Source organism: Girardinichthys multiradiatus, chromosome 8 (genome assembly GCF_021462225.1).
Source record: "Girardinichthys multiradiatus isolate DD_20200921_A chromosome 8, DD_fGirMul_XY1, whole genome shotgun sequence".
Lineage (NCBI taxonomy): Eukaryota > Metazoa > Chordata > Actinopteri > Cyprinodontiformes > Goodeidae > Girardinichthys > Girardinichthys multiradiatus.
The window spans coordinates 40322042-40466220 of NC_061801.1; the positions used below are offsets into that span (position 1 = coordinate 40322042).

The 144179-nt window shown below is 41.4% G+C and overlaps 1 protein-coding gene and 2 long non-coding RNA genes across 5 annotated transcripts; all 3 read right to left on the reverse strand.

The window, feature by feature from the left end:
* Nucleotides 1-39997: 39997 nt before the first annotated feature.
* LOC124872060 lies at nt 39998-66126 on the reverse strand. The gene is made up of 4 exons (XR_007039194.1): nt 66013-66126; nt 56198-56330; nt 40811-40971; nt 39998-40447 (listed from the first exon to the last, which is right to left on the reverse strand). It is a non-coding gene; the product is annotated as an uncharacterized LOC124872060 (long non-coding RNA).
* A 2462-nt stretch (nt 66127-68588) lies between these two features.
* On the reverse strand, nt 68589-113356 carry atp8b1 (ATPase phospholipid transporting 8B1). Of its 2 annotated transcripts, XM_047373377.1 has the most exons (31): nt 113097-113356; nt 103155-103273; nt 99848-100030; nt 99625-99722; nt 97330-97443; nt 97148-97246; nt 96949-97010; nt 96787-96859; nt 95743-95813; nt 95065-95147; nt 93075-93233; nt 92697-92785; nt 92269-92459; nt 91826-91910; nt 86755-86878; nt 84130-84173; nt 82487-82643; nt 82087-82275; nt 80514-80626; nt 80265-80429; nt 80063-80174; nt 79898-79973; nt 79129-79264; nt 76454-76576; nt 76057-76213; nt 75735-75958; nt 74885-74968; nt 73083-73328; nt 71330-71468; nt 70947-71077; nt 68589-69885 (listed from the first exon to the last, which is right to left on the reverse strand). In XM_047373377.1, the coding sequence occupies exons 3-31, from the start codon at nt 100008-100010 to the stop codon at nt 69673-69675; spliced, it is 3720 nt and encodes a 1239-aa protein (XP_047229333.1). In that variant the 5' UTR covers nt 100011-100030; nt 103155-103273; nt 113097-113356; the 3' UTR covers nt 68589-69672. The 2 variants fall into 2 exon arrangements, with proteins under 2 accessions (XP_047229333.1, XP_047229332.1); XM_047373376.1 differs by lacking the exon at nt 103155-103273.
* Nucleotides 113357-131453: 18097 nt separating this feature from the next.
* Nucleotides 131454-135433, reverse strand: LOC124872894. 2 transcript variants are annotated; one of them, XR_007039383.1, is made up of 4 exons: nt 135383-135433; nt 135174-135224; nt 134862-135101; nt 131454-132454 (listed from the first exon to the last, which is right to left on the reverse strand). It is a non-coding gene; the product is annotated as an uncharacterized LOC124872894 (long non-coding RNA). The 2 variants fall into 2 exon arrangements; XR_007039382.1 differs by lacking the exon at nt 134862-135101.
* Between the last annotated feature and the right edge of the window lie 8746 nt (nt 135434-144179).

Consider the following 144179-nt stretch of genomic DNA (forward strand, 5'->3'; position numbering starts at 1 on the left):
AGTATTAGTAGTAGTTTATAAGTAGTATTCTAGTTTGAGCCTTCAAAACATGATGGGAGAGCAATGTTTGGCCTATTTGACAAATGCTGACAATTCTTCAGAGGTGATGCTCCTTATAAACAACCCAAGTTGTTTAAATGATGAGCTTCTGCAGGTCTGATGTCACCACAACAATGAAAATGCATTTAAAACAATAAAGAAGAACAGAAGAAGGTTCTATTGTATTGGTTGTGGAGGTACCAGGTTTATTTGAAACCATTTCTAACCAACTGCAGATTCCCAGTTTATAGATTTAACCAATTGTCTGTAAGTACAAGTAGTTAATCTCAGGTATCAACACTCTGCTGTGGTCTAGAAGAAGACCAATTTTGTTCCCCACAGACCTAAAGGAAACTGGATAGAATGTTCAGAAACAAGACAGGAACCACCGTAACTCAACCCTGCCATGAACTGATAACAGCTTTAGCAGCAATGTCCATGTCTGTGTGGATGATGGTTCTCACTGTGGTTCTCTGGAGTCCCAAAGCCTTGGAACTGGTTTCCAGATGTCAGTGACTTTGTTTCTTATTTGCTCTTCAGATTGGATCATGATGTGTTGCTTTTGAGATCTTTTAGCCTACTTCATGATGTCAGACAGGTTTTGTTTAAGTGATTTCTTGATTCTACTGTTGGGACCCCAGCTTTGGGGACAACATGAATGGCCAGTATGAGCTTTTCTGGAACTTTCAAAATAAATCACATTAACCTACTTCCAGCACAGCCAGGAAAAGGGGTAAAAGCGGACTTCTGTGACATCACAGTCCAAATAAAAACACCGCTGTTGCTACATCCTATCTCTTCTACGTGGGTCCCCCAAGGGAACTGGAAGGAGACACAGCGCGCTAATGTCTCTTTGCAAGCAAACAGACATAACTCTTCAAACTGGATCCAAGAGTGTCATACGATCACGCGATCAATGGACTAAGTTAAGTAGGAATTAATTGCTGTTTGTGTATCCGGTATTCATTCATGAACGGTAATTAAGGTACAAGCGTTGCTTGACTTTCTCTCTGAGGTCTACAGAAGCAAACTGTGTTCTAGCGAGTTCCCAGCAGAGACCCTGTCTCTACGACGCCGTGTGGAGCTGTTTTCCTGGTCTGAAGGAAGGACAACGGTACCGCATCACCGTGGTTACAGCAGTAACGTGCAGTTTGGCCGGCCGACAGAACGAGCCGCCGCCCCCCCTAGCTACGAGGTTAGCTGCAGCTAACCCTTTGTTCACTGTGAATGTTTTCTTCAAACTTCGTCGCCCGGAAAACTTTTCCTCAGCACGGTTCACCTGAGAGGTTAGGTTTGGGCAGAGAGAAGTAATTTAGAATGAAATAATCTAAATATTTTTCGTTTTATGACGTTTGGTTTTGTTTGTGTTGAAAACTCAGATATCTTAATTCAATTCAATTCAATTCAGTTTTATTTATAAAGCGCCAATTCACAACACATGCCGTCTCAAGGCTCTTCACAAAAGTCAGGTTCATTCATTCCAATTAATCTTAACCATTGAACAGTTCAGTCAGATTCAGTTATTTAGTACTAGCAGGCTATCTGCTCAGCTCACATGCTCAGTTTGTGTTTCTGTGTTTGTGTTTTTTTAAAAGTTAAGACAAACTTTATTTAAAGGGTGATTTTAAACACAGAAGATCGGCCATAATGCGCCATCCACGATTATGCATTTTAACCCTTTTATTGATGGTATTTTAAAGGTATGTGTTTGATTCTGATGATAAGCTATAAGCTTATTTTGTTAACTTCAACCGCTCAAAATAATATTTCGTTAAATATTATTTTAATAAATGAAGGCAGCTAATGAGACACCGTTGAGAATTAGTCATCCAGAAGGTTGGTTTTATTCAGCAGATCATTATTTAAAACATATATTTTATCTGATCTTGCATTGTGAATGGTTGTCTAAACGTTTGCTGATTATTTCCTAAGTTGGTTCCAAGACTAATTTAACTTCATTTCCAGATTCTTCAAGATAATCCTTGGTTCTCAAACATAAACATTGCATGATAATGTTGCATCACTCTTTTGGTCATAATTTTCAATCATCTTTAATCAACTTGTTTATATTGTACATAGTCCATTAGTCTTCATTATTCTTTAATTCTGCTTGGTAGTTTAGTTGGATTGTTTTAGCAAAGTAAAGAGTTTGTTGATTGAAATATGTTTGACTTTGAGTTGACTTATTTTTGTTAATAAATCTTTGTATTTTAAGAAAATTGTGTGAATTTATTCCATATATGTGCAGAGTTTATGCTGTTCAATAATGTCAGAGCTCGTCTCACACCTTTCTAATTTGTCCTAATACCATCACCTTACTGGGCTGGTATTCACAGGACAACCCTTAACAGACCCAAATATTATTTGATAAAATATTACAGTATTAATATTAAATATTAAATAATATTCTCAGATTCATAAGTACAACACTACATTCAGACAGTAATCAGAACTAAATGGGGCTGATGAATAAGAACCTGATAAATCTGGGTAATCACTGTTAATTCGTGACTTAACAAGGAGGATGATTACTTTTTCCCCAGGTTTGTTCGGAGCTTGTTTTGCTTTAATACATGAAATCATTTAAATCTGCTTGTTATTTTTGGGTTATATTTGTCTGATAACATTTGTCTGAAGATTTGTTTAAGTTTCTGCATTTGGCAAAAGCTTTTATCCAAAGTGAGAAGATGACAATGCAGTTAATAATCCAAGGAAACAATAAGCTGCTTAGGAGGAAGTCCACTGGTCCGGTTCTGTCAGAGGTGATCGTGTAGAAATAGAGAACTGGCACAGAGGGAAGAGTAGTAGAGGGGGTAGGAGATGTTCCATGAAGCACCTTGTAGGCTAAGATCAGGGACTTCATTTGATAAAGGTAGCCGGTGGAGCTCACTGAACAGAGTGGGTGAAGTGTGCTCTTATAGGCTGATTGAAGCCCAAAACCCGCCGCCGTGTTCTGGACCATCTGAAAAGGTTTCACATGGGGATAATTAATTTTTCACAGCACTGCATATATTTGAGACTGTATCTATACATTTGACCCTCCAGTGATTCCAGACTTGTTCAGTCTGCAGAGGGTGAGCCTGACATTCCCACGGAGGCAGCCAATCCTCAGAGCATTACAGAAAACATGAACATGAGAGCTGAAGGGGGTAAAAATTTCGATTAGAAAGGAAAAACTAAAAGAAATAATAAGAGTTAATGAGAGGCAGCTGAAGGCAGCGAGAGGAGGATGAGTTAATGAAGAAGATCAGATTTCACAGACGACAGAGGTGCTTCAGAGAGAAATGCTGACAGGTCTCTTTCAAGTGCTGGAGTGACACACATTCAGGTCCCAGAGGAGTGCAGGTGTAGACAGCTCCACCATCTGTGTATCACAGCTTCAAATATCATTACTGACACACACACACACACATTTTAATATAGGAGTGTGTGAGATCTATGTACACATTCACACTCTGCTGCTCTCTGTCCCCCCTCCTCATCGGTCGTCCTTTAATGCTCAAGTTAAATCGAGCTAAAACTGTCACCTGTTCGGCACCAATTATGAACCAGTTCAAACCTTCTCCAACGATTCATTAGTTTCACCAAACTTTAGTAACTCTACAGGACCTGGACGATTGCCATTAAACTTCTAGCAGCTCACATGAACACTAAAACTTCATCACGAGGACTGTGATGATTATATGGATCAAATGTCTCACCACCGTTTTAGTCCCGGTCCAGTTGTTTTCAGTCACAGAATCTACTCAGAGTTAATTGTTTAGACTGTTTAAAGACACCGCCTAGTGTTGTATTCATTTTCAATGATTACTGTTCAGTCAGTCAGTCATTTTCTACCGCTTCTTCCATAGTGGGTCGTGGGGGAGCTGGTGCCTATCTCCAGCAGTCTATGGGCGGGAGGCAGGGTACACCCTGGACAAGTCGCCAGTCCATCACAGGGCAACACACAAACAACCATGTATACACTCATTCATACACCTAAGGACAATTTAGAGTTACCAAATAACCTAACAAGCATGTCTTTGGACTGTGGGAGGAAGCCAGAGTACCTGGTGAGAACCCGCGCATGCACAGGGAGAACAAGCAAACTCCATGCAGAAAGACCCCAGGCCGGGAATCGAACCCAGGACTTTCTTGCTGCAAGGCAACTGTGCCACCGTCCAGCCCTGATTACTGTTCAACAATATTAAAACCACAGGTGGATCATGAAGTAAGGATTTCACCGCTAAAGACATCATTAAATCATATCAATGTACACTGATATATTGATACATCTCATAATCTATCAGAAATTATTCTAAAGGATGAATTCTTTCATTTAACCTGAAGGTTTTCATCACAGTTTAAAAAAAGCATTGAGATTACTGTCCAGATTGAGATTACACTTCAGTCAAGATATTAAGACAAATCTACTTGGAGCCAAAAGGTTATTTTTATTTTGAATCACACAAAGGTGCACTGACTAATGATCTAATTGAGTACAAAGAGACACAAACAAGTGAGATAAAAACAAAGATAAACACTCTGCTAACTGTTTGCTTCAAGGTAAAAGGGGAAGTTTAAGGCTAAGGGAGCTGAACATCCAGAATACTGAATAAACTGACTAAAAATATATCTTTTAAGTTTTGACGTCATTCAGAAGATTAAAAAAAGTTGTTAGAAGCCTTGAACTCTGGATTCAAATACATTACATTAATTTGAGAGGATAGAAATAAACAATGGATGAATTAAAAGTTTCTGAACCAACTTTGATCTGTTAGTTTCCAGTACCAGAACCATCACCAAAGAACATTAAAAAAGGAGGCCTTACTGTGGGCCAGATGCAGTGGTTTATTTTCTTGGAATCACTTGCATTTCTGCTCCAGGGTTTTCTTTACCTCCATCTCTCCCTCGGCAGAAGATACAGTCGGTTTTTCTGCTCCAACAGCGGTTCTGTCTTTCCAGAGGTTCTAGGTCAGTTGGCTGGACGTGTTGGTGGGTTTTAAGTTTTAATCCTCTTAAAAGTGTTTACCTAATAATACTGAGGACAGGTTTAAAGTGTGGAGGAAAAACTGAAATATTGCACAGCTTTACACAAAAGTAGGCAAATCATGCATTGTGCAAAATGTAGACTAAAATCCTTTATCAGAACCGAACCTCCGGAGGGTGAACAGGCCCATCTCAACCTATCTCAACAATGAAAATGTTATTATTTTTTACCTACATTCATCAGACTCAGAGAGATTAGAAACAAAGTCACTGAAATCTATCAGACTGGAAAGAGTTAGCAAGCTATTTCTAAGGCTCTGGGACTCCAAAGAAGGACAGTTATCCAGAGATGGAGACAACATGGGACAGTGATGAACCTTCCCAGGACTGGTTGACCTACATAAATTACTCCAAGAGCTCATCAACGACTCATTCAGGACATCACAGAAGAACCCAGAACAACATCTAAAGCTCTGCAGACCTCACTTCCTCAGTTAAAGTCAGAGGTCATGATTAAACAATAAGAGAAAGACCTAGTTAAGATGGCCTCCATGGGAGAGTTACGAGAACCTGAAGAAGAATGTCCACCAATGAGTTTCTGAACTTAAGCTCAGGAGCTTTTAGTTTATACAGCAGGACAATGATCCAAAGCACTCCAGAAATTCTGGCTCTAAAGACTTAAATAAACACTGCTTCCGCCTCTCTGCCTTCTCAGACGCTTTTCTCCTAAGCTCCTTGCTTGCTTGCATTCATTTACTCCTAACTTTTTATCTCTTATCCAAAATGACAGAAATATTGGACTAAAACAACTTCTTACCAGCGACTCCCAAGGATTATTATTATTTTCACTTTATTTTAATTTTTTCTAAGGATTTTGATGCTTTTATAATCGAACTCAAAAGCAGGACAAGTTGACGCCAGCTAATCAGCACGAAATTCCTCCCTTCACCACAGAGGACTTCGACAAACTTTTACAGAAATTGTCCGTTTTGGAGATGAAAATCCATCGACTAGAAGTGAACGTGGAGGTGAATATGAGGTACAACGATGATTCAACTCTGCCTGTGATCCCAAACAGTGACAGCCAGCTCAACAACTCAGCCGGCAATCAGAACACTGAGAATAAACCTACCGGCAGACCCCCCTGGCATGTTTTAGGGGCATGCCCAAAAAATCAAGGTGGAAAAAAACTAACTGGAAGATCTGGAGGATCTCAGCAATTAAATAAATTACAATGGCCAGAATTACAGAGAAATGTCCCCGTTTCCCCTGGGAAAAGGAGACTTCGACAGCGAGCTGCTGTCACAACAACTGATAGGAGTGAGACAGCTGGAAATAATGGAGTTCCCGTCCAAAACAGATTTGCTTCACTACAGAATGAAAACCAGGAAAATGATCCATCTTCTGAGAACAATAAAAGGTTTGAGAACAACCTTCATTCTAAACAGTTTTCTCCTAAGCTGCCAGAGAAAAAAGTACCCCACTGGGCAACACAGCTGTGGATGGGTTTAAAAACTTCTGCAACAAGAAAAACACAGAAGTTCTGATTGGTACCAGTAACGTGGTGTCCGATATCTCAGAGAATGTTCTTGCAATCACAGAAAAGCGCCCGTCTCTAGAAAACCTTATTGGATGACGTGGCTAAGAAAAAAATCAGAAGGACTGAGGGAGGATTTCACTCATCTTCTGAATATTGTTGGAGGTCTCAATATCAAGGTGTTTCTCAGCGGACCCTTTGCACCGATTTTCTGTGGAGATGAGATTTTTTCGAGACTTCTGATGATTAATAAGTGGTTGTAAAAAAACATCTGCTCCTACATCTGTGAACTTCATCGACAACTTTAATATTTTTTGGGAAACAAGACAACTCTTCAAGCAAGATGGTTTCTGTTTGAACAAGCCAGGAGCCAGACGTCTCACATCTAATCTCTTCTATTCAGTAAATAATCCACCAGTATGGAGGTAAATTTGTCTCACTATTATTCAATCAAAAAAAAAAAAAAAAACAATCTCAATCAAAAAATATTAAGTTGTGATCAAAACTTTCAGAGTTATAATGATTTTTTTTTAATGGAATATTTTATTTTGGGGGAAAAAAATTGTTTGATTAAACTTTTTTTGATTAAAATGACTCATTTTTTCTCACAAAGAGTAAAAAGTTATTTGCAAAACATAAACTTTTATTTGCGCATGTCAAAAATCTTTGGTTACGAGTCTCGCTCTTTTGGTTTTGACGCTCTGTGATTTTGGTTGAACTCAAAGAATTTTGAGTTCTGGGAACATGAACATCCTGGGCGGGGCCTAAAGACGAACGATGTAAGACGTTTCCCTATTGGTTAGCGCTGACTAAAGCAGCAGACTCTGATCCCCCGCATCTCTGAACTTCTGCTCCAACTGCAGGGCTTGCAGCGTCGCTTCAGTGAGGAGACATCAACTGTACAGAAGAAAACTGCGGTTAAGTGAGCCGACAGTCAGAAATACGCGGTGACGTCAGCCGACACCAGCTCTCTCTTAAAGATTAGCGTCACGCATACAAGGTGCATTACGGTAATGGAGCAGAAAGGACGCCGATCCTGGCAACGGTTGAGAAAATAAGAGGAAAACAGAAAAGTAACCTACAGAACATTTATATTAATGACATTTTTACAACTTTCACATTCATGTTTTATGTAAAAGAATAAAAATTTAATATTTTACTGTACAGTTTTGGAGAAATATCTTGTCAAAGTACCTCAAAATGCTTAACCAGTATATGCATTTGTCTAACTTTGAGGAATTTATTACTCCAAAACCATGAGAGGTGACAACACAATCTCTTCAGATTATATTAGAGTGTTAGCTATATTATAATCCAAATTGGTATTTAATTAGAGGTGGGGGGGATCAGAGTCTGCGGCTTTAGTCAGCGCTAACCAATAGGGAAACGTCTTACATCGTTCGTCTTTAAGCCCCGCCCAGGACGTTCATGTTTCCAGAACTCAAAATTCTTTGAGTTCAACCAAAATCAGAGAGCGTCAAAACCAAGAGTCGTAACCAAAGATTTTTGACATGCGTAAATAAAAGTTTATGTTTTGCAAATAACTTTTTTCTCTTTGTGAGAAAAAATGAGTCATTTTAATCAAAAAACGGTTTTTCAAACAATTTTTTCTCCCCAAAATAAAATATTCCATAAAAAAAAATTCGTTACAACTCTGAAAGTTTTGATCACAACTTAATATTTTTTGATTGAGATTAGTTTTTTGGTTGACTGAATAATAGTGAGACAAATTTACCTCCATACGCCAGCAGCTTCGACCTTCAGCAGAGAACATGGAGTATCAACAACAATGATAACGATGCCTCCAACAGCTCCAGCAGAAACAATCAGCCAGTTGGCTGAGAAAGAGAGGTCATCACAAAAGGTCTCCCCGTTGAAATCCACAGGAGAGGTGGACCCCCCTCCACCCAAAACCCAGACCGACAACCCCAGTAAACCCCCCTCACCCCAGAACCCGACCCAGACCGCACAGAACTCTCCCATATCCCCACTGAGCCCGCTTTTTGCTTTACTGGATTCTGATAACATGAAAGGAGCTCTTAAAATCGGGACCCAAATGGTTATGACCTCTTCTCCATTCAACACCCCCCGTGGCCAAGGCCCTGCGACTGGACCATCATCTTCCAAATGCTGCAGACCTCCACCACCTCCTAATCTATCTCCTCCTAATCAGAACCTTCAAATCACTTCTCTGTGATACAGTCTGGGCTCCAGTGGTAACTCTATCAGAAATGAGCATGTCCAGGAAAAACTTGGGCCCCTAATAGGAGATAGTTGTAAAATCTCTGTTCTTATACGTGACAGAAAGAACAAAGCTAAAAGGATAAGAGACAGTAATAAACAATCAACAAAATCCATAAACTGTCAGGTACAACCAGACACAGAGTTAATATCAGCAACTAAGTCATATAAACTGGCTTTATTGAACATTAGATCTCTGTCAGGAAAATCATTTTTAATCAATGACTTCATTACTGACCACGATCTTGATGTTATGTTTTTAACAGAAACATGGTTACATGAATTTAATGAAGCTCCCATTCTGATAGAGGCGACGCCTCCAAACTACAATTTTCTTTGTGAGAGCAGACAGCAAAGAAAAGGTGGAGGGGGGCCACTTTGTTTAAAGATTTATTAGAGTGTAAAAAAGTATTTCTGGGCAAATTTGACTCTTTTGAATATTTGGCTCTCCGGGTAAAGAGCCCGGTCCGAACCATGTTCTTGAATATTTACAGGCCTCCTAAGTCCAAAACAAACTTTATCAGTGATTTTAATGAGCTTTTATCTGTGATCTGTGTTGATTATGACTGTTTAATTATTGTGGGAGACTTCAACATTCACATGGACAATCCTGAAGACAGAAGTACAATAGATCTATGTGACACTCTTAGAAATGTTGGTTTGACTCAACATGTTAAACAGCAAACACACAAACAGGGACATATTTTGGACTTGATCATCACTAAGGGTCTAAACATTTCCAAGGTGTCTATAACTGATGTTGATCTATCTGACCACTTTTCTATTATTTTTGAAAGCATCATCTGCAATGACTCAGTTTGTCAAAGAGACATGATAAGAAAACGCATCTTTAAGGACGGTGCTGCTGAAACCTTTAACCAGATTTACTCTTCTACCTCCACTTTGCCCTGTAACACTGTAGATGAGCTGGTAGATAACTTTCATTCTAAAATCTCAGACATCATTGATTCAATTGCTCCAATTAAAGTGAAAGTCGTTTCTGGGAAGAAAATGTTTCCGTGGAGAAGTGCTCCACCAGTCAGAAGTGAAAAAAAGGAGTGTCAAAAAGCTGAACGCATGTGGAGAAAGACTGGACTCCAGGTTCACTATATTATCTATAAATAGAGACTATACAGATATAACCTACAACTGAAAAATGCAAGGAAATCTTTATTTTCTGAGATCATCAGCAAAAACAGTCTGCTGCCCCCCCGGGTCGCGGGGGCAGCAGACTCAGCAGAGACGCCCAGACGTCCCTCTCCCCAGACACCTCCTCCAGCTCCTCAAGGCGTTCCCAGGCCAGCCGAGAGACATAGTCCCTCCAGCGTGTCCTGGGCCGTCCCCTGGGCCTCCTCCCGGTGGGACGTGCCTGGAACACCTCCCGAGGAAGGCGTCCAGGAGGCATCCGGTATAGATGGCCGAGCCACCTCAACTGGCTCCTCTCGATGTGGAGGAGCAGCGGCTCTACTCCGAGCCCCTCCCGGATGGCCGAGCTCCTCGCCCTATCTCTAAGGGAGTGCCCGGCCACCCTACGGAGAAAGCTCATTTCCGCCGCTTGTATCTGGGATCTCGTTCTTTCGGTCATGACCCAAAGTTCATGGCCATAGGTGAGGGTAGGAACGTAGACCGACCGGTAAATCGAGAGCTTTGCTTTTCGGCTCAGCTCTCTCTTCACCACAACGGACCGGCACAGCGCCCCCATTACTGTGGCAGCCGCACCGATCCATCTGTCAATCTCCCGCTCCATTCTTCCCTCACTCGTGAACAAGACCCCGAGATACTTAAACTCCTCCACTTGAGGCAGGAACTCCCCTCCAACCTGAAGAGGACAAGCCACCCTTTTCCGGTCGAGTACCATGGCCTCGGACTTGGAGGAGCTGATCTTCATCCCAGCCGCTACACACTCGGCTGCGAACCGCACCGGTGCATGCTGTAGATCTTGGCTAGAGGGGGCCAGCAGCACCAGGTCATCTGCAAAAAGAAGAGACGAAATCCTCTGGTCCCCAAACCAGACCCCCTCCGGCCCTTGACTGCGCCCCCCACAGGGCATCACGAGGGACACAGTCGAATGCTTTATCCAGGTCCACAAAACACATGTGGACCGGTTGGGCAAACTCCCATGAACCCTCGAGTACCCTGTAGAGGGTATAGAGCTGGTCCAGTGTTCCACGGCTGGGACAAAAAACACACTGCTCCTCCTGTAGCCGGGGTTCGACTATCGGTCGGACTCTCCTCTCCAATACCCTGGCGTAGGCCTTACCAGGGAGGCTGAGGAGTGTGATCCTCCTGTAGTTGGAACACACCCTCCGGTCACCCTTCTTATGTAGGGGGACCACCACCCCAGTGTGCCAATCCAAAGGCAATGTCCCCGTCTAAATTCTTCACTGAAAAAACCCAAAGGATTAGAGGGGCAGTCAGCACATCCACATCAACTCCAGTACCAAAGTTGTCTCCAACTAGAACTCATTTTGACAAAATTTCCCAATTTCACCAAAGAAACTACATAAACTTAGAAGAAACAGCAACTAAGCTCTTCTTCCTGCTGTCTCGATGTTTTACCCACAGCTTTCCTTAAGAAAGCTTCGCCTGTAATAACATCTGATTTAACTCAAATAATAAACACGTCCCTTTTGTCAGGTGTTTTCCGCCAGGCCCTGAAAACAGCAATTATCAAACCTCTATTGAAAAAGAGCAACTTGGACAAGCTGCTACTACAGAACTACAGGCCTATATCAAACCTCCCCTTCATCAGTAAGATTATTGAAAAAGTTGTGTTTCAGCAGTTAAACAACTTCCTAACAATGACCAACCGCTTCGATGTCTTCCAGTCAGGCTTCCTGCTCACCACAGTACAGAGACTGCTCTTGTCAAGGTGTTCAATGACATCCGTATAAATGCAGACTGTGGAAGAACCACAGTGCTGGTATTATTGGACCTTAGTGCAGCATTCGACACTGTTGATCACTCCATTTTATTAGAGCGCCTGGAAAACTGGGTCGGCCTTTCTGGTACAGCACTCAACTGGTTTAAATCCAACTTGAAGGACAAGGACTTTTTTGTGTCAGTAGGTAACTTTACATCAGAGAGCACAAAAATCACATGTGGCGTTCTCCAAGGGTCCATCTTAGGGCCCCTCCTATTCAATATCTACATGCTCCCCCTAACTCAGATTTTAATAAACAACGTAAGTTATCATAACTATGCAGACGACACACAGCTATACGTTACGATGTCACCAGGTGACCATGAACCCATTCAAGCGCTGGGTAAATGCTTAGAAGAAATCAATGCACGGATGGGCCTACATTTTCTTCAGCTGAATCAAAACAAAACTGAAGTAATAATCTTTGGACCAAAAAAAAAGCATTTTAAAGTTAGCACACAGCTTCAGTTAATACAGCTAGAAACCACCAGTCAGGCTCGAAATCTGGGTGTAGTGATGGACTCAGACCTGAACCTTCAGAGGAATATAAAGACAGGAACAAGGTCGGCCTTCCATCACCTAAAGAACATCTCCAGGATTAAAGGACTAATGTCTCAGCAGGACCTTGAAAAACTAATTCATGCGTTCATCTTTAGTAGAATTGATTACTGCAACGGTGTCTTCACAGGTCTGCCTAAAAAGTGGATCAGACAGCTGCAGTTGATCCAGAACGCTGCTGCCCACGTCCTCACTAGAACTAAGAAAGTGGAGCACAACGGCCCGGTTCTAAAGTCCCTACACTGGCTCCCTGTAGCTCAGAGAAATAGACTTTAAAATACTTCTGTTAGTCTATAAATCACTGAATGGCTTAGCACCAAAATACATTACAGACTTGTTGTCAGTGGATCAACCACCCAGACCTCTTAGGTCTTCTGGCTCAAATCTACTCTGCAGAACCAGAACCAGAACCAAACATGGAGAAGCAGCTTTTAGTTCTTATGTTCCACTAATCTGGAATAAACTCCCAGAAAACTGTAAAAGCTCAGAAACCCTAAGTTGCTTTAAATCAAGATTAAAAACCTATTTGTATAGAGTGGCCTTTGACTGTGCCATTTAAACATTATTAGTTATGTTTTCAGTCTAATTTTCCTTTCATTTTCTTATCCATCATTCTATTCTCTTTATTTTTTTTTATTTTTTTTAAATTACCTCTGTTGTTTGATTTTCTGTATCATTGTAATGTTTTTCGGTATGTACAGCGGCTTGAGTGCCTTGTTGCTGAAAAGCGCTATATAAATAAAAATAAATAAATAATAAAATAATAACAAAAATAAAACTAATGAAAAAAAGTCAAGCAAAAAACAAACAGATCAAATTTCTTTTAGAATGGTCTGGTCAGAATCAGAATCAGAATCAGCTTTATTGCGATGTTCATACATACAAACAAGGAATTTGCCGCCAGTACACTTTGCTCTTTTGTTCTGTTTTTGCATTACAGAATAAACCCAGTCAAAGTCTGGGTTTAAATCTGTTTGAGGTGCTGTGGTCTGAGCTTAAACAGGCCGTTCATGCTTGAAAACTCTCCAACGTGGCTGAATTAAAACAGTTCAGCAATGCAGAGTGGGTCCAAACTCCTCCACAGTGATGTTAAAGACCATCAGTACCAGTTATCAGAAACACTCGATGGCAGCCAAGGTTGGAACAAGCAGTTATTAGTTTTAGGGGGTAATTACTTTCACAGCACTTTAGTTTCAGCAGTTTAATTAATCCCGTGTGTGCTTTATATGTGGTGCATATTTAGATAATAATTCAGGACAAGGGGAGTCTTTTAATGACTCAGAGTGTAAAGTAGTCAGAATCAGACTCACCTGTCTGCAGGCGAGTCATCTTAAGGTCATCTTACTCTAAAATGCTAATTCTGCAAGTGTCCTGCACGTCACTTAATGCTGAATATTTGACGCTGCCTCCGTGTGCATGTTTCCTGCCCCATGAATTAGAATGAGATGAATAGTTAAATATGAAAATATGACAGGCTGGTCGTTTGACGCTCGCTCACTTTGACAAGAGACATCTGCTGTGGCCTGTGGAGAGACGGAGCTCAGAGTGTGCATGTTCGTGTGGAAAACTTCTCATTTACATTAATTTTTGGGCATTTACCCTGACAGTCATGCATTTGTGCTGCTGCTGCTGCTGCATCGGCATGTTTGTGTGCCAGCTTCTGTCAGATGAGGGGATGAAAGGATGAAGAAAGTCTCGGGAGAACAAACGGAAAGCAGATGACGGCGAGGGAGGGATGGAGCGGACACGCCGGGGCTGGTGAACAGAGCTGCGGTGGCGCATCGGTCTGATTAAAACACACGTTCTTCTAACTAATACTTTAATGAAATATTAACACAGTTAACTGTAATTAAATTAAAAGGAGAGCCGCCAGTGAGATTAGCGGCCATGCCAGAGCAACCTTAGGAGGATAACCTCCCTCTCAAATTAATACCAGAGCATCAGCTTAACTGCTGTGCTGTTACACAAAATAATCAGCCTCATAATGAGCGTGGACACAGATTTTCTCAGCCACCATCGTGGTAATGTACATTAAATGAAACAAAGGCGGGAAGATGACACTGGTAACGGCTTTGAATCCCAGCCTTTAGAGAGAGTTCATTGGATCAAAATATGTCTGATTATGTTCAGCCTGCAGCTGCAGGCAGAAGTTTCCAACAGGTCTTCAGAGCCTGGAAAGTCAGAATTTATAGTGAACTTACTCTGATCCACAAAGGAGCCTTAATTATACATATGGGGTCTGACATAAAAAGTGGTTTCTCTGTCTGATCCGTGCCTCCTGCGCAGCTCCTCTGGGAGGGTCCAGGCCAGAACCGAGGTCGGACATAGCATGTGGCCTATGAGCAGAGGAGACTGATACCTGACCTTAGATAAGAGGACAAAGACTGATGGAAGGATGGAAACAAATGACAAGATAAGTCAATGAAAACGGATGGATGGATGGATGGAAGGCGTGGTAAGGCGTATTCGTCACTTCGTGTTTTCACTGTTGCACTCGGTGAATTGTTTGGTGTGTGAAGCTCTCTCGTTTGATCTGATTTCTCTCTACTGTGATACCTCTTACTTGTTCTAATACATAAGCACGTTAAAACACATACTTTCTGTTGCCACATTTAACGTTTGGGGACTCTCTGTGTCTTGCACGGTTTTTCTAGTAGTGGTAAGGGGTTGTTAGCTTAGCGTTAACTTTAGCTCCACCATGGCTACCCGTTCTGCTGTTTCTCTCTCTGAGTCTCCTCCTCTCTCCTGCTCTCTGTGTCAGATGTTCAGTTACTCCTCTGCCTCCTTTAGTGATAATGGTACGTGTAATAAATGTAGCATTTTTGTAGCTTTGGAGGCGAGGGTGTCGGAATTGGAGGCCCGGCTCCGCGCTGTTGAAAAACCAGCAGATAGCCGAGGCCCCTTAGCCAGCGCGGAGCCACCGAGGGTAGCTCCCCGTAGCAGTCCTCCAGCAGAGCCCGCGCAGCCGGGGCCTCAGGCCGGCTGGGTGACGGTATGTAGAAAGCATAGTCCTAGATCCCAGCCCACAGGTCACCACCAACCCGTCTGCGTTTCTAACAGATTTTCCCCGCTCAGTGACACACCCGCTGAGAAGCCGACTCTGGTAATTGGCAGCTCCATAGTCAGAAACGTGGCACTAGAGACACCAGCGACCATAGTCAAATGTCTGCCAGGGGCCAGAACGGGCGACATCAAATCCTACCAGAAACTGCTGGCTATTGATAAGCGTAAATACAGTAAGATTGTTATTCACGCTGGCGGTAATGACACCCGGTTACGTCAATCGGAGGTCACCAAAGTTAGTGTTGCTTCGGTGTGTAAGTTTGCCAAAACAATGTAGGACTCCGTAATTTTCTCTGGTCCCCTCCCCGATTTAACCAGTGACGACATGTTTAGCCGCATGCTGTCATTCAACCGCTGACTGTCTAGGTGGTGTCCAGAAAACAATGTGGGTTACATTGATAACTGCCGAACATTTTGGGGAAAACCTGGTCTGATCCGGAGAGACGGCATCCATCCCACTTTGGATGGAGCTGCTTTTCTTTCTAGGAATCTGACCGAATTTATTAGTTCTCCAAAACTCTGACAACCCAGGGTTCAGACCAGGAAGCAGGGTCGTAGTTTAACACTCCTCTCTGCAGCTTCTGTACTGCTACCCACCCATTACCCTATTAAGACAGTGTCTCGCCCACGGCCAAAATTGAATAGATTAAAAAATAACCTCAAACGAGGAAATCGGGAAAATCTAATAAAAATAAACACAATTCAGACTAAAAATAAAAATAAAATCATTAAATGTGGCTTACTGAACATAAGATCTCTCTCTTCAAAGACATTGCTAGTTAGTGACCTGATTTGTGACAATCAGATTGATTTATTTTGCCTCACAGAAACCTGGCTGCAGCAAGAGGATTATGTTACTATAAATGAATCAACTCCTACTAATTATTTAAATTTTCACATTTCTCGAAATACTGGGCAAGGAGGAGGAGTAGTAACTATCTTTCAGTCGGATTTATTGATTAGCCCCAGACCAATCAATAGCTACAACTCTTTTGAATATTTAATCCTTAGTTTTCCTCATCCAAATTGCAATGCACTAAAACCACTTCTGTTTGTTGTTTTGTACCGTCCACCAGATCCTTACTCTCAATTTTTAGATCAGTTTTGAGACCTTTTATCTGATTTAGTGTTAAATACAGATAAAGTTATTATAGTGGGGGATTTTAACATTCATGTTGACACTGAAAGTGATAGCCTAAATATAGTGTTTAATGCTATCTTAGATTCAATTGGCTTTGCTCAAAACATTAACAAACCTACCCACCTTTGTCTTCATTCTCTGAACCTCGTGCTGACATATGGCAATTGAGTGTAAAGACATAACAATATTTTCTCAAAACCCTGCATTAGACAATGCAGCCCCCTTGAAAAAGAAGGTAATTATTCATAGGAGGCTAGCTCCTTGGTTTAATTCAGAGCTGCGTACTTTAAAGCACAATGTTAGAAAATTGGAGAGAAAATGGCGCTCTACACACCTAGAGGATTCCTACTTAATCTGGAAAAATAGCCTACTGTTGTATAAAAAGACACTTCGCCAAGCCAGAACAGCTTATTTCTCATCATTAATAGAAGAGAACAAGAATAATCCTAGGTTTCTCTTTAGTACAGTTTCTAAACTTACACAGAGTCATAGCTCTGTTGAGCCAGGATGAAGGTAGGTCATCTGCCGTGAAGACCCCTGAGGGATGCAGCCAAAACAAGAAGATATGAAGTTTTGCAGATTATTTGACAAGAAAACAGAGTCAGTTTCGGCTTAAACTGGATTGGTCATGAGCTGGGTGATGTAGTTTGGGTTTGTGAGGACCTGGGCATTTTATGGCCCGAGGGTCACATACTGCCCATTAGGTGCCCACGACCAGCCTGCATAGAAATTGGAAAATAAACTTGCAGTAGTTTAATTCTGCGTGAAAACAGGTTTTATTTTTTAAAAATGAGATTTTTAATTTAAAGGTGGTTTCTTGCTTGCTACATAAGAACCCTTCTCCAGCCCCCCAGCATGCTGTTAAGCAGGCTCTTCATCAATAAACGGAGAGCATTAGGAGGAACTCTGAGATGTAGAGATTTTAATAAAACACGGACATAAATATTTATCTGCTGAAGTTAAAATGGCTCAGATTTGTTCTCAGGAATAACATATTTTACTGATCAGACCTTTGGCCACTGCTTCTTTCACAGAAAGATACTTTCTGAACAGATTTAATTGTGCATAACATCTGTGTTGAAGCAAACAGCTTCAACACAGCATAACATAACAGCATAAACAAATAGCTTAACATTTAGCCTTATTTTGTTTTTTGGTGGGGAATTTAAATTATTATTTTTCCTTCTAGTCTTTTTTATGCCTTTTAAATTAAGTAGAGAAATCTTTGTCCAGGGCGTAGTGGTGGTGCAGGGGTGAAGCACTGACCCATGAAGACTACTGTCCTCGATGTGGCTGTCACGGGTTCGAGTCCCGGCCCGTTGACCTTTGCTGCATGTCTTCTAGAGGGTGACACGGGAGTGGATTTTCTCTTGTGTCCCATCCCGCTCCCACAGAAAAATGTCTTGTCCCGTCCCACTCCTGGTAAATTGACTCCCACTCCTGTGCCTCTCCGAGTTTTGTTTTCTTCATTTAGTCTTTTGATAATGCCTTTGTTTGAAGGACCAGTTAGGTCCCTGTTTTTAGTTGTAGTAAAGGCCAGTTAAAGTAAAAAGAATAATAATGAAGAAATAATAAAATATCAAACAAGGAAACAGACCCTGTCCTTCGCCTCTTCAACCGTTACACCACCTTCACTACGTCCATGAATCTGCTCTGAGGTCTTCCTCTTATCCTCCTGCACACCATCTCCATCTCCAACATCCTCTTGCCATTATGTCCACCTCACTGAACCTTAGCTGCTCTGATCTGCTCATTTCTCATTTCATTTTTTGGTAACTGAATGAAAATCTCAGCCTCCTGTCTTTTATCATATAAACCATATATCATAGCAGGTCTAATGTCTTATAGACCTTTTCCTTTAGTCTTGGAGATATCCTGTCACACATCACTCCTGAAACTCCTCTCCATCCACTCTTCCCTATTCACCACTGTTCACCATCCACTGTTTTCTCTGGTTCACCTCATCCAGTAATAGGATAAAATAATTCAAACGTCATTAAATGACTAAGCCAAACAACCACCAGGGTTATCTTCTTTCAGCATCAATCTGAAGGACTTTGAAAGGAGGCCGTCACAGCCAGAAGAAATCCTTTCAGTGAACTTGCTGAAGCTTTCCCTCATATTTTCCCCTCTCTCAAGCCATCCACCTTGTTGGCTCGGATAAATCCAGACGTAAATCTTTCCCCTCGCTTTTCTTTCATTGGTGAGAAAAGCCTGTTCCGCCCAGCGAGCGGATCTTGATGGATGATGATTGGACGGCCAGATCAGGTTTCGTCGTGTATTTCCATGCATCATCCAACGCTCCCTCTCTGCCCCTGACGATTTGCACCTGCGTCGCCTCGTTTCCCCCGAAAATACCTCTGATTAATGTCCGGATCTGGAGAGGGGAGCAGAGCGCGGATATTCTGTGGTATTAATTAAACCAACGCTAACTTCCTCATCCCTGTCACACATGAGAGAGGTGGAAGCAAGGAGAGTGTGGGAAAACGATCCAAATCACAGAGTAGCAGGAAAAAAATCTAATAAAAAGGAGAATATATACAGAATGTGGCAGTTTGCTGCTCTGGAGCATACAGGTGAGTGTCAGGACAATGCCAAGATGGAAAACCATCAGCAATGACCATAGAGAAAGTACTGCTGCCCATCAGTCTGGGAAGGGTTATAAGGTCATCTACAAACCATCTTCAGTCCATCATTCTCCAGACAGAAAATTATTCCCAGAGGAAAACATCTCAGACAGCTGACAATCTTCCCAGGAGTGGATGTCCCACACTGTTCATTCAACAGAAATCGGAAAAAACTGGGTGAGCAAAATTAGACTCAACTAGAAGGAAATAAATGGGGAAATATGGAGACATTTTACATGTCCTAACCTGTCCTTCATTAATCATCTGTTTAGAAACAGGAAAACACCTGATTTAATTGAAAACATGAGTATACTGGAGCAGTCTGCACGGAGACGGTAATAATTAAAACTATTCTGGCTGGACGACGAGCAGCCCTCTATTAAATTAGCTGGTGTCATTTTCAAACAACAAGGGTCAACATTTCCTTCCCCTCGATTCCTTCTCATATCTTTGTGGCATGGTCCTGGCTAATGAAATCTGGATTTATTATGTGCTGCAGCTATTACATTCTGTTCTTTATCTGTGTTTTTTACTTGTTATTGGTTTGTCAGTCTTGACGTTTTGTTTCTCTTCCTACTAAAGCTTTAAAAGAATTGGGTGGCCTAATGCTAGCTTGCTCGTTTGTAAGTCGGCTCATATCTTATGTGGTTCCAGTTAAGCACGCGCAGATAAAACTTAGTTTGTTGTTCTGTTTTATCAACTGGCTACTTTGCTCTGAACGTCATGTTTGTGCTCCACGCTGCTTTCGCCTCAGTTTTTCCACACAGTGACGTTCTGATCGAAGGAGACCTGCAGCGGAGTGCAGACACATTCATTTATTCATGCTCTTTTATTGAGAATGTCATTATCGGATGTGGCAAACACTTATAGCATTGTATAAAAATATGGAAGTACAACCTGTGCCCACTACAGCTTATCTGCCTTGTGTATGAATGGCGTATAAATACGCTGATTTGTTGGAGAACTTCTGCACCATGACCACCACAGTTCTGATACCACATAGACCAGATATGTGCTACTAAGCAGATGCTCAAATAATACAGCAATAAACCAGCAATGTTACTTAATCTCATGCAAAACTGTGCAGATGTTCTGTCTACAATGATGATTAACACATGTCAGCATGCCATATACTTGAAAATGAAGTGAAATCTACTTTCTTACTCATAAAACATTTAAATTCATTCCCACAGAGTCAGTTGATCCTGAAGTATGAAAAACAGAAATTGATGGAAAGTAGCTAACCAGTTCCTGATGCAGCTGAACAAACCTTCATCCCATTTTACACACTATGTTCAAACTGGGAGCACGCAAAAAGCAACACACATACATACAAATGTGACAAACCTTCTTCTCCAAGTTTGTTGTGGAAAGTGTGATCTCTTCTGCCATCATCTGCTGGGGTAGCAGCATCAGAACCAGGGACTTAAAAAAGCTCAACAAGCTGATAAAGAAGGTTGGTTCTGTTCTGGGGACTCCTCTTTTATCAAGGTCCACTTCAAAAAAATGATTCAGTCAATTAATGTGTTACTGCAAGAATCCTAAAGTCTAAAAAAGCCACCCACAATGCATGGTTAATAAATATTTAATCACAACACATTCATGTTCAGATAAGACTTTATTTGGGTCCAGATCTGGACCGTGATCCACCCTTTTGGAAACTTAAGTTCTAGAGCAAAATCCTTCAGAGAGATGAGACCAAAGTAGAGATGTTCGGCACAAATGCTCCACACCATGTTTGGAGAAATACAAATACAGCATTTAGAACAAACACCTGATAGAAACTGTCAAGCACGGTGGTGGAGGAATGATGATTTGGGACCTGATCATTTTTCAGTCATTGAGTTGACCATAAATACTTCTGTAAACCGAAGTATTCTAACATAAGTCCATCTGTCAGAGAGCTGAAGGTTATCTCCAAACTGGGTCATCATGAGGAACATAATCCCAGACACATCAGATCATCTACAACAGAACCATTTAAAAAAGGTAAAGGATAGAGTTACAATGGCCCAGTCAAAGTCCAGACCTGACTGAAATTCTGTGGTGGGACCTTCAGACACCTGTGCAGAAACCTCAATGAACTGAAGCAATGTTAGAAGAACAGTGGACCATAGTTCCTCCACAACGATGTGAAGGACTGATAACACAATGAAGAAAATAATTTAAGTTAAAGGTGGTTCAACATGCTGCTCACTGGGTGTACTTAGTTTTTCACTACATTCTGTTGAAAACATTCCGGTTTTAGATCCACAGAAATAAAGCAGTCTGAGCAAAGTATCCTTTCAGTCGTTAAGGACATCAGACCCTTCTCGGTGTCGATCGGAAATAACAATTACACCAAAAATTTGATAACATGCCTTATTAAAAAACAGAAAATATAAAGAAGCAGGGAAATATTTTTTTTAAAAAGCTCCAACTGCATTTAGCAGCGATGCCGTTTACACCTCGCAGCCAAACTCCACAGCAAATAAATTCACATTTCAGCTGCATTATTTAGAAATGCTAATAAATGCAATTACAGCCGGCTGGTTTATCAGCTGTTGTTACCAGTGTTTTGGCGTTGCCGCGGTGAAGAGGAGCCACATTTCAAAGCGTTTGCCGTTGGCCGCTCCCTAACACAGATAACGAGTTTCACCCCCTTGCAGATGTAATTACAAAACTGTTTTCTGGAAACTGCCTCAGTTTCCTCAACCCACACAGAAAGGTATGGAAATGCACTTTTCTTAGCAACAGATTTAATAACAGCCCAGTTTCCACAGATAGAGATCAACTGATGGATTTGCAGTATTATAGCTGGGATTAATAAGAATTTACTGTGTATGAGTTGGATGATTCCCACTGAAATATACCATAAGTGTGAGTGTCATCAGGTTATCAGACTAAGTTCTCACTTATAAGGTCAATTTAGAGTCAACACTTAATTTAACATTCTTGTTTTCGGAGGTTGGGAGGAAGTACCAGAGTAACAGGCAACAATTCATTACTATTTTCATACTGCTATTCAACTTAACACTATTTCTAAATATATATGGTTGATTAAGATTCACCAGTTCTCCTAACATGGTTTTGTTTTTGAACGGTGGAAGGACAGAGACTCCGATTCAAGTCATAAAATACTTTAGACTCTGCTCTAAAGACTTGACTTGGACTTTCCCCTCAAAGACTTCACACTTGACTTAGAAAAAATTACTTGCAAACATCTCTGGTATTGAAGTATCCAGAAAAAACCGCATTAAATGCAACAGAGACTTCAAAGAAGTTGTGTTCAACGAATGAAAACTTAAAACCCTTAAACCGTTTATTCCCAGACATGCAGATGACTTGAGAACCTTTTTAAGTCAAAATGGGAAGAAAAACTGATTAAATGTTTTAATCAGTGAGGAATGGACTATAACCAGCATGTACAACTTTCGCTGCCTTTGCGTTCTTAAAATCTGAGATTTAAATCAGAGACTACACCAAGATGCTTACATTTCCACCATATTAAGTCGTTTTCATTGTTTGATAGCCCCCTGCTGTCTGGCAAGAGAATAACAACCAAACAGTTTTTGTTTGTATATAGATGTAAACAAGAATGTTAAAGCCATTGCAACAATGATACCATAGCTGCAAACAGTATGTGAACGTATAATATGGTGTGACGGCAGAGACTGAAAACAACTGACCCCAGTATGGAGCCTTGTGGAACTCCTGCTGTGCAGTCATGATACAATGATTGTGAATTTCAGATTATTGCTACCTGGTTTAACATCAAAAAAGTTCATGAAAAGGCTGATAAGCCAAAAAAAAAAAGAAAAATGACACTAGAGAACATTTAAAGAATAAACCAATAAAATGTCAACAAATCATAATGAAGTTAGCAACTAATGAAATGTAATTGAATGACAGACATATGTGAAATGTGGAAATAATGAAAGTAAACAGAAATATTAGTTATGTTTAACATAAAGGAATAAAAAGTGCAATGTTGTTGTAGTAAAAGATAAGTATTAAAAAAAGCAAATATAGGCAAATGAGTGAATTAATTCAAATGATTTTGATTTTGTCTCAATATTGCCTATTCAGTATTTTATCTAAGAGTATATTAATATTGATTTTGATTTCTGTTTAAGAAATCTTCTCACCAAATAAATTAATTTAATCAAGAGACAATTTTAGCTTTATAATGATATTCTAACAGGAAGTCTTTATGTTTTTTAAAGACTTTAGTTTTTGTATTTTTTGTGACAGTAAGGTTTATTTTCTAAATGTCTTTTTGCTTTTTTTAGCCAATATTTTAAAGTTACAAAACTAAATTAAGAAGAAGTTGTTTTGAATATTGCCCTGTGATGGACTGGTGACCTGTCCAGGGTGTACCCAGCCTCCCGCCCATAGACTGATGGAGATAAGCACCAGCTCCCCCGCGACCCACTATGGAAGAAGTGGTAGAAAATGACTGACTGACAGTTTTGGATATTTAAAAAATTTTTCCAAGCCTTTCTTTCTCGCACCTTGTTCAGATTTGCGTTCAGTTTTTTTTAAAAAGACCTCAACTTCCCTCATTCAACATCTGCAGAAATGCACATGCATTTATTCATAGAAAGTAGCATGAAAATAATGTCAAAAATCTTAAAGAACTTTCTATTGTCTCCCATCTCTGGCGCTCAGCCCACACATCTCAGCATGTTTAAGATGCTTCAACACACCTGATTCAAACTGATGGGTATTATCAGACTTCTGTAGAGTTGATGGTGAGCTCTTCATGGAATTCATTTCTTTGCAGTCTAGCAGGACAGCGAGCTCCAAGGACGTTGGCAGGTAACACTGCTGGAGCTTCTTCCATTATTGGAGCTCAAACTCACCAGTTTTGAAACTAAAAATCTACTGACGTGCTCCAACAGCATTGTCGACGTGTAAAGTAAAATTCATATGTTCATCATCCTCCATCTGTGCACACGTCAATCTGTCACACAAACAGAAAACGCACAACAAACATGCACTTAAATCACCCTTCACTCATTCACAAGCATCTGCACTCACACCTGCATGCATGTACATGTGCTGCAGCCTCACAGACATGCATCACACACACACATCTAAAAGCGCAGATGCAAAGACATGTTTGAGCCTGACACACACACACGCACGCACACACACACACTCCTGCAGTGAAGGTGGTATCATGCAGATGTGTGTGTTGAATGCACAGGATGCTGCGCCACACATGAGTAGTCGTCATGGCATTCGGATGACAGATGTAGTGCCGTGGTCTAGGCTCGGTTCCAGACGCGCGCGCACACACACACACACACACACACACACACACACACACACACACAGCTAGAGCCACTCTTCATTTATCAATAATTGGTTTTTAATTCCATTTGGCAGCGAGCAGCGTGACTGGCAGAACAACGACAATAATTAGTCTATCAGAGATACAACCAGGAGAACGAGAGGAAAGTTTCCGAGCCCACCTGACCGCTGCTTTGGCTGCTTTTATTAGCCTTCTTTAGTTAGATGCTATTGTGTTAAAGAAAAAAGGAGGAAATGAGACACTTGATTTTAAAGGTATTGATATAACTACATCTTTCATGTCAGAAACTAGAGATACATATGTTTAAATATTAAAACTAAACTTGTATTTGGATTAAACTGCATTTATTCAGGTGTAAATGTAACAACAGTAAATACTATACCGTGTTAATTTATATAGCATTTAAAAAACAAGACATGGTTGACCAAAGAGATGCACGTAAAACACAAGACAGAGATAAAAAAAACAGTTTGAATCCTAAAAACAGTAGCATGGCACCATAAAACCAGACTAATCAACACAATCAATGTCAGACGCACATTGTGTTAAAAGCCAAACGGTAAAAGTGTGTTTTAAACTGAGGGAGCTCGTCTCACGTGCAGAGGCAGCTTGGTCCAGAACTTTGGGACCACAACAGAAAACTCTCAGTTTTCTGAGATTTAGAAGAAACCACCAGCAGCATCTGGTCAGCGGACCTGAGGGGATGAGATGGGGCACAGGGGTGCAGCAGGTTGGACAAATATGCTGGCACAAAGCCATTAAGAGACTAAAACATAAGAACTTTAAAACTTATCCTGAAATAAATAGGCAGCCAGTGGAAGGAGGCTAACCCCAGAGTGATGTTCTATCGTTTCTTTGTATCCAATAAAAATCCGGCTGCCGCTAATTCCTGTTAAAAGAGAGTTGGTATAATCCAACAGGGAGGCTAGAGAAGCTTTGACTACAAATTCCAAGTCCTGCCCAGAAAGGAGACGTTTAACCTTAGAGACGTCTTGGATGAAAAAAAGGATTTTATCACAGCGTTAACGTGGTTATCAAACCTAAGGGCAGCATCAATTCCTCTCAGTTGGTGACAACAAACTTTAAATAAGGGGTCAGGGTGGAGAGATCCGCACAAGGGGATCTGGTGGAACATTTGAGACTGACTAAAATCTCTTTGGTTTATGTTCATTAAAATTCTAAGACTTAAGAGCCATCTACAATTTGATGTCACTTAGACAAGAATTGAGCGTCTCAGTGATTGAATAGAGTGAGCATCAGACTGTTTGAGTGGAAAAAGATTTGTCTGTCATCAGCATATTAATAGAAAAACAGTTCCCAATGGTAAAAGGTACAGTACAGGGAAAAAAGAAGTGGCCCAAGAATAGCGCCTTGTGGAACCCCACATGGCAAGACAGCACAAGCTCAGGTAGATTTGCCATTCCTCACACAGACTTCTCTCAGAGAGGCAGGACTTCATCTATGGGCTGAAACTTGGGCCATCAGAAACAGAATTTGGTCACAGCAATAGTGAAAGACATTCATGAATCAGTGAATCTGTGTGTGATTAATCTGTGGCTTCAAGGACCCGGATGTGAGACACAAAACCTGAATTTCAAAACTGAAAGTAAAAGTAAAACTGAATTTTTAATACGACATACATTTTTAAAGCAAATGAGTTCAGTTTCAAACAATTAAATTCAGTTACAATTATTGAAATTAATTTTCAAACCATTGCATTTAATTTCAAATTATGCAAATACAGATTAAGTCTGGGCAGTTCTCATTCAGTTTCTGATCTCACAAGTTTCTGCTTTTATATACTTAACTCTGATCTCTGGTACAACTCAGACTGTGGGCAACATCAGCAGCGTCCGACTTGTATTTGCCCGAACGTCCTTTAAAATACAACATTAGCATCAGGCTAGTTCAACACAGGCATTTTACATCCTACAGGCCACACACCTGACCCTTTAACCGTCCTCAAAATCAAAGACGCATAAAGAGTTAATTCATTCAAATTCAAATATTCTGCCTTTGGTTTGAAAACTAATAGAAGGGAATATCGGGACGTTAGCAGGGGATTGGCCAGACTGATGAAAAATAAATTTATGCTGTGAACTGTAATTAATGCTACTAATAAAGCGACACAACAGTTCAACCCAAAAATATTTAGGTTTTTTTATTCAATCAAAGAGTTTGTTTCCTAAAGGTGAAATGAGACAGGCTTCTCGCAAAAGATAAAAAACTTTTAAGGAGCATCAGTTTAGAATCATTTATCTGTTTTTATTTACATAAGAAGTGAGGTGTCAGATAACTTATCTTCTCAATGATCTGTGGGAAAAAAATTTACGTGTCACAGTAATCAAATGCTTCATGTTTCTTCTGGGGTTCTGGTGATTTAACTTTGGTAGTGAGATCCAAGGCTTTGAGGTAGGAACTCTAATCTTTAGCTCCCTTTGTTATGATTCTGGTACGTCTGCTCTACCCTGTCTCCCTGGCTGCAATCAGCAGATTAGATGCACCTGGTGGCTGCTGCAGTGTAGTGCAATCTGTGGGATGCCAAGCACCTGTGTCTCCCCTGATATATACTGACTCTGACAAGCAGACAGTGCCAGATCTTTGAAAGCCATCGTGTGAGTAGATATCCAGCGTTCCTTCCTGTCTGATCATTGTTCTTGACCTTGACTTTCCTTTTGGATTTATGCCTCTGCCTGCTCCCTGTCGGACTATTTGGATTTTGGTTGTCGACCTTGTTTCCTGCATCTGGTTTATGCCTCTGCCTGCCCCTTGCCCGACGCCTCTTGTTCCGATCGTTGACCCTGTTTCTGTCCTTGGATTATTGAGCCAGCCTAGCCCTCGGATTATTCAGCCTGGAGTCACTTCTTACCTGAGCTGTGGAGATCACCGCCTGCCGCCCAATGAGGTTTCCCCTCTGGGTTTCAAGTTCCACTCAAGACAAAAGCAGGTTAGTGGCTTTTCTGATCCCTGCAAAATCTGGAGAGACTACAAGTTACTAATCCCTCTTTCTGCCTCAGTGATTCCTGGAAGCTGTGAGGAGTGTTACCTGTGTGACGTTTTCCTGTGGCTGAATAAAACTTTTAAACTTTCAGTACTGTGTCTGGCTGAATCTTGGGTCCGCCTTTTTCTGATTCATAGCAGAAAAATCCGGCCAAAAATTGACCCATCACCAGCACAACAGTGGCGTACCCATGTTGATGAGACCCTTTCCTGGTTGGGTTCTGGCATGGAGGAAATAATTTCCACATTACGTTCTGGCAATCTTGTCTCCGAGCCGCCACCGTCACAAAGAAACCACGCCCAAGTGACACGGACAACAGCAGAGGTAAGGAAGCCACGCCTCTCTCCGCCTGAGATGTTCAGGGGAGACTCAGACCAGTGTCGAGCTTTCCTAACTCGGTGTGAAATTCATTTTGAGCTTCAGCCGTCATCCTTTCCCACTGAACGTTCCAAGGTGGCGTTTGTTATATCTCTGCTGGCAGGAAAGGCAAAACAGTGGGGAACTGCTGAATGGCATAACAGGTCTGCATCTTGCGATCTTTATGAAACTTTTTCCAAGGAACTCATTCGAGTTTTTGACCCGGTCATTCCAAGTCGTGAGGCCGCAAGAAGATTACTGTCCCTCAAACAGGGTGATCAGCCTGTCTCGACCTATATAACTGACTTTCATTTGTTGGCTGCAGATAGCCGTTGGAATAAGGCAGCACAAATGGATGCATTCATGAAAGGATTAAACGAAGACATCAAGGATGAGCTGGCGACCCGTGACTATCCTTCTTCCCTGAAACAACTCGAGGATCTGGCTGCTCGCATTGATATTCGGCTGGCAGAGAGAAGGAAGGAGAAGCGACATGAGAAGGGTCGCTCATCATTAACTCAGTCTTCTGCACACCGGTATGAGAGAAGGAGTCGGTCACCTCTCACTGAGGAAAATGATAATTGTGAGCCCATGCAATTGGGCAGAACCAAGATTACCCCTGAGGAGAAAGATCGTCAGAGAAGATTCAAGCTCTGTTTTTATTGTGGAGAGAAGGGACATTTAGCACTCAGGTGTCCACTAAAAGGACAGGCTCAGGAGAGGAAGGGAGGTCTCTACTGAGCCGAAGTCAACTATCTGCCTCCTCCTTCTTGTTTCCTGCTCGTTTTCAAACCTCTTCTTTGTCTCTCCAGGGAGGCCGTGTTTATTGATTCAGGAGCAGACACTGAATTCATGGACGAAACATTCGCAAATAAGAACGGCATAAAACTTATTCCGTCAGCTGACACAAGAAACGTGCTAGCTTTGGATGGTCACAGCATGAACAATTCACATCTCAGGATGGAGGAGATTACCTTAACAGTTGGAGGTAATCATCAAGAAAAAGTAACTTTCATGATCATTAATTCACTTCCTGTAGTCCTAGGGGCATCCTGGTTGCAGAAACACAACCCTCACATCGACTGGAAGAAAAAAGAAGTTTTGGGTTGATCTGAGTCATGTTCCGCTGACTGTCTTTTGTCTGCTGCTACAGAGGTCAGTGTGGAGAATGAGGTTGAGGAGACCTATCCGGATTTATCCAAGGTACCGCAAGAGTAACATGATTTAAAGGAGGTTTTTAATAAAATCAAGGCCACAGTTCTGCCACCCCATAGACCTTATGACTGTGCTATTGATTTGCTTCCTGGCACATCACCCCGTAAAGGCAGAACCTATTCATTGTCTGGTCCAGAGCACAGGGCCATGAAGAGTTATGTTGATGAGGCATTAAAGGCAGGGCACATTCAACCCTCTTCCTCTCTTGCAGGTGCTGGTTTCTTTTTTGTTGGGAAGAAGGATGGTTCATTGAGACCATGCATTGATTATAGAGGCCTTAATGAGATAACAGTTAAAAATAGATATCCCTTACCACTCATGAACACAGCTTTTGATCAGATCCAGGGAGCCAAGATATTTTCTAAGCTGGATCTAAGGAATGCATATCATCTGGTCCGAATCAGAGGAGATGAGTGGAAAACGGCTTTCAACACACCTACGGGCCATTATGAATACAAGGTCATGCCATTTGGACTTACTAACGCTCCTGCAGTTTTTCAGTCATTGGTCAATGATGTTCTAAGAGACATGGTGGGTCAATTCAAATTTGTTTATCTTGATGACATATTGATTTATTCTCAAGATCTGGAAACCCACAGAAAACATGTCAGAGCTGTTCTCCTGCATCTTCTCCAAAACCAGTTGTTTGTCAAGGCAGAGAAATGTGAGTTCCACATAACTACCACTTCCTTTTTGGGCTTCATCATTTCCCCAGATCAAGTGCTTGTCGACCCCTCCAAGGTTAAGGCCGTATTGGAATGGCCTGTTCCAACTGATCGCAAGCAGCTTCAAAGATTTCTGGGATTCGCAAACTTCTATAGAAGGTTTATTAGAAATTACAGCCTGGTTGCTACTCCCCTAAACGCTCTTACCTCTTCCAAGGTGAAATTTGTGTGGAATAAGGATGCAGAGAAGGCCTTCAATAGGTTAAAGGAACTCTTCACGTCAGCTCCAGTGTTACGGTCTCATGACCCAGAGAGACAGTTTATCGTTGAGGTGGATGCCTCAAGCACTGGGGTCGGAGTTGTATTAAGCCAAAGAGGTGAGGATGATCGTGTTCACCCATGTGCCTTCTTTTCAAGGACTCTGTCACAGGCTGAGCGGAATTACGACGTGGGAGACAGAGAGTTGCTGGCCGTCAAGTTGGCGTTGACAGAGTGGAGACATTGGCTGGAGGGGACTAAGGAGCCGTTTATGGTGTGGACTGACCATAAGAACTTGGGAGTACCTGAAATCAGCAAAACGGCTGAACCCCAGACAGGCTAGGTGGGCTCTGTTACGTGTCACAGTAATCAAATGCTTCATGTTTCCTCTGGAGTTCTGGTGATTTAACTTTGGTAGTGAGATCCAAGGCTTTGAGGTAGGAACTCTAATCTTTAGCTCCCTTTGTTATGATTCTGGTACGTCTGCTCTACCCTGTCTCCCTGGCTGCAATCAGCAGATTAGATGCACCTGGTGGCTACTGCAGTGTAGTGCAATCTGTGGAATGCCAAGCACCTGTGTCTTCCCTGATATATACTGACTCTGACAAGCAGACGGTGCCAGATCTTTGAAAGCCATTCGTGTGTGTAGATATCCAGCGTTCCTTCCTGTCTGATCATTGTTCTTGACCTTGACTTTCCTTTTGGATTTATGCCTCTGCCTGCTCCCTGTCGGACTATTTGGATTTTGGTTGTCGACCTTGTTTCCTGCATCTGGTTTATGCCTCTGCCTGCCCTTTGCCTGACGCATCTTGTTCCGATCGTTGACCCTGTTTCTGTCCTTGGATTATTGAGCCAGCCTAGCCCTCGGATTATTCAGCCTGGAGTCACTTCTTACCTGTGCTGTGGAGATCACCGCCTGCCGCCCAATGAGGTTTCCCCTCTGGGTTTCAAGTTCCACTCAAGACAAAAGCAGGTTAGTGGCTTTTCTGCAAAAATCTGGAGAGACAACAAGTCACTAATCCCTTTCTGCCTCAGTGATTCCTGGAAGCTGTGAGGAGTGTTACCTGTGTGACGTTTTCCGGTGGCTGAATAAACCTTTTAAACTTTCAGTACTGTGTCTGGCTGAATCTTGGGTCCGCCTTTTTCTGATTCATAGCACCCTTCACAGATTCTCTATCAAATTACAGTCAGGACTCTGGCTGGGCAGCTCCAAAACATTAATAATACTTCTAGTCAGAAGAATCATGTTGGTCAAATTAAAAGATGTATGAATAATTTCGGCCCAAGGATTCAACTTTAAGTCTGGTGAACTTTGACCTTTTTATGTGCATAACAGCAGATTGTGGGTTTTTGCTTCTGCAGCCACAGAAGCTAAATATGCAATGTATTGCCAAAAGTATTCACTCTCCTGCACCCTCCTATTCTTAACCTATAGGGTTCACAATAAGATGTTCGTCGACCCTTTGCAGCTGTTACAGCTTCAACTCTTCTGGGAAGGCTGTCCAGAACGTTTAGGAAGCTGTTTACGGGAATTCTGACCATTCTTCCTCATATTTTTGAGGTCAGAGGCTGATATTGAACAAAAAAGCCTGGTTCTCAGTCTTTGCTCTAATTCATCTCAAAGGTTTTCTATTGGGTTGAGGTCAGGCCAGTCAAGCTCTTCCACACCAAACTTGCTCATCCATGTCTTCATGGACCTTGCTGTGTGCTCTGGTGCACAGTGATGTTGGAAGAGGAAGGGGCCATCTCCAAATGGTTCCCACATTGGGAGCATGAAATTGTCATTTAATTATTCTTAAAAAAGATGGATCCTCAAACAGAGATTAACATTTAAAATAAACTAAAGATTGAAAACGCGTCCGTTTCTGTGTTATGTTAAACTCCGGCCACCTCACCCGGTCGGACAAGTTTCCTCCAGAGGGGAGTGTGTGTGCAATGGGGAGTCCTTTTCAAAGCCATGGGGCCAGATGTTCATGGAGAACACCTCCCTCTCTCCACCCTCTTTTCAGTCATCCATCTTTCCTCCATTCTCTCCGTTTTCATCCTCCATTCAATTCACATCCACAATCTTTAACGCATAAGCAGGTATGAAAAATGTGACCTGATGATGCGCGCGCACACACACACACACACACACACAGCCATGGAAACAACATGAAAGATCCGGCACAAACTTTTCTGGAACTTTCAAAATAAATTGCATTTAACCTACTTCCAACATTTGGAAAAAGGAGGGGTGCAGCAGCGGACTTCCCATGATGCCACTGGCTGTATAAAAGCACCCCCTTTCCAAGGAATCTTTCTCTTCCACCCGGAGTCCGTGCGAGGCAGGCCGGAGAGACAGCGCGCTAATGTCTCTTTGCTGGCAAACAGACATAAACTCTTCAAACTGGATCCAAGAGTGTCATACGATCACCGATCATATGCACAAGTTAAGTACGACTGAATCACTGTTTGTGTACCCGGTATTCATTCATAAAAAGGGGAAATTAAGGTATAAGCATTGCTTGACTTTCTGAGGCCTACAGAAGCAAACTGTGTTCCAGAGAATTCCCTGTAGAGACGATGTCTCTACGAAGCCTAGTGGAGCGGTTTTCCCAGTCTGAAAGAAGGACAACAGTAGCCGCATCACCGTGGTAACGTGCAGTTTAGTCGGCCCGACAGAGTGGCCCCCCAGTCACTGCTCCGGAGGTTAGCTGGAAGCTAACCCTTTGTTCACAGAGCTTTCTTTAAACGTCGTTGTCGCCCAGTCAACTCCTCCTCAACACGTTTCAGACGAGGTTAGGTTTGGGCAGAGAGATTTAGGATAAAATAATCTGAACATTTTCATTTTATGAAGTTTGGTTTTGTTTGTGTTGAACTCAGCTATCTTGGTGCTAGCAGGCTATCTGCAGCACACGTGTTCAGTTCTGTGTTCTGTGTTTGTGTATTTTTAAAGTTAAGACAAACTTCATTTAAAGGGGTGATTTTATCACAGAAGATTGATCATAAAGCGCCGTCCGCGCTTATGCATTTTAACCCTTTTATTGACAGTATTTTAAAGGTGTGTGTTTGATTCTGGTGCTAAGCTATCAGCTTCCTTGTTAGCTTTAACTGCTAACAGCTTAGAACACGTACTTGCTGCCAAATAATATTTACCCAGAAAGGTTTAGTTTTTAAGCTAGTAAATAATAGTCCCTAAACATTATTTTACTAAATCTGATAACTAAGTGAACCCCATTAATTTTATTTGATCTTGCATTATGAATGGTTGTCTAAACGTTTGCTGATTATTTCCTAAGTTGGTTCCAAGACTAACTTAACTTCATTTCCAGATTCTTCAAGATAATCCTTGGTTCTTAAACATAAACATTGCATGGTAATGTTGCATCACTCTTGGTCATGATTTTCAATCATCTTTAATCAACTTGTTTATATTGTACATAGCCCATTAGTCTTCGTTATTCTTTAATTCTGCTTGGTAGTTTAGTTGGATTATTTTAGCAAAGTAAAGAGTTTGTTGATTGAAATATGTTTGACTTTGAGTTGACTTATTTTTGTTAATAAATTCTTGTATTTTAAGAAATTGTGTGAATTTATTCCATATATGTGCAGAGTTTACGTTGTTCAATAATGTCAGAGCTCGTCTCACACCTTTCTATTTTGTCCTAATACCATCGCCTTACTGGGCTGGTATTCACAGGACAATCCTTAACAGACTGAAATATTATTTGATAAAATATTAAAATATTAATATTAAATAATATTTTCAGATTCATAGTCACAACAAAAGTAACACACACCTAAAATCATGGAGAGAAGAAAGTACACCCTCCTGGACGTAATGAGGAGGATCTGGTCTTTAGCAGGTTTATAAAGATCAAGTGAACAAGAACAACAGATTCCACACCGTTAGTATTTAGAAAACAAAGATAAAACCAAAAAATAAAAAAAGCTGATCATCATCAGAGTGAGAACCTCGTTAAAAGCAGCAGGTCAGTTTGTTGTTCTGGAGCAGACAGGTGTGTCTTCACACAATTCCAGACTGAAAAGACATTAGCAATCCTTGATACCCATCAGTCTGGAAATGGTGAAAAGGTAATCTTCAAATTGTCTGAGTCCAGCATTTTACAGAAAGAAAGATTATTCCAAGAGAAAACATCTCAGACAGCTGCCTGTCAGGATCTGGAGGTGTGATCTACCTGCTGCTAACTTTTCCACCAGGTGCAGCTGCCTGGAGGAGCTGGAGAGGGACAGGTGTAGCTCATTGAGCATTCTGCTGGGCAGTATAAAGAGGATGGGTTGCCCTTGCGGTACACCTTCCTGGCCATTCTGATTATTTGTTGTTACCTGAGAGAAAAGACTTGTTTTTGTGGGTACCCTTGTACTAATTTCTCCTTTTCCTGCAACCTTCAGGTGCTGATTCCCGACCGGACTTGATCTAACCAGAACCACTGAAACTCTGTGGGAACACACCCCTGAATCCTGGATCGTACCAGCTGGCAAACCCTCCGGAGAGACCATCCCGCTAAGCGAACCCTGTCCACCATCCCAGCGCTTTCGCTCGGCACCGCCATTCCAGCTGCTGTGGACGTAGCCAGGCTGTGTCCACACACACTCCAGGCTCTGCGCCCCTCCCTGGCAGACCGCCCCACTCTCACCTGTAAGCCGCACATCATTGTCTGGCGCCATTCTAGGGTCCAGTTTCTAACCAGATTTGTTCCCCGCAGCCAGTGGGTTTCCAGCCCCAATCTCCTGTTTCTCCTCCTCCTGGGCTAGTAAAATAATAAACCTAATCACAAGATCTGTACATTGTCTTTGGGTGTCTCTGCACGTGGGTCAGGTCGGCAGTAAACATTATCACAATGCCAGTCTTCCCTGGAGTGGACGTCCCAGCAAATTCAGCCTAAGGTCAGAGCATTAAGCTCAGAGAAATGACAAAAAACTCAATCTCAGATTCTATAGGCCTACAGTTAGCAGGTAAAGGTCATGACAGGACAGTTAGAAAAACACGGAACCAGTATGACTGTGTGGAAGGGTTGAAGGAGAAAGTCTCTTATCTCTAAAACAAGATGCCAGCAGGACTGCAGAGCTGCATCTGAATATAGGACAAGACTTCTGGAACAAAGCAATTTAGAGATGTTTGACCATAACGGAGAGCATCAGACAGCATATCAGCTACATCTCATACCAGCTGCCAAGCACAGTGGTGGAGCAATGATGGTTTGGGCTTCTTTTGCTGCCATCAAGTCCACCATGAACTCCTGTGTACCGAAGTATTCTAGAGTTAAAGATGAGTCCATCTGTCCTGACAGCTGAAGCCTGGTCCAAACTGGGTCAGACCAATGAAATGGCTGTGGTGGGACCTTCAGAAAGCTGAGCAGAAACTAATGTCTGCAAACCTCAGTGAGCTGAAGATGAAGTCAGAGATCATCCTAAGTTACTGCTGCTGGAGGAGGTTCTACAAAGTTGCTGGATCATAGGGTGGACTTTCTTTGTATGTCGGATGCAACATAGGTTTGAACATACAGAAACAACATGAGGATGCTGAATGATGAAGATCATGCTCCACCCATGTGAACGAATAAACCCGTTTCCTGAATGAGGTCACTGTGGAAAAAACACCATTTCATGTAGAAATATTTCCCACAGTAATCGGAATGATTCAGTCCACAACAGCTGCTTTAACGTATGCATTCATCGCGTGTGTGTGTGTCAGACTGCTGCTCATCTTTTCTCACCAGCTGACTGAGCAGGAAATGGAAAATCCCAAAAATCTTCAGGTTTACGTTTGCTCCAACATCTCAGTGTGATGTCATTGATCACAGTATCCCGACACACAGTAACAACGATGTAGGAGAAGCTCTGAATGACAGCAAAATGCAACCTGAACTGCTATTTCTGATGAATATTTCTGCCATATTCCATTTGTAAGCCTTAAAATCGGTTCTTCAGGAATCCAATCATCTTGTTTCAAGGTTCTGGATCAGCGTTGAGTCATTTCATTAGTTCATCTGTTGATCATTTCAGCAGTAGTCTGGTCTCTGCTAACTCCTGAGAAGAAGAACTGGCAGCAGACCATTTCTCCACCAGCTTTCTGCAGACCTTCCCGTCTTAACATTTGGTGCAGGATAGAAAATGTGTCTGAAGCTGCCAGGAAGGAAGCAAACAGATGAACAAGAACAGAACATTCAGTGAAGGAATCTGAGCTGTTAAACAGCCTCAAAACGTCTTCTGTATTATTTATTGGTGACCAAATCTATTTATTCAGAGGTTCGTTACTTCCAAGGTCTTCAAAGTAGGTTGATCCACAAGTTTGTTTTCTTGTTTTTTAATGTAACCATTTTCAGTGCTTTCTAGAGCTATAGCACTGCCTAGTGGTGACTGACCAACATAGCAGCTTTAGAGAAATTACAGCAATAAATTATGGACTTCGAGGATGCTGGGTTTTATTTATTTAACAAATGACCATTCTGGCTTCAAAATATAGAAAATATATCTAAAACATTCATGAAATTATTGTAGATAACGTTTGGTTTGAATCAAGAAGAAAAATGATGGAATTGCTCAGATATGGAACCATTTGATGTTCAGTGGATTGACTCATTAGCCCCTTTTCCATTGCAGGGACTTTCAGTCATTGCATGGGATTTGGAAAGGCCTTCGGGTGTTTCGACACATTCCCATATAAACGGTCCTGGTCTGGTGGTAGGACTTTCACATTTCCCCAGGATTGTTGAGAGGCAAGGTTATGTGCTGAGCTTTTGAGAATTTTGCTGATCTTGTTTTGCGAACAAGTGGCCGGATACGGGCCTAAAACAAGCTGCTGCAGTCGATTGACTGCTCAGTAGTAAACTGGAAATGCTGTAATTCAATGAAATAAACAAAGTCGTTTGATTCGTTTTAGAAAAGGGATCTGAACATCATTGTGAATCCCAAACACAAATAGTCTTCCACGTTTTTCTTATTAAAATAAAGGTAAAAAATTTCACACATTTTTGGGTTTATTGTATTCTGTTTTCTTGGTGTAGAATTTGTCTAGTTAATTCTCAGCAACAACAACAGGATATGGAACCCCATTTCTTCTAAAACACTTCCTGTTGGTAACCATGTTTACTGAATTAGTGCGGCCAAGTCTGCCACCCTGGATCTGTGCTTCTGGCAAAGCAAGATATGGTTAATAAAAGACGAATACTTTATGTCGGCCTGAAACTTTCCATATCTGGAAGATTTTCACTTTTCCATCAAAAAAAAAAAAATCCCAATAAAGGAAACAGAAGTTTGTGTTTGTAACATGATCAACTGTGGAAATGTTCAAGGGGTGTAAATACTCTGGCAGGTGCTCTACTGAATATTTATAAGAGCAAACCTATGGGTCCCTCTTGTTCCTGCAGGTGTTAAAACCTGGTGTGGAGAGTTGAGAAGCAGCTGCTGTCCTGCATGGAGCTGCATGCTGCAGCAGATCCAGAGCAGCTGCTGACTGGCGGCTCCACTGATGAGCGACAGCTTTCAAACCAGAACGCTGGAGAAGAAGAAACTGATGTTTGGAGGGGCTTCAGCGACACTCGTCTGTTTTCTTTACCTTCCTGCAGCCTCCTTCATGTCTCATTTTTCTAGTGGTTCCTTCGTGTCATTTTTCTCCAGCATATAAATCCGTGTTTCGCTCTGATTTCAGTTTTAAACCAAGCTATTTATTTTTTTGTTTTTCCCTTTTTGGTTCTCTCTCGTTTTTTTAATACTGACAGCTGCAGATCATTAGTGTAGCAGGTAGAAACCCACAATTATCGACACCCACACACACACACTGATGACAGAAATGCACCTGGTCTCCTACAAACGGTGCATGTTAAAGCATGTGCATGTTTGTATAAAATGACACAGTAGAGCTGAGAATGGCAAAGATAAATGTGGCTTTTTTCCAAACATGGTTATTTATAACACACACACACACAAAACCACAAAGCAAGGGAGATTAATGTTACGACCTGCCACCAGAGACATCTGCACACTGTCTGCGGGATATGCGTGCATGTGCACACGCACGCACGCACACATACACACACACACACACAGTATATGCTGACATCTACACTTCCTATTGTGGGGTTTATGCTAAATATGCAGATTTTAATTGCATTATCTGGTGTAATTGGCTGGCGTGCCCCCCCAACCATCCAGGAGCTGAGCGGACAGATCTGTACTGCAGGGGGCGCTCTGTTAATTACAATCAGTCCTGATATTCAGTTACAATAACTAAAGAGACAAAAGTTAGAGGAGTTGGTCTTTATATTCCCTCCATCGAGCTGCACAAGTCAAAATAAATTTTACTAAAAGGGCACGGTAGTGGCAGCCATGGTAAAGATGTGTAAAACGCCTCACGTCTGCCAATATATACATTTTATTTTAATTGTTCCACAGCATCACAGATCCTCCATCGTACTTAATAGTTGGCTTGATATTTATCCTTTGTTCCACAGCAGACCCACCTGGAGTCCCTTCTGACCACAGATTACAGATCCTTAGATGGTGTCTGACGGTTGGATGGTGGTTAGATGGTGTCTGACGGTTGGATGGTGGTTAGATGGTGTCTGACGGTTGGATGGTGGTTAGATGGTGTCTGACGGTTGGATGGTGGTTAGATGGTGTCTGACGGTTAGATGGTGGTTAGATGTGTCTGACGGTTGGATGGTGGTTAGATGGTGTCTGACGGTTAGATGGAGTCTGATGGTTAGATGGAGTCTGATGGTTAGATGGTGTCTGACGGTTGGATGGTGGTTAGATGGTGTCTGACGGTTAGATGGAGTCTGATGGTTAGATGGTGTCTGACGGTTAGATGGTGTCTGACGGTTGGATGGTGGTTAGATGGTGTCTGACGGTTAGATGGAGTCTGATGGTTAGATGGTGTCTGACGGTTAGATGGTGTCTGACGGTTGGATGGTGGTTAGATGGTGTCTGACGGTTAGATGGAGTCTGATGGTTAGATGGTGTCTGACGGTTGGATGGTGGTTAGATGGTGTCTGATGGTTAGATGGTGTCTGATGGTTAGATGGAGTCTGATGGTTAGATGGTGTCTGACGTTTAGATGGTGTCTGACGGTTAGATGGTGTCTGACGGTTAGATGGTGTCTGATGGTTAGATGGTGTCTGATGGTTAGATGGTGTCTGACGGTTGGATGGTGTCTGACGTTTAGATGGTGTCTGACGGTTAGATGGTGTCTGACGGTTAGATGGTGTCTGACGGTTAGATGGTGTCTGACGGTTAGATGGTGTCAGATGGTTAGATGGTGTCTGACGTTTAGATGGTGTCTGACGGTTAGATGGTGTCTGATGGTTAGATGGTGTCTGACGTTTAGATGGTGTCTGACGGTTAGATGGTGTCTGATGGTTAGATGGTGTCTGACGGTTAGATGGAGTCTGACGGTTAGATGGTGTCAGATGGTTAGATGGTGTCTGACGGTTAGATGGTGTCTGACGTTTAGATGGTGTCTGACGGTTAGATGGTGTCTGACGGTTAGATGGTGTCTGACGGTTAGATGGTGTCTGACGGTTAGATGGTGTCTGACGGTTAGATGGTGTCTGACGGTTAGATGGTGTCTGACGGTTAGATGGTGTCAGATGGTTAGATGGTGTCTGACGTTTAGATGGTGTCTGACGGTTAGATGGTGTCTGATGGTTAGATGGTGTCTGACGGTTAGATGGAGTCTGACGGTTAGATGGTGTCAGATGGTTAGATGGTGTCTGACGGTTAGATGGTGTCTGACGGTTAGATGGTGTCTGACGTTTAGATGGTGTCTGACGGTTAGATGGTGTCTGACGTTTAGATGGTGTCTGACGGTTAGATGGTGTCTGACGGTTAGATGGTGTCTGACGTTTAGATGGTGTCTGACGGTTAGATGGTGTCTGACGGTTAGATGGTGTCTGACGGTTAGATGGTGTCTGACGGTTAGATGGTGTCTGACGTTTAGATGGTGTCTGACGGTTAGATGGTGTCTGACGGTTAGATGGTGTCTGACGGTTAGATGGTGTCTGACGGTTAGATGGTGTCTGACGGTTAGATGGTGTCTGACGTTTAGATGGTGTCTGACGGTTAGATGGTGTCTGACGGTTAGATGGTGTCTGACGTTTAGATGGTGTCTGACGGTTAGATGGTGTCTGACGGTTAGATGGTGTCTGACGGTTAGATGGTGTCTGACGGTTAGATGGTGTCAGATGGTTAGATGGTGTCTGACGTTTAGATGGTGTCTGACGGTTAGATGGTGTCTGATGGTTAGATGGTGTCTGACGGTTAGATGGAGTCTGACGGTTAGATGGTGTCAGATGGTTAGATGGTGTCTGACGGTTAGATGGTGTCTGACGGTTAGATGGTGTCAGATGGTTAGATGGTGTCTGACGGTTAGATGGTGTCTGACGGTTAGATGGTGTCTGACGGTTGAATGGTGGTTAGATGTGTCTGACAGTTGGATGGTGGTTAGATGGTGTCTTATGGTTACTGTGGAGGTTTGATGCAGTGATCTTTGCTGATGGTTTCTGCTTCCTCGAGCACCAACTCGGTTCGGTCTGCTTTGCCTTCAGAATCTCTTGGTGAATAAAAATGTAACGGAGAGCAGTGAATTTCCCTGAATGTGAAATTTCCTCTGATTCCTTCTTGTTGAATCTTCTCTAAAAATAACAGGACTAGTTTTTATCCAAATATAGATTATTTAGTAAAAATTAAATACAAATAAAAACATCAACATAAAGAATATCTACAATCTGTGGGAAACAAAATACTAAATTCAACACAAATTAGTAAAGAAAAAATGAAAGAAATAAGGAAATTGACGATTCTCACAACTAATAATAAATAAGACAAGGTTATTTTATCCAAACAAATTTGCTCAAATGTTTGTGCACAAAGCAACTAAAACTTACATTTAAATTTTGGCCGAATGTTCACTAACCTCCAGTGACTGAGTTTTAGCTGCTCATAGATCACTGCATGTTTAAACTTCAGGTGGTTGCACAGATTTGTTGTGTTGCAGGGCGCAGCCAACATCACAGGTTTGGTCGTTTGGTCCAACTTGGACCAACTGCACTGGTGGAAGGAGGTTTTCAAGGGAACCTTTTAACGTGGTCAAAATTAATTAAATTAATAGTTAAAACTTTAACTGTCTGGAATTTCAAATTTCCTTCCAATAAATCGAATACTGGAAGATTTAATGTTCAAAGAACTGAAAAACCTGTCAGAGAAGAGGACTTCATTAAAGGTGCAACATTTAGATTATTAATTTCCACAATTTATTTTAGTATAAAATGATTAAAAAACTCAGGAAGCAGAAATGAAACAAAAATATGCTTAGTTTGTTGTATTTAATTATGAGGTTAATTTAGCTGTTTGCTGCTTCCTGGTAGCAGAAAAATGGCCTAAATAAATTAGACTCAATGACACCAATTAATCACACACAGAGTTTTCCTTTGCTTTAAATAGTGAGAATGTTCTCAACTCCCCAAGGATGAAAAGGTCAGCATGATCCTTGAAACCTCCAAACACACTTCAGCAGTACTGAAGAGGTTCAATATCTGAGCTGAGATCAGAATTTCTCACCAGTTCGATGTTTAAAAACTTATTAGTGTGTTTGATAACCAAACAATGGCATGACAGGATCCTGGAGTCAACCCCATCACTAACAAGGTTCTGCTGAGTGGATGCAGGACATGCAGTGCAATGACTTGATGTTGTAGAGCATCTTAGGACCATAAATGAAGAACTAGGTGTTTGATTGTAGGATCAGCTTAACAGGCTTTCTGGTTTCTGTATCACCAAGAAAGATCTCCGTCTGCATTCCTGGAACAAAGTTCACCTCCCTGAGTATACATACCTTGTAGACTTAACAGATGTTCAAAAGTAATCTTTTCCAAGTCCAAGACTAGCAACAGAAATAAATATTTTCCCATCTAGGTCACCTCTAACTGCATTGCTGTAGGTTGAGAACCTAAACCTAGGCCTAGTCTGTATATTGTCCACTCCTTCATTAGATGTTGCACTAAATCTGGTATGGAGGGTTTCCTTTTTCAGACTATTAGCTGGAGAAGGTTTTATAATATTGAGAAATGATTTTCAAAATCCACATTAAAACCTTTGTTGTCATTTCTAAATAGTAAAGATGTTCAGATTTGGGGTCTAAGTCACAACATAATGAACCAAAGAATGCATCAGAAGGAAATAAAAGAGTGTTAAACATCTGAATGAACGGAACAGGAAGTGCTTTTATTTCATTTTTTTAGTAGGAAGTGTCCTTGTAATATAGCAGCTAGCTTAACTGCAAGAGAAGGTCAAAGGTCAATTACGTTTATTTGGCTTTGAAATGATCCAAAGTCATTCAGTACAGCGTTCAGTTGGAGAGACATTCATGTGGTCGTTATTATCAAGCTACAGATAACATGAACAGGTTATTATGAGCTGTTAACATCCCATAATAATCCACCAACATGGCTAATAATCAAGCTCATCCTTTCACAGTAAAACATGCAGCAGCTGCAGTCTGAAGCTCACATAACTGCTTCCTTTCACTCTTCATTACAGGGGATAAAAACTGCTACTAAGACTTGAGTCTCAGACAACGAGTCCAAGTCAAGCCTCAAGTCTTTAGTAACCAGTCAAAGTTGAGCCTTTTATTTTTGTGGCGACTTGAGTCGAAGTCTCTTTTTCTTTCGTTTTATTTTAAAGATTATTTTTGCAGCAATTGTAGCCTTTACTTTTGTTGTTTCAAAGTAGGCAGACAGGTATGGAGAGCCGTTTCATTCAAAATTAAAATAAATAAATACTGCTATTGATAAATTATTAATAAATATTCCCATGAAATAAAACAAAATAATTATGTTTAAAGAAATTTTCATCTTCGTTCGTTCGTCGTCTTCCGCTTTATCCGGGACCGGGTCGCGGGGGCAGCAGACGTCCCTCTCTCCAGACACCTCCTCCAGCTCCTCCAGGGGGAGCCCAAGGCGTTCCCAGGCCAGCCAAGAGACATAGTCCCTCCAGCGTGTCCTGGGCCGTCCCCTGGGCCTCCTCCCGGTGGGACGTGCCTGGAACACCTCCCGAGGAAGGTGTCCAGGAGGCATCCGGTATAGATGCCCGAGCCACCTCAACTGGCTCCTCTCAATGTGGAGGAGCAGCGGCTCTACTCCGAGCTCCTCCCGCCCACGTGGGGAACGACAGTAAAAAAAATTTCATCTTATTTTATTTAATTCACTTCAAAATGTATTTAATTTACTTAAAGATCTATTTATTTCATAATGCAGTTTTATTTTGTGAAACTTTTATTTTGTAAAGCTACTTCTGGCAGGCAGCGCCATGCTTCTAGCGGCCTCAACCACAAATTGAGCTCCTCCACAGATAAAACTCCGCCCCCTCATTTGGATATAAGAACATAAAAAGAGCTTAAAATGAAAAACGGGGTTAAAAAGTAAAAGTCACTGAAATACATAAAGTAGCTTTACAAAATAAAAGTGTCACAAAATAAAACTGCATTATGAATTAAATAAATAAATAAATCTTTAAGTAAATTAAATCAATCCTGAAATGAATTAAATAAAATAAGATGAAAATTTATTTTAACATAATTATTTTGTTTTATTTCATAGGGATATTTATTTAATTATTATTATTAAATATTAAATTTGTGGAATATTTATAAATAATTTATCAACAGCAGTATTTATTTATTTATTTAAGTTTGAATGAAATGGCTCTCCATAGACAGGACATGGACACAAGACATGGAGGACAAGCATACGGAGTCTTGTTTGCGGTTTGCTATGAAGTCATGTAGCCATTTAACAAGGTGCTCTGGTCAGAGGAAACCAAATTGAACTGTATGCACAACATGTAAAATGCTATGTGTGTGTCAAAATACTAACACTGCGCATCACCCGGAACACACTATCCAAATAGTGAAACATGGTGGTGGCAGCAACATGCTGTGGGGAAGCAGCTTAGAGTTGATGAGAAGATGGATGGAGGTTCACCTTCCAGCAGGACAACCACCCTGAACATACAGCCAGAGATAGACTGGATGGTTTAGATTACAGCATACTCATGTGTTAGAATGGTCTAGTCAAAGTCCACACCAAAATCCAACTGGGAATCTGTGATAAGACTTGAAAACTGATGTTCACAGATGTTCTCCATCTGACTGAGCTTAAGTGATTTTGCAAAGCAAAATTGGCAAAAATGTCACACTGTAGACGTTCAAAGCCCAGAAGACGTGCAGAGAAAGGTGGTTCTACAGGGTTCTGACTCAGTTGAGCTGAAGGTAGAACACACCAATGTTTCATATTTTTATTTAAAAATGAAAACAGCTGAAATCAATGTATAATTTTCCTTTTACTTCACATTTTATCACCACTTTGTGTTGGTCACATTCAAACCCTGTAGTTTTTTCCCATTGTAGTTTGTGGTTGTAACGTGCCAGCATGTAAAAACACTTAAGGTGTTTTAATACCTGCAAATCAGCCCAGCTTTGTTGGGAAATCAGTTGAACAAAATAATTGTATTGCTGACCATAGGACAAGACTGGATTCAGCTTGATAAGCCTGATCTGCAATAAACATCCTAACTTCCTGAAGATACAGTACAGGATGCACAACCCTCTACAGTGAGCAGAAATCAGCATTAAGTGGACCTTTAGTGAGAACCTGCAGCTAAACTAGGTCAGATCTTCTGGTGTAAATGATTATTGGATGGTAAGCTGCCATGGCAACAACCCTTCCACCCCACAAAGAAGGGTGTGTGGTGGTGGACAACAGTACTCCTGTTTTTTACAAGCAGAAGCATCTGATCACCAGCTAACGGCCGTTTCACAAGGAAACCAGCGCGTTAAGTTAAGGTGTTTCAGCTCCGCCGCCGCCACCTGCACCACAGGCTCCATCCCCAGCGGTCCACCTTAACAGCCCAGCACCTGGCATTCAAACGAGCTTTGTTTAATGACAGGATTTGGCAGGCAGCCATTTTGTTTTTTTTTTGCACATTTACATAAACACCAAATGGTGCCTGTTCTGTTTCCTGTGTGAGTTTGCAAAGTGCCCTGGTTTATCTCCCCCACCCCCTGTCCTGTATTCTTCCTGATGCCTGCAGATAAAAATCGAGGGCAGTTTGAGATGCATCAAAGCGTGGACGCCATTTCCTTGAACAACAACTACAACACAGAAAAACTCAACACAAATTCATCCCTTCATACCTTAATGCTGTTGATGACTGAATGATGCAACGACCCAGCCAGTCAGACTGGGGTTCTGAAGTGGCCCAGTATTTTAAAAGTACTCCCTGCTTGCAGTCACCCCGAGCTAAACATGTGTGCCAGGCAGAAAATAAATGAATCCGCCCCCCACAGTGGACTGTGACACAGGCCTCATACATCAGCTAGACAGGGATGCCCCATGAACTTAAATGTACTGTATTAATAATAGCACTGTATGTACACAGATATATAAAGAGACAATAATGGCACATTAGATGTAAAAATATTAAAGAGGAACATTAAACGTGAACTATTTATTCCCTGGATAACAAATAGTCTTTATTTAATGTTTAGTTTGAAGCTTAAAGGCTTTTCTAGGACTCTAGTTACATGTTAGACATCCAGGTAGTGGTGGTAATTAAAAACCAGGACATAAAAAGGGACATTTTCTGTTTGCTCTTACAACTGAAGATGGCGTTTAGATGAACGCTGAAGCGCTTTGTTCCCTTTAATAGTTTTTATGTCCAGTGTGTTTAGTAATTAAACCTCTTCATGAAGCTTTTCTAGAACACATTTATTCATTTAATTATTTCTCTGTTCGGGAAACCTTTCCCCAACCTTTCTTCCTGTTAAAAACGAAGCCTCAATATTAACCACAATTGTTTGGTGTCATCTGACGCCCGTTTAGAAGTAGATTATCTAAATATGATTTACAAGAATTAAAAACAGAATAATTCAAATGTTTACACCAGAACACGTAACACAAACTTGCAAACATATTTAAACATCTTGAACTTTTCCACATTTAGCCACAAACTTTAATGCATTTAATTTAGATTTGATGCTGGAATCCCAGACAGAAACCAATCCTGAAACATGGACCATGTACCGGGCCAAACAGGGTAAATGTTAAATAGTTGTTCTTCTTAATGACAGATTAAAACTGGTATTTTCGTCAGAGGAGGATTATTGACCTTAGAGGTCCATGGGTATGGGTTTTCTGTCACCGATACAATGTTTAAATGTTGTCTTACCTAAACGGCTCTCTTATTGTAACATCAGGGAAATACTTTTATCTTCTCTGAATCAGCCGGAAATCTCTGAGTTTACGTTTTCAGAGTCAAAGGTCCTTCTCGAAGAAACCTCTCCATAAACTCAGTAAAATTAGACTTAATTTCCTCTCAAATGATGTTGCAAGCGTAAGCTGAAAGACACATTTGACATATTTTACAACTTTTTCCTCCAGTTTGATTCAGGATGCTGCATCTCACTGTGAGGACCCGGTCTGCAGAGAAAGCTGCAGTTTGGATCATTTTGTTTTAAGATGTGCGTGATGTTTAATTGTTCCTTTTGGTCATCAATGTGATTTTTTTTCATCTTTAGAGGCTATTTAGGACCATCCAGCTTCCCATCAACTCAGACCAGCTTCTCTGTCCCTGCTGAAGAAAAGCAGCCCCTCACCATGCTGCCACCACCGTGTTTTAGTCCGTTGTCAGGGTGACGTGTAATGTTAATGTTTCTCCAAAGAGCACCTTCTTCCACATGTTTGCTGTCTCCTATATGAATGAATCAAACAGCAAACAGGAATTCTAACACCTGAGCTGTGGACCTGCACTGCTCATCCAGAGTTACCACGAGCATCTTGGCTGCTGCTCTGAATAACACTCTCCATGCTCAGCCTGTCAGTTCAGATCAGGGACATTTTGCCCTTTTTCCTAGTAAATATGATGTGACTTCAAGTTTAATAAACTTAACTATATTACTATAGAAAATATGTTTGTTTTTTTGTTGAATTAAAGACGATTTTAATTCTATTTTTCATGTTTGTACAAAAAGAAAAAGAAGGTTCCATATTTGTGGAAAATGAAGGCAGACCACATACCCTCAGTAGTCCAATAGCCAAAAAATGATTCCCATCAGTGTCTTTACGTTGAAGATCTATGCAGATATTGGGAGAAAACTGCTAAAACTAGCTTTTTATTGCTTTTATAGTTAAAAACTGTCATTTAGTCAAAGCAGAAGGTCCAGAGAGCCACACAAAAGCCAAAGGTTGGAGACTCCTGGTTTAGGTGGACGTCCATGTCTTGGTAGGTCTGCAGGTGGTCCATCCTCTCTCCCTGTTCAGATGACGGATTGAACAGATCTCTGGGAGACGTTTATATATTGTTTTCAAACCTAACCCTGCTTTAAACTTCTCCAGAACTTTCCCCCTGACCGGTCTGCTGTGTTCCTTGGTCATCGTGATGCTGGTTGTTCTCTGATGTTCTTTAAAAGAACCTCTGAGGCCAGAAACAGAACAACTGCAGTGAAACTGAGGTTAAATCACACGGAGTTGGACTTTGGTTACTGATGAGGGAACTTCTGAAGGCAGAGGATTTTATTTAAAGGGATCAAAGTAACTTTTTTAAAAATGTAGAGAATCACATAATTGTCCATTCACATATTTACTTTGTGTTGTTCCATCCCAAAAAACCCAAATAAAATTCAAGTGTGTGGTTGTAACGTGACAAAATGCTGAAATGTTAAAGGAGTGTGCATAGTTTAACAATTTACATTGAAGGAATAAAACATTTAATTTGGTTAAACAATGTTCAAACAAAAACAGGCCAAACAGGGTCGGATCTAGGAGGGTGTGGGCCCCGGGCAACAGCCAAATTAGGAACCTTACAAACCAGAACACAACCAAAACAAAGCCTGACAAAACGTTTCAGGGTGAATGTTTATGTAGTGGACCTCAGTCTGGAGGCCCTGATCGACACGGAGCACAGTTTGACACGTAACCTGGGCTGCTCAGCACAACCATGTGAAGGATGTTTGGACAAGTCGAAGTGAGGCCTTCAAATCTAGAACATGCTGTACCAACTGTAAAGCATGGTGGTGGTAGCATCATGATGTGGGGCAGTTTCTCTGCCACTGGAAGTGGTTCATTGTGTATACTGAATAAAATGAGAAACATTCTTCCGCATGGATGAAAGTTGGGTTTTCCAACAAGACCGAGATCCAAACCACTCATCCAAACTGGATAAGATGAAACGTCTGGACTGATCCCAGTTGATCATTTGTGGACGATGGCTGAAACCAGAGTCTGTACCAGGATTTAAATAAGCTTTACCACTTCTGTGTTCTACCATGAAGGTCAAATATCCAACAGTTTTGGTGAAGGCTACAAAACATGTGGTGTATGCCTCACTTTCACTGAGTTGAGATAAATGTTCAATTAAATCATGAAAAATGTAAACGTTCCAATAATCCCAATAATGATTGAATAGACTCTTCAGACCCCGTTTTCCCTCCTTCCTCTTCCCAGTTGTTTTATTTTGAAATCTTTCTGGAAGGTCCTGGTGTTCTGTGATTTTTCCCTCAGTTTTATGCATATAAGGTTGTCTGGGTTGCTGTTTTGTTTTATAAGCCTTCTGGCTTGTTGGGGTGTTATACTGCTGCTATAATTCTCCTCCTGGGTTCGGGTTGGTGCCTCTTGGTCTGGTTTAAAGAACAAGGTCATTTATGTTTGTCTTTTCTCACTTTAACGAGTAGATCAGCAGCCAGGTTTGTTGTAAACTAGTTTTGATTGAGAAATGAACTTTTTTAAGACAAACTAAACTTCCTTTCTCCCTGAGATCCTTCATGGCTCAGTTTCCGCTCTGATGAAGACTCTTCAGGCTGTAATTAAGCAGCTCTTCCTCGCTCTGCACTCAGACTGGTGGCTCATTGCACACATGGACTCCTCTGCAACGCTTAATTGGCTAAACATTGTTTACCTCACTCGTTTTACATTATTATTATTATTGCTATAATTAGCCTGGTCCCAGAAATGTGATCTTAATCTTTCTCTTGCTGATTTTAATCTCTTAAACATTAACTGCTTCAGTCACTTTTTACATTTAAATTGTTAAATTATTTTTTTATTTTCATTAAATTACACATTATTATTTATTATTTAAAATCTCAGTATTTTATTTAGAATAAATCTTTTTTAATAAGGGTGTTTTATCATTTTATTAATTTTAGCTTTTTAGTTTTAAACTAAATCTAGTTTCAAATAATAATAATCAGCCTTATTGTGTTTTATTTGTTCTGAGTTCATTTTTGTCCCCCACCCCTCCTCATCTGGCTGTGCTTCACACCCAGCAGGCCTTCACCCTGTGGTCCTAATTGTCAGGACTCTGGCGGACCTTTTATGAAGCTGCCATATGGTGCCAGGCTGCAGGGCGTGGTGGACCTCAGGTATTTTCAGTGTGCCACATATATTTAGATTTATCCCTGAAAACAAAATGAAAAGGAAACGCCTGAAGATTGTGGCTGAATTTTCATTTTCCTTCAGTTTTAACTCAAGGAGCAGTAAAACGCTCTTCTGTGAAACAGGAAGCTTCTTTAAATCTGATGCATTATCAGGAGTCACCACTTCCTTGTATCTTCATTTTGAGCTCCACAGTCTGTCAATTTTAGCTCTGGGCTTTGAATAGGCCATTCCAAAACACTGTATAATGCAGCAACCACCATGTATCACTCAGTGAGAGAGAAGTACAACCAATCACAGCTCTTGGAAGACAGCCTCACATGTAGCAACGGGGTCAACCACACCTAGCAACAGGGTCAACTACTCCTCCTCGCTAAGTTAGGAATCTCTGTCGTCTCGTCGCTCAGAGTCGTTCTCAGCAGAGAACTGAATAACTCTGAAGCTAGGAATCCTTGGCAGGACTTTTCAGGCTAAGATAGGAACTCTCTGAGAGACTCTGAGGCTGCTGATTTCAGGGTGTTTGTGGTTCAGTCTCACCGGGAAGCTCGTATCCAGCTGCTGACTGCTGAACAAATGGCATCTGATCCACACACACACACACACCATTATCGTACAACCACTTAGTGTATGTAGAAACACACATGGCAGTGTACCAGATGTAGCGTGGGCCTGAGACATGCTCACCCTGATACCACTCAGGTGGTGAGAATAAAGACAAGCAGTTTTACTGAAGCCGGTTTAATCGGGTGTTTAACAATTAGTCGTACGATGATCAAATAAAACATGATTATGTGTTTTTCTAACACAAAACTGTGAATTAAAGTCAGACAGCACTCTGTCGTTGCCTTTTGACTGGTTTTTTAGTTGACTGTTCAGACAAACTTGACTAATAACCATTATTTCTGTTTACACTGAGACAACAGCTGCCACACAAGTTTCAAGTTGAAAAGACCAATTTTAAGTACTACTGGCATATACAACTGTAAATCATCTGTAAAAAATGAAACAAAAATAAAAAACTCAACAGAACAAAGAGCCAGATCTAAAGTTGCCAAACACAAGGAAAACAGTAGTGGTGCCAGTACAGAGCACTGTGGAACCCCGTAGCTAATTAGCAGGATTATCTCTTAGAATCCTGATTCAGGATGTGTGTGGTGTCAATAATCTTCTTTTTCTCCCCAAGCACAGATTGATCTTACAAGTGTTATAGGTAATGCATGACATGTTATTATCATGCATTACGTACACACACACACACACACACACACACACACACACACACACACACACAGGTGTGTGTCTGTGTAATAATCGGTTTTGCCATTTTTCAATCATGTTTGACCTCGTAACTCGTAACTTGTTCATTTTCGTGACAGAAATCAAGAAATACTTAAACTTTTGAACGAAGGAAACTGAGAAGAAGGAAGTCAGGAGAAATGTCTAAGAAGCTTGGAGACACAACTAACCAGCCCCCTAACCAGGGATTTAAAAGCACTGTGTGTCACAATCCTGGTGTGGTTGTCTTTTTACACTCACTTTGTGCAGCTGTTGTCCCCAATGGGCGAAGCTGCACCAGCTCACTTCAAAAAAATTTGAATTGAGCATCAAGACGTGCAGTGTGAACGTAGCCTAAGAGGAAAGGATAGATCACAACTGTAATACTCTGCAGGAAAAGCCACCTCCGTTCCAAAGAAACCCATCACTGATCCAAACCTCTACAATCCAGCCACACCCGCCCATCCTCCCTTCCTTCTCCCCGAAAGATGGAGATGCTGCTGGAAATCCTAAGCAGTCAGTCACCTCAGACCTCGACTCTGCCTCCTGCGCTCTCAGCCTACCTGGAAATCTTTTCCTGAAGCTCATATGTCCTCTTATTCATTTGGCTCAGACACATGGAAATAAAATGATGCTGCTACAGCCTAATACCGATAAAAGAAAGCATTTCTGCACCTGTTAAACATTAGCTATTAGACCACATCCACAGTTAACTCTGTGGTCTGGCTGTTGACTTCCTGCACCACAGTAGCTGTGGCATAAACTGTATTGTGTCCTCTTTCTTTATTATTAATTTGCTCCTACACGTAATTTAAAGATTGTGATTGTTTCATAAGAGAATCATCTTGAGGTTTAAAAAGTAGGAGTTGTTTGGATTGTAAAAATCTGCTTTAGGATCTGACCCAGCTCTGCATCACTAAAAACTGAAAAAAGAACTAATTTAAGTTTGTTTTAGTTTTTTAGTTTTTTTATAGACAAAGTCATCTGCTGCCACTAAGACACTGACTGCAAATAAGTACTACATTCATAGCGTTTGCTTATTTAGTCAGGACATATTTCATACCTGCCTCAAAAAGTTTTCTGCCAACCTTGTCAGTATCATATATTTTTCTGAGGTTTTATTTTTATTTGTGAATGTTCATGTGTGTGTTTGTGTGGCAGTGGTGGTGGGTGGGGGTCAGGGGATTCGAGTGGCAGGTGCAAGGATCGTGGCTATGCCCGTAGGGCGACCGCAGGGCTCTAACGCTCGCTGCGGCGATTAATCATCTGGCAAAATGCTTCTGACATGGCAAAGAGGGGACGACCGGATCTCCATGTTTCTGCATCCTTCAGTGAACACGTGTGTGTGTGTGTGTGTGTGTGTGTGTGTGTGTGTGTGTGTGTGTGTGTGTGTTGGTAGGAAAGTAGAAGAGGATGTACATAAGCGTTATCTGGATAGTGGTGATGAGGCATTGGATACTTCTGTTTTTTAAAGATGTGTAAAAAGCTTTAAAGTAAATATTTCTTCACTGGTGCAACACTTATTGGTACAACTTGAAATTCCAATAAAACCAACATAACTGAAGCAAAGGGAAGAGAACACGCCATTCAAGCGAGGCAGAAGAGGGCTGATCTTCATTAGTCAGGAATTGACAAGAAACTAACTCCTGACCTAAACTTCCCACATCTACAGTCATAGCAATAATTACTTTAATCAAACTGGAGATGTGACATAAAAGGCTGGTTGAGGACATGAGTTCATCTCCCCCTGCCAACAGTCTGGAGGAGGCTGAGGGAGGTAAGATCACAGTAAAAGATCTGCAGTCAAGAGTGGCATCTTGGGGTCAACAAGTCTCCATAAAACAGATATCTACCTGTGAAATGGTTGCTTGGGAGTGATGGCAGGAAAAAGCCTTTTCTCTTCTACCATCACACATGTAAACATTAAGAGTTTGCTTAACTGTATTTAAACTATAACCAGAACCTTGTGTTTCATTCAGATCAGACCAAGATTGAGTTTCTCAACAAGACAAACTGCACTGTGGGTCTGGTGTGAAAGATGTCCTTGTGGGAAAGTCCACTGTTAAGCACAGCAGAGAACCTGTGTTGCTGTGGGCCTGTTTCAAATCAATCCAACCCTACAGACAGATTCAAAGTCAATTACATGAATTCCATTTTGATTCTAGTTATTAAACAATGCAGTCAAGTTCAGTTTAAAAGGTTCTCCATCTAAGGAGATGGAGATGTCTGTCGCCAAAATCACTAAGATTTGTTCCAGCTGCACGTTTCCGTAGACTTTAGTGACTCTCCAGAAGCTATAAAGTGTATTTGCTGTGACATGTTCATCGGTTGTAAGTTTCCTGCAGAAAATCCCAGGGTTTATTCTCACAACAGGAGTCTCTATTCCCTTAGCCAAAAACAGCTGAATTAATGTAAGGTCCAGGAATACAAGTTATGGATGAAAACGTTCTGGGTCTTCATTTTCATTCATCTTGTCTCGTTTAATTATAAGTATACAGCTTGAATTATTTAAAAGAAAATGTCCTTAGAAAGGTGGCATGAGTAGATCAGAGTTACAGCCACATATCACAACTGCTACCTTTAATGTTGCCTTCTTGGACATGAAACATATGGGATAAATATCTGTGTTTGTATGCACATAAATTGCCAACAAGTTGTTCAGGCACCTCAGATGTGGAAAAAAGGAAAGGGAAGCAGAGAGCTGGATTAAAAAGGGGACGTCCTCGAGGATAATGACGTTTTATTATTTGCTGCTTTTCTTATTGTTTGGGTCTCAGCTGGCAGAGTACAATATTTTCTTTGTATGCGTTTGCCTCCCTGCGTACAGACCCTCTCTTCTCACACACCAACCACACTGAGGAAAACTGCCCTCTGAGGTGAGAATTTACATAATGATTCTGTATCAGTTTGATTTATCAGTTCAAATACCAGCCTCCTATTCCTTTACGATCCCCCGGGAGACGCCGTTTACCGCTCGACTGTCCCTAATCGGATGAGCAAGGCACTAACACAGCCTGGGAGAGGATTCGATTCCCATCGGGGGCCAAAATGAATACAACCACTGTCCCCCTAAATGGAACGTTAATATTAGAAATGCTTAAGGATAATGTAGTGGTTGTATTTTAATATGACAGGATAGAACAGGAACCCTCAGGGAATAGACTTTGCCAAGAGAGCTTGAACATGTCAAGATTAAGCCTTTTAGAAGGAGGAAAATAATGTTTTTTAATTAAAAACTCATTTTATCATAAATAGTTGTGTTTCACTCTTTTTTACTGCAACTAAAACACTGAAATAGTATTTACGGTAACACAAAAACCTGAAAACAAAATAATTTATTACCAGACATTCAACAACCCTTCCTCATTTCTTTGCTTTGATGGCTGAAACAAACCCAAGTAAAGTCCACTCATTTACAGCCTAACAGTGTTTTTAGGATTAAAGCAGCAAACAAAACGAAAATCAAATCAAATCAGGGAACAGATGTTTTAGAGTGCAGTCATAGCCAAAAGGTTCTGGCAGTAACAAAACGTTTGGATCTTTTTCTGTTAGTCTACTGAGGAACATTTAATGAAGCCAATGCTGAGCAAGCTCTGCAGTGGTGGCAACATGACTCTATAGCACCTTCCTCAAGTTGCTGGACAATCCTGGACAACCGGATGCCTTCAGGACAATTTAATGTCTTACCTTTAAGTTCTTGAAGGAGATTATTTCAGTTATTACTTGTCTTTTTGCACATTTCCATATGTGATGACCACGATAGACTTACATAAAAGTACAGCTTTAAAACTTCGTGAAAAAGTTATATTGTTTTCACTAATTTCAGAGAATGAAACTCATATTATACAGATTCATCACATATAGAGAGAAATATGTCAAGCCTTTAATTGTAATTGTGATGATTCTGGCTCACAGAGAATAAAACCCAAAATTGTAATGTGCCTTGAGACGACATGAGTTGTGAATTGGTGCTATTTAAATAAAACTGAATTGAAATGAAATGGAAAATTCAGTGTCTCCGAAAACTACAATATTACATGAAATCAATAAAAAGGATACTTAAAACAGACACGTCAGGCTTATCAAAACTATGTTCATTTCTATGCTCTCAGTACCTGGTCTGGGCTCCTTTTGCATGAATTACTGCATCAATGCAGCGTAGCAGAGATGAGATCAGCCTGTGGTTCTGCTGAGGTGTCAATGGCAGCCCAAGTTGCTTTGACAGTGGCCTTCAGGTCTGGTTCTGGTGTCTCTCATCTTCCTCTTGACAATACTCCATAGATTCTCTGTGGGGTTCTGATCAGCCCAGTTTGCTAACCAATCAAGCTCAGCAACACCATGGTCACTGAAGCAGCTTTTGGTACCTCAGGCAGAGTCTGGCCAGAACCAAGTTCTGCTGGAACATGAAACCAGCATCCCCATAAAGCTTCTCAGCAGAAGGAAGCATGAAGTTGGTCCACAGGATTTTCTTCAGATCAGCGGTTTGAAATGTACATTGTCCCGGTTTAAATAAAGTTATAGTTCCCAACCAAGCACAGCTTAAACACTGTAGCACTGCTAGCCGCAAGTTAGAAATATAGCATCTGGAAGCTATTATAAGCCATCTCCGGGAAAGTGTTCTTATAAATGTACAAGCTAGTGCTAGCACTATTGTAGAGCTGGAAGAAGACAGAAAAATCACTGTTTAAAATGCTTAGGAGCCCTTTTTCTGAGGTGGAAGGGTTGTTTATGATCTCTGTTGATTTACACCATGTGGAAACTGGATGTTCCTCTTAACACACAAGCTAGAGCTGGCCCGGTTGCACCACTAGGCACTACAGGAAGTTAGAAAAACTGAATTGTTAAACTCTTAAAAGCTATAACTACAGAAGTAGTTAGACTGATTATGATCTGTTATTAATTTATTCTAGGTGGAAATCATTCAACCATTTATGTATGGTTCCTGCCAATGTACAGACTAATGTTAGCAGCTACAGGAAGCTGGAAAAAGTGCAATTTAAGATCTGTTAAAGCCATTATTTCAAAAGCAAAGGGGCTGCTGATCATCTCCTTGTTTAAAGTCACATGGCAGACATGACAGAAAATAATAAATACAACAAGTCTAGAAAGCTTTTGTTCCCCCTACCGTACAGCCTGGTGTTCCGACTGAAACATTTAAAACTTTAGATGTTTATGAAATCTTGCAGAAGATCACCTGGTTGTTTTATTATTGTACAGTTGTTACTGACAGCAAACATCCCTGGTCTGTATATTTAAAGGCATGAGGCGACCTTAGCTGTGTGATGGTTCCAGAGAAACTCAACTTTACAGGCTAATTCAAAGTGCCAACATTCCCAGATATGATTTAGCCATCAGGTTGAGCAGTTGTCGAGCAATATTCGTATTCTGATGCTGATCAATTAAACATGTCTAATGTTTGGCTTCTTTCTCCATCTCGTTTATTGATGCTCATTTGTTCATTTATTCATGATCTCTCCTGCATGCATGCATTCATGCTGATGTATTTTTTAATGCGCACGTCGAGCGAGATCAGTGTGATCGACTTCAGTCAAACATACATTTTAATTTACTGCGTTTGATCAGCGGTTTAATTCATTCACCTGTTTGCTGATTCGTCGGCTGTTTCTCGCCGTCAGACAGATTTACGTTGTTCAGCTGTGATCCGTCAGGTCTGAGACTCACCTGAAAGGCGATAACGCTCCTCTGATGTCACCACTTCCCTCATTAAAACTGCTGGAGAAAACAAAAGAGTAATTTTGTGGTCTGGATCATTTAGTTTTGCACATAAAAACAACGTGTTGCCCTGATGCCTTTAGTAAATAAAATCACTGCAATAATCCATCATTATTCACAACAATATCTGAGCAATAAAATGCTTCATTATTCCTTTTGTGATGTTTTTCACTGGGAACCAGTAAGTGTTCTCCATCAGCCGGAGCCAGCCTCTCCCGTTTCCCTGCACTTCTCCCTCTCTGCGTTTCTATAGTAACCTTGGCTAAAATCCAAACAGCCAGTAGGTCCCTCTGAAGGGCATTACACAGGCAAGATGAAAGATTTCCAGCAGGCGACTGCAGCTTCCAGGCAGCAGATACGGCCATGGGAAAAAGGAAAAGTGCGGCCTCCTTCCATCTGACGTTTTCACACGTCTATCGAGTCCAGCAGCCTCCGTGATTAATGATAAAACTAGAGTGTTTTACTCAGTGGGAGCCATGTTGAACGTTCATATTTGTAAGGCTGTGTAATCTGAAAATAGTGATGTGTTACTTTGTTCATACTGTTTTGTGCTTTTAGTTTATGGATGTGATTCACCTGCAGTAAACGTTTTCTGCTTACTTATGAATTTACTAAACAGATCTGCTGCTGTGAGAAGATATTTACTCCCTCAAACACATCTTAATATCAGTCAAAGATAATCTGAGTAAAAACAAGAAGCTGCTTTTAAATGTATTTTTATTTATTAAAAGGTGTATAGCTATCCAAACCAGCCTGGAGCTATGTAATAATACCCCCTCCCCCATTGGTTAATAAACTTTCATTAACTGCATTTTTTGATTCAACTTTACTAATAACTTCACCTGATTACTGCCAGACCTGCTGAATCAGAAATCACGTAAGCCAGTGACATCTATCAGTCTGGAAAGGGTTAAAAAGCCATTTCCAGACAACCACAGTGAGAACCATTATCCAGACCCGGAGAACCTTCCCAGGAGTGACAGGTACACCAACATTACTCCAAGAGAACATCAACGTCTCATCCAGGAGGTCCCAGAAGAACCCAGAACAACACCTAAAGCTCTGCAGGCCTCACTGCCTCAGTTGGGATTAATAGAATTATAAATAATAGTATTTTTGAGTTGAATTACATTGAATTAAGGTCAGAGGTCATGAATCAACAATCATAAAGACAGACTGGAGAAATATGGACTCCAGGGGAGAGTTCCGAGGCCAGAACCACTGCTGACCCAAAATAATACAAAGACCCGTTTCACATCAACTCCAAATCCTCTTGATGATCCTCAAGACTTCTCGAAGAATATTCTGTGAACTGATGAGACAAAATGTTTGTACATATATGCACACACTTTGATGTGATTACTAATTGTTTGAATCGCTTCTGCCAAGTTATCGTTGAATGTGTGATGACGATAAAGGAGTTCAATTAAGTTTATTTTAATACTAATTAGCCACAAAAATATTTCATTTCTTAAATATTTTAGTATTTCAATAATCAATTCATGACTTGCTGCTGCAGCAAAAGGTTAAAGGTTAAACTGCCAGGCTGGAAGTTTAAATTATTTAATGCTGCTCTGCACAGAACCCAGGAAACTATTAAATACTGTCAAAAAAATACACGTTATTTGGTCGTGGTGGACACAGGTTCGAGTCCCGGCCTGTTGACCTTTGCTGCATGTCTTCCCCCTCCACCCCATTTCCTGTTGGTCACCTTACAAAATAAAGGCGCTTAGTACCACAAAATCAAAACAAAAAAACAATATTAAATTGATTTTATTTGAAAGAAGAATTGCATAACAAATGTTTAAGACATTTGCACATCATTTTGATCATAACCATCTATTTTATCTTAAAATATTTCAATTAAACTTATTACCAATAATAATAGCACACTAAAAACTTAAAAAATAAAGTATTACAAACCTTTCTTATTCAAACAAAACATGGATTCAAAAAGAACGAACAAAGGATCTTTAAAGCTACTAGTATTTCTGTTCCTTGTGAATAATAGTAAAAATAATAATAATAACAGAGAACCAAGAAATGTGTTGTTTATTAAACTTCCAGAGTTTCGGTTTGTCTGCTGAGATGATCGGAGGAGTTTAAAGCTCTGAGCAGAAATGTTTCTGTTTGTTTCCTGAAATATTCATAAGCAGCACATCCACATGAATCATTCACTAAGGAAACGATTGCCGTAAACATGAAGCGCCATCTCTGAGCTGAAAGATTCATGCTTTTTATGTCATAAATTATAACACGGCTTTTTCTCTCCATGCTGGAAGGGGGGAGGATGCAGAACGAGGTGGCTGGCCAAGACTTCCTCGTTGTGACTTCATTTCCTGTCACCTTCAACCTTCTCAAGACAAAAACACTGTTTAGGGACGACTCAGCTGTAATATTGGAAATCCTCCTTCAGTGTGTCAGAGGAACCCGAGGTTGGATGTATGAAACTTCAAACTGAATCTATGTGAGTAAATTTCAGGTTGCCGTAGTGATGTTGAAGACAGAGGCTGTGATTCAGGCTGAAAACCCACTCTGATTTTGTGTCAAACTGAGACGCTGTTTAAACAACGATCCGCTGAAAACGGGATTTCTTTATGTTTCTGTGAACACATCTACACAACATTTAATTACAATCTCCGTTCACACAGAAACAGTGGCGATTCCAGGCCAAATCTTCTTTGTTCTGCATCTTTAGATGAAATCAGGCAAATCTGAATTAATAAAGAGATTTAAGTTGCTATTTATCTCTTTTGATTTAAATTATTGTTCAATTTAATGATTCTATTATTCGATGAGACAATGAATGATTCTCCAGTCATATTTTATTGCCAGCCTCAGTTGTCCTCTCCATCTTTCCAGCAATCCGGTCCAGGGGGCTACTGTAAGCTGCCCCCTAGATCTACGTTGGCCCGGGGCCCGCGGGATCCGGATCCCCATGCCGGGCTTTGGTTGAGTCCAAGACACATTGCAATCGGTCCTCTTTAGATAACATAAAAACCTTTTAATCAGCTAATAATACAAGATCAACTGAATTTGAATGTCTTGTACATAATGGACCATAACTGAATTGGTACACGGTATAATCAGATGGTACTGGAGTGAACTGGATCTATTTGAATGACATTTGGACTGAATTGGATTCTATATGACTGGATATGAACCGGACCTGTGATAACATTTGTTATGAATGGGAACTATAGAGATAAACTAAACTGATTTGATTTGTGCAGGAAGTAGCAAAGATTTGTCCTTTAGGCCCAAATGTTCAGCATTGGTCCAGTTCACGTTCATGAGGTGAAACAAATTGTTGCGTTTGGTTAAAAGTTGAATGAATGTTTCTCATCATGTTTTCATTCCTTCTTCGATCCTTTCTGCTCTCGGTGCCAGATCCTGATCGGATTAATCATTTTTCCAGGGAACGTGTGGTCCTATCAGTGTTTGTGTGTGTTCCTCTCTCCGGGCCCTCACCTCGAGGCGGGCCGATCCTCTTACTGTAATACCATTGCCTAATCTCAGAGGCGTATCAGGCAGAGCTCAGAGCGCTCGGCGCTAATAGGTTCACACAAATGGGATCTCGTCAGAAACCTCCCAATCCTCCTGCTGCTGTAAATATGGAGAGCATTATCCGAGTCCGCCCGGAGGCCGCCGGAGTGGAACCGATGCAGATTTGACGGAGAGGCTAAGAGATAGCAGCCAAAAAATAAAAAGATGATTTAACATCATGTTAACAGTTTTATGACGGGAATTTCACCGTCTGTGCTGATAAAACAACCAGTTCCAGTTTTAGAGACAAACTGAATTTGTCAGGGAAACAGGAAATGATGTAAACCCAGCAGAATCATCTTCAACCTGATGGGACCAGTTTGAGGCCAAACTGAGACAATATACATTATTAGTGAACACCTGGCTGCATCCGTTCAAAGTATATTTAACCAGATTGTTTTCAGAACATTTTCATTCTACAAGCTGAAAGCTGGATTTGGATATTTCTATAACGTTGTATAATACTTGTTTTCTCATTTTAATGCATCAACTGCTTTCTTTCACTTCTTAGATTTTAATTTTCAAAGAATCCAAGCTGGTGAGAGAAGGTCCAAATCACTGACTTTGTTCTATTGTTTCTTATTTCTAACTTGTCAACAATAGAGAAAAGATCATCTTTACCGAGTCAGCTCACACATCCCTCCATAAGTTATTACATATTACTGACACAGCTTCTCTCTTAATATACACTCATTAGAAAGTTAGGACACCCCATGACAGCCTGTGTGTTTTTCTAACATTCATACATCTGGATATTCAGTACCAGATTGTACCAGTACTGACTGAAAGGGTCTGTGTGGTAGCACTGTAGCCTTGCAGCAAGAACGTCTCTTTCTGCATGGAGCTTGTATGTTCTCCCCTTAAAAACCAATCAATCTGCCATCTTCAGTTCCTACTCAAGATGGCAGCGGTCCAACACAGACGCATCACACCAGGAGCACATGATTAGAACATCATTACTCATCATTTTGAAGGAGGTTTGTCCCGTTTAAACCTCAGACGTTTAGCTTTGTGCTCCTGACTGCTGCAGTGAGATCCAAAGAGATGTCTGAGGCCTTCAGAAGAAGACGGTAGAAGATCATGAGACATAAAGAGACCTCTAAAAAAACGTAAAATCAACCATTCCACTTCACAGAAAAATGTTTACAGGGGACGACATGTTTGGCTGTCCAAGCAAGTCCACCCTGAGAGCAGATGACAAGATGCTAAAGGAGGTCTTCAAAAACCTTAAAATGTCTTCAGGGGACCTAGAGCAGGCCCTTGATGCTTTTGGTGTAAAGATCTGTCCAATCAGGAAACTGAACAAGTTTAACTTTCATGGGAGGTGCCGTTGCTTTCTAAGAAAAACATGAAGGTCAGACAGAAGTTTCCCAGAGAGAACGTAGTCAAAGACCAGGACTTCTGGAACAATGCTCTTCAGATGAGTCTACAACGTTATTATATGGACACCAGAACAGAGGACATGTTTGGGTTACACCAAATACATTCCAGGAACAGAACCTCAAACCAGCTGAAGCATGGAGGTGGGAGTGTCATGGTTTGGAGATACAGCAGGACCTGAGCAAACCTTCCTCAGACTGATGTCAGAGATGCCAGATGGGTCCAAGAAGATCACACTGAAGTTATGTCAGATAAAGGAGGTTAAAACAGCTATTAAAGAGCAGGGTGTCCAAACTTTTTCTACAGGTAGAAAACACAATTTGTTGATATTTTTGCTTAATAAGTAAAACAAGGTTTATTTTTGTTGTTTAAGTGCAATTACATCACGTTTCCACTTTTCCAGAAATTAAATAAAGATAAAAAAGGTGAACATTTCTTTAGAGGAAACTAATTATTTAGGGTGTCCTAACTTTTTCACAGCGGTACAAATTTAAAACACATGCTGCCTATTGTATGAAATATAGTTACTGTGTAAAAACGTTATATAATCTTGTTACATTTCCACAACTTTACATCCACGCATCACAATCAAATGCTTTTAATTTCTGTACATTTACACACAAGCACGAAGAGCAAGCATGTGGTGACAGTGGAGAGGAACAACCCACTTTCAACAAGACAGCTAAGAAGCACTGACCAGGGATACTTTCTATTTGCACTGAGTATAAAAAGATCTGGCACATCTAGAACGACCACCAGAAGGTAACACCGGGTGTGAAGGAGTTCTGATATCTAGCAGCAGCATCTGAGTGGAAACGGTGAAATGGAGCTCAGCAGAACAGAAGATTCCTTGTAGGCACACTATGGAGAATCACCTGCACTTAATGGAGTATGTCTTTCTTTTTGATTGGGTTTGCATGTTCTAAAACTGGTGGCGCATAGATGTCATAGTGGCCCAATAGCTGGGACCTCAGGGGCCTGTTTGTGCAGCGACCAAGTCTGCCCTCTGGTGGTTATTCTACACTAAGCAGCACATTACATTTAAATTCATTAACGTCTCCATCACGGTTCTGCATGTGGGATGAATTACATTCATTCTGGGCAATAAACTTACTTTTTAACTAGTTTGGTATTGAGTATAGGAGATTTTTTTCAGGTAAAGGACAAACAATATAACAAGATTATTTCTAAACAAAATGAGACGTAAACGTCACTGAAAGCAAAAGGTTGCAGTTCCTGTTATTTTTTTTAATTAAAAGCTTAATATCAAAGACAGGTATTTCTGACCTGTGGTGCTTTAGAGTGTCGCTGCTTCCTGCCTGAGCCTAAGTTCAGCAGTAACCCATCAACGACCCATTCATTTCATCCTCTTTGAGATTATTGTTTAAAATACGACCTAAAGTTTAACTGTAGTCACTCCTTCTCTTGGTGCCTTATAATAAGGGGAATTTGCAGATGAAGCAGCTCCACTCAAAACTATTGAGCATCTTTATCCAATTAAAGCTGATTTTTTTACTTGTATGTGTCCCAAACTATCCTGTAACTATTTCCTACTTTATGAAGGCTTTGATATGAATTAAATTCACACAGAAAATTATTCAAAAGCATCACTTATACCTTAAGTTTTTATTAGACTAATTTAATTGATTTAAAGTTCTTTAGGCAGAAAAGGTTTAACCTTCCAACATGGATCTTCAGGAGTTCAGAAACTTACGGCTTTATAGGAGCAAATTACAGGTTATTTTTAATGAAACAGACCTTTTTTCTTTTACTGAAGATGAGTCGTTTGATATAAAACAGATCTGGTCAAAACAATTTTAAATACATCAATTATTATTAATTCTTCATATGAATAATTGTTAATAATTAACAGCTTTAACATGATCAAGTTTCATCATTTACAGTGTTTCTGATTCAAACACCAATACAAATACTTCTGTAAGTCTAATGTTAGAAATATGCATAAAAGGATATAAATCTTTAGTTATCGGATTTTTTATACCATTACATTTATATGTTTTGTTATACATCACATTTGTAGCATAACATGAATAAAATCATTTTGTGCATGTTTTATTATCATTATTTATGTATTATATATATATTTACATAAAGGAACATGGGGACTGGAACCTTCTGACTGGGGAATAAAAGCCCAATCAGAACACATGTGAGGCTGAAAGATATTAACGTGTTCTTCAGTGTTTTGTTTTCTGAAAACAAAACAAGCAATGCAGACGTTTCAAGGAGGTGTTAAGATAATAATTAGGACAAGACCTACTCTACACCATGTCTGAGTTTATCTTCCTGCAGATGAATCAGACCTTCTCCTGCTGACCAACCTTAAACTGGTCCATTAGAAGGAGAGCAGGAATAATGTGATGAATCCTGTTCCCACAGCTGACCTCCAGAGCCAAAAGAGCCCAAACATGGTGCTGCAGTGACACCAAGAGGCTGCACAGAGTACTGCAATGTTCGAACAGAAGGTTTGCTTTGGTGACAATACTTTAATTTAAAGTCTGAATATTTACAAAACTATTTTAAAATTAGGATTTTATGCTGCATTCCTGAGGCACAAAGAGGGGCGGAGCATCTCCAGTGTGACATTTATTGTGTGAGAAAATAATGAAATTGATTAAAATGAAGGTTCTTTAAAACAGGTTTGGAAGAGATTTACATATTTGTTCTTCTCTGGTGCAGAATATTATTAAACTGCTCGAGGAATCTGGTAGAATTTCAAGAAGGAAGAACAACCAGAGATGATCTCCACAGCATCGAGGACCATGAACACTTTCTATGTGTTGCACAGAGGACAACACAACCACACTTCCACCACTGGATGTCGTCGTCTGTGCCTATTTTCCTCTAAAACTGTTTTAAAGCAGTTGCTTTGTTGAGTTAATCTGAAGAGCTTGTTGGATTAGTTTTACTGTGTTTGTTATAGCGACTATCAACTTCCATCCATTTGTAGTCGCTTCTGGGTGCGGGGAATCCAGGTCCAAACGCGCTCATAAGGTAATGTCCAGACCAGGAGATAAGTTTGGGAATGATCCCATTTATTGAATACAAGCTGAGTATTGAATAAAATCAAAAATCCAGGGTGGCAGTTTACGGCAGCATGCAAAAAGATGGCAAATATGGTCAATATGTGGATATGATGAACCCAAACCAGTATACAAAAGAGAGCGGTAAAAAACCGTATGACCTCCACACACCCCAACACCCGATGCCCTCTAACCCTGACACCTATATAGATTTTCCCCACACCGCCACCAGTGGTAGAGTAAAATATAGGTCAGACTGTCAATTCACATTTAAACCAAACAGGATTATCAAGACTAAATGAGAAAGACCCAAACTATGACCAAAAAACAAAAACTACAAATGGCTCCTATAAGCAGCATATATCAGAGTACTCCATTGTACTCTGATTGTGCTTGTACTCCAGCGTGGAGCCACCTGGAGTACAAGAAGAGCTCTGTGAGGATGCTCTTCATAGACTACAGCTCAGCATTTAACACAATCATTCCAGACATCCTCACAACCAAACTACTGGAATTACAGATCCCCTCCTCACCTGCAACTGGATTGAAAAGTTTCTGACTGGCCGCCCACCATTCCTGCACAATCACACTCAGCACTGGTTCCCTTCAAGGCTGCGTCTTGAGCCCTCTACTGTACACATTCGACTGCTTTCCAACCGCACTATCAAATATGCGGATGACACGACACTGGCTGGAGACGAGACCGCGTACTGGGCTAAGATGGAAGAAATGTTAACAACTTTAAAAAAGTTAACATTTATAGGATTATATCTGGATTATTATAGTTTTTCATCTATAAATAACCGACTAAAATCTTCCTTTATTTGTTAAATTGTAATTTTTCAAGGCAAGGAAAGTTTATTTATATAGCACATTTCAGTAGCAAGACAATTCAAAGTGTTGTGCATGAAAAAAAGGAAAAGTACATTGTAGTGGAATAAAGGTAATTAAATAATTAAAGAATACAAATAATTAAGAGACTAAAAACTTATAATTAAAATTATAAGATAATAAAAAGATACAAAAATAAAAATGAATGACAAAATGATTGATAAGAATGAAAGTTGGACTGAAAATGAATCATGTTTAAATAGTATAGTCAAAGGCCACTCTAAACAAATACGTTTTTAATCTTGATTTAAAGAAACTCAGGGTTTCAGTTATACTTTCTAATGCTTTTGGAGAGGATTGTGATTATGTTATGTCTCTTTTAGAATAGTGAAAAACTGATAGAAGAGGAGAGAGGAGGAAAATAGACTGATAGAAGTTTAAAGCTAAGAGGAGGGAAAGAGCAGAAGGGTTTTGGAAAAAAGAGACATTACTTTATCTTTTATTACCCTTTTTTAGGAATTGTGAACAACAGTGTGGATAGACACTTCCCTGCTATTACACTTGATTTTTTATTGTTTAATTCTGAATAAATATTTTAAAATAAATGGAACTGAAACTGCTGGAAATGATTTGATTTGTCTGGTCGTCTTACTTTAAACACCATTTGAGCTTTGAACAGCTGCTAGCATTTTAGCTCCAACTCTTCCTCCACCCTGACGCCATCTTTGTTCTCTTTATATTAGTTATAATGATCCAACGCAGCACACAGCATTATTTCACAGGTCACCTCATGACAGAAACACGTACGTGACACTGACCCACGAATGACAAATGGCGGCCTTTCTTAACGGAAACCATCAAATAAAGAAAGATTTTCTTACTTTGAAAATAAAGTCCATGTTATCCTTCCTGCCAGTCGAGTAAATTCCGTTACCGAACTATGACTTTCCGTCCTGTTGCTAGCGAGCCCGCTTTCTGCCCGAACTTGGGATTCGAACATTACGTAAGCGACGTAAGAATCAGAGTTAGCGTAACATTTTAATTCCACGTTGACACTTTGCGCATGCTCAAAGGAATCCATTGGATGACGGGGATCTAACAGCGAACAGTACACCTAGCTGACCAGAAGGGGGCGATCTGGAGTCATTTCTGACAAGATATGATTTTATTATTATTTGTTCAGGCTTTTTCAGAGAAGATGGAAACACAATAATCACCAAAAGCACAGAATCTGCTCAAGGTTTTCAATTATCTTCTTTTAGCTACGCACTCCAGAAATTATCCTACTTTCTTATTTAACAGCTGCATTTAATACTGTGAATTACTTCAATATCTCATTTAGAGCATTTTATAGACATCTGAGGAACTGCCCTTGACTGGTTCATGTCCTACTTCCCAAGTCTTTCTTTCCTGTGGGGTCCCACATGGCTCAGTTCTTGGGCCTCTGCTTTTTTTTTTTTTTTTTTTGGATATATCAGATTCCCTTGGGTGGCATTTTTAGGAAGCACAAATGTACCTTTCATTTTTACGCTGATGACTGCCAGGTTTATATTCCCGTTAAAGGAGAGGACTCCCACTCCATGCACTTATTGTTAGAATGCCTTCAAGAAATAAGAGCCTGGATGACTCCTAACTTCTTTAATTTTAATGACAGAAAGAGAGATTCTGTGATCGGTCTTGGAGTCTCCAGTGGGAAGTCCTCTGTAGAGCTTGTCCCTCTGGCTCAGTACAAGCCTACTGTAACTAACCTCAGGGTGAAATCCTTGACAAACAGGTCAGTTCAGTGGTAAAATCCTTTTTTGAATGGTGAAATATGTTCTTTTTAAAAACAGGACTTTGAAACTAATCCATGCATTCATCACAACACGCCTTGATTCTTTATACTGCGGTGTCTCAAAGACAGTCTCGTCTCCATCTAGCACAGAATGCAGCAGCACGTCTTTTAACTGGTACTTTTTCTTTGGCAGCTCCAAGGCTTTAGTATTCCCTGCCAGTTGGCCTCTTCACTCGGGAATTCTGCTCCGAAAACTCATCTTTTTTCCATTAGCCTTTAACCCAGCATGAGAGACCTCATTTTACTTGTGCTAGTTGTTTTATAACTTATCAGTTCAGCACTTTGACAACATTTGTTTTTTGGTAAGTGATTTTTTTGTGGGACTTTTTAAAATACCAGCAATGGCATCAAGTAAATAAAGTATTTAAAAGGTTAAACCCTCATAACTGTTGAATCTTGGGTAGGTTTAAATAAAAAGTACATTGTGGAAGAGATGTGAGAAAAGCAAAAAGTTAAGTTTTATAGCATTTTTTGGGAAGTGGACATTTTTTGTCCTAATGGGTGAAAGGATGATGCGTTTGTTTTCACGGTCTGCTACAAAAACTAAAAGTTAAATTCCAAGAGAAAAGAAATAAGTGATGCCATGTGTACTAACATAGGAACAAAATTTGGCCTGATTTAAGCCTCTATGTCAGTAAACCTTATTTATGTAGAAATTAAACAAATTGACAAAAAAAAAAAAACGGCAGTCAAAGATTAAAAATAAAAATGTATAAACTGAACCAGCTAAACTGCATTTAACTCCAAATCCAAACTAGAGGCGGGTCTTTAAAAGGTCTTGATTATGAGCGGCTCTAATATGGATCAGTAGATTATTCCACAGTTTTGGGGCTGCGGCAGAGAAGGCAGGATCACCTCTAGGTTTCTGACTGGACCTCGGAACATCTAAAAACAACTGGTTGTTTGACCTCAGTGATCTTGTGGGTATGTAGCCTTTAAAAAGTTCCTTCAAATCTGACTGGCAAGACCATGAGTCCCTTAAAACCTACAACAGTCATGTAATGATCAGGAGCCAGAACTGGACTTATGTTGACAGAAGAGTGATTGCATGACAGAAAGGGTTTAAGAGTTATATTAAACATATGATCTCCCAAATACCATGACCTCCGTTTTATTATTGTTGAGGTGGAAAAAGTTTGAGTTCTTCCAGGCTTTTATATCAACAAGAGAGCCCAACAACAGCTTCTAACTAGTTTGTTTTTTATGAATATCTCTTCTGTGTGGTAGGGGTCCCCAAGTCCAGTCCTGGAGAGCTACGGTCCTGCAGTTTTTGGATACATCTCTGCTCCAGCACACCTCAATCACATGGTTGAATCACCTCTTCAGCATGCCATCAGGTTCAGCAGAGCCCTGGTAACAAGCCATTCATTGCTTCAGGTGTGTTGGAGCAGGAATGCATCTAAAAGCTGCAGGACAGCAGCTCTCCAGGACTGGAGGTGGAGACCCCTGCTGCATATTGGACCATTCAAACCAAGCTTCAGTCACGAGCCAGCTGTTTGTTGGCATTTCTAACAAATTTATGTTAAAATGAGCATTTTATTAATTTGACCAGTAATTTTCAACAACTTCTTAAATAAAAATAAAACATCTCTTTGGGAAAAAAACATCCATCAGTCATATTGCTAAATGTGTCGCTGGCTTTTATTAACAACCAAAGGATAAAATACATCACGTTAAGAACAACCTCTGTTCACCTCATTAATGAACATTAACATGAAGATCCAGTAACAGTCAGAACCTGAATGATCAGTTTTTGGCTTAGAGGTTTGTCCTAAAAGTCCTAAATTTGATAGCAGACCTGGAAAAACACGATGAAAAACATCTTAGCCAAGTAAACAAGTGACACAATAAGGAAATCCTAATTTTTACTGAGTTAACGAGTAGTGATTAAACTTTTAAGAAATAAAAAATAAACTGTAAATCTTTCACCAAAGAGTCTAAGAGAAGCATCTGAGTTCATTTTCTTTAAATTGAAAACATCTTTAAGAGCTTTACAGAAAAAAAGTTGTAAAACAGTAAAGAACAATAATCCAAACTGATCAGGAAAAATAGTTTAAAAGCCATTAAAGGAGAAAAAAGTTCCTCCAGTTGATTAGAAAGTGTTTTAGCACACTCGAACATTTTTACATAAACAGAAAAAGCTGAATTTACAACAAATTTTTAAATTAGGACACATTCTAAGAAACATCTTGTACAGCCTGGCATAGAAAAATCCCCCCCCCCTTACATTGATGTTTTATGGTGAAGAAAAACCTTTGGGCCCAACAAGTAGAATCATAGCAGAACTTAACTGGAACTTTAATTTTAATTATTGCAGATTGGATGCGAGGCCAAAACTACCAAAGACTACGACATTAAATAACGTTCTAGCTTCATGGCAACCGCAGTGGTTGCCATCTTACTAAAAATAAGGCTCTTATTTAAAAATAATCCTGAGTTAAACAACATTGTCAGTCACGCAGGTGACATCAAACCCCCGGTAACGGAGGTCATCTCTTCGGTGAGTGTTTCAAGTTATCAGTTTGTGCCTAGATGGTGCAAAGCCCAACCAGGAGGCATTCATTTGTCACTTCTCAGCACTTCGGGTCCTCCTGTCCCCCTCTGAGGCTCTTTCAGAAACTAAAAAGGACCGATCCACAGAAATAAATTCCTCCAGATGTTTCCAGCTCCTCCAGCTGCAGCTTTGCTCTTCCTCGGGCCACCGTCTCTAGAGGGCAGGCCTCCTGCCGGCGTTCCCACCGTGTGCCGTCTGGCGCCGTCGGATGCTCTGCCCAGTCGAGATGAGGTTGGCGTAGCCGGGCGTGTGGGAAAAGGCATAGGCGGAGCGTCGGGAAGCTCTGTTTCGCTGGAAACTTGAGGTCTTTTTCTTCTTTTCCTCCTCCTCCAGTTGCATCTCATACTTCCTCCTGTTCCTCTGGACCTGCAGGATGAGGAGAAGTGTAACAAAAGGTGTCCCTACAGTATAATTTTGTAAAATTAAAATAAAAATCTATATTAAAGCATTAGTGTAATTTAGCATTAAATAAGTTAAAAAACTAAAGACAATCCGCAGTGTTTTCGTATGAATCCATGAGGAGGTTCATTGATTAACCAATAATCAGTGTGAGAAGCTCTATAAAAGCAGAAGCTCTGGCAGTTTGAGCTGTTTGTTTGCACAATGCCAAGGCAATAAGGAGCAACGGTTGCTGCCCTTTAATCCGGGAAGGGCTATAAGGTCGCTTACAAACTACTTGAAGCCTAAGGATCATTCATGAGAGGAGAAACATCTAGAGCTGCTGGCAGTCTTTCCAGGAGTGGACCTCTCAGCCAATTCATCACATGGTCACAGCTTGTAATATTGTGAGAAATTGAAAAAGCTAAAAAGAGCGCCATCTTGGGGCATGCAGGCTTCAGTTAGCATGTTAAATGTTAAAGTTCATGACAGGTCAATAACAAACTGAACACTGGCTTGTTTTGAAGCTGATCATCTCTTCTGTCAACTGTTCAGGAAGCAGACGCTGTGTTCAGATCTAGATCATTAATGTGTTTCTGGATTAAAGGAAATTATCAAGATCAAGGGGCTTAGCCATGGAGAGCCCTAAACGTTAAGACCAACATCTTAAACTGGTTTCCCAAATGAACAATGACTCAAGAACTGGGGTTATGTGGTCTCTCTTGTTAGCGCAGGTTAAAAGCATCACTGCCCAGTCTGAAGGCGATCCATACATGCCTTACATAAAAACAGGTGAAAAGACAATCGCAGTAGTCCAAGCGGGTCAACAGAACATGGATAATCTTTTCTAGTTCTGTGTTTGATATAAAACATCTTGGCTTAGAGATGTTTCTTAGGTGATAAAATCATTTTCTAACAATGATTACAGTGAGTCTCAAGACACAATCACTGTCAAAGAAAACACTTTCACTTCAACTCCAATGACCAGAACCTGGTTGCTTAGTTTTGGGATTTTGACAGAAAGTTTTGACCAAATCAGGAAGTCTCACCTTGTCTCCAACCGAGGGCCAGATGGTTTTATGAAGGAACTGGATGCAGACGATGGGCAGCAGACTGAGCCCCACCGTCAGGATGATGGTTAACCACAGATAGGGCTGACGCAGAGCATTTGATGCTGCACCTACAGTCACAGACACATCATTCAACTCATCTGGTTGAATTACCATCACAGAACATATTATTCTGCTATTTAAACTTAAGGCATTTCAGGGGATGTGTCTCATATATTATTACATCACTGTTTCCCCTCTGTTTTCTGCACTAGTAAAGCTTAAAGCTGAAGAAATGTCTGGGGCAACGATCCAATTAAGATTAGCGAAGCATTTTATAGAAACAGTGGTGGTCAGCCCTACAGCCGAACAGACAAACCAACCTGTGAATGTGAACACCGAGGGGAAGATAACATGGATTCCAGCGCTGTGGATGTCAAACATGATCCCAAAGTAGATGGCTATGCTGCCCAGAACGGCAAAACAGCTCACAAAGGTCCAATACGACGTGTCCAGAGAGATCTGAACAGAGACAGAAGAATTAGAACAGCTGGATGCCAGGATCCTCAGGTTCTTTTCTCTTGTTTGTTGCCAAGTTGAAGATGTTCTGATGATTTTTGGCCCTCAAAGACTACCTTAGATCCATTACAACCACACTTTGACATAAACCACTAGAGTGACTATCAGAACAGGAATTACAGGTAAATCAAAACAAAATTAGAACATGATGAAAAAGTTCAATATTTATCGTCTCTCATTTCAGTACCAGCATGGTCATTAAACCACCTTCTGGTACCTTTGGCAGTGTGGGCCGGTACCAAGTCCTGGTGGACATTGAAATTGGCATCTCCATGCAGCTTGTCAGCAGAAGGAAGCATGAAGTGATCTAAAATGTCCTGGTAGTTTGGTAGATTAAAAGGGATACTGTTGTTCTTGCCATATGTGAAAGTGAATTCTGTTCTGGACATAAGAAAACAGTTCCTGAGCAGGCCGGTAAGGCCCGTCCAGGAACTTGTTCAGATAAGGAAACTCTTGACCCGTGAGAACAATGATTCTTAGAAAGAGCCCCATTTGCACCTTGTTTGCCTAAATATGGAAAACCGGCTGTGGAATGAGTGGTTGATAAGAGCAAAGAGGCTGTTGTGATGCAACCGTTTTGAAATCTTCCAGATGTGATTCTAGTCTTGTGATTCCTGTAAGGGCTGCTAAGAGTCCAGAGTTGTTTGCCAAAACGTTTCTTAAATGGAAAGGATACATTGGATTTGTCATGGGTTTCACATACACAACAATGATATGACTTTTGAATATATACGCTTTGACTCATGTAAGGGATTTGGGATTCTGTGGGATTCTGTATTATGAAGATGTATTCAGAAATATGTTCTGAATTAAAAGGTCCCCTGCGTTGACTTTGAGAGGAAACCATTTGTCTTTTCATCATTTTTATAATTTTAGGTTAACTTCCTTCTCCCACAGTAGATAGCTGTCTTGACTGTGGACTTCAAAAAACCCAATGGACCTGAACCAGCAGATGACAAGGCAACCCAAACCATCACAAACTGGAAACTTCACACTGGACTTCAAGCAAAGTGGATTCTGTTCCTCTCCATTCCACTCTTCCGCCAGACTCTGGGACCTTGATTTCCAAATGAAATGCAGAATTTACTTTCATCTGAAGACTTTGGACCACTGAGCAAGGGTCCAGTTCTGTTTCTCTTAGCCCGGGTAAGATGCCAAGAGCCCATATGTAGGATTTTTTTGCTTGACAATCCTCTCAAGGCTGTAGTTATCCATGATGCTGATGCCCCTTTTCATCCCACACTTTTTCCTTCCACTCAACTTTCTACGAATGTGCTTGCATATACCTATCTGATAATAACCAGCATCTTTAGCATTGGCCTTTTTTGGCTTCCCCTCCACAAGGAGGAAGTTTCACTTTTGAAAATGAGGGACAAAAAATATTAAACTTTTTCATAATATTTTAATTTTCTGAGGTGTAGCTCAGTGTTGAAAGAAGGAAGAAAAGCTGCAGGTTGATTTGTGGAAATAGGTGTATATTAAATAGAAACGATGTGGACCAGAAAGAATGCGGAATATTTGATTATTTAAGGTGAGAACTGAACTGAATCGTCTAACCTGCAGGTTTACAGTGAAAACCAAAGATGAGGCAGTAACAACAGCAAAGGACTGGTAGTCGGAGGGAGCCTCTCCATCCTGACCCATGGTCTGCAGGAATGCTCCGTACGGGATGAAGAAAATGACGAGAGACACAAAGATGCCGTGGAACAAGCTGATGAAGAAGTTCTTGTAGTTGAACAGCGTCCCCTGCTGGCCGGGTAGATACAGCTTTGGAAACTTTAGGCTGAGTCGGTCGTTCAGGTCCTGCAGAGTCAAGAGGAACCAAAAAGCGGTCAACACAAAACACGTTTGACTTTGTCTTTGCTTTTTGGGTCTAAACGTATTTTTCTTTATTTGTGCCTGCTTGAGTTTAGTGTTTAGGTCCGAGTTAGACTAAACAGGTTCAAATTCTGCTCATTAAAACCTCTCCTTTATTTAAGGCAAAGAATAAATAACGTTTTTTATTTTAGTGATATTTTTTCTAAATATCAGTATTTGGACTATGAATGCTTTTAATTCTGTGAATTTGGATCATTTTAGCAAAATTTAGTTTCTGCAGCTAACAAGAGCACTGCAAGTGTTCAGATGGTGCTGCAGCACCACCTGGTGGACGTTATGAGGCACGTATGAGCATGCACATAACATTATCCTGCATGGAGGCATTGGCAGTGGCAATAAAACAGCCTAATATTCATTTCAAGCATATAGAAGATAACCCTGGGGAACTAACACGACTTCCACCACCTGCATGTTGAAAAAGGATATTCTTATAAAGGATCAAACAAGGATCTCATCCAAACTCACATCCCCGCTAGAATAAATCAGATTTAACTGATTTAGATTCTAACGAAATTCTTTATGAAAAACATTATATAAAAAAATGTTTGGATTTACAAGTTATTTTTCCAAAACCCGAAGGTCTATTCTGGGAACCGGGTCATATTATTAGTCATAACTTGGCCAGTTCCTGGGAACTTTGGGAAGTTTCCTGGGAAACTTTGATGATACTCTGAGAATCTCAGGCAAGTTTTTCCCCTAAACTTCTTTCTAGAACTCTAAAATTAATCTAATGGAACCTTTGGGTATTATCAGGTGTACTGCAGCACTTTTTGTTGAACCCACAGAACCATTTAGAGCTCCAACACACAGCGACAAATATAGATAAGCTGTGTGTGATATCTTCAGGTAAAATTATGCAGTGTGACTGCTGCTATCTTTTTCTGTCTCTATTGGTGTCTGTTTTGCATCCTCTTCTCACCGTCTGACTCATAAGTACAATATCTTGCCGTTCATCTATTGATGGACTGACATACCAGCTGGATCTACCCGATTGTGCTGCAGCAAAAAGTCATACAGTCTGGCATCCATCTTTGTGGGGTGGAACAGCGGTTACAGTCATGAAGCACTAACACAGTGTCACATGTTCAAGTCCTGCACAATTTTTTAAATTGCACAATATGTCAACGTTATAGAGGACCTTCAGAGCAGCTTCTCTACATGTTCTAGCTTCTGATCCACAGAATATTTCAAGATGATGGCACAAACTGCATCAACAGCCAGTAAATTGCTTTTATCCATTTTTAAATGGTCTTCCTGCTCCAACGTCACAAAACAAGCGTTATCACAACCATTTTTTGGTCAATTAATGTACTTTGTGACCCTAGCTTTGGGCACCACAGCCTTACAGCCCGCTCCTCAGGAACCTTAGAAGCTGCTGTCTGGAAACTAACAGGATGGTTTACTGAAAACGGGTAAAATAAAAAGGTTTCAGATCGTTCTGCAACATAATGAATCAGTTATCTAGAGAACAAAGTTTTTACCTGATCGAGGAGTCCAACAAGAAGAACTGGTAAGCTGCTGTAGGCCAGATTGTAGAGTGTGATGAACCAGTCTTCATAGGCGACCTGTGGGAAAGAAGATACTAGTTCTCAGAAGGCAGGATGTTTGGTGTTCCCAACCTTTAATTGGTTCTCCAAATGTTCTGAAGGTACTTTAAAGACTGCAAGAAAGTGAGGATTTATATAGAAAATATAAAGAAATAGGGCATAAAATAAAATCTTTTGTTATTGTTGTGTTTAACTTTGTCTTGAATTTACTCGTTACCCATTTCCATCCCTTATAAGCCCAGCTATCAAAACAGATCAATTTTTTCAGACCCTCTACAGCAAGCTTCATCAATATATTTCCCCAGGTGGCTCGGTCCAATCACATTTATTCAAATTAGGTGAGATTATGCAGAGAAAACTGGGTAAAAGTGAGCTTTACACAGCAAAGATGGCGGAAATAATGGTGAATTTTCTGAATGAATGACCAATAAAAAACAAACAAAACCTTGTTGAAAGTCCAAACACTTAGGTTCAAACTCTGCAGAAATGTATCAGTATTAAACTTGTTGATTAATTATTATTATTATTTATTAGTTATTAATCTTGCAAAACCAAAAGATTTCTGATGTTTGCACACTCATACTATTGGTGCAAGCTCGGTATGAAGAAATGTGCTGCTTGTAGTGTTTAATCTTGATCACATTTATTTCACATTTATTGTGGGCAGTTCTCACATTTTAGCAGTTTTAGATTGATGTGATGTTATTAAAACACCAGATGCCAGATCATCATAATTAAGTCTTAGAAACATAAATCACTAACTGTATCGAGAAGTGCTTCTGACCTGAGAGGAGTATCCGCTGAAAAAGGAGTACCAGAAATGGACCAGAGTGAAGGCGAAGTTCTTGAAGAAGAAGAAACGCAGAAACTTGCACATCCTGATGTAGGACCAGCGGCCGTGCACCAGCAGGAGGCGCTGCAGGTAACGGAACTGGGCAAAGGCGTAGTCGCTGGACATGACTGCCTGCATCCCCTCCTGACCGCTGATGCCAACACCGATGTCAGCAGCTGGAGGGACAGAAGATATTGAACCAGGATGGTTTGTTTGGGGATTGGACAAATAAAAAATAAAAAAAATAGCTCTAGCAGGTAATTTGCTTCCTTACTTTTGATCATGTTGACATCATTTGCTCCATCTCCGATGGACAGCGTCACGGCCTTCTTGTACTTCTTCACCAAACTCACAACGTTAGCCTTTTGTTTCGGCGTGACGCGGCAGCAGATTACCGCTTCGCACTCACAGGCCATATCCACAAAGTCGATCTATAGGACAAAAAGACATTCAACATGTCTGTACCAACGTGTAAACATAAGCTGAAGTGGTCATTAGACATGACAGCAAGCTTTTGTTCTCCAACTGTGGTACAACAGCTCCCTCTAGTGGTCTGTAGGGGGTATTTCTCCCCACTAACAACTATAAAACTCAAATCAATTGTATGTTCAGTTTATCTGCAACAACGATGACATCACCGAAGGCATTGTGGTTCTACATGTTAGTCTTACTTGTCTCATTTCCTTTTCCCAGTCGTTCATCGGATCCTGAGGGTTGCTCGGAGTTTGCCTCTTTCCTAACCGGCGAAGACGAAGCTTGCGGCGTTTCTTCTTTTTCTCATAAAGAATCTCGTTCTAAGAAAACACACAATATAATGAGTTCTGTTATTTATTTTTTCAAAAAACTATTTTAATAAGTTAGAAACAGACTTGGAAAAAGGACGAAGACGGTACTTTCCCAGATGTTCAATGTTATTTTCCAGAACTTACTTTTGGGAAACGGATTGCTTTATCAGATTTTAAGCTGGGACTTTACCATAACTTACAGGAAACTTCACAAACGGTGCTTTATAATGAGGTGACTTGTAACCTAGTAGTTCACAGGAACCACTTAAGAAAGGCTACTCCCTGGGAAACTAGCCAGGAGGCAGCACTCCTCAGGAAAAGGGTGAAGCTGATACTGGCCAGCAACTCACAAGGTACTTTTCAGGAAAAACAGACTGTATACTGTACAGGTCCTTCTCAAAATATTAGCATATTGTGATAAAGTTAATTATTTTCCATAATGTCATGATGAAAATTTAACATTCATATATTTTAGATTCATTGCACACTAACTGAAATATTTCAGGTCTTTTATTGTCTTAATATGGATGATTTTGGCATACAGCTCATGAAAACCCAAAATTCCTATCTCACAAAATTAGCATATTTCATCCGACCAATAAAAGAAAAGTGTTTTTAATACAAAAAACGTCAACCTTCAAATAATCATGTACAGTTATGCACTCAATACTTGGTTGGGAATCCTTTTGCAGAAATGACTGCTTCAATGCGGCGTGGCATGGAGGCAATCAGCCTGTGGCACTGCTGAGGTCTTATGGAGGCCCAGGATGCTTCGATAGCGGCCTTTAGCTCATCCAGAGTGTTGGGTCTTGAGTCTCTCAACGTTCTCTTCACAATATCCCACAGATTCTTTATGGGGTTCAGGTCAGGAGAGTTGGCAGGCCAATTGAGCACAGTGATACCATGGTCAGTAAACCATTTACCAGTGGTTTTGGCACTGTGAGCAGGTGCCAGGTCGTGCTGAAAAATGAAATCTTCATCTCCATAAAGCTTTTCAGCAGATGGAAGCATGAAGTGCTCCAAAATCTCCTGATAGCTAGCTGCATTGACCCTGCCCTTGATAAAACACAGTGGACCAACACCAGCAGCTGACACGGCACCCCAGACCATCACTGACTGTGGGTACTTGACACTGGACTTCTGGCATTTTGGCATTTCCTTCTCCCCAGTCTTCCTCCAGACTCTGGCACCTTGATTTCCGAATGACATGCAGAATTTGCTTTCATCCGAAAAAAGTACTTTGGACCACTGAGCAACAGTCCAGTGCTGCTTCTCTGTAGCCCAGGTCAGGCGCTTCTGCCGCTGTTTCTGGTTCAAAAGTGGCTTGACCTGGGGAATGCGGCACCTGTAGCCCATTTCCTGCACACGCCTGTGCACGATGGCTCTGGATGTTTCTACTCCAGACTCAGTCCACTGCTTCCACAGGTCCCCCAAGGTCTGGAATCGGACCTTCTCCACAATCTTCCTCAGGGTCCGGTCACCTCTTCTCGTTGTGCAGCGTTTTCTGCCACACATTTTCCTTCCCACAGACTTCCCACTGAGGTGCCTTGATACAGCACTCTGGGAACAGCCTATTCGTTCAGAAATTTCTTTCTGTGTCTTACCCTCTTGCTTGAGGGTGTCAATAGTGGCCTTCTGGACAGCAGTCAGGTCGGCAGTCTTACCCATGATTGGGGTTTTGAGTGATGAACCAGGCTGGGAGTTTTAAAGGCCTCAGGAATCTTTTGCAGGTGTTTAGAGTTAACTCGTTGATTCAGATGATTAGGTTCATAGCTCGTTTAGAGACCCTTTTAATGATATGCTAATTTTGTGAGATAGGAATTTTGGGTTTTCATGAGCTGTATGCCAAAATCATCCGTATTAAGACAATAAAAGACCTGAAATATTTCAGTTAGTGTGCAATGAATCTAAAATATATGAATGTTAAATTTTCATCATGACATTATGGAAAATAATGAACTTTATCACAATATGCTAATTTTTTGAGAAGGACCTGTATATTGTACTGTTGCCAGAGCCTCCACTCCTGGAGGAACCACTTCAGGCTCCCACAAAGTCCGGTGTTTTGTGAGCAGCACCTTGTAGCTTTGGAAAAACAAAAAGAAAAGAAGGTGGTGTTAAAGGTGTTAAAAGGTCAGGGGAATACACCTGTCGGTGAGGTGCAGAGAGTGGCTGTGACGCTGTGCATCCTTGCGACTGGTTGCTCAGAGCTGTGTGACTTTATCCGACTGAGCAGTTTATAATGTGACAGCGTATGTAGCCATAAAAAGCTTTGTGTGGACCTGTCCGGCAGACGTCTGCTTCGAGTCAACCTCAAGTACGCCTGGACGTCTAGGGAGTCAGGTACGCTCGAGCTGTACAAGATTTTAGAGAGGAGGTGCTCCCTGGGGGAACCTCTTGGGTAGTGTGCGTTCCCAAGCAACTTCCTACAACTTTCAAGATATTCTTCAGGAAACAATGGAGTGTGTTATGTACTGCCAGCAGAATGGGGTGTGCAAGCTTGATTATATATTATAAATACCATAAAATGCAATTTGAGATCATTTTCAAACAACACCAACCAGCCATCCTCCAGTGATGATGAGAGCATTTTTGTTAGATCCAGGGAAGTAGGGTTCAGAAGGCTTCTTTTTGCCAGCTCGAAACACTGATGAAGGTTCATTTCTTCTTTTGGACTGACGGCTCATCAGCTTTTCACTGCAAATATCCCAAAAAAATTAAATATGAAAGTGTTAAGGTCTTACATTGGTGTAAGGAAAGAAAGCTTCATGTCACATGTAAATGTTCTGATGCATCTTAGGTTTGTACTTAGATTTCTGGGCAGAACTGGACTAAAAACTGTTTAGGATTATTTAAAGGATTGTTTTAGCCAAATTATATACTGTCCCTTACTGAGGAAAATGAAACCATGCCTGCTACTAACTTGGTATGGTTTTCAGTTATTAGTATAATACCGTTGGGAACGTCTAGAGCACAGGTGTCAAACTCCAGGCCTCAAGGGCCGGTGTCCTGCAACTTTTAGATGCGTCACTGCTTTCACACACCCAAGTCCAATAATTAGGTTATTAGCAGGACTCTGGAGAACTTGACTTCATACTGGGGAGGTAATTCAGCCAATTAATTCGGGTTTGCTGGACCACAGCCACATCTAAAAGTTGCTGGACACCTGCCCTTAAAGACTGGAGTTTGATATCCCTGATCTAGAGCATAGAGTGGTGTTCCCAGTGGACCATTTTCAAGCATTTCATGTGATGGTATGCTGATACCACTGAGCATTTCTAATGCTGATTGGTTGAACCTATTTCAGCTGCATAATTTTAATCAACTCACTTAACATCTTCTCCATAATGGATCTGCATGTCATCTCTCAGAAGGGTGCAGGAATAACCGATGTTTTCTGCTGTCTCTGAAGGGAAGAGAAAAACATCTCGATTGCTTTCGGTCTTTACAGGGATGTCGTTTTAGATCCTCTCTACAGTCTGAAGGAGAACTTACCTTTCTTATCACCTGTCAGGACCCAGATCTTTATGTCAGCCATGGCCAGTTTGGCAATGGTTTCCGGAACTCCGTCCTGAAGTTTATCCTCGATAGCGGTTGCTCCAATCAGCTGAACACAATAAATTTGATTAATAAAAACAAAAAACTTTTAGCACTGGATTTTAAAACCTTGAAGTTAATTTGTGTCTTTTCCACCCACCATCAAGTTGTTCTCAATCTCCTCATAAACTATGTCCAGGGCAGCATCCCGGTCCACCATGTTCACCTGGGCCTCTTTGTGTTTCCGGGACCAAGCCTCAAAGTCCCTCGCGCTGATGTCTTTGTAACACAGGCAGAGCGTCCTCAACGTCTCATTGGCAAACTCCTGCAAGACAAAAACAAGAAAATAAATTCTTTCCCATCAGAGCACTCATGCTGCTACCACGCAAGTGAAGAGATATAAACTCACATCCAAGGCAGTCTGGGTGGTCTCTTTGTGTCTGGTGTTCGGGGAGAGCCGCTCATAGATGACTGTGTCGGCTCCTTTACAGTACAGACGAATACGGCCATCAGGAAACTTCACTAAAAAACAAGACAGATTGAGAGGTCACACAAAAATGTGTGCTTTTAATAAGAAAATGGGAAAATCATAGCTTTCAGATATGAAGCAACACCTCGACCGATGTCTGTCTAACTAAGAATGTCGTTAAATTCACACAAAAAAAAAACACTGTTTATTCAACTGCAATTAGTTTGTACAGAGCTTCAAATTTACAGTGAATTATCTCTCAACCACACAGGGTCAGAATTATACATACTGGCTTCAACATTTAATCAATCCCTCAGGATTTGGTTAACTCTCCTTTAGGAAGCTTTTCAACAGCCTCATAAGATTTGCAGCCAAAAACAAACAAACTTCCGTCATAAGTCTGTCTGGATATTAGACCACTATTCTTGGCAGACACGGTAGAGCTGATTTGAATTAGTTTGCTGGTTTCATGGCTCTGACTCTGATTTTAGTCCATATATTTTTATCAAGGATAAGGGTTGGAGGTTTGGAAGGACCATCCCGGAAGTTTGTTAGCCAGCTTCATCCATCCCAAAACCCAGTTTAGATGAGTTTAAGATTGTTGTCTTGTTGGAACACCTAATTGTGTCTAAGTTTTAACCATCTAAGATGATTGAATGGACCAGTACCACTGGCAGCAAAACAAGGCCATAGCATGATGCCACCATGACTGGCAGTTGTTAAGTTTGAAAGCCTCAACTTGAGTCCAAAGGTATTTCTAATCATTATGACCAAACAGCTCAATGCTTGGGTTTTCCAACCATAAACACATCCTCTACAACAGATTTGGTTTGTCCATGTCAGCATCTGCAGCTCTGAGTGCAGGCTGAAGGTGCTGATTTTGGAGCAGCGTTTTTGTTCCTTGTTGGCACCCTGTCAGAACATGATTATGTAAAACGGCGACACTGGTGGTTTCTGGATTGTTGTCAACATCCTAACCAACCTTGTTTCATCTGATTGGGAGAGCTTGGATCTTTTTCTGGACCATAGCACATCTGAACAACTGGTACTTTTGTACAATTGTTTAAAATGATGACCTTTGAATGCAGCCGTTTATAAATGGTTCCCTAAGTCTTTCCCCAACTAGTGTACATTCAGTACCGAACCGAGTTTCTTGGCTCTCGTATTGTTCAGAGTATTAATCAATGGGTGCTGGCAAACTGGACCTTTATCTGTTCCAATCAGGTCCGGAACCTTCCAAACCATTTAGGAAAAGACTTAGCTGAATGTTTATATATATATATTGAGTTTGCATTTATAATTCGGTGGATTATAAATCAATAATAAATTCAAACTTCTGCACCCAATTCTTAGTCTAAACCTAATGTTCCAGTAAATAGCATCGTTAAAGGGCTCATCTTCATCTAATATCAAACACTCCTGAGTCAGTTTAACAAAACCTAAATATTTCTGTCCCGTCTTCGCATTAACAGGCTGTGCTGCTGCTGTAATGTTTGTTGATGTTCTTTCTTACAGATGATGGACATGCGCTTGCGATCAGAATTAAAGTCGAGCAGCCCCAGCATCTCGTAGGTCTTCTCATCCCCCATTTCCAAGATGGTGACCGTGTCCTGGGTACGGGACAGAAAAACAAAGCCAAAATTCCTTGCTGCCGTCACCAGAGCGCCCTCATCAGGAGACGCAGCCTGATACACCAGCTCGCCTAAAAACAGAGGATATGAGAGCAAAATCTGTCAGGTACAGTGCTTCTCGTTCATCTTTTTATATACAAGCACGCTTTGTTTGATTGCAAGAAATATATATAAATGGGTAATGTACAACGCTCATTTAAATCCCCTTAACTAAACATTTGCCAGTTAAACTGCAGCACTCAGGTTTCTTCACGCTTCTCCAAATCTTTATTTTATGATTACCGTTGTTGTTCTCCGCCATGACTGTGTGGCAGAGCGAGAGAAGTTTGAAAAACTCCAGAACGTCTTTGTCCTTCTTGGATTGGATGTTGGCAACCAGAGAGTGGTCCACAAAGTCAAACTTCTTGTCAGCCTGGCGGTTCCAGCTCCAGTCCACCGGCTAACAGGCAGGAAAGGCAAAAATGCATTTTTCTCCAGTATGAGACAACTTTTACTCTACATGCAAGTTATGTATGATATCAGATCCAGCAATTAATGTGAGGTTTTCATGGTTTAATGGTGGAATCTGTATGTTTTACACCTGTGGTTAGACTTAAATCATTGTAGAATGTGGTAAAAGGCCAAATCATTTAACATTAACCCTAGAACAGACATATGTTTCCTTCTACTAAATACAGGTCCTTCTCAAAATATTAGCATATTGTGATAAAGTTCATTATTTTCCATAATGTCATGATGAAAATTTAACATTCATATATTTTAGATTCATTGCACACTAACTGAAATATTTCAGGTCTTTTATTGTCTTAATACGGATGATTTTGGCATACAGCTCATGAAAACCCAAAATTCCTATCTCACAAAATTAGCATATTTCATCCGACCAATAAAAGAAAAGTGTTTTTAATACAAAAGACGTCAACCTTCAAATAATCATGTACAGTTATGCACTCAATACTTGGTCGGGAATCCTTTTGCAGAAATGACTGCTTCAATGCGGCGTGGCATGGAGGCAATCAGCCTGTGGCACTGCTGAGGTCTTATGGAGGCCCAGGATGCTTCGATAGCGGCCTTTAGCTCATCCAGAGTGTTGGGTCTTGAGTCTCTCAACGTTCTCTTCACAATATCCCACAGATTCTCTATGGGGTTCAGGTCAGGAGAGTTGGCAGGCCAATTGAGCACAGTGATACCATGGTCAGTAAACCATTTACCAGTGGTTTTGACACTGTGAGCAGGTGCCAGGTTGTGCCTGTGCACGGTGGCTCTGGATGTTTCTACTCCAGACTCAGTCCACTGCTTCCGCAGGTCCCCCAAGGTCTGGAATCGGCCCTTCTCCACAATCTTCCTCAGGGTCCGGTCACCTCTTCTCGTTGTGCAGCGTTTTCTGCCACACTTTTTCCTTCCCACAGACTTCCCACTGAGGTGCCTTGATACAGCACTCTGGGAACAGCCTATTCGTTCAGAAATTTCTTTCTGTGTCTTACCCTCTTGCTTGAGGGTGTCAATAGTGGCCTTCTGGACAGCAGTCAGGTCGGCAGTCTTACCCATGATTGGGGTTTTGAGTGATGAACCAGGCTGGGAGTTTTAAAGGCCTCAGGAATCTTTTGCAGGTGTTTAGAGTTAACTCGTTGATTCAGATGATTAGGTTCATAGCTCGTTTAGAGACCCTTTTAATGATATGCTAATTTTGTGAGATAGGAATTTTGGGTTTTCATGAGCTGTATGCCAAAATCATCCGTATTAAGACAATAAAAGACCTAAAATATTTCAGTTAGTGTGCAATGAATCTAAAATATATGAATGTTAAATTTTCATCATGAAATTATGGAAAATAATTAACTTCATCACAATATGCTAATATTTTGAGAAGGACCTGTATACCTTTTTAATATTTTTTCCCATGGCAGACCTAACTGGACTCGTACCTTTATTTTGTCCAGCAATGTTCCTTCAGCAGTGGTTGGATCACCTGTCAGAAAAGAAGCAAAAAGCTAGAATAAAAACAGGAAACAAAACGCATTTGAGTTTTTGTCCATCCATTCTCTTCCGCTCATCAGAGATCAGGTCGTGGGAGTAACAGGTCCAAAAGAAAAACCCAAACATTCCCCTCCTCACGACATCCTTCAGCTCATTCTGGGGGAATCCCAAGGCGTTCCAAGGCCAGCAGAGATTTTTATCCCTCCAGTGAGTTCTATGTCTTACCTGGTATCCTCACAGTGGGATGTGCCCAGAAAACCTCCAAAGGGAGACGCCCAGGAGGCATGCTGATCAGATACCTTAACCATCTCAGCTGATTCCTTAACTTCGTATTTCGCCACACACTGGGCTGCTTCAGCCTCGTATTTAGCCACGCACTGGGCCGCTTCAGCCTCGTATTTCGCCACGCACTGGGCCGCTTCAGCCTCGTATTTAGCCACACACTGGGCCGCTTCAGCCTCGTATTTCGCCACACACTGGGCCGCTTCAGCCTCTTATTTCGCCACACACTGGGCAGCATCAGCCTCGTATTTAGCCACACACTGGGCCGCTTCAGCCTCGTATTTAGCCACACACTGGGCCGCTTCAGCCTCGTATTTAGCCACGCACTGGGCCGCTTCAGCCTCGTATTTAGCCACACACTGGGCCGCTTCAGCCTCGTATTTAGCCACACACTGGGCCGCTTCAGCCTCGTATTTAGCCACGCACTGGGCCGCTTCAGCCTCGTATTTAGCCACGCACTGGGCCGCTTCAGCCTCGTATTTCGCCACGCACTGGGCCGCTTCAGCCTCGTATTTCGCCACACACTGGGCCGCTTCAGCCTCTTATTTCGCCACACACTGGGCAGCATCAGCCTCGTATTTAGCCACACACTGGGCCGCTTCAGCCTCGTATTTAGCCACACACTGGGCCGCTTCAGCCTCGTATTTAGCCACACACTGGGCCGCTTCAGCCTCGTATTTAGCCACACACTGGGCCGCTTCAGCCTCTTATTTCGCCACACACTGGGCCGCTTCAACCTCGTATTTCGCCACACTCTGGGCCGCTTCAGCCTCGTATTTCGCCACACACTGGGCCGCTTCAACCTCGTATTTCGCCACACTCTGGGCCGCTTCAGCCTCTTATTTCGCCACACACTGGGCCGCTTCAGCCTCGTATTTCGCCACACACTGGGCCGCTTCAGCCTCGTATTTCGCCCCGCACTGGGCCGCTTCAGCCTCGTATTTCGCCCCGCACTGGGCCGCTTCAGCCTCGTATTTCGCCCCGCACTGGGCCGCTTCAGCCTCGTATTTAGCCACACACTGGGCCGCTTCAGCCTCGTATTTAGCCACACACTGGGCAGCATCAGCCTCGTATTTAGCCACACACTGGGCCGCTTCAGCCTCGTATTTAGCCACACACTGGGCCGCTTCAGCCTCGTATTTAGCCACACACTGGGCCGCTTCAGCCTCGTATTTAGCCACACTCTGGGCCGCTTCAGCCTCGTATTTAGCCACACACTGGGCCGCTTCAGCCTCGTATTTAGCCACACACTGGGCCGCTTCAGCCTCGTATTTAGCCACACACTGGGCCGCTTCAGCCTCGTATTTAGCCACACACTGGGCCGCTTCAGCCTCGTATTTAGCCACACACTGGGCCGCTTCAGCCTCGTATTTAGCCACACACTGGGCAGCATCAGCCTCGTATTTAGCCACACACTGGGCCGCTTCAGCCTCGTATTTAGCCACACACTGGGCCGCTTCAGCCTCGTATTTAGCCACACACTGGGCCGCTTCAGCCTCGTATTTAGCCACACACTGGGCCGCTTCAGCCTCGTATTTAGCCACACACTGGGCCGCTTCAGCCTCGTATTTAGCCACACACTGGGCCGCTTCAGCCTCGTATTTAGCCACACACTGGGCCGCTTCAGCCTCGTATTTAGCCACACTCTGGGCCGCTTCAGCCTCGTATTTAGCCACACACTGGGCCGCTTCAGCCTCGTATTTAGCCACACACTGGGCCGCTTCAGCCTCGTATTTAGCCACACTCTAGGCCGCTTTAGCCTCATATTTAGCCACACCCAATAGCTACACATTTAGCAATTCCAGCATCCCATTCCAGAACACCTACAAATTCAGTCCTAAACAGAAAGTTACAGGGAAAAACAAAACAGGAAGCCTTTACACTCTTAGTAAAATGTGAATAACCGTCAACCTTTCAGAGATTAAATGTAGTTTAAATACTGAAACTGTTATTTTTAAATTGTTAGTTAAAAGGGATGGGCGAAGGGGTTTCTGCTTCAACAGAACCAAACACAGTTTCAAACATAATAAAGAAAATCCACATTCAGTAGTGGCTCTTTATCTTGTAAAAATCATGGTTGACAAATGTGACTAATGTGTTTTATTTGCAATTTTTAAACTACATAAGTTCAGAAAGTAATTAGAAAGGTATAACGTCTGTTTACAAAATTCAAAGTATTTTAATTGTTTCTTTTCTACACTCAAACATTTAGGATGACAACTACGATTCATTAGGGGCTTTTTTTAAAACCACAGAAACCCAGATAATTTTGACTAAATTTTTTAATGTACCGTAACGCCGCCCTGCAATGGAACACTTCTTGAACTGCATGATGTTCTGCGTCAAAGTTCCAGTCTTGTCAGAGAAGATATACTGGATCTGCCCGAGCTGTTCGTTCAGGGTCGTCGTTCGGGCCTGTGCAGGAAAATACAGGAAAGAAAAACACAGAAACAAAAAGGTTTGTTGTTATAATTAGGTCATTTCTGCCGCTTCCGTAAAACGTAAGAGGTTAAATAACAGTAAGATGCTACAAATTAAAGCATTTGAGTGAATGATCCATGTAAGCACGGATATGAAACCAGGGGTTTTGGCTGCCTTTATATTGCATTTGATCTGGTTATAGGGCAATTTCAAAAATAAAAAGTTAAGGAACACTTTGAAAACTCATCCGATCTCAATAGGAATAACAATCATGCTGGATATCCATACTGATATGGAATGGGTACTATGTAAGAAACAAAAGGATGCCACATCATTTAATAATAATGATCAACCTACAGAGGCTTTAATCAACAGTCACCGAAAAATGTCAATTGAAAAACAGCAAAAGGCTAGTCCAATTAGCTGAAATGTCATTGCAGCAATTTCAAATGGTTCTCAGTAGCTTGTATGGCCTCCACGTGCCCAACAACATCAAGGCATATTCCTTGAGATGACAGATGGTGTCCAGGGCGTCACTGAACTCCTGGACAGTCAGAGGTGAACCTGGTGGTGTCGGAAGGACCGGCCTTCCACCTCTTTGCTCACTCAGATGCTTTCTCCTTTTGCCCTCTATGTCCATTATTTTTCTCTGAACTTTTCATCTCTCGGCCAAAAACTGAAGAAAAGCTAGACTAAACTACTTTAAATCAATGAGACTCAATGCTATTTTAAAAAAACCTTTCAAGGATTTTTTTATTTTAAAATCTTCTGAGAGAAGCACCAGACACTAGGAGCAGCTGCACTTTCATAGCAGCACAAGCTAATCAGTACAAGATGCCTCCTTTTTCCACAGATGACTGACAAACTTCTCCCAAATAACTTTGGAAATGAATCTTCTTCGGGTTGAAATGACAGTGGAGGTAGTTGCTGGGTATCACAATGAGACCCAACCGATGATTCAAAACAGTGATAAGACTGACAGACAACTAACTAGCACCACCAAGAAACAGAATGCTGCAGTAAATGAAAGTAAACCGACCAACACTCTTCCCTGGAACTGTCTCAGCACAAAGCTGAAGCATAAATCCCTTCCTTCGGGTCTGGGAAGAGGGCTAACAGAACGAACCCTGCACCCTAATGAAACAGCCAGGCTGCCAATACAGAGGAAAGTCTCTTCAACCCCAGCAAAAAGGAGGAAAACAGCAGCAAACAAATGATGGGAGCAAACCAACTGAAAACACAAGAATTCCAGTAGGAATTCTGCAAGACTCTGACTCCCCGAAGAAAGCTCTTCTTTCACCAGCAAAAGGTATGAGAACAGGTTGCACTCTACACCGTTTCTTCCTAAACGGCTTCTGAAGGAGCCAGCCACCATCCACAAACCCTAATAGTACATTATGGAGTCGTGAATGAGATTAAACACTTTTGCAGCAAGAGAAACACCAAAGTATTTAATTTTGTCAATAGCATGGTGTCTCATATCTCAGAAAATACTGATGAAGATGGAAGAACATCTGACAGAAACCTTTCTGTTGCTCTCGGTGGAAGACGCACGCGTTTTCTCTCCCTGCCTCCCTGCTTCTGCGTTTTATCTTTGTTTTTCTCAGAGCCTCGCTTTGCATATCCACCAAACTTGTAAATTATGGATTTGGTCAGCTGGACTCTCAACGTAATTGATTTTTTTCCTACGGGAAGACAGGATAAAGGAGACCCTCTTGTCCATATGGGACGTTCTTCTCTAGATACACAATGGATTCTTGGCAGCAGTGGAAGATTGTGTTCCTGACTACGATGTCGGTCGCGGACGTAGAAGATGTGTACATATTTGGACTTTTGATAACAGGATTTCTGCTTTTTGGAGTTGGTGGTTGCCTGGCTTATCGAGTGATTTGCAAAACGTGGGCGGCTGTTCAAAGCGTTCCAAAGCTGCCTGCAATGTTGGATGGAGTCTGTAGAGCGATCAACATTCAGACTGAAATGTTAAGACAGCAGAATCGCAAGCTGGACACGATTCTTCAACAGAATGGCAGCCTGGCAGCGGTTGGACTCAGAGGTTAAAGGATATAATCTTGGAGAAGTTGTACACTCCAGATCTGCAGAAAGTACCAGAAAGTTGGCTATTTGGATTTGCAATTGAGACATACCAGTAAAACTCTTAAGGTAGTTGGAAATTCACAACTACCTGAACCACAACATATATTGTTTTTCTAAATCTGGTGCCCCAATGTGGCCTTGGCAACTTCTGCTAACTGGCTATAGACAAAATATCTCCTGGATGTTATATAAACACGACTCTCTTCCCCAGCACTCCCCTACCAGCTGTGTGCTGATAGGACCATGCAGCCGATTGATAAAACGTCCACCTCAGACTTATATATATTCACACCCTCAAGATTCCACCGTATCCTTGCTAAATCTTTACTTATGTGTGTGTTGCTTACCCCTGCTGAGGTTTTTTGTATTATTTCAGACTCTATTCTGAGCAGAATAGAGTCTGAAATATGATTTTTTTTCTTCCTATCTTACTTTACCTAAATGTGTGATTTCATTACTTTTTCATAGATTTTCAGATTTCACAGAAGGATTACCAGCAAAAGCCAAATATTATTAGTATATGAAAATTTGACTACAGCTGTTTTCACACCAATGACCAGAGATTTTTAGATTTCTTAGAAGGATTGTATTACAACTATTTCATACCAGTGAAAGCCAAACATTATTAGTATTTAAAAAGTTTGGACCTACCAGCGACCTCAAGGATTAATATTATCATTTTTCTTCTAGCACAGGATGAATTCTTACCTCAGAGGACTTAATGAACTAATTACCTCTATTAGAAAGATTGAATCAGAACCAGCTCTTACCAGTAAACTCCCAAGCATTATTAATGTCACTTCATTTGTTTTTCTGTGTTTGATTTTCTGTATCATTGTAATGTTTTTCCTCGTGTACAGCGTTTTGAGTGCCTTGTTGCTGAAAAGCACTAAATAAATAAACTTGACTTGACAGTGAAAAGCCTCATCATACACACAGGAGCACCTGATGTTGTGAAGCAAACATCAGAGATCTTGGAAGAGGATTTTATTCAGTTGCTTAACAAAGTTCAAGGTCTCAATATCAAGGTGTTTTTCAGTGGACCTCTAGCGACAGTTCGGGTGGAGACGAGAGATTCAGTAGACTGCTGAATATCAACAAATGGCTTAAAAACATGTGCTGCAAAATCTTTCAACTTTATCAACAACTTCAATGTTTTCACAGAACAAAGACATCCTTTGAGGAAAAATGGATTTTGTCTTAAGTCTGTAGTACAACTCTTGACTTCCAATATTTTTTATTCTGTGAATCAGCCACCAGCTGCCTCAGCCACAAACAGGAGACAAGAGGGAACAAAACAAGTGATAGAACGGTGTTCTAAAGGACAACTGCATCCTGCTCAGAAAAGGATGAATCCTGGAGAAACAAAAATGACACAAAGACTTCTTCATCCCTATTTCAAATGAAATCTCCCCAGACTCCAACAGGACCCCTGTAGCCCCATAGGAGCCCAAACTTCCTTCCCCCGAGACCTGACCCTCCTCTCCCTCATCTCCATTGAGCCCAGACCCATCTATCCTGGATTTCACCGACAACGTGAAAAACCTAGTCAAGTTTGAAATACAACTTACTCCATGCCCAAATATCACATTTTCTCCACAAAGCCCCAATCATCATCCAGCTTCTACCAAAAGTCACCAAGCCCCCCCAGCTCTATACATATTGGTCTCCTCCGCATGTAAATGATGACAAACCTGTTTGTGGTCAGGATGTTCCAGAAACATACCTGTGATATGTACAATGTCCATGTAATAAGACTACCCTTGATGGTAGAATGCCGTAATATCTCTGTGCTAATATGCAACAGAAAAAAGAAAGCCAAAAAGATAAGGAACAGACAAAAATTAGGGTCAAAATCTATTCCTTTTAATGTGCACCTTACCACAGAAATATTACCTGCCTCTTTGTCACTTAAACTGGCTCTTCTAAACATTAGGTCTGTCAGAAACAATTTTTGATCAATGACTTCATTACTGAGCATAATCTTGATGTTATGTTTAGATGAAAATAGTGAGACTCCTCCACTGATGGAGTCAACGCGTCCCAGTTACAAGGAGGAGGAGCAGCCCACCTTGTTTCATGATTCACTAAAGTGTAAAAAGTTGTTCCTGGGCAAATTTGACTCTTAAATATCTGGCTGTCCAAGTCAAGAGCCCTATGTCTATGATTGTTTACAGGCCTCGGAAATCCAACGCAAACTTTTTCAATGGCCAATCTGTGATATGTATTGATTACGGCTGTTTGATCATTGTGGGAGACACGTTGACAACCCTCAAACCAAAAGAAATATGTAATATACCTAAAAACCTTGGTTTCACCAAACCCAACAAGCTAAACATTCAACACACAAAACAGGACATATCTGGAACGCAATCATAAGGGTCTGAACATTTTCCAGGTCTGCAACTGTTGGTGTTTTTTTACAACGAAGAAAGAAAGACATGGTTGAATTGTGCAAATATACATGGTATCAAAAGTAATTTAGGGCTGATGATATGGGTTTCTTTTGCAGACACATGACCTGGGCACTTTTCAGTCACTGATGGGACCATGAGCTTCTCTGTAATCTAAAATGTCCAAGGATCAAATGTGAGGCCATCGTTCTGACAGCTGGAGCTCCATTACCATGAACTTAGCCACACAGTATGGTGAAAAAGAATGAGTCTTTAACTCTGAGAAAGAACCGGTGTTTCTTTCTCAGATGTAGAAACAGGTGAGGACAATAACCTGAGGTTGCATTTCTTTTAATTTACAAAAACTTGGATTCATTGTGTCAGAGTTTGCCTGGTTTTCTTTTTCCTCCCAAACAGGCGAATAAGAAGAATATTCCATAGGTTGTTGATGTACCTTAGCTGGTGTGTCTTTCTCTGAATAATACATCTGCAGGTCCCAGTTGATGAATTTACTCTGGCCCAAACGAATCACCTCCACACTGCACACAAAACAAATATCTGCTGTTATTTTAAGCACTCACTGGATATCTGAAAAGAAAGAGCGATTATTGTGGCGTCAGACTGAAGCCGAAACAAATCTGAGGTTTGTAAACAAACTAATATTAATGCAGAGAAAGAACAATTTCTGATCCAAATCTGTGAATACTTTTAGATTGAGTTGAAAATGATTTGATTTCAGAAAGAAAGCTGTAACCTTAGTGAAATTTTCATGTAATCTGAAGGTTTCCATAATATAATGAAGTGAACTGAGTAGAATCCTAATAAACTTTCAACATACAAACTCTGAGCATTCAGGTTAGTCCCGTTTAATCTGGACCAATGGGAACTTTTACTGACCTCACATAGAGTGAAATAGGCACCATGGTGTTGAGGACAATGATGTAACCCCAGAAGCTGAGGAAACCTCTGTAGGAGGAGGTTTGGCTTTTGCCGTCAAACAGATACCAGGCCTTGGAACCGATGTCCTCGTACCAGAAGGTGTGACCAATGGCCAGACCAGCTGATACTAGAATGAGCAGAACAAAGATCTGCAGAGAGAAAATCCACCAGTTAGACTCTCCTTTTAATGCCTGTTCCCTTTAGGGAGCGCAACAGTAGACGTCCCCAGTTCCTACCTTCCTCCTGTCACACCATCTGGGTGTCGACTGACTCTCAAACCACTTGTTTATCGTTTTTATTTTGGATAATGAAATTCGAACAGAAACGCCACTGCTAAGCCTGAGTAATTAAAATAAACTAAACAATAAAACTTCTCAGTCTCTTGCCGTGTAAACCATGTAGTTCATCAGCTCATCAATTTTGGTCCTCTTGAACCTCGTTTTTCCACCATTCCTCATGATTTTGGTGTCAGCTCCTACAACAAGTCAATAATAAGAAAGTCTTGAAAATACATTGCAACATTGCCCAGTTATGGTTCAAGAGAAAAGATTTTATCTTTTGAAAATTTTAAAAAACATTTTAGCAGAAATGCCAGAAATTACAAACAAAAGATACAAATGATGATTCGTCATTAAGCCAATTTATGCAAGTGAGCAAAATTCTATTTGGCAATAAAAATACAAATTAAAAGAAAGATCTGAAACAAATTGTATCTAGTGACTAAAAACAGATGTAATCTAGTGCTGAGCAGATGTCCTGCAGACCTGCAAAGATCACCAGCCCGTGACAATAATTGGTGTTTCTGATTGTGCAGCCTCGCAGCAGAATGTTGTCCATTTCCAGAGGATAACGCTCGCTGTTCCACAACATCGTCCCGGTGAACTTGTCCAGACGGTTGTTTGGTTCCTCACATTCAATCAGAGCTACAAATCAGATCAAAAGGACAAAGACCAAGCAAAAAAAAAAAAAAGTGACAAAACATTTATATAACATTTTTAAAAAGTATCCAACTATTATTACCATTTTAATTAATCACAAATGTAAATGTTAAGGGTGCCAGTGCAAAGAATTGAATTACTGTATTTATTCTTGTTTATTTGTCACTTCTATTAGCTTATTGATTGCTGCTTATTGATATGACTTTTGTAGCGAAACATCCAACTATGTTTACAAAATAGGCCAAATCAATTAAATAAAGCAGAGAAAACCCAGATTTCTTTAAAGATCCCCAGCTCTGTCGAATTTACAGTAGAAATGAAAACAAAGTTCGACTTTATGTGACTGAACTGTTATTTTATAAATTTTAAGTTTTATCATTTTAAGATTGTCCCACGGAGCGTTCAGCTTCAAGCGAGATGATGTCACACACTAGGTTTTCCCACCATGAAATATTCCCCATCTTCTTTTTATTGAAAGAACTTACAGGGCCATCGTTTAATCTCCAAATATACAATTTATACATGAAAACAACTGCCGTCTGGTCTGCTTTCTTTTAGTGCATCTTCCACTGCTGTAGGATTAACAGTTCTCTGCTAATCTGCCCAGAGGGCACAAGGACACACCCAGACCCTGATTCACTCCCATTAAATTTAATCTCTGAATTCAAAACTGGAGCTGAAAGGTTTCTATAACCTGTCAGATAAAACTCAGACGTATAAAACAATGACATATATGGCCATTAGAAAGTTCTGCCACTTATGGTTCAAGTATTTTTTACACGACTTGTAGTTTTCCCAGAGTGCCCGGCTGTTTGACACCAAATCTTTTTTGTCCATTTCATTCTGACGGCTGAGGCCCAGCAGTCCCCGTGCTTCCCAGAAAAATGGGAGAATTACCATAGCAACTAGATACTAATATTTATATTATTTACCAGATGTTTCCTTCTTATATTAATGTATTATTATGTTATATAAGTATGTTTTAAAGCCTTATTAGAGCTAACTAAACAAAGTTGATGCATGTTGGATTTTTGGACATTAACTGCACTTGAACCCTTCAAAATGTTTCTAAATCTTCTAGTAATGTTTATTGTATTTTTAGAATATATCAGCCATAGGGACACGAATACGAGACATAAGGGATGCATGAGATATCTGCATTAACACTGGTATTAATCGATGTCAGTGAATTATTAACACACTGGTATAGGTCCCAAAGGTAAAACTGGGCCGATATTAATTAATCATGTTTATTTGCATTTTGTTAACGATTGTATATGTTTCAGGAGGGGGAGGGGGGGTCATGTGGTAACTGTTTGGTCATGTGACTGATAGTGATCCAGCGCAGGATTGGGGAGGTTTAACTCAACCAGAGAAGTCTGCAGTAAGGTGTTTTTTTTTTGTTTTAAATGGTGCCAAAAGAGTAGAGAAATATATATAAGATATCGGTAGACATTGGTTATCGGCCATAACAGTAATATTAATATCGGACATTGATATCAGCGCAAATGTTCATATCAGTGCATCCAACTGTTGCTTTAAGTGAGCAACAGTTGACAAATTAATTGTATTTTTCTGACTAAAGGTGACTAAAAATAAACAAAAACATGCATCTATAATGAAATCAGTACTAACATATTTCGATTACTAGAGAACTAAAACAAAACGGTTGTATTATTATTATTTTTTTAAATTCTTCAAAATATTTTTATTAAAAAAAAACTTTTTATTTTTCCCTCCCTCTCAGATGAGCAGCTTATGTTTCAAAGTAAAGTCATCGTGAACTATTGACACGCAAGCGTGAAGTCATGCTTACCGTTGAACTGTGCTAGCTCTTGTTCCTCCTGCAATCCCTCATCTGTCTGTCTGAGGCCCATCTTAAATTTCAGGTTGGTCTCTCTGCAACAGAATATTAAAATCAGATTGTTTCCTGAGAAAGCAGAGTGGCATTCAAATAAAAATATAACCTTCTCTCCATCTTGACACTGACCAGAAGACACTGTGTAGATGAGGATATTTTTTACTTGTAAAAACCGACTGATCTGTGTTTTGTTTTGATGCAAGTTGCTCCTGAAGCTCTGATTATGGTGGATGAGCTTCCTGTTTAGTTGCCATTCATTTGAACTTTGTTCCACTGGGAACACCTCTATTCTTTGTTTAAATTGAGTTTGTGTTTTCAGATGTGATCTTTGAATAAACTGCAAAGTTAAACAGCAAGGCCTTGGAGAAACTCACTAGCTATTGGACACAATTTTAACCAAATTTACACTTCACTTATCGCTGAGTAAATTGTTGACTGAGCAACCAGGATAAAGACTGTTTAAACAATATTTCCCCAAGCAAGAAACATCGCCCATTAGTGGTTTAAATGATATCGTAGAGAAAATAATCAGTTTTGGTTTGAATTGCAAGCAGAATAAAATAATAAAAATACTAAAGATTAGGTGAAATGTGTGTTTATTAGTGTTAAAGGTTAAAAGTGTGCAGTTCTTACCCATCAAGCTCGGCTGTCTCTACATAACACAAGCTGTTTGGGTTGGAGCTGGATAATAACAGGATGTCGGCCTGAAGAGACAAAAAAAGGATTTAAAAAATAAACCCACATGTTAAAATTATCAGCTTATTTGGTGAACTGAAAATGTATTTTTACTCATCTTAATGTTAATCCACATTAAATTCAAATTCCCACTGCGTATTAAATGTTTTACACCAGTACCAGTAACATCATCAAATATTAATGCTGTTTGGGTTGAATTTGTAAAAGATTATTACAAATCAAAGAATTTTTAAATGCCACATAAACTGCCTCCGCATGATGATTAGTAGCACAGCAATGCTAAATTTCATCTGGAAAAATCCCTAATCCACTTACTGTTAAGGATGATCCAAATGTTTTGGCCAACATATGCTAATCTTCAGCACCAAATATAAAATGCCATTTACTCAACTGCAAATAGCAGAATGTCAGCCTCTAAATAGCTACCCTGAACTTGTAATGTTAGCATTTCAGTACATGCAACCACTGCAATGCTAATGTGAAGTTCAGAAAGTCTAATCCAGCTGGTTAAGGCTAGGTATGCTAGTCATTAGCAATAATATTTAAAAAAAGCTAATTTCTAGCCAGAGAATGCCAATAATAGTTAATATGCAATTATTAGCATTGTAGCGTATGCGCCCATGAAAGTCCAGTTGGTTTAACATAGATATGCTAACTGTTAACATTAGAAAAGTTGTCCAGCTATTTGTTTAATACTAGATCATGATTAGACTTCTGGTGCCAGGTTGCGGACATCTAATCCATTTGACCTCAGCAAGATATGCTGTATGTTTGAAAGCTGGAAATTTCCCCAGATTTAATTTCAGAAACCTGGATACCTTCACAGATTGGTATGGATAAAACGATTAATAACCCTATCAAAAAATACATCAACTAACAATTTGTGTAATGTACACTAAAGAGGTTGGCTTAACCTACAGTTTAAAGCCAGACTGGAAATTTTACGTGGAGCAACGCGTCTTCAAATAAAGATGGTCATACCGGAATAAAGTCATTTTTCTTGAGGCGAACTACATCTCCAACGTGGATGTCCATCCACTTCGATTCTTTAAACCTGAAGTAAATACAGAGCATCCAGTTTTTAAGGCAGTGAAGAGGAACATGAGCTCAAGGCATTTCTTATTAACAGAACTTTGTGCTAACCTGCCGTCTAGCAAAACCTCACACTTCCTGTTATTGACTTCCTTGTCCATCCTGTGGCGTGCCTGAGGGAAAACAAAGAAATCACTATGCATCAACACTGAAGTCCAACTGATACCAATGAGCTTTTTGCTTCGTCTTTCCATTTCAACTGCATCATAAAACAGCTAAAACCTGTCCAGGACTTAACATGAAGCCTTACCAGATCATCAACAAGGTCTTTGATAGCAGTGATTCCTAATACAATAACCAGAGGAATCAGTGTAGTGTACCAGGGAAGAGTAGCAATGTCTGGAATAATCTGAAAACAATCAATGGCGTCCATTATTACTTGTGTCTTATACAGTAGACAAAACAGACAAGGTTCTTGTTCGTTAAACATACCTGTAAGATGAGCAGAGCCAGGAAGTAGATGTTGGCCACTCTCTTAAATTGCTCGTATAAGTTCAAGGGAAGAAAGGTCAAGGCGTTGTACTTGTATGTTTTGATGGCATTTCCCTGCAGGGAGGAGGAACATCACAAATACCGTTAATGTCCTACATTGTTATAGATAACAAAATAAGAACTGGTTGAAAAAAGAACAGGGGTGCATGTCCTATATATCCTCGCTCATGTATTACAGGTGCCAACTATCTGCTGAAGGCCATTAATTAATAAGAAGTGGGTGACTGGCTTTCTCCATCTTTTAAATTGCTTATCCATAATCTGCCAAAAACTTCAAGATGGTCCTGCTAGACTTTCCAGATTCAACCATGACTTTAGAAAAAAGAATTACCTTGACCAATCCCAGAATATGGACATTGCTATGATGTTATGATCAAAACTTAATTGAATGCTTGTCTGTACATATTTAAAATGCCCTTTAATTATTTTAACAAATTAGAAATCTAAGGCCCTGGTTCTTGGCTAGAAAGAGATGAACAGCTCCTTCTAGGTTGGAAGGTCAGACTCTGCTTCAATCATTGTTTCAGTATCTAAGGGGCTTGTTCACGAGTGCAGGCAAGATAAGGTGGCAGGTGGGGCCCGATTTGCAGAAATGTGAGCGGTCTTCCAAACATGTGGTATTAAAGAAAGTGCTGATCCACAAAGCAAAGCTGTGGACTTACCATTCCATGTATGTTCTGAGCCTGACCTACGGTGACATACAGTATAGTTCATACCCAACAGAACGTGATCCTGAATACAAGCAGGAACATGGGTGTTTTCCACAGAGGTGCCTAACTTTGGAGGTTTTTAAGAAACATCCCAATGAAGATGAAACCCCAGGGCAGAACTGGGATCCACTAAAAATGTCTTTGTCCCTGGAAAGCCTTGAAATCAATCTGAAAAAGCTGGAAACTGGCTTGTTTGTATTTCAGATTTACTTTTTAAGTTATAGAAAAAAATATTAGATATTTTTGATTGGCCTTGTAACATGACATAACATGTTCCCAAATTCCGTCTCTTATTGGCTGATCAGTCCTGGTGACGTCTCCTCTCCCAGAAAACCAGAGCTTCCCAAAGCTACAAGAACCACAGCTTTACCCAACCTGTAAGAACCAGAACAGATCCACCTTACACAATTCATTTGTGATGCTATGTTCTTTTAACTGTAAATTTCTGCAACAACGTTTACCTACCATTGATTTAGGGGGACAAACTTCAACTCAACCAGCAATTTTCCAGTTTGTCATTAATAATTCAGTTCAAAATTCAGGGTAAGGAATCGCTAGGAGATCCAAAGGACCTGGGCCAGAGACCAGTACAGCCTGTAACTTTCAGAATGGCCTCAAGCCACTCAGAACTGCTCCTGGAGCAGGAACAAGTTGGTTTTATAATAGTTTCTTCTCTTTTTTTTTAAACCAGAAAATATTTAAATGTTCTTTTTGTTCTGGAAACTCTTCCCTCTTAATTTAAGTATTATACTGTAGATTTTGTAGTTTTGGTTTATCTCACTTAAATAGACTCCTAGGAAAAACACACCTGAGTAAGATAAATAATCCTTGATTACCTGTAGTCAATTGGTGAACAATCTACTAGGTATCTTCGGTCCTTTTTTAAATTAAGTAATAAAATAGATCACCAATTAGGGAAAAATCCCCCTTCATATTGTTTTTCAGAAGATTTGTGACTGAATTATTATGACAGATTAATTTCTGACATTGAAGGAATAAACCCATTTCTTACTGGATCTTCAGGCCCTTTGTTACCACCAGTGCCACCCCAATTTCTTTGGTTTAAAAACAAAAAATCATCAGGAAGAAAATGCAGATTTTTTCCACAACTCTCTGGGAGATTACTTCAGGTTAAGCTGTCTATCACCGTCTGCCCTCTGCTCTGCAGCCTCCCGTTGAGTCTAATGTGTCTTTTGGTGAGTTAAAGGTCGGCTCAACTGTTTGATCGGGTTTCAACCTTTACAAAGACAATTTACAATGTGCTCACACAGAAACACTAATGTATTCACCGGCTGTTAACCCGGCACGCTCAGATAGGGGGTTTAACCTCATAGGATTCTCTACTAAAACAATTTTTAAAACAATGGGTGGACCAACACCTCAAATGTTGTTGGAAGTAAACTGTCAGACCTGCTCAAAATGGAGCAAGATGTAACTAAACTACAAAAAATACAAAAACCTTTCCTGGTACAAGGTGTGGCTGCAGCTTTGGTTTGTTTCAGGTCAAACAACATGGCAAGCTTACAGAGTATCGGCTCTTCTTTATGCACAGGAAGACTTTCTTTTTAAACTCCGGCAGCTGGTGGTACGCTCTGTCATTGGCTTTCACCTTCCAGCCAATTTCTGCAAGACAAATATTCAAAACAAAGTGTTTAAAATGAGGTAAACAAGAAGCTTCTTTCTCAACTGACATGGAAAATTAAAATTCACATTCAAAATCTGGAAATGATTTTGTTAAATGAACTTACCAGGGGGTCTCGTCTCTTCCCGAGGATGGGCGGGTTCCTGTGGCTCCTCTGCCTCACTTTCAGAGGTCTCGTCCAGTTCGTCGTCCGTCTCATCGTCACTGTATGGCATCACCTCATCATTCGGCCCCAGGGAGCTCTGCGAGTCTGCACGCCGCCGACTCATCTTGGCACCTTTGGTTTCCCCTAAAAATCCAACAACAGATGCATTCAAGAGACGATGTACTTCTTTTTTAAGAGCTAGGCCGGTTTTAAAGAGTTCTTCTGAGTGACTCAAGCGCATGGCAGAAATATTTCATAACTCATGAAACTAAATAATATTTGCAATTTTCTAACGGAGAAAAATTCCAGTTTGCAAATGCTACATCCTCATGGTTGTGATGACATATTAGGCCATATTTAAAATATCTGGAAGCTATTTAACAGATTTAAGAGATATGACCAACAAATCATTTCGGAAGTTTTTTTTTTACTTTAAATGTGACAAAATAAGCCTTTAATTCAACCACAAACACAAATCTATTAAGAGTTGAAGAATGGCCTCATAATGACTTTATTTATAGTTTATATGTACTGAAAAATATTTTAATACTAAATAATACAATACACTGTAAGTACATGTGAGTATCAGTACTATTCCTCAATCACATGCACAGAAGAAACTGCTTACAATGGAGGAATAAGCTACAGCGCTACCAGAACCAGGCCATCCCTGTCCATCTGCATGAAACTCTTGAAGACCCAGTTCTTCAGAAAGGATCTCCTTCCCTTCTACTGCCCTCCATTTTTACAGTCACCTCTGACAGAACCGGACCAGTGGACTTCCTCCTCAGTAGCTTGGATATTAACAGCATTGCTATAGCCTCATTAGTCAGTCGCTTCAGATAAAAGCATCTTCCAAATGCAGAAACGTTGGAGTATGACAAAATGTATTTTATTTATCAAATGCAGGAACTGGTGCCTCCATAATTTGGGTCAAACATTATATCAGGGAATATTTTTTCAAACTTAGCTTTTTGTAATAGGATGAAAAACCAGACAGGCAACCTAAATCTTAAAGTGACAGAGTCCCAATAAAGAAAAGAACAGAAAAACAGTTTTTAACAAGAAAGAATGTCAGTGGGTAAAGTAATCCCGAAGAACATATTGTCAGCTGATGTCTCCAACATTCAGGTCTTCAAATGTTTCTCCATGATGCTCTGCAACTCCGGACCTTAAGGATCTAAATATATCTCTGAACTCAGATCTGCCTAAACAGGTTAAAAATATTCACTGGATTTATAAATACTTCCAACAATGGACTGAACTTCACCCGACAGCTCTGATCAATGACCCCGTCAGACACAAAGAGCTACAGGTGTGGTTTTCATGCGACAACAGGGTTTATAATGCAGCGTGCGTTTGCAAGGTAAAAAATAAAAAAATATAAACTGGCAGTAGGTGAGGAATGTAACCACACCTTCCTGATGCAGGAACCAGATCCCAAACTGGTGAGAACTGAACATGGAATACCACAAAAGGTTATTCTTAGGTTATCCTGAGCTATCTGTGTAGTTATGCTGCTATAGGCTTAGGCTGTTGGAGGACATAATGACCACTTTCACCCTCTCTGCTACATTCTCACACTACTCTCCAATTTTGCATTTGCTGTTATTTCAGCTTTTAACTTTATGTTCTCTCTATTTTCTCTTCCTAGAAGCTACACCTGGCCTGACTCTGTGTCTACATGTGACACCTTTCTGGAGAGGGACATCGTCCGAGCTTCTGCTGGCAACAACTTAATGCTCACCTTCTACAGATGATCCACATGACCCCGTCTTTTATTATTTAACCCGTTCTCTCTCCTAAACATAGCTTCTGGCTGAGCTTCTACTATTCAAAAGAATAAAATAACTTTGCTATATTTTCTATACTTATCATTCAGCCTTCCTGTTATCTGCTGAAGGTCTTCCTTCCAGAAGCCTGACTGAGCTTCAGAAATGTCTCAGCATGAGGCAGAAAATATATTCTTGCTTGAAATGGCTTCCTAAATCTCTGTGCTTCTTCTCATTTTAGTTCTAACACCTCACTGATAATAAAAATAGTTGACCTGAAACTTTTTCACTCAGTAACAACATTCACACTGAAGAGTGCTGCCATTAGAGCGACCTTTTAGCATTTAGCAAGACGTTAACATATTTACTGATGAATTAAAAAGATATAATTTGAGTTTCCGACTGACTGGTGACCAGTCAGGGTGAAATCTGTCCGATTTCGGTGATCAGCGTTGATGCACCTGGGAGGATTAGAAGAGACATTGTTTGGTCTTCTAGTCGTTTGTTTTTTAGCAGAACCAGTTCTAGCAACTGCGCTGGTTTAGAACTGGAAATGCTTCAGGCCAGAAACCGTCTGTGTTTGTACCACATTTGATCAATCGTCCACAGCTCGAGGAAAGCCCGATAAAGATGTGGCTACACTCCTGAGGTCACCCTTCATGACCTCTGGTGCTGGTTCTAGACAGTCTTGCAAATCAAACCATTGACAAACCAACCGTTTCACTGTCTGAAATGAACCGTGTTTCAATCATGACATTTTCATACTGAATAATGCTTATTTAGATGTTTTTCAGACGACTAGGAATGAAGATTACTTTGGGTTCAACAAGACTGCTGCCTATCCAAGGCTGTTGCTGTATGGATCCACACTCCTAATCCCCTACAACTGTTTAAAGGCAGCATCATACACGATAGTCTGGGTTGTTCTTTACTAACTTAAGTGTCTGCAAACAGCATAACAGAAGGAACACCCACATAATACAAATGCTGGAGGAGCTGGAGGTAAATGAATGAACTCAGTTTGGGTCTACAGGTCTGAACATGAAAACACTAGAGGTTGGAGTAAAGTAAAAAATGTTTGACAGGAACGAATGAAAATGGAACCACAGACCTCTCTGAAGACCAGTGCCCAAGAAAAAAATACATCCAGACCCTCCACTGGTAAGCTCCTCAAATTAAGATGATCTGAAGATGCTAAGCAGAGGGAAGACTTTGTTTTAAAAGTCAAACTACTGTCGTCATCCGTTACAGAATGAGCCGCTCCAAAGGAAAACAACAAAGCTCTGAATCACACCTATACTGAGACAAATATTCAAGAAGCCTGTTATGCTGAGAGCATGAAAGACGCGAAAGAATCTAGATTATGAAGAAGAGGAAGCCGTCTTCAACAGGCCACAAAAGCATATAGGCAAGCTTCAAAATGTTAAAAGTCTTATTTTCGTTTTTAAATGTTTCAAAGTCCTGTTACCTCTCTGAGCTTTTTCATTCCTACTTACGTTCTCGGTCGCACAGGTCGGCTGGGCAGCAGCTTCTGCAGGTACCAGGATGTAGGAGGAAGCTCAGAGGGTACAGCACCTTCTCTACTGTTGCTCCTCAACTGTGGAATAACCCATTCCTGCAAATTAGAGAGGCTCCTTCACTGCTCGTCTTTAAAACCCATTTCTGTTCTTTGGCTTTCAGCATTAGCGAGACTCAGCTTTGACCTTCTTTGTTTTAATTTGTCTTATTGTGTTTAATCTTACCGTTTTATGGTATATTTATATATGCATTTTCTTTTATATTATGTTTATAGCTTGCAGTTATGTGCAGCACTTTGTTTCAGCTGTGGTTGTTTTAAAGCGCTTCATAAATAAAGTCGTTATGGTACAGTGGTTCATCTTCCCAACAGCCAATGGTCAAATCTGATGACTAAAACCAGGAAGCTGATTCCCAAAAACCTCAACAGAGCCTCTGCAGGTTACGTCACAATCATCAAGGTCAGGTTGTCCTCTTGTGTGGCTCCTGTTCAAACCAACAAATTTCCCAGTGAAGTATTACAAACGGTTATTATTGTCTTTGGAAATCAGAGGGACAAACCAAATCTATGGCTCGATTAATTTCCAATCAGATCACTTTTCACGGTCCAGAACAATCGTTGCTCTGGATCGTAAAATTATACAGGTACATCTCAATAAATTGGATTATTTAAATTTTTACTTATTTCAGTAACTTAATTCACCAAATCAAACACATATGTAGATTAATTACACACAGACTGTTGTCTTCAAGTTAATTATGATGAATTTCTGCTCACAGCTAGTGAAAACACAACATTTAAGTATTCAACATGCTTAACGCATGTTGAATACAGAAAGGTGGGCTTAATTAAAATAAATGTGGCTAAATGTCAGGAGGGTTTGTAACAGTACCAAAAAAGAAAAAACAGTTTGGTATTCGGGTTTTAAAGTCACGGTTCATTTTCTGTACGCTTCCATAAAGAAAAAGAATCTAGTTGTCCTTCAGTCAGCAGTAAAAGAATATTTTTCAATTTTTGAAATTTTATTATGATATTATTATGACACTTTTAAATAAAAGACTACACCCATATTTGAGAATAAAACGTTTAAATCCCTTTAGGCTGAACCTGAATGCGTCATGAACAGCTGTTGGGAAAATCCCCTCTTAATGGAGATTCCTCCAACATTTTATGATGTATGGCCTGATTGGATCCTGATGTTCTCCAGAACCAGTGATGTTTACATTCAACTTGAAGTTGTTTTAGATGAATAATTCAGTTAAATGCAGAGCTAACTTTATTGCTGCTGAAGGATCCGTACGCTGACAAAGTTCTGGTTCAGTCTGCCTTTCTTCCTCCACTGCAGTAACATGAAAAACCTTCAAGTTCTCAAATAACAGCGTTTAGTGATAGCTGGGAGCTCTTAGTTTTGTTTGGGTGTCGCTTTTTAAAGTTTCCCTACAGAATGTTGCATTGTGCACTTAGTTCCACGCATAAAACATTCTGCATGTATTCATTTAGAAAACAACCCCTGAACACCACAAGCTCAATGCATGATTACACCCCTAAGAACAAAAAACACCACACACACTGTCCAACATGGTGGGTTAAACATGCGGATGTTCAATTTTGAAGACATTCCCTGCGTAGTCTGAAGTCGGCTTTCTGAGTTTCTCCAGAGAGATACAACATTCCCTAAAACTAGAAAAGCTAGTCGCCAACCGACCCTGAGTTTAGCATCCAATATGGCCAATGTGTATATAATACATACAGGGGTTGGACAATGAAACTGGAACACCTGTTATTTTAGTGTGGGAGGTTTCATGGCTAAATTGGACCAGCCTGGTAGCCAGTCTTCATTGATTGCACATTGCACCAGTAAGAGCAGAGTGTGAAGGTTCAATTAGCAGGGTAAGAGCACAGTTTTGCTCAAAATATTGAAATGCACACAACATTATGGGTGACATACCAGAGTTCAAAAGAGAACAAATTGTTGGTGCACGTCTCGCTGGCGCATCTGTGACCATGACAGCAAGTCTTTGTGATGTATCAAGAGCCACGGTATCCAGGGTAATGTCAGCATACCACCAAGAAGGACGAACCACATCCAACAGGATTAACTGTGGATGCAAGAGGAAGCTGTCTGAAAGGGATGTTCAGGTGCTAACCCGGATTGGATCCAAAAAACATAAAACCACGGCTGCCTAAATCACGGCAGAATTAAATGTGCACCTCAACTCTCCTGTTTCCACCAGAACTGTCCGTCGGGAGCTCCACAGGGTCAATATACACGGCCGGGCTGCTATAGCCAAACCTTTGGTCACTCATGCCAATGCCAAACGTCGGTTTCAATGGTGCAAGGAGTGCAAATCTTGGGCTGTGGACAATGTGAAACATGTATTGTTCTCTGATGAGTCCACCTTTACTGTTTTCCCCACATCCAGGAGAGTTACGGTGTGGAGAAGCCCCAAAGAAGCGTACCACCCAGACTGTTGCCATATCATGGCATTCCCTTGGCCCAATGCTTATGCTAGATGGGCGCGTCACTGCCAAGGACTACCGAACCATTCTTGAGGACCATGTGCATCCAATGGTTCAAACATTGTATCCTGAAGGCGGTGCCGTGTATCAGGATGACAATGCACCAATACACACAGCAAGACTGGTGAAAGATTGGTTTGATGAACATGAAAGTGAAGTTGAACATCTCCCGTGGCCTGCACAGTCACCAGATCTAAATATTATTGAGCCACTTTGGGGTGTTTTGGAGGAGCGAGTCAGGAAACGTTTTCCTCCACCAGTATCACGTAGTGACCTGGCCACTATCCTGCAAGAAGAATGGCTTAAAATCCCTCTGACCACTGTGCAGGACTTGTATATGTTATTCCCAAGACGAATTGACGCTGTATTGACCACAAAAGGAGGCCCTACACCATACTAATAAATTATTGTGGTCTAAAACCAGGTGTTTCAGTTTCATTGTCCAACCCCTGTAGAACAAGTCTCAGGTATAAACTATTGATTAGCACCTTCTGACAGTTTGTCATTAAACTAGTGACACACGTTACTGCAAAATCTCCATTTAGGAACATGCACCTCTACAGAGCAACCTTTTTGAAATTAGAAAACAAGTCTTGCTTACTTACAGATCCTGCAGTCAGATTTAATGCCTCATGCACAAATACCCTAAGCTCCAATTTAAACCCTGTTCCTCACACTCAAACTTCCTCTGCTTGTGGGTAAAATATGCACTCTCAGAGTTGAACAGGCACGTCCCAAAACGGCAGCGATGTCAGAGTCGCTCTTTAATTGAGGACAGCAAAGAAAATCTTAGAGACCAGAGAACAGAGGTTTCCTCCTCAAGCAGAACGTCAAAGCACGAGATGCAACAGATGATCTTTGTTTAAGAAGCCTTAAATCTGAGAAACGAAAAAAAAAAAAAAAACACAAAGCAGGATTTTCATGGAGTATAAAGCAGTTATTTTTAAAAAAAGGTTCATCTCACAACTCTGTAACTCAACGTTTTGTCAATTTTTAACCAGAGAATTCGATTTTGACGCTAGTTAAACAGTTAGTGCACTAGGTTTGAAGAAAAATGATCAAATAGCACAAGGGAACAGAGGTAGCCACCACCAGGGGACAGCGTGGACTGAGGAAGATACTCCGGTGGCTTTCTGCTAAAAAGACACGATCAAGAAAAACAGCCAGGATCTACTTTGGAGAGATCCGGAGTGATTCGGAGAAGATTAAAGCCGTTACCCAGATATATGAGGGGGTGTATGAGCCACAAAACTGGGAATAGATTCACACTATTATTTAACGTTGCCACAAAAACTCAGTAAAACAGTTCATTATATTTACAACAAAAAACAAAACCAGTCAATAAAAATAACATCATCCAGCCACTCCATGCAGCTCACTAAACTCCGTATAAAACCTTTGAGCGAGAGCAGTCCAATTTCAGAGATAAAGCCAGGAATCTTAAACCGGACATGTATGATTTTCCTTTATGGCAAGAAAACTGCCTCCACATTGTTTTCATTAAATTGAGAGAAATACATTAATGACGTGTACGGCTATCAGTAGCTAGCACAACAATTAGGCATTTCCTGAACAGAGCTCAGATTTCTGAGTCAAATCAAACAGCAGAAAAAAAACCTAACATTTTAAACCTTAATTAACCTGAATTAAATTCTAACTTGGAAGTGAATTCAATGACCTGCATTTTATTTCTTATCTGTCTGGATGTCTGTGGATAAAAACAAAGGATTTATCAATCAGCTGTATTAAATTTAATGTGACCCTTTAATAAGCAAAGGGTTCACAAAGAGACAAAAATGATAAATCTGATAATTCAGACTGGCACGGCTCAAGGCCAACCATTACCGGGACCCACCGAGGCAACAGCAGCAGGTGCCGCCGGTCCCAGAATAAGTTTTAGTGTGTAGCTCGGGGCATCCCCATGACAACAGGCAGAAGCAGGTGGGAGGCACAAGAAACGCATACCTGTCTGACGGCAATGAAACCTGAGAGGACGGAGGAGGGGCAGCTCCTGCTCAGACAGCTCTGGTGAGCAAACTAGTTCAGACTGAAGAAAACAGGAGTGTCAACAGAGAGCTTCCTTTTGGAGCTAGCAGAACTGATAACAGTTACAGATCTCCTGATATATCCACACTGCTTTTCTTCAATCCTGAAAAACAGGAGAGTGGAAAACCCTTCATCTGCTCGTTGGGTCCCAGTATTTTACATCCAAGCAGTCAGGCATTCTTCTAATCTTTCAGGATAGTGTTGATCAGTAGTTCTACATCATTTTTGAAGATCTCTCCTTTAGGATAAGACCAACTGTGGGCTAATACCATCTGAAATTCACTTTTAGGGGGTGAGAAATGCATCATAATAAAGGCAAGCAGCAACTCCGAAGGAAAAAATAAGTCCCTATAAACACTAACCCTGGGGGGGGGGGGGACCACAACATTTGGTTCATACCTCAAGTTAAGCCCCTGTGATTCTAGATCAGTCATTTGGCTCCAACAAAAACATTCATTTCAAATATACAAGTAGTGGACTAAAAAAAGCATTTTAAAAAGCAGTCAAGGTCCAACTATAGCTCAGAACCACTTGAGAAGATCAAGAGAGGGTTTGGCTGTTTGGAAAGAAAACATAAAGAAATGAGGACTTTTTCACAGTACAATAAAAGAATTTGCCCTTTAAATACCTGTTGATCTGGTCTTCTTACATACCACACCTTCCTCTGACAGCTACAAGCAGCTAGGTGACGTTGTAGATAAACAGGGTCAAGGTTCAGGCAACGACAAGGAAACCAGCAAATAAAAAATGTAAACTGTTATGGTTTTAACAAAGATTTAAAACCAGAACGTCGAACACAATTTAACTGCTTTTATTTGAAACAGCTGCAAGTTTTAAACAATGTTACCTTAACGAGGTTAAGAGTTAAGCGTCTCCCCAGCAGGTCAACGGGCTGCTAATCTGCATCGTTTCTAAAGAATTCATGCTAGTTTGCCCGGAAAAAAACTGATTTATTATTGCTTTAATTGAAGACATTTTTATTTTAGGGAATTTTAAAATGCGTTCCGAGAAAACTGGGTAAGACCAGAGAAAGTCTCAGTTATACCGACTTCTAGTTTCAGACAGAAGAATCGATGATAATGCCGGGTCTAAAGAACAGATTCAACAGGTATAAACCCGACCTTACGATCCGAAAAGGAGCTTGAAGTTCTGTTCAGTTTCATCCGTTTATGTGAATGAGCTAACACCTTAAGATCTCATCATTATCACATAGTAGATCCTTAAAGTTAACGAGTCAAATTTTCAGAGTTTTACTCACAGCTGGAGTCCAGACAACAAACCCGTCAAAACACCAGGGCCCGGTCTGCAGTGACTCCAGCACAGAAACCTGCAGCAATGGATCTCCTGAGGAAGGCAACGAGGGTCTGTGAATCCCCAGCAGAAACGGAGCAACAACAGCCACAACAGGCTCCTGCTACAGCATCCTCATACCCCGAACAGCGAAAAAAACTGCATTTGAATACTAATTTCCATGTGTTGTACAATGCAATATGTAAAGAACGAATTGCAAATAGACAAACTAAATTAAATATATTGTTGTAACTTGTCTTAATTTGACCCCTATGTACAAGAGAAGCACAAACTAATAAATAAAATGAATGTGTTGCTAATTTTGTTTCTGGATAAAGACTAATTCTTATTCCAGTAAATAATGATTACAAGGAATTTTAATTAAGTTCTCAGTTCAGATCATTTCCAACAACATTTGCATCAAATTATTTAATTTTCAAGCAAATAGATTTTGTTCATTGTGGTCAACATGTTTACATCTTAATCTGAGAATTGAACATTTTAACAGGTAATTTGCAGCTGAACCAACAACTCTTTTGGCTTCTGTTTATGTGCAGCCGCCTGCTTTGTTTATGTGAAAACATCTGAGGCCTTGAGGTGAAACCGGGCAGGATGAAAATGACTGCAGAAATCTGATGCATAAAATTAAAACAAGACAGAAACTGAAGCACCCAGGAAAACAGCAGCTTCAGAATCAGGTTACGTCTTCGGTCTTTTGCACAGACAACAGGTCAGCCTCCGTCACTCCATTTGCCTCTCGACTTCGGATTCAAATTCCTATTCTCCTCTCCACCCTGCGGTTTTCCATAAATAAGCATTTCCCTAAACAAAAATATACCCAAAACTACCTCGATCTGCAGGAAAGGAGCTTGTTCTGTGGCCTTGTTTATGAAGAAACAGGGAGACATGAGGTCAGAGGTTATCCCTGCATTCGATCACAACAAGAAACAACCGAGGAGATCAGGAGACAGAACATAGTTTTCAAAATGAGAAAATAAACGTTAACAATAAAACAAACTGTTGACAGAATGAGAAATTTAAACCTGAAGGAGGAAAAACTGTTGATGGTCTCAGTTCCCATGGAGAACAAGATGATCAAGAGCAGAATCCAAACTAAGGCGAAGATTGAAAAATATGGCAAAATATCTAAATTAAACTGTTTAAATAAATAAATAAAAATCAACATTAATTTAAGTGCGGTTCTGTTGTGATGATATACACTGCTGAAAAAAAATAAAGGGAAGACTTAAACAACATAATATAACTCCAAGTAAATCAAACTTCTGTGAAATCAAACTGTCTACTTAGGAAGCAACACTGATTGACAATTAATTTCACATCTTGTTGTTCAAATGAAAAAGACAACAGGGGGAAATCTTTGGTGATTAGAAAGACACTCAATAAAGGAGTGGTTCTGCAGGTGGGGACCACAGACCACTTCTCAGTACCTATGCTTTCTGGCTGATGTTTTGGTCACTTTTGAATGTTGGTGGTTCTTTCACACTCGTGGTAGCATGAGACGGACTCTACAACCCACACAAGTAGCTCAGGTAGTGCAGCTCATCCAGGATGGCACATCAATGTGAGCTGTGGCAAGAAGGTTTGCTGTGTCTGTCAGCGTAGTGTCCAGAGCCTGGAGGCGCTACCAGGAGAAAGGCCAGTACACCAGGAGTCGTGGAGGAGGCCGTAGGAGGGCAACAACCCAGCAGCAGGACCGCTACCTCCACCTTTGTGCAAGGAGGAACAGGAGGAGCACTGCCAGAGCTCTGCAAAATGACCTCCAGCAGGCCACAAATGTGCATGTGTCTGCACAAACGGTTAGAAACCAACTCCATGAGGATGGTTTGAGGGCCCGACGTCCACAAATGGGGGTCGTGCTCACAGCCCAACACCGTGCAGGACGCTTGGCATTTGCCAGAGAACACCAGGATTGGCAAATTCACCTCTGGTGCCCTGTGATCTTCACAGGTTCACACTGAACACATGTGACAGACGTGACAGAGTCTGGAGACACCGTGGAGAGAGATCTGCTGCCTGCAACATCCTTCAGCATGACCAGTTTGGCAGTGGGTCAGTAATGGTGTGGGGTGGCATTTCTTTGGAGGGCCGCATGGCCCTCCATGTGCTCGCCAGAGGTAACCTGACTGCCATTAGGTACCGAGATGAGATCCTCAGACCCCTTGTGAGACCATATGTTGGTGCGGTTGGCCCTGGGTTCCTACTAATGCAGGACAATGCTAGACCTCATGTGGCTGGAGTGTGTCAGCAGTTCCTGCAAGATGAAGACATTGAAGCTATGGACTGGCCCACCCGTTCCCCAGACCTGAATCTGATTGAGCACATCCGGGACATCATGTCTCGCTCCATCCACCAACGTCACGTTGCACCACAGACTGTCCAGGAGTTGGTGGATGCTTTAGTCCAGGTCTGGGAGGAGATCCCTCAGGAGACCATCCACCGTCTCATCAGGAGCATCTCCAGGCGTTGTAGGGAGGTCATTCAGACACGTGGAGGTCACACACAATACTGAGCCTCATTTTGACTTGTTTTAAGGACATTACATCAAAGTTGGATCAGCCTGTAGTGTGTTTTTCCACTTTAATTTTGTGTGTGACTCCAAATCCAGGCCTCCATTGGTTAATAAATTTGATTTCCATTGATGATTTTTGTCTGATTTTGTTGTCAGCACATTCAACTTTATACAGAACAAAGTATTCAATGAGAATATTTCATTCATTCAGATCTAGGATGTGTTATTTGAGGGTTCCCTTTAATTTTTAGAACAGTGTATATTTATAAAAATGAACACAACAAACTTTTTTCCTTCAAATACATTTTCCAAACATGTAAACAAACACAAAAGGAGCAGTTGACTTTCTGTAGAGGCAGGCTTTTTTCCCTGAGTCATGGTTGTTTAACAAATGTTTGTGTAATGGAAATGTTTCCCCTGTGTCAGAGAAAGAGTAATATCTACAACTGAAAATAAACACACAGCTTTTGATACCAGAAACTGGACTTAAAGCCAAAAAGCTCCACTAAAATATAAATATTCATCTTGTCCTGGTACCAGAAATGTTACAAAATGTTTAACCTGCAGGCGACTATATTACAACATTCAATGAAATATTTTATATTTATCAAGATGGATCAAAAAATAAGAACATTTTACTGAACTTTAAAAAAGGTAAACTATGTAATTTCAACATAATTCTGACCAACTAAAATGATGGGGCCTCTAGTCATCTGGAGGAGGGAAACTAAAACCCAAAGCCAGGATCTGAGGGGTTTAATGATGCTGAGCGTGAGGTTGATGCTACAACTCATTAAAACATTTAGTCCCGTTTCCACCTGAGGGTCATTTCAATCATTAATAAACAGACAGGAGAACCTGGGGGGTCCATCTAGATATCTATCAAGATCAGATGTCTGCGGGAAAGCATCAACTCAGAAGATTTTTCTCTTAGAAGAAGCAGGAATACATGGATCTGGACTCAAACCCAAAGTAGACCAAACACAGAACACTTCCAGTGAAACCAGCTGGTTTTACTGGGGTTCAATACTAGTTTAAACAACTGGTAGCTCAGAGCAGACAGGAAGCTGTGAGATCTTAGCTTTTAATTGGACTTTTAGGCTTCAGAAAAACGAACAATCCCAGAACCGAGCCTCACAGACCGGGTCAGGACTTTCAGGCTTCTTGGACAGTTCTGCTCAGTTTTCTATCACTTTCTCTGTTGAACATTTAATAGAGTACAAAACAACATCATACAGATGTTGCAAATGTACCTTTTTATTGATATATGTGTAAATTGTACATTTGTATATTCTGTAATACAAAAACAGAACCAAAGAGCAAAGTGTACCGGAGTCATATTCCTTGTTTGTATGTACAAACTTGGTAATAAATTCTGATTCTGATTTAAAGTAATTAAATGTGGAACTATGTGACCTAAAATAACAAGTTTCCAACAGAACCGGAGTTCTGCATCAGTCGCCCAGGTGAACCACCGCTCGCCCTCGTTCTGGTTTTTTTCTCTTCTAACTTGAAGCAAAACACAAACGAACTTACCCGGTGACCTGCAGAAGTTCTGATAAAGCTCTGAATGGGTTTCTCACTCGGTGTTTAGTATCGTATTGTCACCGAACCATATTTGTTCCGAGCAGCAGCTCTTCTTCCTGCTCCTCCGCGTCTCCCCGCCCTGTTTCACACCGCCCTCCCTTGGCTTCCTCAGACGCGCTGGCCCGAACAAACCTGTCGGACCGGTCCGCCGCCTCCAACACTCAAAACAAGAGGCGGTCTGTGAGAGGAGCCGGAGCCGGAGCCGCTTCCAGGTGGAGCTGCGGAAACTCTCCGCTCACGTGACACGCAGGTGAAAGGCGGTAATTGGTCTCTTAATTGCACCAGGTGTTGGAGTGTGGGCGGAGTCAGCCATGCTTCTCATTGTGTGTGTTTTTAGCATTTATCAGAAACTACTGAGTGATTGAAGAGATATTTTATGAATAAAAGAAGTTAGACTTGAACCTGGGCCTTTTCTTTTATTTATCTGTTTTTATTGTTTTACATTTTTCAACATAAAAATAAAGGAAAAACCAAACATGTACAGTAATTAAATGAACGAACCACCGCAACTAGAAGAATAAATAATTTATATATCTTTGCATAAATCAGTTATTAAGAATAAAGTTATTTATTTAGTTCAGTCTCTCAGGTTGCTCACTGTTTGGTGACAAAAGAAACATTGATTTTTCAGGTGATTTATGATCATGTCTGAAGTTCTTGCTGTGACTGATGAAGTCTGCACAATAAGGCTGAAAACTGATCTCTGACCTCCAGCCCTTATACGGCTTTTGCAAACATTTTATTTTATTTTTAAACACTTTTTTAAGTGTCTCCAGTACTGAACAAAGAGAAAAAATATTATTATAGTTATTCTACGTCATCACCCTATTATTTTATTGACGAGGAAAAGGATGGATGGATGGATGGATGGAATTGGGTTACATTGATGATTATGGTCTCTATTTAACTGGATTTTTGACAAACCTGTTCATTCTAAACACACATTTTTTGTGACTTCTTTGCTGATTTTCAATAACGTTTGTTAAACGTTGTGTTTTCCTGCCACTAATATAGTAACAATCATAAGACAGACTCTTTGTGTAGTTTGATTATTCTGTCTGTTTAAAGCTTCAGAACATCTTGGAGTCTCAACATGGACTCACCAAGTCTGAGCTGTGATGGTCTCCAGTCCACAAGGCTCTGAATGTGGACACGTAGACGGAGAAGATGATGTCCAACTATTTCTATACTGCAGAAATCAGCTAAATTTCTGTTAAACAGACCCTTCATGACAAGGACCTTCTAAACCATAGAGGCACGTATATATATATATATATATATATATATATATAAACTCAACGGCCACTTTATTAGGTACACCTGTCCAACAGCTTATTTACGCAAATTTCTAATCAGCCAATCACATGGCAGCAACTCAATGCATTTAGGCATGTAGACATGGTCAAGACGATCTGCTGCAGTTCAAACCGAGCATCAGAATGGGGAAGAAAGGTGATTTAAGTGACTTTGAATGTGGCATAGTTGTTTGGTGCCAAATGGGCTGGTCTGAGTATTTTAGAAACTGCTGATCTTCTGGGATTATCACGCTCTACCATCTCTAGGGTTTACAGAGAATGATCCGAAAAAGAGAAAATTGGACAATAGAAGATTGGAAAAACGTTACCTGGTCTGATGAGTCTCGATTTCTGCTGCAACATTCGGATGGTCGGGTCAGAATTTGGTATCAACATCATGAAAGCATGGATCCATCCTGGCTTGAATCAACGGTTCAGGCTGGTGGTGGTGGTGTAATGGTGTGGGGGATATTTTCTTGGCACTCTTTGGGCCCCTTAGTACCAACTGAGCATCGTGTCAACGCCACAGCCTACCTGAGTATTGTTGCTGACCATGTCCATCCCTTTATGACCACAGTGTACCCATCTTCTGATGGTTACTTCCAGCAGGATAACGCTCCATGTCATAAAGCATGAATCATCTCAGGCTGGTTTCTTGAACATGACAATGAGTTCACTGGACTCAAACGGCCTCCACAGTCACCAGATCTCAGTCTAATAGATCACCTTTGGGATGTGGTGGAACCGGAGATTCACATCATGGATGTTCAGCCGACAAATCTGCAGCATCTGTGTGATGCTATCATGTCAATATGGACCAAACTCTCCGAGGAATGTTTCCAGTACCTTGTTGAATCTATAACACCAAGGATTAAGGCAGTTCTGAAGGCAAAAGGAGGTCCAACCCGGTACTAGCAAGGTGTACCTAATAAAGTGGCCAGTGAGTGTTTATAAATATAGTTACAGAATGCTGTGGGTGGGGGCCAATCTAGGACCTTCTTGTCCCAGGCCAGGGTAAGGCTGTCAGCCTCTGTGTGTCCTTAGTTGTCTTTTATTCTGTAATTGAATTTCAGTTTCTTATATGTCTTATTTTTAATAAAAATAGTAATACACTGATCCAAACTCCTAACATAAAAAACGGACACAAATTTAGCTTTCAATTATGTTTTTCCTTTTGGCCTACTGGTTCTGGTCTTGGCCTGTTAGTAAAGGCGTTGTAGCCACATTATGACCACAGGAGGGCAGTAACACATAAGAAAACCTAACAACATTCAGCAGAGCAATCCTTCTCCTGATTATTACCAAATCCAAAGGCCTCCAGACTCTGATTCCCACCCTATATTCAGCTTCTCCTTGCAGCAAAGGAACCCTGATGTCTCATAATACATGAAGGCAACTCAGTTAATCTCGTTCAAAATCAAGACTGCAGCCTGGAAGAAGAGCAGAACTCCAGCCTATCTGGAAGAAGATGCATCAGACAGATGACTTATACATGCAACAGTTTGACATGTACACTTGCAATGAATGCACTTAATGTTTTCCTTGAATGACCGATCAAAATACTGCAGGATTTAGAAGAAATAGAAATCAGGTTACCATGTATCTGACACCTGGAGCTTGTTGAAGGGGTGTTGTGAAAGGTTGTGGTATCCATGGATCTCCATTCATGTTCAGCTTTTTAACACCAGCTTTGTTGTTGCTGCCAGATCTGTGGAGCGCACCACTAATAGTTGTCCAGTCAGCAGATTGTCCCACCTGAGCCTGGATCTGGCCTGTCACTAAAGGTGGACATCCATGTCTTGGTAGGTCTGCAGTGGTCCATTCTCTCTCCATGTCCAGATGATGGATTGATCCAAGCTCTGTGAGAAGTTCAGATCTTGGGATGTTGTCTTAGAACCTAACTCTGCTTAAAACTTCTCCACAACTTGTCACCTTACTGCTTTTAGTGAAAGGTTTGAGAAAGCTGTGGCCCTTTGGAGCTCCACAGCTCACCCATTCTTTACAGCAAAAATATTGTTCAAATTTTTACCAGCTACCAGAAAGTTGGACCTTATCTCACTGAACTGGTGTTTTGAACCCTTTTATAGTTTGTAAACAATCATAGTCCAAATTTGATGACATTTTTCAGATTTCCCCACAGAATGTCCAGCTTACCGTGTGATTCTAAGCACCTTGTGAAATACTCAGAAACTTCTTGACTTAAACTGTTTTCATGGCCACAGTTTCATCTTCACATGTCCATCAACCGGCAGGTATTTCTGTCTGCTTTCAGACAGTTTCTCCTGCTGCTGTAGGACTTGCAGTTTTCTGTCAAAAATGACCGCAGGGTGCAGAGGGACACGCCCAAACCTTCGTTCACTGCCATCATGTTTCACCTCTGAATTTTTCTTTTCTACATCATAAATCACTGTAGACACATACAAACCTACACCTGAATATTCTGACAGGTACAGTTCAAAACCTTTTCTGGTACAAACAGTTTTCAGTCAGTCACTGTTTGTTTCTGGCTGACGTTTGTGTTTCAGAAACATAATGCAGCGACAGGTTACTTGCTAAACGAGTTGTTCTTTCCCATAATAATTCATCATCATGTAAAGCCCTCTTTCTGAACAGCTGAAAGTTTCCAGTTTCTTAATATTTTCCCTCCAAGCACCCAGACTTTGTTGACCAATATTTCTCCTGGAACATCTGAAGGTCTTTTAAAGTTTTTCATTCAGCTTTGGCTGCTTTTTCAGCCAGAGGGCCTAAAAATACCGTCTTCAGCAGACGAACAGCAAGTGCAGTGAGGTCCGGACAGTTTTCCTTCCTCTGAAAATGGTCAGAAATGGGACTGAAATGGAGTGTAAATCTTTCAAATCCTTTCTGAAGAACTACTGACCAGAACTAGAAAGTTTGTTTGGAAGGAAAACTGTAAGAAATGACGGCAGATTTTAAGTTTACACAGTTCTACTGACTTTTATCTGCTACCTGAAACCTACAGGAACATATTTTTTTAGGTTATTTATGTAACTTTATCTCTGGTGCTTAAAAAATTCCTCCATTCCAGCCTCACTATTGCTGCCAACACAAACATTTACTGCACATCCGGGATTTTACCAAAGGAGCAACCAAAAGACAGGCCTTTAAATCCTTTGTGAGAATCCCTTTGAAAGCTAAAAATCTAACTGACTCAAATGCGATCCTTTCAGGTTGTTCTTCCAGCCTTCAACAAACACCCAGAGATTTACATCTCAAGTTACAAGTTAAAAGCAACCGTGCAGCAGCTGCAGAAGTGAGAGTGTTGGTCAGCAGGGGGCAGCGGTGATCTGAGTCACAGGGATAAACCAATGGTTCTGGACGACTTTCCTCCTTGATGAATCAGTTTGCTCTGAGGTTATGAAGCCTGTTCACATACGAAGGTTCTCACTCAGGGATGCTCAACTGGTGAAAGTCCTCAGCAGTGATCCCCCCCAAACGTTGGTAAATAAGCCATAAAGCAGAGTGTAGCAGTTTCTGGGTTGTTTGCTCTGTTTCATGCGATGATAAAGACATCTAGAGTTAAAAAACCAGACAAGCTAGACACAAGAGGAGAGATGAAAGCAAGCGAAACTAATTCTTACCAGTCTTTCACCAAATACAGACATCTGGTTCTGCAAAACTCTCTGAAGTTCCCAGCTCCTCATTTCAATCAGATTCTGGTCTGGACTTTGACTAGGCCATTGTTATACTCTCATTCATTTCTTTTCTCTTTTATTCGTTCTGCTGTAGATCTGCTGCTGTGATTGATTTTGTTGTTCTGTTAGTTTGGACCAAGCTTTTGCTGTCAGACAGATGGACTCACATTTGACTCTAACATACTTTGGTTTACAGAAGAGCTCATGGTCCAGTCAATGACTGCAAGGTGTCCATGTCTTGTTGCTGCAAAACAAACCCAGATCACGAGTCTTTCAGCACTTTGGTTGACAGTTGGCATGAAGTGTTTGTGCTGCCATCTTGTTTTTAGAAAGAAGAGGCTTTCTCCTTCAACTCTTCAAAGCAGCCATACTGGTTCAGTGTCATGACCTTTAACCTGCTAACTGAGGCCTGTAGAGTCTGAGATGGAGCTCTTGGGTTTTTGGTCATTGCTCTGAGCTTCACGCTCTGACATTGACTGAATCTGCTGGGACATTCACTCCTGGGAAGACTGGCAGCTGTATGATGTTTTCCACTTGGGAATAGTCCTTCTCTCTGCAGAATGACGGACTGCAGATAATGTCCTTATAACCCTTCACAGACTAATGGGCAGCAACAGTTGTTCCTCTGAGATCATTGCTGATGTCTTTCCATCCTGGTGTGTTAGTGCACACTTCTCACACTGATGATGAGTTGATTAGGGCATTTTATCAGCAGCTTGCTTCTTGACGGAAGTCATGGAAGTAATGATCAGTCTCTACATCGTTGAGCGTTTTTGGGGATTAAAAGACAAGTGAAATGGTTTTGAGCTGGACGACAGCAGAATACCTCTGCTTAGTTCTCTGAAGATCCTTGAAACCTTCTAAATTCCTTCAAAAACGGCATCCAAAAGTTCTTATAAGGCAAAGAGAGGTAATGTAAGTAATAAAATAAATATTAAACATTTCAGTGCATGAAAGAATTACTCATTAATAACATTATTTAGCTAAAAAGGCTTAAAGAAGTGCATCATTATAAAGGCAGCTTATTTCATAAACTTTTATTTTGTGGAAATGTTACAGCAGACATGCTTCCTGTCCACAACCAAACTTTAATTAGGAATCTGCTTCTTTTTGTAGTAGAACCAACCTGAAAGAGTCGGACAGGGACGCTGGTCTCATCAGTTCAGTCTATTTGATTTCCACGGGGAAAGCAGGGCTAATTGGCTGTCAGGTACTGAACAGAGTGCCAACAGATCCATTCTGTACTCGTTTTGAAGAAGATCAGCAAAGAGCTTGCTCATCCTGCAGCAGAGCGGAACAAACACAGAAACTCTGTGTTCTGATCCAGAATGACCAGCAGGAAATCACTGAAACACTGAGGAAAATCACAGGCTCACGTAGGTACGGGAAATTAAAATACTCAAACATCTGCAGAACAAGGAGCATTTAAAAAAACTTTCAGAGTAGTTTGTTCAAAAATAATTACAGCTTCTATCAGACTCCTACTGCAGGGACAACAGTTCTGAGCCGGGCTCGGTTCTGCACTGCTATCTGTAAAGTCTATATTCCCAGGTGGAATATTTAATCCTTATTATTCTAATATAAAGAGGAAATAACCAATAACCATGTGATGGGAAACACAAAGAGGATGTTTCCACCCAGTTCTAAGTGGTGTTAGAACTGGGTGGAAAAAGTAACCACTTTTGGGGTCAACCGGTCCAGAAGGGTTAGGCATCTGTCCAATGAACATTAGACAGATGTTCCTTGAACAGATGAGACCAAAGCAGAGACGTTTGAGCTTGATGCACAGCAACAGCTATGCATATTAGTACAATTCCTCATCTGACTGTCAAGCATGGAGATGGAGGTGTGATGATTTGGGTTTGTTTCGTAGCCAGAGGACCTGGGACCTTGTAGTCATTGACTGGACCAGGACCTCCTCTGTATACCAAAGAAATCAAGGAGACTTAAATGTGCGTTCATCTGTCCAACAGCTAAAAGTTGGCTGAATTTGGATTATGTTTTGACCTCAACAAATTTTGTGTGTTGGATGATTATCTCAAGCATGACATTAAACATCAGGGTCAACACCTCTCAAGGAAGGTCACCAAGGTACCAGATGCCATAGACAGCCAAAATATTGCTCCATTTACTCATGCTGCTTTTTTATCCCGTTCAACGCATGAATATGCTGCTTCATTTTTATTTATGGTATTTGGTTTAAATTCTGACCCACATTTGATGATTTACGTCCCCAAGCGGGCTCCCAACTCCAGCTTTGGAAACCATTGCTCTAGAGAACGTAGATCTTCAACCAAATTGATTCCCAAAACTTGTTCGTTGACAGAGGTTGGAAACAAAGGGATTGTTCTGACCCCCAGAATGGAAAGGGGAACAGTAACTTGACAGAGTCCTTGTAGAAGTGACAAATAGGTGTAAATGTGTGGAGAAAGACACCAAAATCAAAGAAACAAGCAAAACAAGACAGGGTCTTACTAAGACCGTTTCTAAGTGAAAACAAAGAAATAAAAAACCCTGATCTCCAAAAACATACACAGGTGGCACCAACCTATTTATCTAGTGTATCTATCAGAAAGGTACCTATGTGTGAAAAATGTACAGGGTACCCAAACTTACCTAGTCCTCAAACTCCCACCACAAACCTTTAAGAAACAAACATGCTCCTAAGCAGGACAGGTGTGCCAAACAGTCATAAGCCAGGAGAAGAAGGAGGGGCCAGCCCCACAGGTGAGCTTCCTTTATAAGGCAGTCCTGGTTGGTCCTTTTAACCTCTCCATCCAGTCAGAGCTTATTATAATTTGGCACCAGTCGGCCTTCTGAACCTGAGGAGAAAAACTGGCGCGGGAAAAACACCACCACAGTCTGCCAGACATGTAACAGGGATAATGGAGCAACTTGGTTGTATTCAGTTCAGCCTTCCCGTTATTTGCTGAAAGTCTCGCTCTCTCACACTCTCTCGCAGCCTGAACAAACTGAAGACAGATGTTGAAATTGACTGTATTATACCCTCTGTACTTCCTATACTTTTATTTTTGTCAGAGCTACCGCACCTCGTTGGCGGTCAGACGCCTCAGATCGCCCCTGAATTCTTTTCCCCAAAAACGTCATCTCTGCTTAATCACTTTCTCTTAAAATGAATGACTCTCAAACTGTTCTATATGCTCAACACTTGTATTCTAAGTAAGGCAGAAGAATGGTTACAGAGATCAGCGCTGTGGCTTTCGTCCTTAACCCGCTCGGTGATTGAAGTGACGAAACAGTGCCGAAAGAAGGTCTCACTTGGTTTTTCTGTCTGTTACTCACTGCAGGGGATGTATCTGTGTTTATCAGTAGATTATGTGTCGCTGTTCTGGTGTCTATCTGATTGAGTTAGTGTAATAGCAGGTGTCCAACCCTGAATCTAAGTGTGGCTGCAGCATTCTCATCGCTAGTACAGTATGTACAACAATCAACCCAGTGCACTAAACTTCATGTCAAACTGTAGGTAACTGAGGATTATTATCCTATTCTAAGAAAAGTGAAAACATTAACATTCATTGTGGTCTGTGTGTGAAAGCTCATCTATAAGTAATAATAAGCAAGGTTATTCCTAACATTTTAGACACCTTGTTAATACTAAAAATGGCTGACTTTGAGCATTCTCCACTCTATAACAGCATCCAAACTGAAGAGGGATTTTTACCATGTGACTTAGTATCGTTTATCATGTTGCTGATCAGAAAGGGTTTCTGACTGATTTCTGAGTTTCTGTTTCCCTGTCAGGCTGAAAACTGTCTTGGATAATTTCCATGCCTCAGTATGATCCTAATCCTCAGATTAACTTTCTTACATTCAGTGCTCTTCTCCACTCTTCCCTCAGTAAATAAACTCACTGGTTCTCATTGTTGTTTGCTGGTTCCTCCCATTACTCTGCCTGTGCTCCATGTCCTGTTCTCCTTGTGCAATATCTGCAACCTTTCATTTTCTATTATCAAACCTCCATCATGCTCATGCCTAGCTCCTGTCTGCATTTTGGTCCTACTCTCAGCACACAAGCCATGACAGTAGGAAGCTGAAAAGTTTGGGACTCACACAGAGAATGTGTGCTAGCACCACTAACTGCTAATAAGGAATGCTAAAGCCAGTTTAAAATGGCAGCTTCATACTCATTAACCAATAAACCATGTGTTACAGCGACTGTCCTCCTCATGACTGCCCTAATACAAAAAGCTCATAACTACTAAACACTCTGATGGTCACCAGCAGGACATCAGAAGATTAATCTGTTTAAGTAGTAGAAGGTAGTGAGAAGTCCTCATGCTTCTTTAAGGAGTGTCCTGTCCTTCAGAGGAATTAGAACCTTATAGATGAGGCTAGGAGGCCCATGAAGTAGAGCTGCTGCTCCTCTGCATCAAAATCAGTCAGCTGACACCAATCATCCAATCAGGATGGTGCTTTTTGGAGATTTTCACATAGAAGAGAACCTGGGGCAGACCTACTGGTCTGGGAAGGATGTCTGCCTTTCCCTTCTGGACCTGTTAACCTGATAAAAGTTTAACCATTTGGTCAACGTTCTTCCTTCTCTTCTTCATGTACAATAATGTTTTTTTTTAACACTGTTCTGACATGTCAAAAGCTGCATTAAATACCAGTTCTATCTATTCCAACAGGACAAACAAGACAGAAATCTCAGATTGGGACTGCTTGCAATCAAGACTCCACTATTTGAACATTGGTTGGAGTTTCTTCAATGTTCTCAAGGAAAAGCCATTTCACAGGTCGACATGCTGCTCTAAGTGAGGCATGAATGTTTCCGTGATAAGTTAGCAGATCTGAGGATGCAGGTGGAATCAGCAGCTAACGCTTTAGAGCTGAACACTGAGGGGATTCATAACAAGATAGAAGGTCAAAAACACTTTTACTGTCTTTACAAGGAGGGATCCTCCACGAACAGCCGTTTAACCTTGACCAGGCCCAACATACTGCTTCACAATTCATTCCTAATTCATCCAGTGCTTCTTATTAAGAGCTGCATTCAGACACTCTCTCAGCAGAGCCACAGCCAGCCCAGACTTCATTCATTACACCGGTCAATCAGGTGGTGCAAAGAAACAGCAGGAAGTGGTCAGAATGCAGAGAAATCATTCAGTCTGTTTGATACAGAGATAGACGACAAAGAGACGGCAAAACCGGAAAACTGGGAGACGATGCAGCCAGGAACAGAGGAGCAGGAAGCTGATATAATTCGCTTGTCAGAATTCATTAAGGCTACACACACACACATTTTTAATTCCAGAATCTCATTTCAGATCTGATTAATTACTCTCTCACGCTTGACAAAGAAAATCAGCAGCAAAACTGAAGGGATTAGCAGAGGAACACACACACACACACACACACACACACATCCCTAATGAATTATTCATCTTGCTTAGTTTTGTTTTCAGTCTAAAATTGAAAATGCAACACAGTGATACAAACAAAACTCTGTCACCTGAACTCTGTGAGCTGTAGTGACTCTGGCTGAGAAATGCAGCGACTCAAATAATAAAAATAAAACAACACTTCCAGTCACTATAAACTATGTATGAAGCAGAGGTTCAGGGTTTAACCACTTGTAGAAGACTGTTTAAAATTAAAGTCTCAACATTCTGGGATCTTCCAGAGCAGGAGCAGGACAGGACAGAAATGATCAGTGGAAGAGGACGACAGATACATCTCAAAAAATAAGTTAAATATTTTTTATCCCTCATTTCAGAGTGAAACTCATCATTTAGATAGAATCATGACACATAGAGTGAAATAGTTCAAGCCTTTATTTCTTGTAATTTTGATTATTCTAGCTTCCAGAGTAATTCTAGTTTAATTAATACTTTTTGCACAAATTACATGACAGACATGACATTCTAATAGCTAAACGTTTCTGATTTATTTATTTATTTTACAACAGTTTTATCCCCCCCAAAAAACATTAACATTCAGCACAGCAAAGTCAATCACAAGCATATACAAAAATCATATGGTGATAGCAACAACAATAATTAACAACAGGAAAACATGAAATGAAGAAATAAGTATATTTAAAAACATATATATAGACATATGTTTATTTAAAAACATACAGGTCCTTCTCAAAATATTAGCATATTGTGATAAAGTTTATTATTTTCCATAATGTCATGATGAAAATTTAACATTCATATATTTTAGATTCATTGCACACTAACTGAAATATTTCAGGTCTTTTATTGTCTTAATACGGATGATTTTGGCATACAGCTCATAAAAACCCAAAATTCCTATCTCACAAAATTAGCATATTTCATCCGACCAATAAAAGAAAAGTGTTTTTAATACAAAAAACGTCAACCTTCAAATAATCATGTACAGTTATGCACTCAATACTTGGTCGGAAATCCTTTTGCAGAAATTACTGCTTCAATGCGGCGTGGCATGGAGGCAATCAGCCTGTGGCACTGCTGAGGTCTTATGGAGGCCCAGGATGCTTCGATAGCGGCCTTTAGCTCATCCAGAGTGTTGGGTCTTGAGTCTCTCAACGTTCTCTTCACAATATCCCACAGATTCTCTATGGGGTTCAGGTCAGGAGAGTTGGCAGGCCAATTGAGCACAGTGATACCATGGTCAGTAAACCATTTACCAGTGGTTTTGGCACTGTGAGCAGGTGCCAAGTTATGCTGAAAAATGAAATCTTCATCTCCATAAAGCTTTTCAGCAGATGGAAGCATGAAGTGCTCCAAAATCTCCTGATAGCTAGCTGCATTGACCCTGCCCTTGATAAAACACAGTGGACCAACACCAGCAGCTGACACGGCACCCCAGACCATCACTGACTGTGGGTACTTGACACTGGACTTCTGGCATTTTGGCATTTCCTTCTCCCCAGTCTTCCTCCAGACTCTGGCACCTTGATTTCCGAATGACATGCAGAATTTGCTTTCATCCGAAAAAAGTACTTTGGACCACTGAGCAACAGTCCAGTGCTGCTTCTCTGTAGCCCAGGTCAGGCGCTTCTGCCGCTGCTTCTGGATGTTCTGGATGTTTCTACTTCAGACTCAGTCCACTGCTTCCGCAGGTCCCCCAAGGTCTGGAATCGGCCCTTCTCCACAATCTTCCTCAGGGTCCGGTCACCTCTTCTCGTTGTGCAGCGTTTTTCTGCCACACTTTTTGCTTCCCACAGACTTCCCACTGAGGTGCCTTGATACAGCACTCTGGGAACAGCCTATTCGTTCAGAAATGTCTTTCTGTGTCTTACCCTCTTGCTTGAGGGTGTCAATAGTGGCCTTCTGGACAGCAGTCAGGTCGGCAGTCTTACCCATGATTGGGGTTTTGAGTAATGAACCAGGCTGGGAGTTTTAAAGGCCTCAGGAATCTTTTGCAGGTTCGTTCGTTCGTCGTCTTCCGCTTATCCAGGACCGGGTCGCGGGGGCAGCAGACTCAGCAGAGACGCCCAGACGTCCCTCTCTCCAGACACCTCCTCCAGCTCCTCCAGGGGGAGCCCAAGGCGTTCCCAGGCCAGCCGAGAGACATAGTCCCTCCAGCGTGTCCTGGGCCGTCCCCTGGGCCTCCTCCCGGTGGGACGTGCCTGGAACACCTCCCGAGGAAGGCGTCCAGGAGGCATCCGGTATAGATGCCCGAGCCACCTCAACTGGCTCCTCTCGATGTGGAGGAGCAGCAGCTCTACTCCGAGCTCCTCCCGGATGGCCGAGCTCCTCACCCTATCTCTAAGGGAGTGCCCGGCCACCCTACGGAGGAAGCTAATTTCAGCCGCTTGTATCCGTGATCTTGCTCTTTCGGTCATGACCCAAAGTTCATGGCCATAGGTGAGGGTAGGAATGTAGACCGACCAGTAAATTGAGAGCTTTGCTTTTTGGCTCAGCTCTCTCTTCACCACAATGGACCGGCACAGCGCCCCCATTACTGTGGCAGCTGCACCGATCCGTCTGTCGATCTCCCGCTCCATTCTTCCCTCACTCGTGGACAAGACCCCGAGATACTTAAACTCCTCCACTTGAGGCAGGAACTCCCCTCCAACCTGAAGAGGACAAGCCACCCTTTTCCGGTCGAGTACCATGGCCTCGGACTTGGAGGAGCTGATCCTCATCCCAGCCGCTACACACTCGGTTGCGAACTGCCCCAGTGCATGCTGTAGGTCTTGGCTAGAGGGGGCCAGCAGGACCACGTCATCTGCAAAAAGAAGAGACGAAATCCTCTGGTCCCCAAACCAGACCCAGGACCGGCGACAAAGGGCAGCCCTGCCAGAGTCCAACATGCACTGGGAACAGGTCCGACTTAGTGCCGGCAATGCGGACCAAACTCCTGCTCCGCTCGTACAGGGACCGGATGGCCCCTAATAAAGGGCCCCCGATTCCATACTCCTGGAGCACCCCCTACAGGGCATCACGAGGGACACAGTCGAATGCCTTCTCCAGGTCCACAAAACACATGTGAACCGGTTGGGCAAACTCCCATGAACCCTCGAGCACCCTGTAGAGGGTATAGAGCTGGTCCAGTGTTCCACGGCTGGGACGAAAACCACACTGCTCCTCCTGAAGCCGAGGTTCGACTATCGGTCGGACTCTCCTCTCCAATACCCTGGCGTAGGCCTTACCAGGGAGGCTGAGGAGTGTGATCCCCCTGTAGTTGGAACACACCCTCCGGTCACCCTTCTTATGTAGGGGGACCACCACCCCAGTCTGCCAGTCCAGAGGCACTGTCCCCGACCGCCACGCAATGTTGAAGAGGCGTGTCAACCATGACAGCCCTACAACATCCAGACACTTGAGGTACTCAGGGCGGATCTCATCCACCCCTGAAGCCTTGCCACCGCGGAGCTTTTTAACCACCTCGGTGACTTCAGCCTGGGTGATGAAAGAGTCCAACCCCGAGTACCCAGCCTCTGTTTCCACCACAGAATGCGTGATGGCAGGATTGAGGAGATCCTCGAAGTACTCCTTCCACCGCCCGATAATGTCCTCAGTCGAGGTCAGCAGTCTCCCGCCCCCACTATAAACAGTGTTGGCGAAGCACTGCTTCCCACTCCTGAGGCGCTGGACGGTTTGCCAGAATCGCTTCGAGGCCAACCGGTAGTCCTTCTCCATGGCCTCACCGAACTCTTCCCAGGCCCGGGTTTTTGCCTCTGCCACAGCCCGGGCCGCAGCACGCTTGGCCTCATGGTACCCGTCAGCCGCCTCAGGAGTCCCACAAGCCAACCACAGCCGATAGGACTCCTTCTTCAGCTTAACAGCATCCCTTACTGCCGGTGTCCACCACCGGGTTCTGGGATTGCCGCCACGACAGGCACCGCAGACCTTACGGCCGCAGCTATGGGCAGCAGCATCGACAATAGATGCAGAGAACATGGTCCACTCGGACTCTATGTCTCCAACATCCCCCGGGATCTGGTCGAAGCTCTCCCGGAGGTGGGAGTTGAATACATCCCTGGCCGAGGGCTCCGCCAGGCGTTCCCAGCAGACCCTCACTATGCGCTTGGGCCTGCCGAGTCTGTCCGGCTTTCTCCTCCTCCAGCGGATCCAACTCACCACCAGGTGATGATCAGTGGACAGCTCAGCCCCTCTCTTCACCCGAGTGTCCAAAACATGCGGCCGAAGGTCTGATGATACGACAACAAAGTCGATCATCGACCTCCTGCCTAGGGTGTCCTGGTGCCAAGTGCACTGATGGACACCCTTATGTTTGAACATGGTGTTCGTTATGGACAATCCGTGACTAGCACAGACGTCCAATAACAAAACACCACTCGGATTCAGATCGGGGAGGCCATTCCTCCCGATCACGCCTCTCCAGGTGTCACTGTCGTTCCCCACGTGGGCGTTGAAGTCCCCCAGCAGAATAATGGAGTCCCCGGGAGGGGCACTATCCAGCACCCCCGACAGGGACGCCAAGAAGGCAGGGTACTCTGCACTACCACTCGGCCCGTAGGCTGAAATGATAGTCAGAGACCTCTCCTCAACCCGATGGCGCAGGGATACAACCCTCTCATCCACTGGGGTAAACCCCAACATGAGACGGCTGAGCTGGGGGGCAACAAGCAAACCCACACCAGCCCGCCGCCTCTCCCCGTGGGCCACTCCAGAGTAGAAGAGAGTCCAACCCCTCTCAAGGAGATGGGTTCCAGAGCCCACGCTGTGCGTGGAGGCGAGCCCGACTATTTCTAGTCGATATCTCTCGACCTCCCGCACAAGCTCAGGCTCCTTCCCCCCCAGCGAGGTGACATTCTACGTCCCTAGAGCCAGCCTAAGCATCCGGGGATCGGGCCGTTGAGGTCTCCACCTTCGTCCGCCACCCAATCCTCTTTGCACCGGTCCCTCACGGTTCCCCCTGCAGGTGGTGGGCCCACTGGGGGATGGCCTCGCGTCTCTCGTTCGGGCTTTGCCCGGCCGGGTCCCGCGAGGAGCAACCCGGCCACCAGGCGCTTTCCGACGAGTCCCGACCCGAGGCCTAGCTCCAGGGTGGGACCCCGGCTCCGCCGTACCGGGCGACGTCACGTGCCTCGATATTGTGTTCTTCATGAGGGGTTCTTGAACCATTCTTTGTCTGACCCATCACCTAGAACCTGTTTGCCATGGGAGACCCTACCAGGGGCATTTAGGCCCCAGACAACATAGCCTCTAGGATCATTTGAGCACTCAAACCCCTCCACCACGTTAAGGTGACGGTTCAAGTAGGGTTCGTTCGTTCGTCTGTTGGACTGTTGCTCAATGGTCCAAAGTACTTTTTTCGGATGAAAGCAAATTCTGCAGGTGTTTAGAGTTAACTCGTTGATTCAGATGATTAGGTTCATAGCTCGTTTAGAGACCCTTTTAATGATATGCTAATTTTGTGAGAGAGGAATTTTGGGTTTTCATGAGCTGTATGCCAAAATCATCCGTATTAAGACAATAAAAGACCTGAAATATTTCAGTTAGTGTGCAATGAATCTAAAATATATGAATGTTAAATTTTCATCATTACATTATGGAAAATAATGAACTTTATCACAATATGCTAAATTTCAGCAATATAGCTTTACGTGCAGCATATGTTAGAGATTCTATTATTTGTGGATTTGGCAATCCCAGCAACAGACACACTGGTTACAGTTCCTTATTAAAAACCAGATCTAATTTCAAAGCCACTTCTATCCAGAAATGCTGGACGTAAGCACAGGTCCAGACAGTGTATGTGTCATGCACGTGTCAGGATCTGGGTTTTTGTCTGTTGTTTTGGTGCTGTTACTTTGCTTAGCCCCTAGATGGCGTGGAACCTGGAGAAGAGGTGACAGGTGTTCATTCCCTTGATTACCTGCTGAGGAGTATATTATGAGGAGGCTGCCAGCAACTAACTGCCAGAGTGTTGTCCTTTAGTGGTACAGCTTTAGCCACATTATCTTGTCTTGTTCCTTGCCTTGACTTCAAGTAATTTTCGATTTTTGCTCCTTTGCAGGATTACCTGAACCTGACCTTGCCTTTTGTGTGGAACTCTGCCTGGATTTACCTCTTCCAGAAGGAAGCCATTAAACTCCATGAACAAAGACCCAAACCTCTTGGACCTCGCTGGTTGGCAGCCTCCTGAATTCCTCACTCCTTGCAGACCATTCAAGAACCTTGTCCACCCTCCTCCTTTTCCACCGCGCCTACTTCTGAAGACCTGGACCCGTTAATCATTCTGGCACACAGTTACTCCATCCTCATCAGTCTCATGGATAAATATCTTTGTCTCTCCACTTCTCACCCTCTGGCGGATCTTTCCATTAACCCTGTAAGACTAACTCTTTATTCATTAGTTCAAGACCCTGAGTTTACCCTGCTCATCATCCTGTTTGTTTTGCAGTTGGTTTCCCGCTTCCTGTTTTCCCTGCTCACGTCACTTCACTGTAAATAAACACGTCACCGCAAAACTGTCTCCTGAATTGCTTTTCTGCATGTGGGTCAGATCCGTAAGAACCAATATGACAGCACGTAGCTGATATCCTTGGGTCCATCTTATGTCTGAGTTCGGGCGATATCTAAAGGCAATGCAATAATTTAAATCGTAATTCCTTTGCTCTGTTACAGATGGATATGTTGTTAGCACATGTCTGCCTACATAGCTTCTATTACCACCCCAAGGTCCTCAGCCCATGTTTGCATAATTGTATTGTTAGCCTTATGGAAGGCCTCATAGTATCATCTTACTATAGCCATATTGCTATGTCTTTTGTACATCAGTTGTTCAGCTGGTGACATTTCCAGAGTAATTTTATACCAAATTGGATATTTTATAAAGGGTTTGACTTGTAGGAATCTAAGGAAATGTGTGTGCAGTAAATTGTTTTTCAGTCTTAATTGGTCAAATGACATCATTCTGTCCCCTCAAATAAGTCGTTAGAAGTTTTGATACCAGCACTTTCCCACTGAGCAAACCCATTATCTATCATGCCTGGGAGAAAATCTGTATTTTTTGGTATCTGAGTAATTGGGGATGAGACCTCAGTTCTTTTTTTTCCCCCCCATTTCCTAATCATGTCCCATGCCTTTAGTATAGATTTAACAATCAAGTTACCATCTGTTACCTCTAATTTACTCCGATTCAGGACGAAAGGGAGACTAGCCATTTCTGTTTTATTTCATAGAACCTCAAGGAAGTGGAATGTGGTTAGCCTGAACTGCATTTAATAAAAGTTCTGGAAGACAAGTCGAGCTTCGTCTTTAACCAGATGACTGCAGCTTTCCACTGAGAATACCCAGCCTTTAGTTCAGTTGTGAATTTACCTCAAACCACCACACCATACGTTATCTTCCCATAAGTACACCCCTCCAAATCACTGAACTCAGTGTTTCCATCACTTCGATGGAGACAGGTGTAGACACTCCAGCACCTCTCTTTCTACCTACAAATGGATGTCTGGGTTCGGCTGTTGCCTGGAGAACTGTACTTTCCTGACAAGGAATCCTCCTTATCCTTTAGTATACCAAGACATTTCATGCTTCCAGCTCTGTGGGAACAGCTTGGGGATTGCCTCCTTATGTTCCAACATGACTGAGCCCCAGTGCACAAATCAGGGTCCATAAAGACATGGAGACAGAGTTTGGCATGGAAGAAATTCAGTTGTCGGTACAGATACTGACTTCAACCAGAGAGAACACTTTGGTGTTAATTAGAGCAGAGAGTGTAAGCCAAGCCTTCTCATCCAACATCAGTGTTTGACCTTACAAATGTGCTTCTGGAGGAATGGTCCAAAATTCTGATAGACACCTAAACTTTGTGGAAAAGGGAAAACCTGCTATAGCTGCAGAAGTTGGGCTGACACCACTGTAAAGCCTTTGTCTTACGAGATAAATGCCATTAAAGTTAGTGTGTGAAGGTAAATAACTCAATACTTTCAGCAATAGAGGGTATTTATTCCACTAATGCCTGTAGATGAATACTGTATACCAGGGGCCTCCAACCCCAGTCCTCGAGAGCCCTTGTCCAAATCCAGAAATTCTCAAACGGATCCCAGTTCCAGAACACCCAAATCAAATAAATGTTTCGTTACTGGGCTTCTCCAGAACGTGAAGGCATGCTGAGAGGTAAATCCGCCATTTGATTCAGGTGTGAGTAGAAATCCATTCAAAGTTGCTGGACAGTAGCTGAAGTTAGAGACCCCTGCTCTACTCAGAAGAACTTTGATTTATCTACATGTTATGGATGTTTGTCCTTTCAGTTCTCTGTCAGAGGACAACAGCTTTTAATTAAAAATGACCTGGTGATTTAAAAGAAGTCAAGCTGCCATGCATTCTAACATGTTTCCCAGGGCATTTGGAAGAGAAGCAGGCCCACAGCATCACAGATCCTCCACTGTATTTAACAGTAGGCATGAGGTCCTTCTCCATATCTTGATTTGTTTCACAGCAGACCCACCTGGAGTGTTTGTTCTGAGTCTGACCAAAGCTCAAAGTTCAGACTTTAAAAGAAGGTGGTCCAGGAGACATCTCTTCTGGAAGAGACAGCTTCCAGCTCAACAAAACCTCAGACCTGGATGCATACGTAAAGGAAATGTAGGGAACATTGACAGCATTTCAGATGGATCTGCTCTGGTATTTTTCATCATTCTCTTTTCACACTGCAGCAGGTTTACTCTTTGTGTCTCATTAAACCCCGAGCCACGTTGTCCCCCGTCACACGTCAGTCTGAGCATGTCTGAAGGACCAGTCATAATCCATTACCCCACTGTCACAGTAACTGTCACTCCATGAAAATGATTCCCAAACTGGTTTCATGCCTCATTATGAACCTGTGACCTCCAACTGAACAACCGTCCTCGGAGCAAATCATTTTATCCTAAACAGTGTGAGATATTCTCTGTGTTGTGAAGACTCCATGTGGATTTCAGTCAGACCTTGGATGAGAAAAAACAAAGCAAGGCAAAACTTGTCAGGTTGCACTGATGTGAAAGTTTAACTTCTTCAGTAATGCTTTTTTTTTTTTTAACCTTTTTCATCCTTGGACTCACTTTCTTGCAGTCTTTTAAAGCTGGATTTGAAATAAATTTCTAAATAGAGTCCTTTGGGTCCAAAGGAGCAGACTGTTCCCTCAGAGTTAAAGCAAATTTCTGACCCAAAATCTCCTGCTGTAGTAATGAATCCATTTAACCAGTAAACTGAATAAAACTGAGACGCATATAAAATGCAGATTTAATGCATTTTTTGTTAGAGCCCTCATGACCAGTTTTTATTAATCAGAATCAGAAAAGCTTTATTGCCAAGTACGTTTTTGGACATACAAGGAATTTGTTTTGGCATAGTCGGTGCAATACAGTACAAATTAAACAGTATAAACATATCTACAATATAATATAAATATATGTGCACAGTTTTAAGTGAGTGAGAGTAAATATAGAGCAGTATAAGATGCAAGAGCAATACAACAGTGCAGGTGATCATTGTGCAAGTAAAGCAGTGCAAGTAAAGCAGGAGTCCAAGCTGAGCATTAATGTAACTCAGAGTTACAGGTTACAGGTGTCCTGTCAGCAAAAACAGGGGGGGTGTGGGGGAAAGGGGGAATGTCAGGGTGGTTTCTGGGCTTTGTTAACAAGGCTGGTGGCAGATGGGAAAAAACTGTTCTTGTGGCGTGACGTTTTGGTCCGGATGGACCGCAGCCTCCTGCCAGAGGGGAGAGTCTCAAAGAGTCTGTGACCAGGGTGGGAGGGATCAGCCAGAATCTTCCCTGCCCGCTTCAGGGTCCTGGAGGTGTACAGTTCCTGGAGCGACAGTAGACTGCAGCCAATCACCTTCTCAGCAGACCGAATGACACGCTGCAGCCTGCCCTTATCCTTGGCTGTAGCAGCGGCATACCAGATGGTGATGGAGGAGGTGAGGATGGACTCAATGATGGCTGTGTAGAAGTGCACCATCATAGTCTTTGGCAGGTTGAATTTCTTCAGCTGCCGCAGGAAGAACATCCTCTGCTGGGCTTTCTTGATGAGGGAGCTGATGTTTGGCTCCCACTTGAGATCCTGGGAGATGATGGTTCCCAGGAAGCGGAAAGATTCCACAGTGTCAATTGTGGAGTCACAGAGGGTGATGGGGGCAGGTGGGGCTGGGTTCTGCCTGAAGTCCACAACCATCTCCACTGTCTTTAGAGCGTTGAGCTCAAGGTTGTTCTGGCTGCACCAGTCCAACAGATGGTCCACCTCCCATCTGTACGCAGACTCGTCACCATCAGAGATGAGTCCGATCAGGGTGGTGTCGTCCGCAAACTTCAGAAGCTTGACAGACTGGTGACTGGAGGTGCACCTGTTGGTGTACAGGGAGAAGAGCAGAGGAGAGAGAACACAGCCTTGGGGGGAACCGGTGCTGATGGTCAGGGAGTCAGAGACGTGCTTCCCCAGCCTCACGCGCTGCTTCCTGTCAGACAGGAAGTCAGTGATCCACCTGCAGGTGGAGTCGGGCACACTCAGCTGGGAGAGCTTCTCCTGTAGCAGAACTGGGACGATGGTGTTGAAGGCAGAGCTGAAATCCACAAACAGGATCCTGGGGTAGGTTCCTGTGGAGTCCAGGTGCCGGAGGATGAAGTGAAGGGCTAGGTTGACTGCATCATCTACAGACCTGTTGGCTCTGTAGGCAAACTGCAGGGGGTCCAGGAGGGGGTCGGTGATGTCTTTTAGGTGTGAGAGCACAAGGAGCTCAAAGGACTTCATCACCACAGAGGTCAGGGCGACGGGTCTGAAGTCATTAAGCCCTGTGGTCCTTGGCTTCTTGGGAACAGGGACGATGGTGGAGGACTTGAAGCAGGCTGGCACATGACATGTCTCCAGTGAGGTGTTAAAAATGTCTGAAGACTGGAGACAGCTGATCAGCGCAGTGCTTCAGGCTGGCTGGTGAGACAGAATCCGGACCAGCAGCTTTCCGGGCAACCAATACTTGCACCCCATCTCTGCATAATGAGCCTCGATAAAATAAACTACATCTTCTCTATGATCCCAGTTAAACCCCTCAGACTTGGATCAAAAGCTGAGATTCTGTCATAACATTTTATGGGCATCTAAACATATATGCACACATTTGAAAACTTTACAAAAAGGAACTCTTACATTCCTATATTACCATATCAGTCTGGATAGAAATTTAACAGACTATGCAAAGGAATAAAATCATTTAGAGGACACATTTGATGGAAACAATTTCATCCCTGTTAATGTTTTAGAAGAATCCTATGGCATTGATACAAGTTATTTGAATATCGCCAACTAAAAGCTATTTCCCAGTCCACATTTAAGGTGACACATCATGGGAGGCATCACTTACCAATTGCGTCACATCATTTCCACTTCATTTGTCTCCAGTTGTACTTTAGACACATGAATTGAGCTGCATCTTGAGGCTACCTTTTTCATGTCCAAAAATGATTGTAGAATCTGCAAACCCAGGACATCTGTTCTAAACTGCAACATGGTTTACCTTCTTTAACTTTTTGTTTCAACCTGGAATCCAGTGACTGGAGAAAGACTATTACCCTTCTTAAAGTAGGGTCATTTTCAGACATCACTGCAAAACACAAATCAAATTAGCAGTAGAATAAAGTGCTGGAAACAGTTAAAAATCAAAAAGTCTACTCACAGTTGTGCTGCTGCTTAGGTCCTCCATTTTGATTAATTGGTAAGCAGAATCCTGTGAACAGAACAGTTTAAGGAATGAGGCCACATAACCCTCATAAGTCATAAACAGCAGTAACACTCCCAGCCACACAGGTTGCCTCATTAATACCATCTTGACATACATTAACATTTTATCTGGTGTCCTACAAACTTGAAAAATAAGGTACAAACCATTCAGCCACAGAGCTGCTGCACACACAATCAGGACAGAAACAGCTCCCATGATTCCTGCCTCAAGGAGTTACCATCTGAGGTTTTAAATAGAGCCATCAGCAGGAGGCACAGCTGCAGGGCATCAACATTTAATTGGCTGTCCTCTCAGAAGCACAAAATACTCTGTGCTTGAGATCCAGGCCTTTATGTGACATGCATGTTCTGCTGCTTTAGGTAAATAGTTTTTATTGTTTTACAGCATGTTTTCATAAACCACTTTGATTAAGGAAAAAGATGATTACTCTGAACATTTAGGGTTAAGAACCCTGAGATAACAGAGAAAAGCAGGTGGAAATAAAATGCTTAAATATGTTATGTTCAGACTGCAAGACGTTCTGAAGCTTTAAACAGACAAAATACTCAAACTACACAAAGAGTCTGTCTTATGATTGTTACTGTTTTAGTGACAGTTAAACACGTTTAACAAACGTTATTTAAAATCAGCAAAGAAGTCACAAGAAATGTTTATTTAGAATGAACAGGTTTGTCTAAATCGAGACCATTATCGTCATTATCATCATTAAATAGAGACCATTATCATCAATGTAACCCAATTCCTTCCATCCATCCATCCATCCATCCATCCATCCATTTCACTTCCAGAGCCATAGCAATGGGTGGGGGGTTCCTATGTCCAACAGCAATTGGACCAGAGGTAGGTGGACTCTGGACACGTTACCAGTGCAATGCTTTATTTATTAATTTGGTTGGACCCAAACATCTAGGTACCAACTAAACAAAGTAGGGTAATTGTAAAATCTCACAAAAATAAATAATCTTGGTAGAAAGTAAATAACTCAACAGTTGTTCTTTAGAGAAAAAACCTAAACTGTCCTTTCTTCCTGATCTGGCAGCCTTGAGGAAAATGAACAAATTTCTCTGTTCTTGTGGAGAGTGTACAGGACTAAATCTGTTGGATGAATTTCAGTGTTGCCACATTATTCTGATGTAATTTTAGCTGTATCATAAAACCTAAAGAAGGAACCTCCTTCTATGTGCTGCTGATATAAACTACCCGGTTTTCTAACATGTGAAACAGTGTCGCTGAACTGAAGAGTTAAACTCAGACCTGACAGCCAGCATCAACCGTATCGACTGTCAGCTCAGAACATTTTCTGTCTGCTCCCCGCTGCTCGGACTGAATCCTGCTGGTAAACGGACCCCTGCAGAGCATTATGGGAAAGGGCTGGACTGGGGCGACATGCATCGGTTCATATCTCAGCGTGAGACTCAGTTAAAAGAATACACACAAACACACACACACAGTTAATCTTTGGTCTGATTTTTATAATTTCCCACTTCCTGGTTTTTCTTGCATGTTTTGGTTTATTTTTCTCTTCTGTGACACGTAAAGTGAAACAAATGTGGAAATGTTTATTAGGGTTAAACTTCTTTAACGAGGCGCCATAAAACTGATTTTACAGAAACATCAGTGGGTCTGCTGATGGTGTTGCTGGTAAAAAACGGTCCAATCATTGAGGCCGCATTAAATGCCAGGTTTAAATCTGTCCACTTGTATCTAAATTAACACAGATATCAACTCTCTACAGCAGTGCTTCACAGTTTAAACATGGTTAATCCAGGTATTCCTGATTTATGTTGCATAAACATCAATACACAGCAGGATGTAAAACTGAAGACTATTTTTCAATAGAATGATTCAACATTTTGTAGACTGTTACAGATATATTATAAGTGATTAGCTGCACAGCCAACATTAAGCATTAACTACTGGAGAAAGATTCAGAAGGTGGACAAATGAAACAACCAATGTCCTCACTGATCAACAAATGATCATTAGTCCAGCTGATCAGTCGTGTTTGTTTGTGTATGTTGTGCTGAAATCTAAAACCAGCTGTCTTCTCTGACACTGAGTTTAAAAAGCTGCAGCTGAAGCTAATCTAATTTCCTCCACAGCCACTTTAATGCTGCTTTCCTTTCCATTGTGAGGATGCAAACACTCCAGCTGCATGCGTGTGCAGCTTGTGCACAGATAAAGCCTGTGCACCCAGAGCAGCACTGCTGTAAAGCTCAGAAACCCACCTCAGTCCCCTGTTCAGCTGATTCATATTTAATTCAGTTTTGATTTTATCCATAAAACTGTAAAGAGACTCCCTGACGGCACCCTTCTCCTCTCTTTTATCAAATCAACAGAACAATGAGCTGTTCTCCGCTGCTCTGTGTTAGGAGAGATAACTAATGTGTTCAGCATTCATTCACATCATTTAGCCAGATAATCAGATTGAAACTGACATTTTCCATCCAAAAGGTCAACTTCACTGAGTCATCGGAGTTAAAAAAAAAAAAAAAACAGGATTTTCAGGCATCAATTCCTTTCTTCGACTCAGGCTCCGAGGGGACGATTGTTTCCATATTTCACATTTGGTCCGGCACTGAATTGAACTGAATGACACTAATCTCGGGTGCCACTTTAAAGTGCTGGTGATTTACATCTTTTGTGCCGCTGAGCTGGAAGTGACTGTGGAGCACTCATGTTTAAAATTTGCAGGTTCTTTATAGCAGTGACTTTTTTATTTGAAGCAGCGCCCACGGACATTTCTCTCGATATTACCTGGATTTATCTCTAAAAATGCTCAGGCGTAAGCAAACGTTGCTGTTAAGTGATTATTTCTTCAGTTTTACCTTGTAAACTCTGGGGTTTGGCTCTAAAACGTTCTCCTAACCCCCAAAACAAATCTGCAGCACACAGTTCTGCATATTAGACACTTTATAGAACATGAGCTGCTTTCCAATCACGTACAGTAAACTTTAAATTGCATTGCTAATAGCAGTTAGCTCATTCAATGACAGAAAATTTCACTGGATTTTTAATGTCCAAGTGGAAATAAGAGCGATATCATTCTTATTTCAAAGTTTTGACTTGTGAAGCAAACATGTAACAAAATGCTAATGTTAGCATGCTAAAGCTAGCATTCCAGCCTTACAAATCATCTTGCTTTAGCAGTCCTGCAACTGTCAGGATCGGCTGTAAATGTAAAATTTTCTTTGTCTAAAATTGATTGATTTCTACAGTTTAATTTTGGTCTATTCAGATTGTTAATTTAGACTATTTACTAAAATTCTACAAACTGTTTTTCTGTTAAAAAAACAGCGGCTCAGTTTAGCCAAGGACACATTTAAAAGGTGCACCACCCTTAGTCTAGATGGAGAGACATAAGCAATGACCAGAAGCAACTGTTGCTGCTTGTCGACCTGGGAAGGGTAATAAGGTCATCTCTAACTACCTGAAGCTCATCCAAGGTCAGAATCTCAGAAATAACCCAAAACCCTCCCAGACTCCATCTCAGACTTTACAGGTCTCAGTTAGCAGGTTAAAGGTCATCATGGGACGGTTACAAAAAGAATGAACAAGTATGGCTCTTCGGAAGGATTTAGGATCTTGGACCACATCCCCACTCAGAAAACCTCAAATGTCCACCTATCCAAAATCATTTTCAGTGGAAAAAAATGACTGAACCCCTTCATGTTTAACTGAACCTGATTTTGTTGACATGGTTTTTGAAAACCCAGTCCTGTGCAGGATTTATTTGATCTTCTGTGATGTTGATTCAGAACCCCACTATGTTTCACATAGCAAGGACCTCATTGGAAGCTTTATTGTGAACCGGTGAGCAGAGCTCTGCCAAATTACTCCTAAATGTATATCAGTGGTCTGCATGTGTGGTCACGGCCCCGAGTCCAGGTCGGGAAGCTCTGCGTCAGGATGAGTCGCAACAAACATGTGATCTGTCAGTGAGAAAAGGTGAAGAGTCCTGTAAGTGTGTGAGGGTAACCGACCCGATCCGACACCAGTCGCGGTCAAACAAACATGTTTGTCTTTTCTGAGGCAGATCTGGACCGACCCAACTGAAAACATCCCAAAACTGAATGTGTTGTCTGAATTTTTATCTATAACAATTTTCTCCACTGTTTGTTTCTTAAGAGCATCAGTAAATATTGATAAATGCAGTGATGAAGTTTAGTGATAAAAACATCACATCCTTTATTTAATGGTCCTTTATTTAGTAGGAATTGTGTTTGTGGGGCTTTGACTGCTGTGACGAACAGTTGGTTAAAAAACACTGAGAATATGGTTTAAATCATCACTTTTATCGTTATTTTCACAATAAATACTATGGAAGTCCGCCTCTAGGCTAGTACACAAATTTCATTTTTAAGGACTTTCTTTGTAATGTAATGTAATAAATATACATAAAAAGTTAATAATAATCTGTGTCATTATTCAACCGTTTAATAGAAATAAGACCTAAAACAGGAAAAAATGCGACGGACTGGCAACCTGTCCAGGGTGAACCCCGCTTCTCGCTCATAGATTGCTGGAGATAGGCACCAGCTTTCCCGCGACCCACTATGGAATAAGCGGTAGAAAATGACTGACTGACAGGAAAAAATGTCTTTAGACAGTGAGGAGCTTCATCTGAACGTCCATCACATTTATCAAACTGATCTGCAGCCAGAAGACGGTAGAGTCGCACCTCTTCAACATGTTTTCATTTGAGTAGAAGGAAAAAGTAGTAGCAGACATTACTCAGGTAAGAGTAAAAACTTATTTTTAAAAGGCGACTCAAGTACTGAGAAACTGGGCAGAACATCTGATTTATTTGGGAACATTTTAAAGTTATTTATAAATTCTGGTGTTTTAAAAAAATTAAATAAATAAATAAATATAACATCATAAAATACCCTGTGATATACTGACGACCTGTCCAGGGTGTACCTGCCTTTCGCCCACTGACAGCTGAAGATTGGCCCCAGCCCCCCCACGACCCTTGACCTGAATAAACGAGTGAGGACAGATGGATAAAATAACAAATCCAGGCAGAAATCCCATTTTTCCACAACGTAAATCCTCAGAAACCAATACTTACAGGAGATAAAGTATATAACAGAGAAAAATACTTTCAGAGACAGTCTCTACTGTTTACTGTATGTTCCCCTGACCTCCAAAAGGCCCAGCAGCCTCAGCAGGTAGAACATAACCTTAGAATAATGAAGCTTGTCTACAAACATGAGGTCTCACTTTGACATAAACTCTGGACTTCTGTGTCTGCTGCAGTTTTGGTAAAAACATCTTTGTTCTTCATTCAGTGAAATGACTCAAGATGAAGGAGCCAGAAAATGTGGAGTAGCAATACTTCAGAACAGGGACTCCAACTCGACTCGCTCTTAGGTTGTAAAAATAAGACTTCAGACTCGACTTAGACTTGGACTTGTGGTCTGAGACTCGAGTCTTAATACCAGTTTTTATCTCCTGTAATGAAGAGTGAAAGGAAGCAGTAATGTGAGCTTCAGACTGCAGCTGCTGCATGTTTTACTGTGAAAGGATGATGCTTGATTATTAGCCATGTTGGTGGATTATTATGGGATGTTAACGGCTCATAATAACCTGTTCATGTTATCTGTAGCTTCATAATAACGACCACATGAATGTCTCTCCAACTGAACGATGTACTGAATGACTTTGGATCATTTCGGAACAAAATAAAAGTAACTGACCTCTGACCTTCTCTCACTGCTAAGCTAGCTGGTACATTATTAATGATAAAAAACAACGCTTAATGAATAATAAAATATTTAAAGATACTTAATAACTGTTCCAGTAATAATTTAGGTCTGAGGACAACTGGTCCAGGTTTGGGTCCCTAACCTTTAGTGATGCCGAATCAAAGGTGACCTGGATGAGAAAATGTTTATTTCTGTTTTTAGAGACTTGGACTTGGAAAAAAATGACTTGTGAACTTCTCTGCTTCATGTTACTCAAGTAGAAATTAAATGTACGAAACAGAAAATGTACTCCTGAAGTACATTTAACGAAAGGTTACTGCAGTAAATGTTCCTGTCTGCAGCATTAACACATCATCACAGCCGCTTTGCTTTTGTATCAAAACTTTATTTATCAAACAAAAAGAATGAACCATTGAAATAACATTTCTATAAAAAAGGACCATTGGACTGTTCTACAGTGTGTTACAAAAACCAGCATATGGTAAACAACAACATAATGGAAAGAAACTGTATCATCACCAGATGTGTCTTCATTCAGATAAACTAAACGAACATCCTTAAAAACTGCAGTGACTTCCTCTTCAATGGGAAGCGATTCTGGGAACGACGGCGGTTTTAATTTGGCTCCTTTCACCCTGATGAGATGAGATGAAATCATCTTTTCCTTCTTCCTCTTTCTACTCTATTATTTTTCTCTTTCTAAGCCGCCGGCCTCAAACAGGAGCTGACAGTCGATTTCACACACCAGGCCACTCAGAACCAGCACCACCCAGACTGAACTTCTTCTGCCTTTTGCAGAATGTAATTTTTATCCCGACTGGTTCCCACCGATGGTAGATGAAACTCCAATGTTTCCACCTCAGCTGCTGTTTTTAATTATTTCTTTTTACACAATAAATCAGATGAAATTCAGACTTTTTTCTCCCTCCTTTCATACTTTCCTTGCAACCATTTACCTTGTAGAGACGTTGATGGCTGCGCTGCATTCAGCTTCATGTGTTGCTTATTTTAGATACAAATCAATTACACAAATAATTTAAACAAAAAGGTTCTCCACCTTCTCCTGGACTCATAAATCATGAAATTTCACCAAATTCAACCTAAATCCCTCAAATGTTTGTCTGGAGTTTACTAGCTTGGATAAATACAGAGAATCTGAGTATCTGCAGCAACATTTAACGTTATAATGATGCTCCAACTCATTTCCATTTGAAACAACTTGGTGCCTTAGAGGTGGTTGGTTCAGGCATTAGGTTTTAAGGATAAACACGTCCTGCTGCATAGATAAATGTCTACAAGCTCTAAAATAATTCAGTAAACAGATTCATGTTTTAAAGATAAACTGAAACAATCTGCAGTAATAATGATAAAACTGAATCCTTTTTAAGGAAACCAAGAAAACAAACCAAACAACACTTCAGTCCTCTTCATTTTTGTCCTTTTTACTAAACTAAATTTACATATGCAGAAATATCACATGGTTATAAATAATAGCTTTCAAGAGCACTCGAAATAAAGTAATAATATATTAAATTTGATTATAAAAGTCAATTCTATTCTAGTGGAACTGTACACTGTAAAAAAGGCAGCTTGCTTTAATGTAGTTCTGCTGCAGCAATGCCCCCCCCCCCCCCCCCCCCCCCCCCCCAGAGTGAGAACAAGATAAATAAATACGTAGAAAACGAAGAATCTGAATGTTTCTAGGTTCTGGTCAGGTCAGGGTTTGGATTATGCTCCTTTAATCCTGGTGGAATTGGAAGAATAATCTGGTTTAATTCGGACCAGAAGGATTCAGACTGTGCTGCTCGTCTAGTTTTAACGTAACAATGAATCCATTAACTGGCAAACTTGAGAAATGCTCTTTGATTATAGTTGGAACGAAATTATGCTTCATTGTTTCGCCATAAATTCATAATTTACTGGACGCAGCAGAGCATCAGTACCATGTTTATGCTGCTAGCATGCTGTGGTTCTGGGGAAAATAACATCCGGTTCTGAAGAACACAAAAGAAATCCACTAGGTTCTTGACCTTTAGGTCCTTTAGGAAACTGATGAAGAAAAGCATAACGTGTTTCTTTCTGAAACTGAGTCGTTGACTCAACCAGCTGGAGGTTGAGCACATTCTGATTGACCCGAATGTTCTGAAGAGCAGAACCGTCCCAGTACCAAGTGGGCTTGCTGTGGTTCCAGACAGCTGTTAAAAATCCATTTTAGTTCCTGTTTTTAAAAAAGGGACACAGTGCATTCTGTGTGAAACCCTCAGCAGGGAGACAACTTACCATAAAAGAGTCAATTTAAATATTTTAAAAAGACTTCAAATAAAGCGCTTAAATCTGGAGAAAAGAAATAAAATACAAGTGTTGAAGAGTAAAAGTAAAGGCATCTGTTTCATTCATGCTGGAGGGAACAGAAATCACTTCTGAACTGAAAAAATAAAATGTTTGGTGCTTAGTACACCTCAGGATGGGAAAGACCTTGGCTTTTTATGGATAACATTAAACTCCGCAGCAAATCATCAGAATTACGGAGGGTTTTTAACAGCTGCAGGGAAACAGATTTATTCAGCTGGTCTGTTTTCTAATATTTCTCCACATTTTACAGCTATTTTTACCCTGCATTTAACAGATGTCTGACCAGACAAGAGCGCAGAAATACAGAGTAAGCTGCAGTTACCACATCCGGTCAGTAGGTGGCAACACTGTCAACGGTTATCTTTTGGGGATGAACCAACTACCAGGTGAAAGTTGAACCTATTTACTTCAGGTCCAGAAGGAAAACCCAGACATGCCTCTCCTTACTGATATTCTCCTTCTCCTCCAGGTGTTCCCGTGCATAAATGGATTTATAGACCATCCAGCAGGTTCTGGAGCTGTACTGGGCTCGTTCCAGTGGGACGTGCCTGGAAAACCTTCACAGGGAGGTGCCTAGGAGGCATCTTTATCACCTCAGCTGACTTCTTTCGACATAGAGGAGCAGCAGCTCTCCTTCCTCCTAGGAGACTGAGCTCCTCACTTTATCTCCATGGCTGGCCAGCAACCCTACAGAGGAAACCTGCTCATTGACCTCTTTTTGTCATGTAGAAATGGGAAGCTTTGGAAAGTAGATGACTGGTGCAAAGCATCAGTTGCCTTGTCTTTACGGCACGCTCCACATGTCGTTCAGATTGTTCCCAGGAAGAAACCACGCTCCCGACCAGGGGTGCTCAAGTCCAGTCCTGGAGAGCTACTT

Bases quoted from the DNA above. Each gene is read 5' to 3' on its own strand.
- atp8b1 (XM_047373376.1), bottom strand. From the start codon at position 100,010: ATGAGTCGGCGGCGTGCAGACTCGCAGAGCTCCCTGGGGCCGAATGAT. The intron at 80,430-80,513 runs GTGAGTTTATAT...TTTGTCTTGCAG, and splicing joins CCACCCAGACTGCCTTGGAT to GAGTTTGCCAATGAGACGTT. The intron at 76,577-79,128 runs GTTGGTGTTGTT...GTGTTTTCTTAG, and splicing joins TCATCACTGGAGGATGGCTG to AACGAGATTCTTTATGAGAA.